Here is a 144,179-nt window from a genome sequence, read left to right as displayed (position 1 = left end):
CTTCCCGCTTTGAGCAGCTACAGGCTTCCTTGGGAACCCCGAACCTGCAGCCTCAAGTACAGTCTGCAACTGCGCCTATCGCACCAGTCGCATCCACGCATTCATTATTACTGCCAGCTCCGTCCCGTTTCTCTGGGGACTCCAAGACCTGCAGGGGCTTCCTCAGCCAATGCACCATTCTGTCAGGGTCGTTACCTGGATGGTCGCAGTGCTGCCCGTGTTGGTGTGCGCCAATGTCCTGCGGTGCGTGCTGGGGTGCGTGTTCCTGTGCGCACGGTGTTGCTCGCTCCTGTGGGCGCTGGTGCGCGTCAGTGTGTGCCCTTGCGTGCCCCTGCCGGCGTCGGTGCGCTGTTGTGGGCACTCCAGGTGGCGCTGGTGTGTTTGCTGGCGCCCGGGTGCGTGCGGGCGCGCGCACGTGCGTGGCGCTTGGCGCCAATCGGCCTATTTAGGCCTGCTGCTTAGACCATTCAGGTGCTGCCTGATCAACAGCTCCTCGGTTCCTGTTCCGTTGTCCGTAATCTGCGTTCCTGTTTCCAGATCTCCTGACGACCCGGCTTTCCTTGGACACCTCTGACCTCTGCCTGCACCTGACCTCGGCCTGTTTGACCTCTCTCTTGCCTGCTCCTTCTGTACCTCTGCTGCCCACCTGTTGCCAAACCCTGCCTGAACCCGGACCTGCCTGCTCTGCTCCTGCTCCGTACCCTGTTTGCCCGTGTCCTACCTACGCACCTGCTGCTGGAAGTTTCCTGCAAGTTCCTGCTCCTGGAGCCATACCACAGGCTCTCTTACCACTCCGCACTCTCAGCCACCTGTCTGCTCTATCAGGGGTTGTAAGTCAGACACGTACGGGAGACCACCCTCTGCCCAAGCGGACTCACCAGTTCGGTAAGTGCCAGTCTGACACATTCATTTTGAGCTCCAGCCTCAAAACTTTCTGTCTGATTGGGCAAAGGTAGCCTATATCCTTTCCCTCCTCTCAGGTGAAGCTTTGGCCTGGGCTTCTCCCCTGTGGGAGAAAAATGATCTGGTGGTTTCCAGCCTGTCCAACTTCTTGAAGCTCTTTCGTAATATCTTTGAGGAGCCAGCTCGGGTTTCCTCTGCGGCTAGTGCCCTTTTACGCCTTCGCCAAGAATATTGTTCAGTGGAACAATATGCACTTCAGTTCCGTATCCTCACAGCTGAATTGAGCTGGAACAATGAGGCCCTGGTCGCAACCTTTTTACATGGCCTCTCTGACCGAGTGAAGGACGAATTAGCAGGAAGAGCTATGCCCGCCAGTCTGGACGATGTAATTTCCTTATGCAATCAGATTGACATTCGTTTCCAGGAGAGGTCCTTAGAAAAAAGACGCCAGCACCCCATAGGTCCTAGTCAGCCTGAACTTTTTTCCCGTCGCCCTGTTGAGCATCCTCTGTCTGCTGAGGAACCCATGCAGCTGGGCCGGACCAGACTAACCCCCGAAGAACGTGCTAGACGCAGAACTCTGGGCTTGTGTCTTTATTGTGGGGGCAAGGGTCATTTTCGTGACTCCTGCTCGCTTCGTCCGGGAAATGCTCGGGTCTAATACATTTGGAAGGTGGAGTATTGGATCCAGAAACATCACCTTCTCATCTTCTTCTTCCGGTGTTCCTCCATGTAGGCACTTCTCCCCAATCGGTCCTAGCATAACTGGACTCTGGGGCTGCCGGCAATTTTATGGACTGGAGAACTGCTTCTTCTATGAAGCTTACCCTTTCTCCCCTCGCTACTCCACTGGTAGTCTCGGCAATTGATGGCACTGTGCTCCCAGGGGGCCCTATCTGTTTCCAGACACTACCTATTAGGATGTCGGTAGGGATACTCCACCAGGAGTGGATCTCCTACCTCATCCTACCCAAGGCCTCTACCCCCATTGTATTGGGCCTTCCTTGGCTACAGCTCCACTCGCCACGTGTACTGGGTCTCTGGGCAGATCCTGGCTTGGGGTCCTTCGTGTTCCTCGTCCTGTCTTTTCAAGGTGACCCCAAGGGGAAACTTCCCATTGCTACCACATCCGTATCGTCTGATCTTCCCGCGGCATACAACGATTTCCGGGATGTGTTCTGTAAGAAGTCTGCTGAGGTGCTTTCTCCCCACAGATCTTTTGACTGTGCTATTGTCCTTGTCCCTGGAGCAACCCTGCGCAGGGGTCGTACCTACCCTCTGTCCATTCCAGAGACCCAGGCCTTGTCTGAGTATGTCGCAGAGAATCTGGAGAGAGGTTTCATCTGGAAATCCTCATCGCCTGCAGGAGTAGGGTTCTTTTTCGTTGCCAAAAAGGATGGTACCCTCAGACCCTGCATCGGCTATAGAGGTTTAAACGCAGTGACTATCAAAAACCGATATCCCTTACCCCTAATATCTGAGCTATTCGACAGGTTGAAGGGGGCTTCCATTTTCACTGAGTTGGATCTCAGAAGTGCATACAATCTCATTCGAATACGGGAAGGTGACGAATGGAAGACCGCGTTTAACACTAGGGACGGGCATTACGAATACCTGGTTATGCCTTTTGGTTTGTGTATTGCTCCAGCTGTGTTCCAGAACTTTGTCAATGAGATATTCAGGGATCTACTGTACCAGTTTGTTGTCATCTATCTGGATGATATTCTCATCTTTTCCGAAAATCTGCCTGCTCACAGAAACCATGTACGCACCGTACTTCAGCGCTTTAGAGAGAACAATCTCTATGCCAAGATGGAGAAATGTTCCTTTTAATGTTCTGAAGTCCTGTTTCTGGGATGTTTTGTTTCAAGTGCGGGTCTACGCATGGATCCCGGAAAGGTCTCAGCCATTACCAACTGGCCCCTTCCCGCTAGCCTCAAGGCCACACAGCGCTTTCTTGGCTTCACAAATTATTATAAGCAGTTCATAAGGAATTACTCTTCCATTGCCGCGCCTATTATCGCTTTGACCAAGAAGGGTGCGAATGCCAAGGACTGGCCTCCCGAGGCCATCTCTGCGTTTCACGATCTGAAACAGGCCTTTGTCTCTGGACCTCTCTTGAGGAGACCAAATCCTGGGGACCCATTTTTTATTGAAGCAGACGCTTCTTCGATGGGGGTGGGAGCGGTGCTTCTTCAGTTCTTTGAGAAGAAACGTCAACCATGTGCGTTCTTCTCCAAAAAAAATTCTCAGGCAGAGAGAAATTATGCCATTGGTGATCGGGAACTTCTCGCAATTAAATTGGTGTTGGAGGAGTGGCGTTATCTCTTGGAAGGTTTCCCTCACTCCATAACGATCTTTACTGATCATAAGAACCTACAGTACCTACAGAATGCTAAACGTCTGAACCCCAGACAGGCCAGGTGGAGTCTCTTCTTTTCCCGTTTTAAATTCACGATTACGTACAAACCTGGTTCCTGCAATGGTCGAGCTGATGCGCTCTCTAGGTCATTGGACACTTTGGACGAGGAGTCCAACCCTGATCCTGAGCCGATCATTCCTACCTCATGCATTGTTGCCCATTCTACCACCCTGGAATCAAAAATTCCTCCTGGCAAGACCTTTGTTCCCACGGAGCTAAGAGCTAAGATCCTTTGTTGGGGACATGATTCTAAGGTGGCAGGTCATGCTGGGTTCCTCCGATCCTTCCTGCTCATCAGTTGTCACTACTGGTGGCCTAATCTCTGCTCGGATGTTAAAGACTACGTTAAGGCTTGTCACGTCTGTGCTCAGTCTAAATCTTCCACTCAAGGGGGCGTGGCCGGATGTGAACCTAGGAGGACGTGTGGTGCTGGAGCTCCTGCCATCCTGAAATGAATCCTATGCCATCCTTCACTCATATCTGCTTGGGGACGGCCAAATTCTGTTCCCTGTGCCTCTGACATCCCGCCGAGTAACGGGGAGGCAGTCTTGGGGCGGAGAGCGGTGCATCTGGGGGATCCGTGGATTGAGGCCTAGTCGCCGCGCTGTGTCCGGCCGCCATCTTGCGGCCTGTAGAGCCTCCGGACCGACCGCTGTGGAGTTCCGGAGTGCGGGACTCGGCTGCACGGGGCCGCGGGACGGAGGCGATCCCTCGGGGTATACCGCTGGACGCAGATGCGGTGGCTGCCATCTCTATAACAATCGGCCACGAACGGCTGGGAGGTCTGTTTCTTGTGTGGAGGCCCTGGTGTATCCTCGCTGGAGCGGTGAGTCCTAACCTTGGGGCACTACTAGCTGCACAGGAGAGAGGAGAGGGAGAGAGGGAGACAGCCCTGGTGCCTTTCCCTGCTGATTTCCATTCTGAGCAGATGCACTGACTGTACTATATATCCTCAGGGGCCTTACTCCACTTTCCCAACACATAGCAGGACTGTATGCATGCTATCTGGAATTGTCTCGGGCTGCGTGAGGATCTTTGGGGCTTCCAGGACTGTGTGTTTGCTTTTTCCTTTTTTTGTTTTGTTATCCTGATCATTCCCCTGAAGCCGACTATCCTTAAAGGGCCGTACCACCCTCTCTACACACACGTATACTTCAGGCCAGCTTGCCCGTCATCTTTTCCTCATGCCCTCCAAAGGCAAGTCTGCGGCTAAGAAAGCACTGTTACAGCCTGCGCAGTCTCCTAGTGATTTTCTAAATCAATTCAAGGCTTTAATGGCGGATATGGAGCAGGCGGCTCCTCAGGAGGCTAATCCCACTGCGCCCACTTCGCCTCCAACTAATGATACCACTGTTATTCTGGCAGCGATTGAGCAAAGCAGAACATCCTTGTTGGTGCGCATAGACCACCTGGCAGAGGAATGCAACCTTATCAGAGCGGATTTTGATAAATTCCGGGGCCGGCTCTCGGAGACTGAATCGCGCATCTCCGCGGCGGAGGATACTACTCACCGTCATGATGAGGCTATCCAAGCGCTGCAGCGTACGGTTCAGACCCTGGTGGCCAAGTCGGATGACGCTGAAAACCGTCTGCGCAGGAACAATGTCCGGGTCTTGGGCCTGCCGGAGGGAGCAGAGGGGGACCGTCCAGCTGAATTTGCCGAAAATTTCTTTAAATCGCTGCTTCACTTGACCGATGTCCCACCAACGTATGTGGTCGAGAGGGCTCACAGGGTCCCGACCAGTCGGGGTCCCTCGGGGGCCCCTCCCAGGCCCTTCTTGGTGCGCTTTCTCAATTTCCGGGACCGTGATCGGATTCTGCGTGAGGCTCGTAAGCATCAGACCCTGCCTTTTGAGAACACGGTGGTGCATTTGTATCCGGATTTCTCTGCTGATCTTCAGAGACGACGCAAGACCTTTACAGACGTCAGGAGGAGGCTCCGTGAGCGTGAGTTGAAATATTCTATGCTTTATCCCAGCCGACTGCGGGTGCAACATGGAGGATCGGTGAAATTCTTTGAGTCCCCCGCGGAAGCTGATCAATGGCTTCGGTCGCTGTAACTGGCCTGCTAGGTCACTCCTGATTACCTGACGGCAGACTGATTCGCAGCTACCCTTTTTTTGTTTTGTTTTCCTTCTTCTTTGATGCCATATGTAGTTGATACCCAGCTGCGGGGTGGCCTGTCTCCCCTACATAAGTGTCTCCTCCTGGAATGCACTGGATATCCACCCAGCAATCTGACGTTTTTTTTTTTTTTGGCTGGGGTGGGGGGTGGGTGGTGGTAGTTGATGGCGGCCTTTCCTGTATGGTCTCCTGCAGGCTACCTGCCTCGGGTGGGGCCGCATGTTCAGGTTGCCTACATCAGTTCTTTTTCCCCCCCTTTTTTGTTGTTTTTACCCCCACTTGGATGTACTAGCTGGTGGGAGACGAGGTGAGGCACAGATTTCCACACCGAAGGATGGACGAGTTGCAAGTGGAGTTGGAGCTCCAGGCACGTGAACACTATGTCCATGTAACTTTTGACTTCTGGTTTACACTTGAACCTCTTTTTGTGGTTCTAGGGCTTATACTTTTTGTCTAATGGTCCTTTTTTGACCCATCAAGGCTATGCCTTCCGGGACTGTTTTTGGACACAGTTTGGGGATAAGCTGCGTGTACGTGTTTTTTTATGTTGTTGCACAGCAGCAGGGTGTTTTTGGGTTCTACAGGGTAATGGGTGGGATAGGTGCAGCCCTCCAGGGTAACTTGTTTATCTATATGCTTAATGTTGTATCTGATCTCAGTCTACAATTGTATGTATCATTGATGTTGTTAGTTCATTGCTATCAGTTTAACGAGTCACGTGGGGAATGATGGCGGGATCGGGATTTAATGTAGTTTCATGGAATGTCAGAGGTCTTAATGATAAATTCCGTAGAGCTTTAATGTTTCAATATTTAAAAACGTTTAATCCTGCTGTGGTGTTTTTGCAAGAGACGCATCTGGATGGGAGCAGGGTGCTGGCCTTACGCAGAGCCTGGGTACAAAGAGCGCTGCATGCTACATATTCTACTTACTCCAGGGGAGTGTCCATTTTAATCAGCAAGGCGGGACCGTGCACCATCCACCATGTGATCTCAGACCCGGGTGGTAGGTTTCTGGTGGTTGTGGCAGATATTGGTGCGTGTAAAATGGTTTTGGTTAATGTTTATATCCCACCCCCATTCCAGATTCAAATCCTGTATGACCTTTTGGGTAAATTGGCGCCCTACACGCATCTCCCTCTCCTTATAGCCGGGGACTTTAATGCTATCCTTTCTACTGCATTGGACTCGTCTAATGCATCTAGAGTGGCGTCGGCCGACCTCTCTGCCTGGGCGGCGGCTGCTTTCCTGACAGAGGTCTGGCGTTGGAAAAACCCTGTCACCAGAGGTTACTCACACTTATCGAAAACTCATAAATCCTCTTCGAGAATAGATCTAGCATTTGCAAATTCGGCTATGCTTCAATTGGTAGGGGGGGCAACATATTTGGCGGGGGGTTTCTCTGATCATTCGCCCTTGTCAATTTACATTGGATCCGCCATCGGTCCTGCGGGGAAAGGGTGGAAATTGAACCCGGGGTGGTTGGAGGTGGAAGAGGTGTCCTCTCAAGTAGCGCCACACTTTACACATTATTGGGAGGATAATGAGGGGTCTGCCGACGCCACCATTGTTTGGGATGCCTTTAAGGCCTGCATGCGGGGGCATTACATTTCAGCCATCAAACAGGCCCGCAGGTCCCATAATCAGAAGGACCAAGAATTGCAGGACAGGGAGAGGGTGTGCGCCATGGAGCATGCGAACAACCAGTCGGATGCCACTTATAGCGCTCTGTTGGAGGCAAGGCGTGCTTTGGCGCTCCATTACTCTGATCTAACACACACCTCTAGGACGAAACTGGCTGAATCTATCTTTGAACAAGGGGACAAGAATGGTAAACTGTTGGCCATGCTGGTGGCTGAGCAAAGGGTGCAAACTAATATTCCCTGTATCAGAAACACTCAGGGTGACCTATTGACTACCCCGACGGACATACTAGACACGTTTGTGGAATATTTCAAGACCCTGTATGCACCCATACCGACCTATGACATAGCGGAGCTGGACGGGTTGTTAGCATCATTGCAGGTCCCAAGACTGTCTGAGGCGGATAGGGACTTTTTGGAGGCTGACATCACGACTGAGGAAATTGAAAAAGCTATTAGGTCTTTGCCTCCCCATAAATCCCCAGGGCCTGACGGCTTCTGCAGCGAGTGGTATAGGCAGCACATGGAAGAATTGGTTCCTAGACTTAAAAAACTGTATGATTACTGCCTGGAACACAGGTGTCTCCCGGCTTCTTTGCTGGAGGCACAGGGGATCCTACTGCCGAAGCCGGGAAAGGACCCCCTGTCATGTTCTTCTTATAGGCCGATCGCACTGTTGAACCAGGACTTGAAAATTCTAACGAAGGTACTGGCTACCAGACTCTCTCAGGTTATCACGACTCTGGTTGACATAGATCAGACGGGGTTTATTCCGCAGAAATCTACTGACACAAATTTGCGCAGATTGTTCACCCACCTACAGATTGAACACACTGATAAGGGATCTAGAGTGGTAGTTTCCTTGGATATGGCCAAGGCCTTTGATTCCGTAGACTGGCAGTATATGTTGACAGTTCTGCGGAGGATGGGCTTTGGGGAGACCTATGTGACCTGGATTTCTTTGCTTTACAGTGCCCCACGGGCCAGTATCAAGATAGCCAATTCGGTCTCACATCAATTTAGCGTCAACAGGGGCACGCGTCAGGGGTGTCCTCTTTCCCCGCTCTTATTTGCATTAGCCATAGAACCACTGGCTATAGCCCTGAGGCTATCGCCTGGGGTAGCCGCACTGGAGGTGGGGGGTATTAGGGAGTGTATAGCGCTTTATGCAGATGACATGCTCCTTTTCCTGAGGGACGCAGGGCCATCTTTGGAGGCGGTGTTTGGGGTGCTCGACAAATTTGCTGAGTTCTCCGGGCTCAGGGTTAATTGGGAGAAATCAAACGTGATGGCTATTGACGGGGAGGCGCGAGCGGTGGCGACCACTAGGGTTCCCATCGCCTGGGTGCAAGAAATTAAGTACTTGGGAGTGAGAGTTTCACCGAGAGTGGGCGACTTTATGTCTCTGAATCTCCTCCCCCTGCTAGCCAGGGTTAAGGTGCAGCTGGAAGCTTGGAAGCATCTGCCGCTGTCCCTCATTGGTAGGGTTAATCTGCTCAAAATGAAGGTTCTGCCTGTATTCCTTTACCTTTTACGTAATTCCCCTATTTGGATTCCCTGCTCATTTTTTCGGAGGGTTAATAGTCTTTTTGGATCCTTTTTATGGGCTGCTACGCACCCCCGAATAGGTCTCAGGGTTTTGGAGGAGCCGTGGGGTCAAGGTGGCTTGGCATTGCCGGATCTTTTCAAATATTATCTGGCTGGGCAAATGGTAGTCGTTAGACGGTGGCTGACACGGGAGGACGGGGATTCGGCAAATGTACTGGAGGCGGCCCTCTTGGGCTCATTTGAGAGTCTGTCCCATTTGGTGTATAGAGGTCCCGGGGCTTCACCAGTCCTGACGGCCTCTATGCGGGCAACGATCCGGGCCTGGGGGAAAGCGCAGACCTTGATGAAACAGCCAGATGGGAGTTGGTCTCCTGACACTCCTCTATGGTTCAATCCTAAATTGTCACATCTTGGGGGCATACCGGATCCGGTGATATGGGCCAGGGTTGGAGTTAAACAGCTAAAGCATGTGGTAGGAGGGGGGCAGCTTTTGACGTTTGATCAGCTTAAGGTGAAACATGATCTTCCCAATTGGTATTTTTTTCGGTACTTACAGTTGCGACACGCTTTTCTTTCTCAGTTCGGTCCGGGGGCTCTGCAGTTGGGGGTGTCACCTCTGGAAATTGTGCTGCGGACAGAGGACCTAAAACAGCCTCTCTCTGTTGTGTACAAAATGTTGTTCTCGGACAGGCCGAAACCTGTCCAACAATGTAGAGAAGTTTGGAGTGCCTTGGTACCTGACTTTGGAGGGGAGGATTGGGACGACATGTGGGGGTACCCGTTCCAGACCCTAGTTTCGGCTAGAGACAGACTTATACAGTTCAAACTCTTACATAGGAGTATACTACACCCCTGCCAGACTGGCTAGAATCTACGGTACCGGGACGGGGGGATGCTGGCGTTGCACAGCTGACCGGGCTGATTTTGACCATGTGTTTTGGCAGTGTCCGCGGATTGAGGAGTTCTGGAAGGGAGTGACACAGGTTATACAATCTGTCCTTTCTGTGCCGATTCCAGTCACAGTTGCGGTATGTTTGCTCGGATTGGTGGAGGAGTTGGCACCTCGAAAGGCGCAGAGGACTCTGATTTCTCTGGCGCTGTTTTATGCACGCAAATCTATCCTGCTATGTTGGAAGAAACCCGAACCTCCTACGGTTTCCTATTGGAAAGGTTTAATTAATAAAGCTTTACCGTTATACAAAGCCACTTATCTCAGCAGAGGGTGTCCTAACAAATTTGAGAGGGTGTGGAGGTGTTGGCTTGATGCCGCAGACACTGTGAATTGATTGCTCGACTGGTGGCATACTCCTTGTATGTCGGGTGAGGGGCGGGGTGGGAAGGTGCTACCTCTTGGATTGGATTACATCTCGGGTAGCTGAATACTCAGTAACGGTACAAATAATGTGTTTCTTATCTGTATGATACTGTCGATGATTACAGACTGAGCTCCGGAAGGAGACTGGAGGGCTGCACGGGCGGGAGTTTTGTCGGGTGGGGGGAGGGAGTGGTTGGGATGGGCGGGGGGGGGGGGGGGGGAGGCTATGTTTGTATGTTATTAATGTGTTGAAAAACTTTCAATAAAAAAAAATTAAAAAAAAAAAAAAAATCTTCCACTCAAGCCCCTGCTGGTCTTCTCATGCCCTTGCCCATTCCTAAGGAGCCCTGGTCTCATATCGCCATGGATTTCATCACTGATCTTCCACTGTCGGAGAATAATACCGCCATTTGGGTAGTAATCAATCGGTTCTCCAAGATGGCTCATTTTGTTCCTCTTCCTGGTCTCCCTTCTGCCCCTGCCTTGGTTCCCATTTTTGTACGAGAGATTTTCTGCCTTCATGGTGTTCCTTCTCATGTCGTTTCGGACAGGGGTGTGCAGTTTACTTCTCGTTTTTGGAGAGGCTTTTGCAAATCCCTCGACATTACCTGGGATTTTACCTCTTCTTATCATCCCCAATCCAATGGCCAGACTGAGAGAGTTAATCAGAAGTTGGAGGTCTTTCTCCGTACCTTGGTCTCTGCCCATCATGATGACTGGGCATCAGTATTACCGTGGGCTGAGTTCTCCCACAATAATCATGTCAATGTCAGTTCTCAGAAAACACCCTTTGTCACTGTTTATGGAAGACATCCTCAACTCCCTCTTCCCATGACTTGTTCTTCTGACATTCCAGCTTTGGCTACTGTTCAGGAATCATTCAATTCCATGTGGGCTGACGTTCATGATTCCCTCCAGAAAGCTGCCAACAAATTCAAGAGTTTTGCTGACCGTTGCAGGCGTAAGCCACCTTCTCTTCAGCCAGGAGACAAAGTCTGGCTCTCCACCAGGAACATCAAACTCCGGGTTCCTTCTCTCAAATTTGCTCCAAGATTCATTGGCCCGTACACAATAATTTCTAAACTGAATCCGGTTTGTTTCAAGCTCCAGATTCCCAAAAGCCTCAAAATCTCTAACTCCTTCCATGTTGCCCTTCTGAAGCCTTTAGTCCTCAATAAGTTCTCTCGTCCTCTCTCTACCGTAGCACCACTCTCTGAGGATGATCAGGAGTACGAGGTTAGCCAAATTTTGGATTCCCGACTCTGTAGAGGCATTCTCCAGTACCTCGTGCACTGGAAAGGTTTTGGTCCTGAGGAGAGGTCGTGGATTTCGGCTTCCGAGGTCTTTGCACCTCGTCTGTTGAGGAAGTTTCATTTCCCCTCTAAACCTGGTCCCAGGCGGGGAAGGGGGAGGCCTCGTAAGAGGGGGGGGTACTGTCATGGTTATGCAATAGAATTCGTCTGCTTACCTGTCTCCATGTGTTCATCTCTAGAGACCAGCCGACCCTCACCTGACTGCCTTTGTAATCCATCCTCTGGCATGGCTCCAGCCTAGCTCCTATCAGACAACTCTATATTAACATGTGCACTGCAGGCCAACCCTGCTGATCAACCTTTGTGTGTTAGCTTCCTGTTACCTGCCGTGTGCTCTGCTGTTATTCCGTTACCGACTTTGGCATGTCCTTGACTATCCCTGTTTGCCTGTGATCCTGACCTTTTAGCGTGTCCCTGACTATTCCTGTCTGCTTGTGGCCCCGACCTTGGCTTTGTCCCTCACCATCCCTATCCTCCTGTTGCCTACTGTGGGTGTGAGCTGGGGGACCCTGGGGGTCGCGACCTGGAGCCAGTTGCAGCCAAGTCCATCCTCACCACTAGAGGCTCCAGTGAACACCTGCTGGCTCTTAGACTCTGCTCCCCAGGGAATCTTACGCTCTAACCCCGGTGAGATCCATCTTGGTGTTCTGGCGGCCCTGCCTTCCTATCACCTTGACCCCCGTCCGCAGCAGTCAGCCGTAGGGTCCACAACCTTGCGGTGCACTCCTAATCCCTATGGTGTGCATCTGTCACCTGGCCTCAAGGTGACCTGACAGCACATTTGTATTGGTTGAAGTCTTTGAGAGACTTGGTCTTGTGCCACAGACGCGGAACAGCGCGACTACGTTTTTTGAGAATTCTAGTGTCATCTGTTTGCCAGGGTTGTGGGGGTCGAGGCCTGATTCTGCGTTCACAAGGATCCCTCTGGGGCAGGCGATCCTTTCTCAGCTGTAGACCACAGGTGCTCTCAGCCCTGGGCACACACACAGCCCTCCTGCTGTGTGTAAGATGGCTTCCGGAGAGCGAGAAAGCATACCACGCCTGTCCCTTTTATGTGTCTACCCAGCAGGCAATTCTGTGACTTGGCCTTGTGGGTAAGTGGGCATTGTGGGTAAGTGGGCATTGTGGGTAGGGCAGCACAGTGGGGTAGTGGGTAGCACTCTCGTCTAGCAGTAAAAAGGGTCGCTGGTTCCCAACCACAACACTACCTGCCTGGAGTTTGCATGTTCTCCCTGTGCCTACGTGGGTTTCCTCCGGGTACTTTGGTTTCCTCCCACACTCCAAAGACATGCTGGTAGGCTAATTGGCTTCTGTCTAAATTGGCCCTAGTATATGAATGTGAGTTTAGGGACCTTAGATTGTAAGCGCCTCCACCGATGTGAATGTACAATGTATATGTAAAGCGCTAAATTGATGGCACTATATAAGTACCTTAAATAATAATAATAATAATAATAATAATAATAATAATAATAATAATAATAATAATAATAGGTAGTTCCTTGACTGGTTTAACCGGTTCCCGCCCGCCCTATAGCCGAATTGGGGCTGTAGAGCAGGCGCTTTTGTCCGGGAGGCTGTCCCTGGACATCCTTGTGTTTACTTCCGCAATGCACGCCGCCGCGGGCGCGCATCGGGGAAGTTTTGTGTTTGCCATGTCCCCCGGAGACAGGCAAACACAGATCGCTGTGAACAGCCAATCAAAGCGGCCGTTTACAGCGTGATCGCAGCTGCCAATGGGAGATGATCTCAAATGTAAACATATGAGATCATCTCCCATTGCCCTGTCTCTCTCTCCTCACACAGAGACAGCGTGTGAGGAGAGAGAGGATCTGTGAGTTGTAAAGTGATACATTGTATGAAATCTGTCAGCCCCAGTGCCATCTGCCAGTGCCGTCAGCCCCTGTTCCATCTGCCAGTGCCGTCAGCCCCTGTGCCATCTGCCAGTGCCACCTGCCAGTGTCATCTGCCAGCGCTATCTGCCAGAGCAATTAGCCAGAGCAAATAGCCAGCGCCATATGCCAGGGCCATCTGCCAGCTCCATCTGCCAGCGCCATCTGCCAGCCCCATCTGTCAGCGCAATCTGCTAGTGCCATCTGCCAGTGTCACGTGTTGTCAGTGCCACCTGCCACGTCAGTGTCACCTGTGATCAGTACTGTTAGTGTCACCTGCTAGTGTCACTTGCCACATCAGCGTCACCTGTCAGTGTCATCTGCCAGATCAGCGTCACCTGTCAGTGTCATCTGCCACATCAGTGTCACCTGTCAGTGCCATTTGTGATCAATAAAAATGTCACAAAGATTATATTCAGCTGAGGAGGCATATGATATTCTTGCAGCCGACGAGAGCAACGGGGAGCTCTCCGCTTCGGATTCCTCCTCATATTCAGATTGTGAGTCTGACGTGGACTACGAGCCTGTCCTCAGCAGCAGCACAATGACAGCCTCAGAGGAGGAAGATGATAGTCCGCCCGTCAGATGAAGGCGTACTGGTGAGGAGGCGGTACCATCCACCAGCACCGCAGAGCCATCCACCGGCAACGCAGTGCCATCCACCGGCACCATAGTACCTCGGCAAAGGCCAAGTACCAGTGTGTCAACTCGGCCCCAAAGGGTTAGGCCCCATGCCAGCCTTCCCTATTTCCTCCGGAACCCTGTGTGGCTTCCTCCTAACTCAGGAGAAGCTAACGTTCCCCCTTTCACTGCCAACCCAGGAGTCCAGGTGGACACACAATTTTTCCCTGATGGACTTTTTCCACTTAATTTTTACAGAGGACATGCTTGAATCGATTGTGGTCCAGTCCAACCTATATGCCCAACAATTTATTGAAAGCAACCCAACGTCCTCTTATGCCCGTCCCTACGAGTGGAGAGCCCTAACAGTGGAGGAGTTTAAAAAAAATTTGGGCTTCACATTTTGTATGGGACTAAACAATAAAAATGAAATACGTGCATATTGGTCACCCTGCCCCATCTATCACATGCCCATATTTTCTTCAATAATGCCCCGGACCAGATATCTCATGATAATGAGAGTCCTACACTTTAACGACAATACCCAGTGCCTTCACCGAAATGACCCAAATTTTGATAAACTGATCAAATTTTCTGGCAGGCTGGGCCTAAAACAATTTATTCCCTCCAAAAGGGCCCGCTATGAGGTGAAAATGTATAAATTGTGTGACCGAGCCACAGGGTATACATATTCCTTCATGGTATACGAAGGGAAGGACACCCAGCTACATCCCCCTAATTGCCCTGAATACATCGGATGGAGTGGGAAAGTTGTTTGGGAACTCATAAACCCACTCCTGGAGAAAGGTTACCATCTCTATGTGAATAATTTTTACACAAGTTTACCCCTGTTCGGCAACCTCCATAGAAAGCAAACTCCAGCATGTGGCACCGTAAGGACGAACCGGAAGGGCTTTCCTCAAAGCCTCGTCAACAAAAAGGTTAAGAAAAGGCGAAGCGGCGAGTTTACGTAACGAGGACATTTTGGCTGTGAAGTGGAGGGACAGAAGGGATGTGTACATGCTTTCTTCGATCCACAACAACACTTTTGTTGAGATCACCAGGAGGAATGGCCCAATACAAAAACCAACTTTTATCCATGACTACAACATGTTCATGGGGGGTGTCGACTTGAACGACCAGATGCTCGAACCCTACCTTGCCACAAGAAGAACATACAAGTGGTATAAAAAAAATTCTATTTATTTCTTTAATTTGGCCATATACAACACATATGTAATCTATCGTAAATCCACAGAAAGACCCATACCCTTCCTTGGCTACCAGGACGAAATCGTCACTGCCCTTCTATACCCCAGTGGCCCACCAGAAAACATTCGATCCAATGTAATTAGCAGACTCTCTGAACGCCACTTTCCTGATAAAATCCCTCCCAGACCAACAGGCCGAAGATATCAGAAAAAATGTCGGGTGTGCAACAAACGAGGATTGAGAAGAGACACCACTTATCATTGTGCCCAATGCCCTTCCCAACCAGGCCTCTGCATAAGTGACTGTTTCCGCCGTTACCATACTTCAGTGAATTATTAGTGAAGTATGGTAACCATAACCCTCACTTCCTGCCATTTACCTTCACACCCCTTATGACTCTGCTTGCTCTGTAACTGACCCTGGCTTGTTATTCAACCACGCTTCTTCCTACTGATTCTGTTTATGCCTCTGCCTGATCTGGAACTGACCCTGGATTGTTATTTGACCACGCTTCTGCCTACCGATTCTGTACATACCTCTGCCTGATCTGGAACTGACCTTGGACTGTTTGACCATGCCTCTTGGACTGATCTTGTACCCTCTCAGTGGACTAGTGGGATTCATAACAGGGGTCTCACATATGTGAGGGGCTCCAGAATTGTTTTTTTGGATGAAGAAGACAATTTCATTTGTTTTCTCATTCCTAGATTAGGGTCTGGAGACTCGGAGGCTTCAAAGAGACTTGGGTGGGAGAAGCCTCTACCCCATCCCCATTCTGTCCTCAACGAGGCCCTACTTCTGCCTGCTGCCTGTAGGCCTCTGTATGTGGCCAAGCTGTGTAAAAGTCTCACACATTTGGTATTGCCATACTCAGGAGGAGTAGCAGAACGTATTTTGGGGTCTCATTTTTGCTATGTACATGCTATGTGTTGGAAATATCTTATAAATGGACAACTGTGGAAAAAAAAAAATTTTTTTCCACATTTTCCCAAAACGTCTGGAAAAAAATGAACCATTCAAAAGACTCATTATGCCTCATAGATTATACGTTGGGGTGTTAGCTTTCCAAAATGGGGTCACTTTGTGGGTGTTTCCATTGTCCTGGTTCTCCAGGGCCTTCAAAAATGTAATAGGTGGTTGAGAAATGAGATGTGTAATTTATGCTCCTAGAACGCCTGATGGTGCTATTTCAATATTGGGCCTCTGTATGTGGCCAGGCTGTGTAAAAGTCTCACACATTTGGTATTGCCATACTCAGGAGGAGTAGCAGAACGTATTTTGGGGTGTCATTTTTGCTATGTACATGCTATGCACTGTCATCTTCCCATTAGTAATCTCTCCTCGCTCTACGTGATCTAGGGGATAAGGATGGGCTGTAATCCCTCAGAGGATTGTCAGGGTGTCGGTGTGCCCGGGCACTCGATGGTGATCTGCGTCTGCGGTATGCCGCATCCTGAGTTTCCATCAATTCAGGCTGGTGTTTTTCTGGCTTACCAAGTAGAGGACGAAAATTGGAGTGCCAGTTAGGGACTTCCACTATTGGAATTCCTAGGGTTAAGCAAAACGTGGGCAGATCCTCAGGGACTCTGAGGTGAGCCGTACGCCCAAGATTGGAGGCAGTGAGGCAGAAAGGGAACTTCCATTTGTATGCTATGTTCCTGTTCCTCAGCACTTCTAAGAGAGGTTTAAGGTCTCTGCGGTGTTGCAGGGTAATTCCTGAAAGATCCTGAAAAATCTGTATGGGGGTAGTTTCATACAGTATACATTGTTTTGTTCTCGCTCCTCTCAGAATATCCTCTTTTAGTTGGTAGTTTATTAAACAACAGACAATGTCTCGAGGGAGATCATTATCCCTACCTTTAGGTCGTAAGGCTCTGTGGATTCTTTCCATTTCCACAGTCGATTGTGGAGGCCGGTCCAATACGCTGTTAAAGATGGAGGTGACTGCTATGGGGATTTGATCCCCTTCAATGGATTCAGGGAGGCGTCTGACACGAAGGTTGTGCCGCCTCCCCCTATTGTCCAAATCCTCTAAATGTCTCTGCATATCTCTCATCTGCACTGTATGACCGTCAATTTTCCTGGTGGACTTGCGGAGAAGTAGGTCATGTTGATCAGAAGTTTTTTCCACCTGTAGTACACGGTCTGATAGGGCTCTAATGTCCACCCGTAGTTCAGCAATGGCTGCCGAGAGGGTGTCCTTGATGTCTGAGGCAATCAGTTTTAGGTCCTGCATGCTGATATGGGAGGATGGGTTCGCCTCAGAGAGTTGTTGGCCATTAGGATCGGCGTTGCGAGCAGTCCCGAGTCCGGTGTCTGTCAATATGATAGCCTCCCGTCGCGGAGAGCGAGTGGATACCACTTGTGAGGAGTTGTGGCGGGACGGCGCCATGTTCCCCCTCTGTGTGCGAAACATCTCCGGTATTTGTTGGCTGTGTCTATCGGAGTTTTCACGCGGAGAGCGGGATCTAGAGGTGGAGGATGTTCTGGAAGCTGTTCCCATCTTTAGTAGGGAAATTGCGGGTGAAGAACACCTCTGTAGGCTGAAGTATATGTCCCGGGTAGCGGAGCTAATCAGTTAAGCGTCCGCCATTAAGCTCAGCCAAGCCACGCCCCCATGTACATGCTATGTGTTGGAAATATCTTATAAATGGACAACTTTGCGTAAAAAAAAATGCGTTTTAATTTTTTTCCACATTTTCCCAAAACTTCTGGAAAAAAATGAACCATTCAAAAGACTCAATATGCCTCATAGATTATACATTGGGGTGTTAGCTTTCCAAAATGGGGTCACTTTGTGGGCATTTCCATTGTCCTGGTGCTCCAGGGCCTTCAAAAATCTAATAGGTGGTTGTGAAATGAGATGTGTAATTTATGCTCCTAGAACGCCTGATGGTGCTATTTCAATATTGGGCCTCTGTATGTGGCCAGGCTGTGTAAAAGTCTCACACATTTGGTATCGTAATACTGATCATCTGTGCTCTGATTACAATATAGCAATATAGTGTCACAAATTAGTGCCCACCAATGCCAGCAATCAGTGCCCACCAGTAGCAGCAATCAGTGCCCTCTACTGGCCACAATTGCCACCAGTGCCCATTAGCGATGCCAGTCAGTGCTGGCAATCAGTGCCCTCTACTGGCCACAATTGCCACCAATCAGTGCCCATTAGCGATGCCAGTCAGTGCTGGCAATCAGTGCCCTCTACTGGCCACAATTGCCACCAATCAGTGCCCATTAGCGATGCCAGTCAGTGCTGGCAATCAGTGCCGCATATCAGTGCTACCCATCAATGCTCATCACTGCTGTCAGTCAATGCCCATCAGTGTCACCCATCAGTACCGCCCTATCAGTGTCCACCAGTGCCACCTAATAGTGTCTATCAGTGCCACATATCAGTGCCACCTATTATTCCCCTTAAGTGCAGCATATTAGTGCCACCTAATCAGTGCCCATAAGTGCCACCTCTTCAGCGCACATCAGTGAAGGCGAAAAATTACTTAGTTACAAAATTTACTGACAGAAAAAAAGTAAAACATTTTTTTTTTCAAAATTTTTGGTCTTTGTTTTTTTTTTGTAAAAAATAAAAAACCCAGCAGTGATCAAATACCACCAAAAGAAAGCTATATTTGTGTGAAGAAAATTAGGGGTACAATGTAGCACGACTGCGCAATTGTTGTTCAAAGTGTGACAGCGCTGAAAGCTGAAAAATGGCTTGGGCAGGAAGGCGGTACAAGTGCCCTGTAGGCAAGTGGTTAAACAATATACCGCATATTTCAGTACCATTTAGGCAATTATATCATGCTCCAAACATTATTTCCATGTGCACTACTCCAGGTTTTAGCAGAGTAAGGGTTTAGACACTATTTGTTTTCAGGGAGGGATAATAAATTTGATTTTGGGAGTATTTTACCGTTTTACTGTAGTCGCGGTAATTAGCGCTGCGGCGCTATAGTAAATGCCCCCCGAAGTGTGTTACTGGCTAATCATCAGGTGAAAACAGAGGGAAAAATAGCCTGAAAGAGAAAACTAATGGAGTCACTGCATCTAAGGATTGTTAAGCTACAATATATTGCATTTGTGTTTTTAGGTTTAACGCCACTTTAACCACTGGTCTATATTGGCCACGTTATCTGTTTTTGTACACATGTTAAAATAAACATCATGGGCCTGAAGGATATTTTTTTTGTGTTTAACCTCTTGCTGACTGCCCCGCTTACATTTACTGTGGGGCGGTGGCTCCTCTGCGCAGAATCACATACAGGTATGTGATTCTGCACTTTCGGGTCTGGGGCGCGCACACACACTGCCTGTGACTCGCTCCCCCCTGTGATTGGACACAGCAGGAACCAATCAGCAGGTCTGGTGAACGTGATGTCCGCTGGGACCTGGCGATTGTTCGAGGCACAGGGATAATGGCGATCTGTCTTAAAAAAGGCAGATTGCCATTGTGTGACAAGGGAAGGCAGTGATCTTGTGTTTCTGCTAAACTAAGGTGACTAGATTTTTAAAATGAAATCCGGGGACATATTTTTTTTAACTAGTAATGGCAGCAGTTTGACTTTGCAGGACTGCGATATTGCGGTGGACAAATCACACACTAAGTGACACTTTGTGGGAACCAGTGACATTAATACAGTGATCAGTGCTAAAAAATATGTACCGTCTCTGTACTAATGACACTGGCTGGGAAGGGGATAACATCTAGGGCAATCAATGGGTTAAACTGGAGTTAGACTTACCGGTAACTCTTTTTCTAGGAGTCTTCTAGGACAGCCTCTGAGATATAGGGCTCCTCCCTCTGGGTAGACGTTTTTCCTGTCCCGATCAGATAAAAAGGATGGTCCTCCAGGCCCTCCTCAGTCTTAATCCAAGTACCGCCGGAAGGCTCTGAAAAACATAACACACTAACAACAACGTCAGTAGGCATCCTCACCACCAGTCAATCTAAACAACCCCGGGTGGGAAACCAGGCTGTCCTGGAAGACTCCTAGAAAAAGAGTTAACGGTAAGTCTAACTCCGGTTTTCACCTTTCGTCTTCCAGGACAGCCTTTGAGATGCTAAGCAAGGAACCTACCTTGTCAGGGTGGGACCACTGCCTGGAGGACCTTAAGTCAGACAGTAAATCCAGACGGTAACGTCTTGCAAACGTAGAGTAGCTGGACCAAGTTGCTGCCTTGCAGATCTCCTCCGGAGAGGCGCCAGCCCTCTCTGCCCAAGAAACACAAACCGCCCTGTTAGAATGTGTCTTTAAGGGAGCCTGCTTCCCCTCTAACTCATAAGCCTTAATGATCGCCAATCTTATCCATCTGGCGATAGAAGATTTGGATGCCTTGCACCCCTTTTGAGGGCCTGTAAAATTAACAAAAAGCGAATCCGACTTCCTGAAGCCCTTAGTGGCTTCTAAAAAAAGTAAAAGGCTTCTTTTAACATCTAACAAACTCAAAGATCCTACCTCATCCCTCTCTGAGGAAGAAATAAATGTCGGCAAGACAATTTCCTGTGTCCTATGAAATGCGGACACTACCTTCGGGAGAAAACTAGGGTCAGTCTTAAGCACGACCCTGTCCTCTAAAATTAACAAAAAGGCTCCCTGATCGAGAGATCCTGCAGATCACTCTGGCTGGCTGACTGACTCCTTCTGGCTGAGGTGATCGCTATCAAAAACACTGTTTTAAACACTACCCATTTTAGAGATGCCTGCTCTAAGGGTTCGAAAGGGACCTCTGGTCAGGGACCTAAGGACCAAGGACAGGTCCCAGGTAGGGCAGGTCCTTATCCTCACTGCCCTGGGTCTTGCTAGAGCTTTGAAAATATTATTGACAAACGGATTCTGCTGGAGTGAAGTCTGAAGGAAAACACTTAGAGCCGCAGTCTGTACTTTTAAGTTACTGATAGAAAGACCCAGCTCTACCCCTGCCTGAAGGAAGTCTAGGACCGCCGGGATCCCAGGACGCTTTACTCCCTGCTCCCACAACCAGGAGTTAAACCTTTTCCCTATCTTGGCATAAATTGCCCTAGTTATCGGTTTATGACATTCCAAAAGGGTCTTAACCACTCTATCTGAGAAACCCTGCGATTATAGGAGCTGTTCCTCAGATACCAGGCCATAAGATTGAGTTTCTCTATCTGAGGATGTAGAATGGGGCCCTGCGAAACCAAATCCTCCCTGACCGGAAGAGATAATGGGGGATGAATGGCCAACCTCTTCAAACTGGCAAACCAGGGTCTTCTTGGCCAAAATGGTGCCACCAAGATGAGGTCTGTAGTCTCTGTCAAGAATTTCTGCAGAACCTCCGCTATCATCCTTACTGGAGGGAAGGCATAACAAAGACCGATCTGCCAAGGTTGGCAAAAGCGTCTATCCCCCTGGCCTGATCCTGCGGGTGAATGGAAAAAAATTGCGTCACCTTTTTTTTTGCTTTCCGAGGCAAATAGGTCTATCTCCAGCCGACCCCAGCACAACGCAGTCTCCTTAAACACCTCCCTATCGAGGGACCACTCATCCTGGCTTACCCGCTGCCGGCTGAGAAAATCCGCCAGAGAATTCTGAGAGCCCTTCAGATGAATCACCGATATTGAGGACAAGTTACTCTCGGCCCAACAAAAGATCCTGTTTGCTATAGCTTGCAGTGCGGGGCTTCTGGTCCCCCCCGCTTGTTCAAGTAAGCTACTGCTGCAGCATTGTCCGACCGAACCTGAAGATCCCGCCCCTCTATCTGGGACTGGAAAGCTTCTATCGCTCTCAAAATTGCCAGAAGCTCCCTCTGGTTTGAGGAGCAGCCTGCCTCCACTGTCGACCAGGCCCCCTGAGCTAAGGCGCCCTCCAGTTGGGCACCCCAACTAAACGCGCTGGCGTCGGGCGTGACCACCGTAGCTGCCTATCGGGAACCAGGGCAGACCCTTGTCCAAGTTGTCCTGAGCTCGCCACCACCACAGCGATCTCCTGACCCCGGAAGACAGGGGGCATAACCTGATCCAGGCTCTGCTCCCTGCCATCCCAATAACGGAGCATGAGACCCTGCAAGGGGCGCTGATGATGCCTTGCCCATACCACCGCTGGAAAACAAAATGTCATCAGTCCCAGGACTCTCATAACCTCCCTGATCCGGGCTTTCCGACCAGATTGAAGCTGGGCTACCGCCTGCTCTACCTTCCTGATCTTTTCCCTCGGGAGAAACACCCTCATCTCTACTGATGAGATCCTGTAACCCAGATACAGAACCTCCTGCGAAGGGGTCAACTGGGACTTTTCCTAGTTGATAAGCCACCCCAGTGAATGCAGGAAAACCAATGCCTCCTGCAAATATTTCTCTAGCTACTGGGACGAGTGGGCTATAAACAGGAGATCGTCCAAGTACGGAATCATCGTTATAGCCCTGAGCCTTAATGGGGCCAGAGCCTCTGCCAAGACCTTGGTAAAAATTCTTGGTGAGGTCGAAAGCCCGAAAGGAAGAGCCTGGAACTGGAAGTGTACCACCTCTGTGTTTATCTGGACTGCCAATCTGAGAAACCTCTGGGACTCCTGATAAATCGGGATGTGCAAATACGCATCCCTGAGGTCTACTGTGGCCATGTGACAACCCGGAAATAGGAAATTGGTTACCGAAAAGATCGATTCCATCCGGAACCGCTTGCATCTTACAAAACTTGTTCAGGGGGCGGAGATTCAGGATCAGTCTGAATTTTCCCAAAGGCTTCCTTACCACAAAAACATGGGAGTAAACTCTCAGGCCTCGTTCCTTTTGGGGTACCTGCACCAATACCCCTTGGTCTACCAGGTCTCCCAAGAGTAGACCCAGGCCTTCGTCTTCTCTCGGTCTTTTGGTAACCTGAAAATTTTGGGGGGGGAACTGAAACAAACTCCAACCTGTAACTGTTCCCTATTACATCCCCTTTGAATGGACTTGAGTTTGAAGCGGTCCATTGTGGGAGGAACTTCCCCAGCCTTCCTCCCACTGGGACACAGGAGTCACTGGATTTTAGGGGTAGATTGAGGAGGATGAAATAAAATTCGTCCTCTGCCTCGCCCCTTGTGACCTGACCAATGTTTCTTGGGGCGAACCTCCCGCTCCTGCAGGTTCTGCTGCCTGGAACCTAGAAAAAAACGCTTTCCTTCAACCTTCTTCTTCCTTTCTGGGAAAGCTTTCTTCCTGTCCTGCGTGCATTCTAACGCCTCCTGTAGGCCTGGCCCGAACAAGTTGTCCCCCCAGAATGGCAACCCACATAGTTTTAGCTTTGAGGCCGCATTGCCGGTCCAGGCTTTAAGCCATACAGCCCTTCTGGCTGCATTCACTAATGCAGCAGACCTAGCCACCAATTTAGCAGACTCTGCGGAGGCATCAGCCAAAAACCCTACCGCCTTGAACAGCAACAGGAAAGACTTCAACAGCTGTTTCCTGGAAGTGCCCGCTGAAATATGCGACTGCACCTGGGTAAGCCAACACTCTAGGTTTCTGGCCACACAGGTAGCTGCAAGGGCAGGCTTGAGTCCAATTGAAGAGGCATCCCAAGCCCTCTTAAGCAGCACGTCCCCCCTCTTATCCATGGGATCTCTGAGTGAACCCATGTCATCAAAAGCCAAATCCGTCTTCTTGGAGACCTTGGCTAAAGGGGTATCAAGTTTGGGGACCTTGTTCCAGGGATGCGCTGCATCCGTTTCAAAAGGGAACCTCCGTTTAAGGCTGCCTGAAAAAAAAATGGCTGCTCCCACTCCAGCAAAATCGCTTAAATCAACGACTTATGTACGGGGGATACCCTGTTTTTCTGAGCACTAGACCACTGATACATAAGGTCGTGCTTGGAAAGTTGGACCTGCTCTTCCCTAATTTCCACAGTGTCATATATCGCTTTAAGAAGGTCTCCCACGTCGTCCAAAGATAACTTGTATCTGGATGCCCTAGAGGACTCTTCCTCTCCCTCAGACTCGGAAGCCGACCCTGTCTGAGAGGAGGCTAGCGACCTTGGTACACTCTCCTTATCCCCCTCCTCCTCCTGACTTGGCTCAGATAAGGAGGGCATGCTAACTGGCCTGGGTAAGGAAAAAGAGGGACCTGCATCTTATCCATCATACTTTTAAAAGACTGGAAAGTGGATGCGATCTCGTCGTTCACATATGTCAGGACTTTGTGCTGCCAGAGTGGTCTTTCACGAGACTACTAACACACTCTGAGCAAAGCAGCTTCTCCCAACTGGTGCCTAACTTCGCCCCACACACGGCACATTTCTTTCTATGCAACGGTATCTGGGCTGTATCCTGTTTGATCTGAAAAAAGAAAAACAGGCTCCCATTAGAATACCTCCCCTGACCCACACCACTGTGCTGAGGGTATGCCTAGGAAGTGCCCACCCCTCACCAGAGGTTCCCCACCCAGAGAGGGTTACTATGGTCAAAATGACCCCCCAACCCCCCAGTGTAAGACCTGGTCTGCCCTCACCAAGCTTACCTGGGAGGTGCTGGAGCCTGCACCACTGTGCCCTCCATAGTTCCTGTGTTCACTCAGTCTCTCTGAGCCTTTACACCGCTCCAGAAATCTCTACGGCCACACCACTGCACCCTGGGGACTGGAACAGGTCCTGCGGCGCCCCCCTGACGTGATTCTGGCGGAAGTGCGTCCCTCACACTTCCAGATGCTGAAACGCAGATGCTCCGCCCACTCACGCTGCGTCATTCCTACGGCTACACCACTCCCAGTACCCGGAACACACCAGACAGTAAATCCGAACGTCTCCTACCAGCCATCCAACCAGCCACAGGTACGAGCGGTGGTGAGATAGCCGCGCGCCAGGGTCCCGTTCTGACCGAATGTTTAAATGGCAGCAGTGGCTGCTAGCGAACCTCTCCTCCCCCTTACAGGACTGAGGGGTGCTATGGGCTAGATTCACCAGGTGCTCTCCCAGGACACCCCCTGAGATAAGGCGCTCCCCTATCAGTTCCGACGTGCTCCTTCTCATCCGGCAGGAAACACAAAAACTGAGGAGGGCCTGGAGGACCACCCTTTTTATCTGATTGGGTAGACATGTTTCCTGTCCCGGAGGGAGGAGCCCTATATCTCAGAGGCTGTCCTGGAAGACGAAAGGAGAAAACTGGTTAAGATCATCAGCATTATGATAACTCACAGGCAGCAGGCACTCTATAATGGCTCTGGGTGGCTCTGTCACAGTGTGTCACATAACATGGCTGCTGGGTGCTGATTTTTTTAACTTCTGACCAATAAGTACCTGCTGGTACAAGCTAGTAGGAGCGGAGGTGTGTAATTCAGATTTTATCTTTTTTATTCTGCACTGTCTTTGAAAATTGCCCCAGCGCCTGTTAAAGTCAAATCCGGAGACAGACTTGGTCCGGGGACAGTGTCCTCAATCCAGGGACTGTCCCTTGAAACCGGTGACATCTAGTCACCCAATGCTAAATAGAAACACGGATCGCTGCCTTCCCACAGTACAAGCACACCCCCCCCCCCCCCCCACAAACACAGAGACACACAGTTAGAAAGCACACCCTAGGAACACATTTAACCCTTTGATCACCCATGATGTTAACCCCTTCCCTACCAGTGTCATTAGTACTGTGACAGTCAGTGCATATTTTTTAGCACTGATCACTATATTACTGTCACTGGTTCCCAGAAAGTGTCAGTTAGGTGTCAGATTTGTCCGCAGCAATATCGCTGATCGCCGCCATTACTAGTAAAAAAAATTTTTAAATAAAAATATTCCAAAAATCTATCCCATAGTTTTTAGATGCTATAACATTTCCACTAACCAATCAATATACGCTTATTGGGATTTTTTTACCAAAAATATGTAGCAGAATACATATTGACCTAAATTGATGAAGAAATTTGATTTGTTTATTTTATTTTATTTATAGTGCAAAAAATAAGAAACGCAGAGGAGATCAAATACCTCCAAAAGAAAGCTCTATTTGCATACCTCCCAACATTTTGAGATGGGAATGAGGGACACCTACTAGCAAACGTATGTAGGCATAGGACACACCCCCTTAAAGGAGAATTAACAAAAAAAAAAGTCAGTTAAACCCACAAGTGCTTTTTTTTATCACTACTATTCCTTTATAATAGCTTTTAAAATTTACAAATGCAGCCATTTAGAAATTGGATGAAAGGTTTAGCTCTGGAAAACACTTTTTGAAAGTTAAAAAGTGCATTTTATATACAACTATATTGACCAAACCAAAATGAGGGACAAATGAGGAGGAAAGAAGGACAGAGGGACATTGTTCCCAATCAGGGACAGTCCCTCAAAATCAGGGACAGTTGGGAGCTATGCTATTTGTGGGTAAAAAAAATGACACCAATTTTGTGTACAGTGTCGCACGATTGCGCAACTGTCACTTAAAATACTGCAGTGCCGTAAGGCAAAAAATGGCTTGGTCATGAATTGGAGTAAACCTTCCGGGGCTGAAGTGGTTAAAGTGGAGGGCCACCCAAAAAAAAAAAAAAATTACAATAATAAAAAAAAAAAAAAAAAACTTACCTGAAACGATGTTGCTAGGCAGTCTTCTTAATCTGCCTCTTCCTATTCCGCGGCGCTTCCTCGTCTTCGGTGAGCGGATCCGTTGCCTTCTGGGACATGTGTGTGTTCCAAAACACAATGGGGCCATTCACAAAGTGCCACACAACTCGCGCATGCGGAGTAGGAAACGGGCAGTGAAGCTGCAAGGCTCCACTGCCTGTTTCCCTTCGTTAGGATGGAGGCACCGGCAGCTGATCCGATGGACGGATCAGCCTTGGGGCGGCCGACATCACGGGATCGTTGGACAGGTAAGTGTCCTTATTAAACGTCAGCAGCTACAGCGTTTGTAGCTGCTGACTTTAAAAAAATAAATAAAAAGATTAGCCGGAACGCCCCTTTAAAGAGGAAGTAAACCCAGATGAGTTTACTTCCTCTTTCATTCCCTGTAAAGGCAAACATCGCATAGTAGTCCATTATGTGTCACTTACCTGACACAGGAGCCAGCGAAGTCACCGCTGTCCCCTGTAGTTCCGAGCGTCCATCTTTTTGGTGGGTCTCGCTGCTCCGGCGCTGTGATTCGCCGGAGCAGCGATGACGTCACTCCCGCGCATGCGCACGAGAGCCGAGACTCGCGGCATTTCCGTCATCGACGATGCCCCGCTCAGTGCGCCTGCGCGCCGCTGTCTACGGCGCATGCGCCGTAGATATCGGTGCCCGTCTTCGGGCAAATATCTCCTAAACCGTATAGGTTTGGGAGATATTTCTTGGACCTACAGGTAAGCCTTAATCTAGGCTTACCTGTAGGTCAAAGTGGTTTGTAAGGGTTTACAACCACTTTAAGTTATCTTAGGACTTCTGCACCCAGTCGACCTGCACTGTGCAGTTACCCTACGCAGGATGAAGGTAAATCTTGATAACCTCCAGTAACATGGCTGCACCCTAAGGCTGGACACTTTTCAAGTAGCTTGCTTTTCCGGGAACATGTGACCTACTGGAGGGCGGAGCGTACGTCTGCTGCTCAGAATTGGGTCCCAGAGCTGTCATTCCCCCAGCCGGAAGTGAGGCTGCTTAGTATCGGAAACAGGGGCGGGCTTCGATGAGGGAGCTGCTGGAGCTCGGTGGGCGAAGTTGGGAGAGGCCGAGGCTTGGGCCGAGGCCTGTAAGACTACCGGGGATATGCGAGGGGCAGCGGCAGAAGAGGAGGCCGCGTCCTACCGGGTGCTAAGCCGGTTGCTGGGCTGCGGAGCGGAAACAGGCGAAGAGGCCGCCCGACCCAGGCTCATGGTGTTCCGGAATACACTCCGAGGGGAGGAGGAGGAGGAGGCTTCAATAGAACCGGGGGCCGGGGAGAAAGCCGTGCCTGCAGAGGGGGCTCCTCAGCCGGCTGAACTGTGCCGCCACCGGAAAGCTGCGCACCCCGGGGAGGAAGGCTTGGAGTTGCAGCTGGGAGCCCTGGGGCTACGGGGCGCCGGGTGCCCGTGTGAAGAGACCAGCGATGCGCTGCTGGTGCTGGAGGCACCTGAAGCCAGGAGGCTGGAGGAAGAGGAGGACGGGGAGAGCGGACAGGCCGAGGCCTCCGCCAGGAAAGGGACGGCGAGGAAGGGATCGTTCAGGATTCGCCTCTCCAGGATCTTCCGCACCAAGAGCTGCGCCGGAGCTGGAGGAGCCGCAGACAGGAGAGGAGCCGGAGACCTGGGAGGATCAGGGGGCAGCCTGACTGACATGTCCAGGGAGCTGGAGCTGGGCAGGTGAGGAGTGTCATCATACTATCTTCTCATTCTGCTGTCCTGCACAATTATGAAAGTCTGCCTATTATTTCCTAATGGCACCCCAAACGCCGGTTGCAGCCCTGTGATAAAATGCATATCGCAAAACACGATTGGCTTTGAGCCCAAAAAAGGCACTTGAGCTACTTAAGTCATCCTGTTTAAATGAATAGACAGCCCTCTGCTATCATGCAAAAAAAAGTAGCTCGGGTGTAAGTGCAACGTGGGCAAATGCACATTTGGCTGCCATTGTTGTTAATGGCACCCAAATGTGTGAAACGCTTAAGACTGTGCTTTCCAGGAATGCACCAAAGAGCTGCTTTTGTGTTAGAACAGCGAGCAACCTGTTCAAATGAATGGTGCTGTTAAAAAAAAAAAAAAAAAGGCAAAAAAGCGCAGTTGAAAACTCAACTCTCTGCAGTCGCAAGATGTGAAGGTGAGTAATAAACTCACCTTTAATTTAACCGTTTACTGGATGCTTTTACCCGCCTTCCTGACTAGGCCAATTTTCACCCTTTGGTGCTGTCGACTTTGAATGACAATTGTGCAGTCATTCAACACTACCCAAACAAAGTTTTTATCTTTTTATTTTTGTCACACAAATAGAGCTTTCTTTTGGTGGTATTTAATCACCACTGGGTTTTTTTATTTTTTCTTAAACAAAGACCAAACATTTTAGGGGGAAAAAACTTTCATAGTTTGTTAAAAATTTTTTGCAAACAGGTAATTTTTCTGCTGCCCTGATGTGCGGTACAGATTGGCAGCACTGATGGGGACTGTAAGGACTGCACTGATCAGCACACAGATAATCCATGCCCTGATTATCAGTGTACATGTCCCTTTTAGAGAAGCCAGTTATTTGTTCTCTTACAGCAGGGGTGCCCAACCTTTTGAAGAGCAAGGGCCACTTAAGTGGCTTGGTAACCGGTCGTGGGCCACAATGAGCGGTGATGGCATGTTCGTGTCCACTAGGCATTTGCAGAGCGGACACAGGCACAGCCCAATATACTTTTTGGCAGATCGTATTGAAGGTAGAACACAAGTCGGTTTATGTCTGCCACTACTTGGAGGTGAATGGAGGGTCCAATTGGTTGGACTGACTGTGTGAAATGTGTCCAAGGCTGCTTTCACACTGATGCGCTATGGTTTATCCGCTCCACGTGTGCAACGCAGTGTACCTTTTGGCTTTCGTGCAGTTTGCAATAGACTTCTATTATATTCTGCAGGTTTGGTGCACTTTCAGAAAGCTCACCAAACTCGCGGGTAATAATAGAAGTCTATGGCTCAGTGCAGGTAAACTGCTCTGCACCTGCGGATCAGTTTGAAAGCAGCCCAGTTACCATTGCAGAACAGATATGCCCAAATATACACTAGAGGTCGACCGATATATCGGCCGATATTTGCCGTTTTTTAAATAATCGGCATCGGCCGATTGTGCTGATAAAAAGCCGATTTAGAACTACAGCTGGACTTTGAAATGACTTCTGTATAGAAGTCAGTGTGATTTGCCTGAGTCGTCATAGCAACACTTTCCTCCTCTCTGGGCAGGCTGCCAAGAAAAGAACTAAATGATACAATGTTTACACTTCAATGAATGAAGTCATCTCAGTGTGTAGAAGTTCTCAGTTTAACCATTTAAAGACTAAATTTTTTCTGACACTTGTTGCTTACAAGTAAAAATCCTGTATTTTCTGCCAGAAAATCACTTAGACCCCCCAAAAATTATATATATTTTTTTAGCAGATATCCTAGGGACTAAAATAGCGGTTGTTGCAATATTTTATGTCACACGGCATTTGCACAGAGGTCTTTCAAATGCATTTTCTTGGGGAAAAAAATACACTAAAAATAAAATAAAAACTGTAAAGTTAGCCCATTTTTTTTTTTTTTCGTCCAAAAGTTTTGACTACCTGTTTTATATTTAATACATAGGTTTTTTTTTTTTTTTTTTTTTTTAAATCTAAATCATACATACAAGTAAACTGATTGGAGGTTTTTTTGTTTAATAAATGTTTAAATGTAAGAAATTTTCTGTATCACTTATGAAGGCTGCTTTCACACTGGAGCGTTGATGGTAAAACGCAAGTTTTAGCGGCTCTTTACCATCATTTTAGCGGTGCTATTTGGCTGCTAGTGGGGCACATATAACCCAGCTAGCGGCCAAGGAAGAGGTTAAATGCACCCATGAAGCACTGCTGCCAAATCGCATTGCATGCACTTCGGCAGTGGTGCCCATTCATATCAATGGGCAGGAGTGGTGGCAGAGCGGTATACACCACTCCAAACGTGCTGCTTGGAGGACTTTTTTTTTAAGATCCTGCCAGTGCATCGCCTCAGTGTGAAAGCACTCTGTCTTTCACACAGACTGCAGGGGAGCCATTTTGCAGGCACTTTACAGGTGCTATTTTTAGCCCAAAAGCGCCTGAAAAACACCCCAGTGGGAAAGGTGTGTTAGATCAAGGGGGATTAAAAAAAAAATAATAATAAATAAAAAAGGTAAATAAATAAATAAATAAAATAAAATCGGCCTAACATATCGGCCCAAAAAAATCGGCATTATATATCGGCTATTGGCCGCCATGATTTCTAAATATCGGCATCGGCCAGAGAAAAACCCATATCGGTCGACCTCTAATTTTAGTAATAAACTCAGCTTTAATAACAGTTTTCTTTCTATTCTATCCAAGAGCAGGAGGTCGCGGGCCACTGGTTGGGCACCCCTGTCTTACAGCATGAAGAAAGGAGTGCCGATAACCGGCTTCTATTTACATCCATGATCAGCTGTGATTCAACACAGCTGATAACGTGGAAAAGAGCTGCCGAGTGTCTCCAACTCAATCTATCCTCCGGACACTGATCACAGAGCGATCACGGGAGGCTGTCATATGATGGCCTCCCAGAACTGGCCATCTGCACTGTAGCCGTCATTTGGGTATAGTGTGGTTGGCAAGAGGTTAATATAAAGAAAAAAAATCACAAGGGGATGTTCAAGCATGAGTAAACACCGCTTGGTGACTTGTACTTACCTGTAGGTACACAGAATATCACCTAAACATGCACCATTTAGAAATATATACACTATTTCTGCAGCTGGTGACGTCCCTGGTGCATGCACTTTGCACTCTGGATGGCACCGCATGTGAACTCAGAAGGAAGAGCATGTGAAGATGGAAGCCCTGTCACAGCACACCGCTGGAGGGCTTTGTTTTAAGTTGTTAAAGTCCTTTACTACCGCTTTAACTTGCAATCCAATGTGAAGTGTCCCATGTGGTGCTGGCTGCACTTTTATCATTATTAGAGCCGAGTAACCTGCCATATGCACTATTCAAGAGTACCAACTGTGCCCACCCTTTCCATCCTCCTCCTCTATGCATAGAAGCTGTACTCCGGTTTCCATGAGTGAAAAATTATCTATGCATGTAGGAAGGATGGATGTACTAGCTCATTATGAAATACCTTAGAACGAGGACCCGACATCTGGCCCGATCCAGACATGCTCCCTCTGCGTTTCTTCTGGGTATCACGGCTCCGGCGCTGTGAGTGGCCGGAGCCGCGATATCGTCACTCCCACGCATGCGCGCGGGAGATTTCATCCCGGCCGGGCCGGCCACTGCTGGACTTTCAGCCGAGAATCCCCTTGTGCACATGCGCCGCTGCAGTCAGCGGCGCATACCGAAGGGAATATCTCCTAAACCAGGGGTAATGAATTAAAATTCAAGGAGGTCCGGTCGCCAAAATTTTCTTTGGGCCGAGGTCCGAATCTGAAGTCTGCGCTATGACTCAGAAAGATTGTAGTCACTGTATATCTATCAAAAACTTGAGAAATGTACAATTTCCTTAGCATTTCAACAATATTATTGCTGCGGTTTCCTCCACACACTTTGGTAATCTGTAAATGTAAATGTCCCCATTAGTTTTCCCCCTTACATCAGTTGCCCCTATTAGAGTAATTCATTAATTCATTGCCCCATCAGACTACCCCCAAAAATAAGTTGCCAAAGGCAGACTACTCTCTTACATCAGGCATTCTTGTCAGAGTGCCCACTTACATCAGGTTTCTGCAATGGAAAGCCCCCTTACAGCTGGTGTCTCCCATCAGTGTGCCCCCTTATACAATTTGTCACCATCAGAGTGGCCCATTATATAAAGGTGCCCTCTTGCATAGGGTGTCCACATCAGCGTGCTCCCTTACATTAGATGTCACCATAAGTGTGCCTCCTTACATCAGGTGTCCCCACCAGATCAGATGTGCCCATCTGATTGCACTTTAAATTAGGTGTGTTCTTCACAGTGCCCCTTTACATCAATTGTCCCCATCACCGTGCTCTTACATCAGGTGCCCCCATCACAGTGCCCCTTTACATCAGATGTCCCCATCACAGTGCCCCTTTACATCAGATGTCCCCATCACAGTGCCCCTTTACATCAGATGTCCCCATCACAGTGCTTCTTTAAATCAGGAGTCCCCATCACAGTGTCCCTTTACATCGGGTGTCGCCCCTTTACATCGGGTGCCCCATCACAGTGCCCCTTTACATCGGGTGCCCCCATCACAGTGCCCCTTTACATCGGGTGCCCCCATCACAGTGCCCCTTTACATCGGGTGCCCCCATCACAGTGCCCCTTTACATCAGTCGTCCCCACCTTAGTGCCCCTTTAAATCAGGTGTCCCCATCACAGTGCCCCTTTACATCGGGTGTCCCAACCACAGTGCCCCTTTACATCAGGTGTCCCCATCACAGTGCCCCTTTACATCGGGTGCCCCATCACAGTGCCCCTTTACATCGGGTGCCCCCATCACAGTGCCCCTTTACATCGGGTGCCCCCATCACAGTGCCCCTTTACATCGGGTGCCCCCATCACAGTGCCCCTTTACATCAGGTGCCCCCATCACAGTGCCCCTTTACATCAGATGTCCCCATCACAGTGCTTCTTTAAATCAGGTGTCCCCATCACAGTGCCCCTTTACATCGGGTGTCCCCATCACAGTGCCCCTTTACATCGGGTGTCCCCATCACAGTGCCCCTTTACATCGGGTGTCCCCATCACAGTGCCCCTTTACATCGGGTGTCCCCATCACAGTGCTTCTTTAAATCAAGTGTCCCCATCACAGTGCCCCTTTACATCGGATGTCCCCATCACAGTGCCCCTTTACATCGGATGTCCCCATCACAGTGCCCCTTTACATCGGATGTCCCCATCACAGTGCCCCTTTACATCGGATGTCCCCATCACAGTGCCCCTTTACATCGGATGTCCCCATCACAGTGCCCCTTTACATCGGATGTCCCCATCACAGTGCCCCTTTACATCGGATGTCCCCATCACAGTGCCCCTTTACATCGGATGTCCCCATCACAGTGCCCCTTTACATCGGATGTCCCCATCACAGTGCCCCTTTACATCGGATGTCCCCATCACAGTGCCCCTTTACATCGGATGTCCCCATCACAGTGCCCCTTTACATCGGATGTCCCCATCACAGTGCCCCTTTACATCGGATGTCCCCATCACAGTGCCCCTTTACATCGGATGTCCCCATCACAGTGCCCCTTTACATCGGATGTCCCCATCACAGTGCCCCTTTACATCGGATGTCCCCATCACAGTGCCCCTTTACATCGGATGTCCCCATCACAGTGCCCCTTTACATCGGATGTCCCCATCACAGTGCCCCTTTACATCGGATGTCCCCATCACAGTGCCCCTTTACATCGGATGTCCCCATCACAGTGCCCCTTTACATCGGATGTCCCCATCACAGTGCCCCTTTACATCGGATGTCCCCATCACAGTGCCCCTTTACATCGGATGTCCCCATCACAGTGCCCCTTTACATCGGATGTCCCCATCACAGTGCCCCTTTACATCGGATGTCCCCATCACAGTGCCCCTTTACATCGGATGTCCCCATCACAGTGCCCCTTTACATCGGATGTCCCCATCACAGTGCCCCTTTACATCGGATGTCCCCATCACAGTGCCCCTTAACAAAATGTGCACATCAGGGTGTCCCTTAACATAAAATAAGGGTCATGCTGATGGGCACATTTTATATTAAGGGGCACTCTGATGTGTGTGCCCATCAAAGTGCCCCTTTTAATATAAAATGTACCCATCAGTGTTGCTCTTAAAATAAAATATGCCCATCAGCATGCCCCTTAACATGAAATAAGGGTCACATTGATGGGCGCCTATTATGTTAGGAGGCACTCTGATGGACAAATTTTATTTTAAGGGGCATGCTGGTGGGTATATTTTTAATGTGCACATCGATGGGCATATTTTGTAAGGCACATTTTGTTGTGCCCCTTAACAAAATATGCCCATCGATGTGCACATTAAAAATATACCCATCAGCATGCCCCTTAAAATTAAATTTGTCCATCAGAGTACCCCTTAACATAAAAGGTGCCCATCAGCGTGACCCTTATTTTATGCTAAAGGGCACTCTGATGAACACATTTTATTTTAAGGGGCATGCTGATGGGTATATTTGTAATTTGCACAATGCTGGGCTTTTTTTGTAAGGGGCATGCTGATGGATATATTTGTAATTTGCACAATGCTGGGCTTTTTTTGTAAGGGGCATGCTGATGGGTATATTTGTAATTTGCACAATGCTGGGCTTTTTTTGTAAGGGGCATGCTGATGGGTATATTTTTAAGTGCACACTGATGGGCATATTCTGTTAAGGCGCACCTTAACAAAACATGCAAATCAGTGTGCACATAAAAAATATACCCATCAGCATGCCCCTTACAAAAAAAGCCCAGCATTGTGCAAATTACAAATATATCCATCACCATGCCCCTTACAAAAAAGCCCAGAATTTTGCAAATTACCAATATACAAATACAGTCATGAGCCCACATACCTCAACTGCAGGAGGGCACAACAGAAGCTGCCTCAAGGAGTCGGAGAGCCAGGACCCGGGAATTCGGAACCGCGGGCAGCATGGGGGGCGGAGCGCGCACCTGACGTCACACCCCCTACTGCCTGTGAGCGTGCGTGTCTTCAGCTCCGAGACGCGGGCAGGAGCAGGGGGCGGGCGCATGCGCACAGCGTCACTGGTTGCTAGGGAAACCCGCGGTCCCAGCAAACCAGTGATTGCTGTCATTTACTATGCTGGCGGCATAGCGGTCCGGGCGGAAGCCCTGCTCGGTCCGGACTCGGACCGCGGGCCGCCATTTGATGACGGCCGTCCTAAACCGTACAGGTTTAGGAGATAATTTTTTTTACCTACAGGTAAGCCTTATTATAGGCTTTCCTGTAGGTAAGTTAAAAAAATGAGTATACAACCACTTTAAGAGTACCTCCTTTTAAAAGCAGGAGATCAAACTCTTGAGGATATTATCTCCGCTTCCCCTGAAGGTCCTGTGGCTTCTGGCTTGGCTGAGCCATTGCATTTGTCAGGCATTGTGGCCACAACTGGTGTCCCTGCCTCGGCTTATGTTACTAAAGATGATTTGGCATCGGCATTATCTGGCCTTGAAGGTAAAATAGCGGGTATGTTTGCCTCGGTAACACAAGCAGGGAGAAAACGTAACAGATCTCCCTCTCCAGAACCTGATCATGATGATGAGTCATCTGAGCATCCGGATTCTAATAACCAGGCAGGGCCTGGGGACCCAGAGTGGGAGGAGGATCTGGTCGCAAAGCATCGGGAAGAAGAAGCTGAGGACTCAACGGGAGAGTCTAGCTCGGACGAGCCATTTTCAACCTCCCATTCACAAAAATGATTTGTCCATTCTCTGACAGATTGGTTCGATCTGGGTTTAAATTACCCCCCCCCCCAAGAATCTGGACCCTCCTGTTCTACTTTGGGTTCTCTTCGACCTCAGCAGGGTTCCCAGGCATTTTCTGTGCATCCGTTATTAGAACAGGTTATCTATGCAGATTGGGATCATCCTGACAGGATATATTTACCTCCAAAAAGGTTTCCCCTCCTGTATCCTATGGAGGAGAAACTTGAGAAGAAATGGGGTACACCTCTGGTGATTGCCGCCATTTCTTCAGTAAATAAAAATTTGACCTCTCCGGTGGATAACACCCAGGTATTTAAGGATCCAGCCGATAAAAAGCTAGAAACCTTGCTAAAGGCCTCCTTTTCAGTAGCTGGTTCAGCTGTTCAGCCAGCGATAGCGGCTATTGGCATCTGCCAGTCCTTAAAGGATCATGTTCAAAAATTGGTCAGGAACCGACCTTGTCAAGGAGAAGCTACTGAGGAATTATCGGAGCTCCCTCACACCTTGTGCTTTGCAGTGGACGCATTAAAAGATGTAATTCAACAGATGTCTCGTTGTGCACTTCTGTCCGTACATGCGCGCAGGGTCTTGTGGCTAAAAAGCTGGTCGGCCGAGACATCATGCAAAAAGCTTCTTGCAGCTTTTCCTTTTCATGGTGAATGCCTGTTTGGTGAATATCTTGATAAGTATATCCAAAAGATAAAACCCATATAATACAGCGCTTATTCCTAAATACAAATACTGAAAAATAATTTTGAAAGTGAAAAAAAGTGACAAGAATTAGTGAATATATATGATAAATACAGTAGAAACAGCTGCAACTTAAAAGTGAGATACCCACAATTACAAATATCAATTTTTCCAAAAAAAGCTGCGCTATAATGAATCAAAACAATGTGTGAAACAAATGAAAAAATAATTAAAACGTAAAATACAGGCAAAGGTATATATATATAATTTATTAATATTCAAATATTAGTCCACTTCCCGGTCAACAGAAATTCTGCTTATCATCTCCACCGTGTTTTATCACACCGCACCAATGGAAAGAAGTGTCATCAAAGTTGCAGAGAAAGGCTTTCCACCACCAACAATACTGACGCTTACCATCTATACTGATCCCATCTCAGAGGTCAGATATCGCCATTAATAAATCACTCCCTCTGAACATGGACTGCATGGAGGATGTATCTCTTTAAGCACTCTGTTCAAGTGGATGGTATGTTCCTACAGCCACACCGCTCATTGCCCAGCGCATGCATAAACGAGAGGAATCGCCATAGTGTGATACAGTCAAAAATTTTAATAAAATAAAAAGAGCTGCACTTACATCAAAATGTAAAAAAGGAATCGTTTTTCAATAAAAGGTTTTGCCGGCAGGCTTCATACAACGCTGCCCGTCGCTTCCGGGTTCAGCATAGATCGCGGTGACGTCAGCACGCCGCTCCTCCCTTTTTGGGAAAATTGATATCCAAAAGATCTCAGGTGGGGAAAGCGTGTTGCTCCCTGTTAATAGGAAGAATAAGCGACCCTCCTTTTAAGATTCCCCGTACTGCAAGACCTAGTTCTTCTCCCAATTGGTATCGACGGCCTCAGCAGTCCGGTTTTAAAAAAAAAAACGCAGGGTCAGAAAAACCCTGGACTCAAAGGTCAAACAAGCCCAGTTCTAAGTCTACCCTGTGAATGGGCGCCCCCGCTCTTACAGGTCGGGGGAAGACTTTGGCTGTTTTTGGATGCTTGGAAAAAACAGGTTCAGGCCAAGTGGGTCATTTCCATCATAGGTTACAAGATAGGTTTGAGAGTTCCCTCCAACTCGGTTCTTGAGCTCAAGGGTTCCGGCAGAACCAGGGAAAAGGAAATGTCTGCTCCTGGGCTTAGAGCATCTGCAAAAGCAGGGAGTAATCATCGAGGTCCCGCACAGGGAAAGGTTCAAAGGGTTTTACTCAAACCTGTTCACCGTACCGAAAACGAATGGGGAAGTAAGGCCCATTTTGGACCTCAAATCTCTCAATCTGTTTCCAAGTGTTCGAAGTTTCCTTATGGAATCAACTCGCTCAGTGGTAAACTCCCTAAAAGGAGGGGATTACTTAGCATCCATAGATATCAAGGATGCATACCTTCATGTGCCCATCTTCATGCCGCATCAACGGTTTCACCTTTTCGTGGTAGAAGGGTGACATGTTCAATTCGTCGCATTACAGTTCGGTTTAGCCTCGGCTCCTCTGGTCTTCACAAAAAAAATTCTGGCCCCAGTATTGGCGGTCCTAAGATCCCAGGGAATTGCGGTGGTAGGATATCTGGACGATCTTCTTGTGAAGGATCAATCTCGTCCCGTCCTGGTCCAAAACATCTTAAAGACAGTACAAATTTTGCAACACCTAGGCTGGATTCTGAATATAAAAATCAAACCTTCACCCCACACAAGTATTAACGTACTTGGGCCTAAACTTGGACACTATCCAAGAAAAGGTGTTTCTACCTCCTGTAAGGATCAACTCCATGGTGGAACTCGTCCAGAGGATGAAAAGAGGAAAAACCACCTGTTCGCTTTTGTATGAGGCTATTGTGCAAAATGGTTGCGTCTTTCAGTGCAGTTCCTTATGCTCAATTCCACTCCAGGTTGTTCCAGAGCAACATTTTAAAGGCCTGGAACAAAACCGCTCTAACTTTGGATCATCCTATGGTCCTGTCCCAACAGAATCTACGGAGCCTAACTTGGTGGTCAAAAAACAGCAATTTAAAGGTCGGAAAGTCCTTTCCACCAGTGGCCTGGAAAGTTGTGACCACGGACGCCAGCTGTCTGTGCTGGGGAGCAGTCCTGGGGGAAGCGTCGGCCCAAGGACAGTGGTCTCAAACAGAGAGGGCCTTGCCCATCAATCTCTTGGAGATTTGGGTAGCCCGGCTAGCTCTGCATTCCTGGACGACCAAGCTGCTGGGTTTCCCAGTCCAGGTTCAAACCGACAATTCCACAGTGGTTGCTTATATCAACCACCAAGGAGGCATCGGGAGCGTAGCGGCTCAGGAGGTGGATCACATATTAAGATGGGCAGAGAGACATGTGCCTTTTCTGTCGGTGGTATCCATACCAGGGGTAGACAACTGGAAGGCAGACTATTTAAGTCACCAAAAGTTGTTGCCAGGGGAATGGTCCCTTCATCTCGAAGTGTTGCTCCAGATTTGTCAGCATTGGGGATGTGGATCTTCTAGCATCCAGGTTTAATGCCAAGCTGGACAGATTTGTGTCCAGAACCAATGATCCTCTTGCAGTGGGGACAGACGCATTGGTGACTCCTTGGCACCGGTATTGTATGTATGCAATGTCTGCTGTATGCCTTTCCTCCAATCCAGATCCTACCGCATTTGCTGCGCAGGATACAAGTGGAACTAAAACTAGTGAGCCTGGTGGCCCCAGCCTGGCCCAGGAGGTCCTGGTACACGGAGATTGTGGAATTGGCAGTAGGAGACCCATTGCGCCTTCCGTTATGACCAGATCTATTGTCCCAAGGACCAATATTCCATCCTGCTTTACGGTCGCTGAATTTGACTGCCTGGCCATTTGAAGCCAGGGTGTTAAAGGACCACGGGGTTAGAGGTGCAGCCTTGTCCACTTTGATAAATGCTAGGAAACCGGTTTCCAGGGCCATTTATTACAGGGTTTGGAAATCATACATTTCCTGGTGCGAAGGGAAAGGTTGGAACCCTCGTAAGTATACAATTGGAAAGACCCTTGCTTTCCTTCAGGCAGGGGTATGCTTAAGATTGGCCTTGGGCACAATTAAAGGTCAGATTTCGGCCTTATCTGTTTTTATTTATTTATTTATTTTCTGACCGATTGCAGCCGATTTCTTGGTGTATACCTTTAAGGGTGTGACGCACCTAAGACCACCGATTAAGCCCCTCTTTTTCCCCGAACTTGAATTTGGTATGGTCAGTCCTTCAGTATCTTCCCTTTGAGCCTATTAAGCAGATTCCTTTGGTCCTATTGACCAGGAAATTAGTCTTCTTGGTGGCCATAACTTCGGCCAGAAGAGCTAACCCCCTTTCATGCAACGAGCCTTACTTGATTCTGCACCAGGACAGGGCAGTCTTGCGCCCTCGTCGGGAGTTTTTGTCAAAGGTAGTTTCCAATTTTCATTTGAATCGTGATATCATTCTGCCCTCCTTTTTTCCAAATCCAGGGTCTAAGGAAGAAAAGTCACTCCACTCACTGGATGTAGTAAGGGCTATTAAAGTCTACTTAAGGGCGTCAGCCCCCTTTCAGGAAAACTGACTCTTTATTCTGCCTGAGGGTCCTAAGAAAGGACAGGCAACTGCGACTTCAACTATCTCAAGGTGGATTTGCCAAACTATCATTCAGGCATATGAGTTGAGGCATAGGATTCCACCGAGAGACCTAAAAGCACATTCCACTAGAGGGGTGAGTGCTTTGTGGGCAGTGCATCAACAGGTGTCTGGCTCAGGTCTGCAGGGCAGCCGCTTGGTCTTCAGTTCACACATTCACCAGACTTTATCGGGTGGATGTCAAGTCTCAAGAAGAGACAATCTTTGGTCATGGCATATTGCGGGCGGCCTTATGGGGCCAAAGGACAGTTGGGACTTGTCTAAGCTGTGTATCCCTCCCCTCAGGTGCATTGCTTTAGGACATCCCAGATAGTCATGAATAACTGCTCTGTGTCCGGTGATGTATGATAAAGAAAAATTGATTTTTAAATACAGCTTACCTGTAAAATCCTTTTTCTTTGAATACATCACGGGACACAGAGATCCCTCCCCTCTCTCCTGGGGCTCTTCATTGCTTGCTACAAAATTGAGGTAACTCCCGTGTGGGAGGGGTTATATGGGAGGAACCTTCTTGCTATTGGTTGCCAGTGTCCAATCACCTAGAGGTAGCGTATAACCCAGATAGTCATGAATAACTGCTCTGTGTCCCGTGATATATTAAAAAAAAAAAAGATTTTACAGGTAAGCTGTATTTAAAAATCCGTTTTTGTTTTTTTAAGCATGGTATGTATTGTCAGCTCCCGGGGTAAGGCTAGTCATTTTCACCCCCTAACTCACAAGGGAGCACCCAGTCAATAACTCCAATGTAATGCTTTTACATCAGGGTTATGGGCTGACCAGAAAGAGTAAGGCTGGCAACAGATGGAACTGCGTGGCACTGGTTGGTTTAGGCAGATGGCACTGGTTAGCACTGGTTGGTGGCACTGTTTTGGGACAGAGATGGCACTGGTTGCCACTGGCTGGTGACATTGGTTGGCATGTGGAACTGACAGATGGCACTGGCAGGTGGCTTTGGTTGGCACTGATTGGCAGTGGCACTATTGGCACTGGCAGGTGGCACTATTGGCACTGGCAGGTGCCACTGGTTAGCGATGGCAGGTGGCACTATTTGCATTGGCAGGTGGCACTGGTTGGCAGTGGCACTGACTGGCAGGTGGCACTGGTTGGTGATGGCAGGTGTCACTGGCATGCACTGGTTGGCAGCTGGCACTGGTTGGCGGTAGCAGGTTTCACACTGAACACTGAATGTGAAACTGACAAGTAACAGAGAGGAGCTGTCAGAATTGAGCTTAATTTCGGGGGTGGGCGGGACCCAGCATCAAACACCAGCCTATGATTGGGCTACTTCAGAAAAGGGGCAGGGCCACATTCACGTAGCGGCGCGCCCAGATCCCATTGGCTGGTGTTTCATAGCTGCTGGGTCCCGCCCACCCCCGACATCAAGCTCAAATCTGACAGATCCTCCTCTCTCCTCTCTGTTGCTTGTCGGTTTCACACAGTGTCTCTGACAAGCATCAAGCACCGCTAAGTGTGGAGAAGGGAAGAGGGTGGCGGTCAGTGTTAATGCACTGCATGTCTGGGACATCAATAGTGAGTGGGCTGGTTGCAGCCTAGGCGCTGGGGTGCGATTTCTGGTCACCATGGCGGCCTGGTGCCTGGGGTTTGTCGAGACCTGGCATAGCAGACAGGCAAAAATGGCAGCTTCTTTGGCTGTAAAGGATAGGAGAGTTTAATTCTGCTTTGAATAATGCCCTTGTTATAGGTGTAGGCCATATATGTACCTCCCGAACTCTGGCTGGAAAACTCCCAAAAATTGCATCATCCCATCCTGCCTTGTTGCTAAGACGTTCCCAGATGATTCAAACTCACTTGCATGCGCTCCTTCCCTGCTGTCGAGGTAGCTCTGAGTTGCGCTATGTTGCAATGAAGTAAATAGTGGAGCATACTTGTGGGGGTTTGAGAGCTTACTCCCGTGATAATGGGGGTGAGCAGTAATGACTGGGCGTGTCCTGGCAATGTCCTGATAGCAAGGCAAGACGAGATAATGCAATCTGTGGGAGTTTTTCAGACAGACTTCAAGATGTATATAGATGGCCTACGCCTATAGCAAGGGCATCATTCAACTTTTGTCAAAGCCCTTTTTTTTTTTTTATTTTATTTTTTTTATCTACATGTGCATAGGCAGGTTTTTTTTTTTTTTTTTAGACGAACCAGCCCTTTAAAGCCACAGTCCGCAGCTTAAGGGACACTTTAAGTACAGTCCCTTGTGCTGCTTTTTATTTCTTTTAATTTGAGCTAAACCGGATGTAAACCAGATTCATGAAATGTGAGCACATATATCTGCAGTGTTTTCTTATCTCTCTTCAAAGCACTAAGTCCCGTGGCTTTCTCGTGCTTCGTTCTTCTGTTAACGGCATGATAACTTCTGACAAGTTCTCTGACCCATGTGACATGTAATAAAACCTGCCATTTGTGTCAGGGTGGGTGCTATAAATTAACAAAGAGCTGGTCAATTCACAGCCCAGGTCTGCAAGTCTCTTCCTATGAGGAGAGGGGGTGTGTGGGTCTTTCCTCCCATCATCTGTCTTGCAGTGTGTGGCAAGACTCCCCACCCCCTGCTGGAACAGGAAGAGAAAAGTTTAACAGGATGTGCACTTTCTAAGGTTTCATGTACATGTAACGTTTTTACAACCTCTCTTCTACGATTTAACTTGACAGATGATAACCCGCATTTAAAACTTCAGTTTTGCCACGTTTACCTGCCGCGTTTAGCTGCATTTTTTCTTTTCAAAATAGCCAAAAATGGAAAATGCCTGTGAACGAAGCGCATGATTAGCCACGTTTAGAAGCATTTGGCGCTTAAAATGCCTCTAAACCATTTTTTGCGTTCCAAAAAAAGACTTAAGCTCAGCTGCCTAGAAATGACTGTAAATGACCCTGGGCACATGTACTGGTAGGATGACATGGCGGAAAGTTCAGGTGCAGATGAAAAAAAAATGAACAACTGCTCGCCCGTTTACCAGCACCTCATGAGTACATGAGGCCTTAACGCATATAAAGCTGAAGACTGCAGATAGACATGTAAAACTTTTATGTAGGGAGATTTGTTTCATCCCTGTGTATCATCTGAGGCTGTTCACTTCACTGGGGATATGTGAGGATTTACAACCAATGTAAAATTTGGCTTTAAGCCCAATTTGGGGCTGCTTTTGAATATACTCATGCATTGGGGTCCCCATCCTCTTTCCCAGTACTGCATGGGTTCAGTGCTCGCTTAGTTAGGTAAAAGGAGGAATAAGTAGAAAAGCTTACCTTTTTTCTTGCTACCGTTGCAGTCAGAGGTCTTCTCTGCTGCCCAATGCTTTGTATATGATGCACCAGAGAACTGTGACTGGCTAGGCAGCAAAGTGACACAGCTTTGGGGTGGGAACAGTCTCACAAAAATGGAAAAGCCTACGTGAACGAGGAATAAGAAGGATTTGTATTTATTCTGTTACTAATCAAACAAACTATTTACTCCCCACTGCGCAGGTAACTTTAAAAGCAACCCAGAATTGGGCTTTAACCACTTCAGCCCTGGACCATTTTGCTGGTCAAAGACCAGACCACTTTTTGCGATTCGGCACTGACAATTGTGCGGTCATGCAACGTGGCTCCCAAACAAAATTGGCATCCTTTGTTTCCCACAAATAGAGCTTTCTTTTGGTGATATTTAATCACCCCTGCATTTTTTTTATTTTTTGCACTATAAACAAAAATAGAACGACAATTTTGGAAAAAAAAAACGCATTCTTTTTTAACTTTTTTTTAATAATATCCCCCAAAAATATATAAAATTTTTATTTTTTTCCCTCAGTTTAGGCTGATATGTATTATTCTTCTACATATTTTTGGTAAAAAAAATCTCAATAAGCGATTGGTTTTTGCAAAAGTTATAGCGTTTACAAAATAGGGGATAGTTTTATGGCATTTTTATTAATTCTTTTTTTACTAGTAATGGTGGCGATCAGTTTTTTTTTTTTTTTTTTTTTTTTTTTTTTGTGATTATGACAGACACATCGGACATTTTTGGGACCATTGTCATTTATACAGCAATCACTGCTATATAAATGCAGTGATTCCTGTGTAAATGGCAGTGAAGGGGTTAACCAGTGGGTGGCAGTGTAGGGGTTAAGTGTTCCTAGGGGTGTGTTACTAACTGGGGGGGGGGGGGTTGGGCTTTCATTTAGTGAACACTGATCTCTGCCCCAATCACATGGAGCAGAGATCAGCGTCACTTGTTGCTAGGCAGAACGGGGAAATGCTGTTTACAACAGCATTTCTCCGTTCAGCCGCCCCGTGAGACGTTCGCGGGTATGCATGTGGCGATCGAGTCCGCGGAACCCGCGACCGGACTCACGGGGGTTCCCGACCGGCACACGAGCGCCGGCGGCGGCATTAAAGATTGGACGTACGCCAATATGCCTGCCTGTGCCATTCTGCCGACGTACATCGACGTGCGCCAGTTGGGAACCGGTTAAAGCAGGCATGTCCAAAGTCCGGCCCGCGGGCCAATCGCGGCCTGGTTTTGAACGGCCCGCCTGGTTATTTGGACATGCATATCTTTTGTGGCCCCCGACAATCTCCCAGCGCCGGGGCCACAAAAGATATATATGCTTCGGAAGGTACAGGGAGGACAGGACCGAGCGCCGTACACAGGAGAATTTCCTGTTTACGGGCGGCCTCTGTAATAGGAAGTCCTTCTCCTGCACTGCCATTGGACGACTGTTCTGTCCATCAAAGGCGGGACTTTCTATTAAAGAAGCCGCCGTGTAAACAGGAGATTCTTTGGCGCTCGTCAGTGCGTCCCTGGCAATGGTGCTGCGTCCCTGGCAATGGTGCTGCGTCCCTGGCAATGGTGCTGCGTCCCTGGCAATGGTGCTGCGTCCCAGGCAATGGTGAGGCATTTGGGGAGGCGTCCCTGGCAATGGTGCTGCGTCCCAGGCAATGGTGAGGCATTTGGGGAGGCATTCCTGGCAATGGTGCTGCGTCCCTGGCAATGGTGAGGCATTTGGGGAGGCATTCCTGGCTATGGTGCTGCGTCCCTGGCTATGGTGCTGCGTCCCTGGCTATGGTGCTGCGTCCCTGGCTATGGTGCGGGCATTCCTGGCTGTGGTGGGTGTGTTCCTGGCAAAGGTGGGTCTGCAGATGTGCACTGATTAGGCTGCATTGGTGGGCATTGACCATTATTTTGCTTCACAGTTCTTTATTTAAACATTTTTTTTTTCCTGAAACTTCCCTCTTAAAGTGAAGGTGTGTGTTATACGCCAATTAATACAGTATGTACAAATACGCCCAAGCTCATTTCTTCCCACACACAGCCACAAAGGCAAGAGAATTCTTGTTGGGCAGTGTATTAGAGCTCGAACGAACACACTAAAGGCCCGTACACACGGTCGGACTTTTTGACAACAAACATGCAAATGAGCTGTTTTGGAGCAACATCCGACTGTGTGTACGCTCCATCGGACAAACTTTTTCTGTTTTCATCGGACTTTTGTTGGCTGTGCGAACGGACAAACTTTCTGGCAACAAAAGTCCGATGGAGCAAAGTCCGACCGTGTGTATGCAAAAGCATCGGACTTTTGTACAAGGTACAAACACGCATGCTCAGAACCAATGCAAAAGATCAGACTACAATACAGAAGTTCACCAAAGGTGGCGCTGGAGTCATTGAACGTCCTCTTTTGAAGCAGCGTCAGTACGTTGTGACGTCATTACGTTCGTGTTTGTTGTCAAAAAGTCCGACCGTGTGTATGCAATACAAACTTGTGGATCACGCCCTTTGTACAAAAGTCCACGGAAAAGTTTGTACAAAGTCCGACCGTGTGTATGGGGCTTTAGACCGAATTTTAACGATTCAAAGAATGTCAGGCAAAATGGTCGCCCCTCGCGCATGTTCACTTCCATCAAATCCGGCCCTCTTTGAAAAAAGTTTGGACACCCCTGGGTTAAAGGGTTTTATTTTCTCTTTCAGCAATATATTTTAAAGACTGTTTAGTAGAGGTCCGAATCTTCACTGGTCTCACGATTCAATAACGATTATCTGGTCTTTGATTCCGCAATGCATCACGATTACTGACTATGGTTTCCAGCAAAAAAAAATTCAAGCATTTGGAAGAATTATATTTATTACATTTTTATCTGCTTAAAAAAAAAAAAAAAAAAAACAACACTCCCTGCATATAGCAGGACAAGGACATGGAAGAGTCCAGTATATGAGGGAGGGGTAGGAACTGAAGGATATAAGAAATGAAGGATGGAAGAGTCTGGGGATGGAGGAATCCATGGATAGAAAATGGAAGGCCCGGAGGAGTCTGGAGATAGGAACTAAAGGATGGAAAATGGTGGGGATGGAAGAATCCATGGATAGATAATGGAAGGGCTGAAGGAGTCTGGAGATAGGAACTGAAGGATGCAAAAGATGAGGATGGAGGAATACATGGATAGAGGATGGAAGGCCAGGAGGAGTCTGGATATAGGAACTGAAGGATGGAAGAGTATGGGGATGGAGGAATCCACGGATAGGAACAGAAGGATGGAAGAGTTCAAAGATAAAAATGGTGGTGGTGGTGGGGGGACTGGAGGATGGAAGAATCCAAGACAGGGTGTTAAGATGGTCATCGTGGAGTCCTGCAGATGAGGACTATCAGAGGTAGAGCGTCCCCTGTGCTGTGTACATGGCAGGTGTAAAGTTTTGGGGATTGTAGCTCCACAGGACAGAGTGCAAAGCCGACTTTAAACAAGGCTTTTATTTTCAGCAGCCAAATCAAAATAAGGCTTCCAGCAGCACACAAGCACAAAAATAAAAAATTGTCCGCTTATGTTCAGCACAAAGTAAAAGTAAAAAAGGCGCATATAGTTAATGGATGGGCCTTCAGCCCAAGGGCTTAACAGTCCGTTGAAGCTTTTTAGCAGCGTCCAGCAGACTCGCAGCTCTTCAAAACAGATGTTTTCACCAACTCTTCCTCCTCCTGCTTCCTTTAGGCTCTTGTATGCTGGAATCCCTGTCGGGGGTGGAGGCGCTCTCCCACCTGACTATCACTTCAGAGCCTCAGAAATTCTGGCTCCCGAATATCTCTTTATTAACATGGAGAGAACCGTGAGTCAGTCCTCTCCTGATTTAGAGCTATTCTCAAGTATTCCTCGCCCATCCTGGGTGACCCCCTGAATACTACCACACTTCCCTTAAAGGGACAATAACCCAAATATCAGTGCCATATAGCACCCGTCCAGGACCCTGTCCTTTACACGAGGTTGGGGGTGTGATGGTCTCCTCGAGTCCAGGGTTAGGGATGTCATAGTGCTTTCTGTATGAACATATTTTATTAAAGTGGAGTTCCACCCAAAGGTGAAACTTCAGCTTTAAAGACTCCTGACCACCTTACATGCCACAACTGGCGTGTCATTTTTTTTTTTGGGGGGGTGGGGGTGGATACTTAGTTTTGACAGGTACCAAGCTCCCACTTCTTCTTGGGCTGCCTAGGCGGCCCCTCTTTTCCTGCAATCTTCTGGGACACATCCCAAAAGATTGCCTGGCCATTCAGAACAGCGCAGTGAAAGATGCTCATCCGGCTGTGAAGCTGCACGCTGTTACAGCCGGGTGCCCACAGTGCCAGGAACAGACTGGAGAGAGAATGGATGGTTTGGGTTGCCACGTCACTGGACCATGGGACAGGTGAGTTTGTGTTTATTAAAAGTCAGCAGCTACACTTTGTGGCTGCTGACTTTTAATTAAAAAAATAAATCAACACACACACACACACACACACACACACACACACACACACACACACACACACACACACACACACCTGGTGGTAGGTCAGGAGGGATTAGAATCCAAAGTTGACAAACAGTACTGTGAAGTTCCCTGTACTGTCTCTGTGCTGACAGTTCTGGGCTTTACACCTTCCAGCACACTAGGTCTTAACATAGTGGAATGTGAAATGGGGAGGCCGGGGAACTGTCCGCACTGAGCTTGTACGAGGTGTAAGAGTATAAACTCATATGTACTTATATAAAAAAACTGTTTTAATAAATCCCATGTTACAATCCATTAAGTGTCCCACTGTGTGGGATTTTTTAAAATATGTAGCTACATACCGCATTTCTCAGTGTGTACACGTTGCTCATGTGACTGCCCGGCCCGCCTCTCTGCTAACTTTGGAAAATTCTCAGCCCTGCCCGCTGACTGTAGCGATCAGATTGGAAGAGAGGCGGGTAGGGGTGAAAATTCTCAGCTGAAGTCAGGAGAGACATGAGAGGCAGGCCAGGCAGTCACATGAGTGGTGTGTACACACATTGAGAAATGTGGTATGGAGCTCCATATTTTTTAAAAAGTGCATACAGTGAGACACTTAATGGGATTTATTAAAACACTTCTATTTTAACAACTATATCCCCGGAGCGCTCTCCTGGGAGGGATGGGGCAAGTTGGGATGACATCACCTGCCAATTTTTTTTTTTTTCCAGCCGTATGCATTGATACAGCATTGGGGGCACCCGAATCATGATGCATCAATGTTGCAATTAATTTCAGCACCCCTAATCTTTAGTAAAAAAAAAAATTTAAAAAGAGAAAAACATAAGTGCAATTAACTGTGAAGTCCCTTTGTGCTGCTGGCTGCTGTTTTAGTTGAAATACTGTGTCCTTTGGTCCCACTCTTCCTACCCCATAGCTGTAATGTTTCAATGCTGCAGGCAATAATACTAGAGGTCGACTGATATATCGGCCGATATTTGCCGTTTTTTAATTAATCGGCATCGGCAGATTGTGCTGATAAAAACGGAGGGATTTTGAAATGACTTCTGTACTAGAAGTGAGTGTAAGTTGCCTGAGTCGTCCTCCTCTCTGGGCAGTCTGCCAAGAAAAGAACAGAAAGATACAATGTTTACACTTGAATGAATGAAGTCATCTCTGTGTGTAGAAGTTCTCAGTTTAACCATTTAAAGACTAAATCTTTTCTGACACTTGTTGCTTACAAGTAAAAATCCTGTATTTTCTGCCAGAAAATCACTTAGACCCCCCCAAAAATTATATATCTTTTTTTAGCAGAGATCCTAGGGAATAAAATAGCGGTTGTTGCAATATTTTGTCACACGGCATTTGCACAGAGGTCTTTCAAATGCATTTTTTTGGGAAAAAAATACACTATTTAAAAAATAAAAATAAAATAAAAACAGTAAAGTTAGCCCATTTTTTTTTTTTTCGTCCAAAAGTTTTGACTACCTGTTTTTATTTAATAGTTTTTTTTTTATCGAAATCATACATACAAGTAAACTGATTGGAGGTTTGTTTTGTTTAATAAATGTTTAAATGTAAGAAATTTTCTGTATCCCTTATGAAGGCTGCTTTCACACTGGAGCGGGCAGGTGTTGATGGTAAAACGCAAGTTTTAGCGGCTCTTTACCATCATTTTAGCGGTGCTATTTGGCTGCTAGTGGGGCGCATAAAACCCAGCTAGCGGCTAAGGAAGAGGTTAAATGCGCCCATGAAGCACTGCTGCCAAATCGCATTGCATGCACTTCGGCAGTGGTGCCCATTCATATCAATGGGCAGGAGTGGTGGAGGAGCGGTACACACCACTCCAAACGTGCTGCTTGGAGGACTTTTTTTTAAGATCCTGCCAGCGCATCGCCTCAGTGTGAAAGCACACTGTCTTTCACACAGACTGCAGGGGAGCCATTTTGCAGGCACTTTACAGGCGCTATTTTTAGCCCAAAAGCGCCTGAAAAACGCCCCAGTGGGAAAGGTGTGTTAGATCAAGCGGGATTAAAAAAAAAAATAAATAAAAAAGGAAAAAAATAAATAAATAAAATAAAATCGGCCTAACATATCGGCCCAAAAAAATCGGCATCATATATCGGCTATCGGCCGCCATGATTTCTAAATATCGGCATCGGAATCGGCCAGAGAAAAACCCATATCGGTCGACCTCTAAATAATACAAGCAAAAGAACCTGTCATATGCACGTGTTAAGAGTGCCAACAATGCCTGCCCTTTCCACCCCCCCCCCCCCCCCCCCATCCATTCACAGAATCTGTACTATAGCTTACATCAGAGCTCAACAAACCCCGGCCGCCATTTGCGACTAGAATTGGCGACCTGGCGCGGCACAGCTGGGGTGTCCTGTCTCCGTGCGCACCCCCCTCTCCCCAGCACGCGATTGTGTCGGTCGGTAATTGAGACCACGGCTTTGCGGCCTTCTGCAGTCCTGGAATCTGGCGCCCTCTGGTGCCCGTTTTGCAATGGCCGGGAGCCCTTGCAAAGATTATGCTTCCGCACAACTTCCAGGGCTGTGTACGGATAGTTTCAAGTGTACGGAAATGCACACCAGCGACCGTGGGTGGTGTGGCAGAGGATGATGTTACACAAGACAGATAAGTGCACATGGGACGACATCAGTGAGGAGGCCGATAGTGGGGTCTTAATGTTTTAAGTGTGAAGGTGGAGATGCCCTATAAAATCTAAAAACAATAAAGAAAAAAAAACTTAACTCTGCTGCTCACCCGCAGCAGAGCTAACGTTTTTTTTTTTCTTCATATACTTGAGGGGGGGGGGGGGGGGATTTGTGTAGGGAGAAATTTGTAAAGAGTAGGGGGGAGGGAACAACTTATGAAGAGGTGAGAGCTGTGGAGAGGGGGAAGATGTGTGTAAATTGCTGGGAGGGCAATCGGCATAATAATGAGTTTCCCCATAATAGGTTTTTGTCATTCTTTTCAGTCAACCTATAACCCTAAGGGCCGGTTCACACAGGGGCGACTTGCCAGGCGACTTAGTCACCTGACAAGTCGCGTCTCGTTCTGTACAATGGAACCATTCTAATCGGAGCGACACAAGTCTCTCCGAATTTAAAAAAGGTTCCTGTACGACTTTGGGGGGCGACTTGGGGCGACTTGAGGCGACTTGCATTGACTTCTATACAGAAGTCGTTTTGCAAGTTGCCGCAGTGGTCGCGTTGAGGTCGCCTGAGGCAGTCGCGCTGTAAGTCGTGCTGCCTCAGTGTGAACCAGACCTGACTGCATTATGTCAGGGTTATCTGCTCTGCTGTAAGTTAGGGTTGGGGGGGGGGGTTAGATGGCTAAAATTACTTGCCTTGCCCCGGGCATTGCCAACCCACGCTAGTCAAAAAACAAAAGACGCTCCTAACTTTTTTAGCTGGCTCCTAGATTTAAAGTAAATTTGTCAAGCCCTGGCTTACATAAATGAAGCTTCCATGATCTGTGAAGGGAGTACTCACCCCATCCATAGAGTGCTTTTCATTTATGGAAGCTATAGTACAACTTCAAGGAATGAAGCAGGTGCATAGTTGATACGCCTGGCAAGTGTATTTGACAGGCCTCTTGTTAAAGCGGAGGTCCACCCTAAAGTGGACCTTCTGCTCATCGGAACCCTCCCCCCCTCCGGTGCCACAATCGGCACCTTTCGGGGGGGAGGGGAGTGCAGTTACCTGGATAATCCAGGTAACTGCACCCACTTCCGGGATAGCTCTCTGCGGAAAGGGGCGTAACTTACGCCCCTTTCCGCAAGTGCCCGCCCCTTCCCGCAAGTGCCTCGCTGCCTGCTGGGAAACACACAGATCCCAGAGGCAGCGGGGAGCGTCCTTATTGCGCAGCGCGATTCGCGCATGCGCAGTAGGGAACCGGGAAATGAAGACGAAAGGCTCCATTTCCTGATTCCCATACCCAAGATGGCGGCGGCAGGACCCGAGAAACGATCTACAGATCGGCTTCGGGTGCCGACATCGCGGGCGCGCTGGGCGGGTAAGTGTCACTATTTTCAAAGTCAGCAGCTGCAGTATTTGTAGCTGCTGGCTTTAAAAAAAAAAAAAAAAAAAACGCGGAGTCCCGGTGGACTCCCGCTTTAAGCGCTACAGCCCTGGGACATTATAGCTGAAGGCTTAGTGGGTAGTCAGAGAGCAGAGGATTTTTTTTGGGGGTTTGTTGTGTGTTTTTAGTACTAAACATTGGCTTTAATGCCTCCTGCTTGTGGCTCAGTGGAGCACAGTTACGTTTGTAATCCAATCTACTCTGAGCTGTTTGAGGACCAAAGTGATGGACCAATTATAGCAGAGCTGAGCGTTGCAGACCTATTGAAATGTGTTTTTAGAGGAAACATCTTACCAGAAATTGGTCTAAGCAATAGGCTTATTGTTATAGAGGTCTAGTGAGTGGGGGTCAGTTCACAAGTGGATAGGGTATATATCAATATACATATCTGCACTAAGAAAATCGTTTTTTGGTTCGGAGAACTGTGTATACATGCAGAACAAATTGACTTTTTTTTTGAGGTCTTGATCCTAGTGGGGAAATTGCCATGTAAAGATGTGGTCAATTATTAAATAGGTTGACATTGATGTTCAGAGCAAAAGCAGAATTAGTGTTACATCATTTTCTATGCGAAATAAAGGGTAAATGCATAACTGATTTATCACAACGATCACACTACTTTCCCCTCCCCCCAATCCCCAATGACACTGCTTTTATCTTTTCTTGCCTGGAGGCTGGTGTCATCTGTTCAAGCATCATCCAAGGTCCGAACCTACTTCAACCATGGACTTCATATTTTGCTGTTCTTGTGCATCATGTTTTAATGTGTGTTGTGTACAAGGACAGAAAATGTACATGCAGCATTTTAATTCAGCGAACCACACCGCAATGTAGTGAGAGTTGTATATATCAATAAATAATAATGTTTTACTCAGATTGTTTTTGGAATCTGCATGATATGATTTAGAACAAAAGAGAACTTTAGTAAAACAAAGCACTTCCAGGGTCCCCATCAGAGTCCACCATAGAGATTTGCTCTCAGGGTTCCTAGCTGAGCGTCCTTGCATCAGATTCTCTTAGTCAGTGTGGCATTGGGGGGAGCCAGTAGGTGGCGCAAGTATGGACAGAGTAAATTATTTTTCTGTTGGGGCAAGCAAGTTGTCAGTTGCTAGGACATTGGTTGCCTCTACTCAACAGAAGTCTGTTAAAGTGGATTTAATCCCTCTCCTATACCCAGTGAAGTGAACAGCCTCAGATGATAAACAGAAATTAAACACATCTCCCTACTTAAGTTTTACATGGATGGTCTGCTGTCTTCAGCTTTCTATTTTTCTTTAGAAAATAAATGCACATTGTGTGAGAAATCTTTCTTCTTGTTTCAGTAGTAGGAGGGGAGTCTGGGCATACACTGTATGTGAGCTGATTGGAGGAAAGCCCCCCCCCCCCCCCCCACCACATAGGCAGAGGAACACAAACTTGCAGAGCTGTGAATGGACAAGCTCTCCCTCTCCAACACAAATTTCCAGCTACTGTTGTCTCCTGTGTCAGAGAGCTTGTCAGAAGTTATGCTAACAGAGTAACGGAGCAGCAGAAAGACACAGCACTTCGTGCTTTGGGGAGAGATGAGTAAACGCTACAGATATGTGCCCAGGTCAGATTTCGTGAATGGGCAGGGCTCGACAAACCCCAGGCGCCAGGTCGCCAATGCGACAAGAAATCGTGACCTGGCGCCTAAGCTGCCACCAGCCCACTCACTATAGATGCCCCAGACATGCAGCAGCATTAATACTGACTGCCGTCCTCCTCCCTCCACCACACTCAGCAGCGCCACGCTGAGTGTGTGAAACTGACAAGCAATGGAGAGAGGAGGATCTGTCAGCCTGATGTCGTGGTGGGCGGCACCCAGCAGCTATCAAACACCATCCAATGGGATCTGGGCGTGCCGCTACGTGTATGTGGCCCGCCCCTTTTCTTAAGCAGCCCAATCGTTGACTGGTGTTTGATAGCTGCTGAGTCCCGCCCAACCCGGCCAACCTCCAATAGTGTCACCTGCCAATGCCAACCAGTGTCACCTGCCAATGCCAACCAGTGTCACCTGCTGATTCCATCTGGCAGTTCCACGTGCCACCTGCCAGTGCCAGCCAGTTCCATCTGTTGCCAGCCTTACTCTTTCTGGTCAGCCCATACCCCTGATGTAACAGCGTTTCAATGGAGTTATTGACTGGGTGCTCCATTGTGAGTTAGGGATAGGGGGTGAAAATGAGTGGCCTTACCCCGGGAGCTGGAAAAAAAAATGGCTTTTAACTTTTTTAACTGGCTCCTAAATTCAAAGCAAATTTGTCAACCCCTGTGAATGGGGTTTACATCCACTTTCTAATCAGGCCAATTTTCAGCTCTCAGCGCTGTCGCACTTTGAATTACAAATTGCCAAATAATCAGTCACGCACCACTGTACCCAAATTAAATTATCTTTTGTTCTTGAGACAGAGCTTTCTGTTGGTATTTAATCACTGAATTTTTAATACTGAAAACTTTGGGGAAAAAAAAAGCTTTTCTCCGTTTTCTATTCTAAAATTTTGGTAAATCTTTCTTCATAAATTTCTTTCAAAATGTATTCTGCCACATTTCTTTGGTAACAGCCAAAATCTGTCTGTATGTGTGCATATATACACATACACATACACACACACACACACACACACACACACACACACACACACACACACACACACACACACACACACACACACACACACACACACACTGAACATTTTTTAGATTTTTATTTTTTTCCTGCACTTGTGACCAGTGTAAACAATGTACTATCAATCAGCCTTGCCAGTCATCGGAACTCTGCACAATGAAGCATCATCTGTGACAACATGTGATTGGACACAGCTGATCACATAGTGAGGGGCCACTGTGATTTGCCCTTTACTGTGACCAAAGAACAAATCTGTCACAGAGGGTGTATGGGAGGCATGGTTCTGGGAGGACATTCCCCCACTTTGCAAGAATTTCCTGTTTTGGCACCGGGACAAAGTGAAGAAGGGCAATCTCTCCAATGGGACACAGACAGCTAAAAAAAAACTAACTGGGTTATAACTCTTCCTTGCTCTCTCCAAAAATAAATTTTTAAAGTATTGCCTTTAGTTCTTCCTTAAAGCTGAACTCCAGCACCCCTGCAAAATGTCACCTTTTGCAGCTGTTCAGTATGCATATGAGAGAGCTCTTCTTGTTGCCAAAGGAAAAAGAGCTCAGGTAATCAGAAATGTACCTTTGAAAAAGTCTGTGATGTCATTGCTCCTGCATCTTTTAAACAGCACTGGCTGGGACTCTGAGGAGGTATCAGAGAGGCAGCATCACATCCACTCTCTGAGCAACATAGGAATTGCAAACTACAGTTTCCATAAATGCATGGAAATTGCTTCTGTGGATGGGCATGATTACAGTGTGAGGTCGTGGCAGGTGGGACAGACCAGAAGACTCCTGGCCTTTCTCTTAACAGCACAATGGGAGTGGGTGGGTCACACCGGGAGTCCGAACCCAGGGTCCTGCCCACTGGATCAAGCAGCAGTGTGATGAATTCATGCTTGCTTTAACAGAGGACTACGTAGGGGAAGCTACATGACTGGTGGCCTGGGGAAAAGGGAACTCTGCCACCTGTGTTGTAAACAGGAAATCAGAATGGCACAATAGGATTGAGCATTGATTCAAAGGAGGATTTGGAAGAAACAGAACACTTGTCTGAAAGGAGCTCAAGGTTTTGGTGTAAAGTAAGAAATTACCTTTTTATATTTCATAAAAATAGTCCTGCCTTGAGTTCTGCTTTTAAGGGCTTTTAGATGATATTAAACATTAGCATATATGTAAACACGGCGTATATGTGTGAAAACACCAATTGAGCCATATCTATGTGCACAACAGAGTAGGAGCAATAATTTAATTCTTCTCCTCAGTCTGAATTTACTCTTCTCCTTGGTCTGAATGTATTCTTCTCTTCAGTCTTCATGAGGGAATTGGGGGTCCTTCAGTAACCAAAACTGCAATTTTATCCTCATAACACATCACAGGAAGCACCTCCTTGGTTAAGAGGACAGAATTAAAATTGGACTTGGGAAACTTTAATAAATCACAGGGACCAGATGGTTTGCACCCGAGAGTACTTGGGGAACTCGGTCAAGTAATTGCCAGACCATTGTTCCTAATTTTTACTCAGTGTACCGACTAGAATGGTACCAGCTGATTGGAGATAAGATAAGCCAATATAGCACCAATATTTGAAAAGGTTCCAAAATAAATCCCTGGGAATTAGACCACTTAGCCTAACATCAATAGTATGTAAACTCTTGGAAGGGATTAGGGACTATATAAATGATTTTAACAATGAGAACGGGATCATTGGCAGTAATCGTCATGGATTCATGAAGAATCGTTCTTGCCAAACCAATCTATTAACCTTCTGAGAGGAGGTGAGTTTCCATCTAGCTAAAGGAAGGCCTGTAGACATGGTGTATTTGGATTTTGCAAAAGCATTTGACACAGTTCCCCATAAAAGTTTACTGTACAAAATAAGGTCTGTTGGCATGGATTGAAAACTGGCTACAAGGGCGCATTCAGAGGGTGGTGATAAATGGGGAGTACTCAGAAAATGGTCAGGGCTGGTTAGTGGTGTCTCCCAGGGTTCTGTGCTGGGACCAATCCTATTTAATTTGTTTATAAATGACCTGGAGGATGGGGTAAACAGTTCAATCTTTGTATTTGCGGGCGATACTAAGCTAATCAGGGCAATAACTTTGCAGCATGTGGAAACATTTAATGGAGTGGGCAACTACATGGCAAATGAGGTCCAATGTAGAAAAATGTAAAATAATGCATTTGGGTGGCAAAAATATATGGATGCAATCTATACACTTGGGGGAGTACCTCTAGGGGAATCTAGGATGGAAAAGGACCTGGGGGTCCTAGTAGATGATAGGCTTGTCAATGGCATGCTATGCCAAGCTGCTGCTAACAAAGCAAACAGAATATTGGCATGCTTTAAAAAGGGGATTATTTCCAGAGATGAAGCAATAATTCTCCCGCTCTACAAGACTCTAGTAGGCCACTCCTAGAGTATGCTGTCCAGTTCTGTGCACCAGTCCTCAGGAAGGATGTACTGGAAATGGAGCGAGTACAAAGAAGGGCAACAAAGCTAATAAAGGGACTGGATGATATTCGTTATGAGGAAAGGTTGTGAGCGTTGAACTTATTCAAAAGCTTGCGAGGGGATATGATTTCAATTTACAAATACCGTACTGGTGACCCCACAATAGGGATAAAACTTTCTCTTTTGTTCATTGACGGACGCAGCACCTTAATTTTGACCTTGGGGTTATATCGCTACCTTTAGGAGAGGATTATGCAGAACACAAACACAGTGCTCCCTGGGGGCGGTCCTACGGGCTATAACCCCTTACTTTGCTCCCAGCAGCTCTGTTTTTTTCTTTTTCTGTCCAGTCTAGGAGCAGGACCTGGCTCCCTGTGGGGACCAGTGGTCTTTGGAATTTTTTCTTTTTTGCTGTTTTTGTTGCCTGTGATATACAAACAACAGCCGGGCTGGGTGACAGGCTGGATAATGTAGATCCTGGTAGTCTTCCCAGCTTGGCTATCGAGTGCAGGCAGACCTTAGCTACTCGCTGGGTCGGCCGCGACAGGCCCCATTCTGGTCCAGGGGCGGCAGGTGGGTATATGCTCTGGGGCACACATGACCAGGCTACTGCTGCCCGAGTCAGTGTGCCATGGCCGACAGCCACCCTGTACTTCTCGGGTGATGGGTCTGTCTGTGGAGTGCATCCAGCAGTACCTGCAGGAGGGATAAGTATGGTTCCACCTGTTTAAGCAGGATGGAGCAGCTGGGCATTCCCTGGGAGGTCGATTAGGGGGTCTTCCTCTCTCCCTCCTCCCCATTCTAAGGGGTCGCTGTGTGGCTGGGCATAGGGGGTGCGGAGCACTTACCTGGCCTGGGGTCCTCTAAGTCCTGGCAGGGGGCTGCTCTGGGCAGTTGTGTGGTCCGCTTGTTTTTTGTTTGGTGCTTTTTTGGGGTTCTGTTTGCTGCCATGTGGGTGGAATGGTCGCTGAGGAGCCGCGGCCATTTTCCCAGTGTTTTCGGGCGCCTTTGCCTGAGACGGCCGGCGGACATTTTCTTGTAGCCATGAGGGACAGTCTCTATTACACCCTAGCACTGGACAGCTGTTTAAGCCTGGAACATTGTTAAAAATGGACACAGGACACCTCGTGGTTGGGGAGCAGGCAGAGGGGAGAGTGGACAGTGTCACGGCAGCACAGCAGCTGGGTCAGGGTGGTGAGTCCTGCGGGGAGCCCCTCAGTCTGTGGCAGATAGGAGGGTGGGCATTTTTTTGGCTCTTGCCTTACGTCCTGGGTGACAGCCGATCAGCATGGCATCGGAGGCTGACACTTCTTCCCCTGTGATAGCAACCGGTTCCCCTGCACCTGCGGTGCCTATGGACGCTCTGTCGGCGGTCCTGGAATCATTTGTTTGCAGGGTAGAAGTGGTGTGCGGGCGAAAGGTGGGTAAAAAACACCCACCCCCCAGTCTTCTTGGAAAAGCTCCAATTCGGATTCGGGTCCCGCTGTGGCAGGCAGCCCCTGTTCTCATGCTTCAGAGGGTGCAGACCAGGACCTTTCGGACAGTGAGGAGGAAGATTTCATGTCCGTTTCAGCGCAGGAAAAAGTACTAAGTGGGAGTACTTATCACAACGCTGCGGGATACTTTAAAGATGGAGGATACGGCGGGATCATCTGCAGAGGTGTCGTCCCCTTTGGGTCCCACAAGCTGTTCCATACCGCTAAAGTGTTTCCCTATTAAACTTCTTTTGATACGTTTATTTACAAGGAGTGCGAAAACCCGCAAGTGGGCCTTTTCAGTCCCGAGACGAATGGTGGTGCGTTACCACTTTGAGGAGAAAATGGACATCTCCTCCGCTTGTTGACTCTCCCCCCCCCGGTATCTAGGTTAAATAAGGTAACCACTATTCCGGTGGAAGGGTCGCCTGCTTTCAAGGACCTTGCCGACAGAAGGGCCGAGTCGGTGGCCCAGTCCATGTTTCCGGTGGTGGGGTCAGCGTTGCGGCCGGTGTTAGCCACGGCCCTGGTGTCAGACGCTTACTGAATGGACTAAGTTGTTGCACCATGAGTTGGGGAAGGAACAGGTTTCCCCAGTCTGTGTGGAACTGGCAGACCAGTTGGTGCATGGCCTCAAGTATGTCTGTGATGCGGCCCCAGATACAGCCCCTTCGCTTTTCAGAGCCTCAGTATCAGCAGTAGTGCTGCGTCGCCTGATTTGGCTCAAGTGTTGGTCTGCGGACCAGGCTTCTAAGTAAGCAACGGTTTTGCCCTTCCAAGGTGAGAGGCTGTTTGGCGCCTCACTGGATGACAAGAATGTTACTGGGGGAAAGACTACTTTGCTCCCACAGTCCAGAAAGGGCAAGGAGCCACGCCATAGGCAAGGGCCCTCCTTTTTTCTTTTTTTTTTTTTTTTTCGCTCAGAATCGCCTTTGTCTGCACAGGTTGGCAGGTAAGCATCCCCAGTCCGACAAGGTGCCCACTGAGGGACAAAAGCGTCCCTGGTATCACAAGCCGAACAAGCCTGCGAACAAGTCAGCTGCCACATGAAGGTTCGCCCCCGCCCGATTCTTGGGCGGAGGGGTCGTCTTCAGGAGTTTGCAGTTCGGCGGGCCCCTCTTCTTTCTGACCAGTGGGTTTGCGAACCGGTTGGGTCAGGCTACAAGATGGTTTCTTTCTTGTCTGCCAAACAGATTCTTTCCCCTCCCAACCTTCATCATCTTCCGGCTCCTCGGGAGGCCCTGTTTGGGCCAGTACAGGACTAATGCGGGGGGTGATAGTACCTGTACCGACGTCGGAAAGGTTTCAGGGATTCTACTCCAATCTGTTCTAATACCGAGGTTTCTGCTATTTGCGTTCAGGGATGAGCACTACCAATTTGTAGCTCTAGCCTTTGGTCTAGCGATGGCTCCAAAGGTCTTCACCGAGGTGCTTGACCCAATTCTGGCATTGCTGAGACAACAAGGGATCGCGATTGTGGGTTACCTTGACAACCTCCTCCTGAGAGCAGCTTCTGCCGCAGAATTAAGGGAGGATGTAGCGATCGCCATACAGACTCTTTGGAAGTTTGGCTGGGGGTTGAATCTCCAGAAGTTGGTATTGGTGCCGACTCAGCGCCTGGAGCACTCGGGGTTAATTCTGGACTCTTCAGAGGCAAAGGTCTTTCTCCCTTCGGACAAGCTGCAGACTCTTCAAACCGCAGTGCGGTTAATGATGTCCCGCAGGTGGTTGTCGCTGCGTTTTTTGCATGCTAGTTCTGGGCCTCATGTTAGCCACTTTTGAGGCGGTACAGTATGCTCAATTCCACACTCGAGTCTTGCAGAAAGAGATCCTGTCCAAATGGGGCAAATCTGACATCCCTGGATTGTCAAATGCGGGTGAATCAGCTAGTCAGGACTTCACTTCTCTGGTGGCTGAAGTCCCCGGCCTTTGGTCGGGGAAGTTGTTCCTTCCTCTTCATTGGACGGTGATCACGACAGACGCCAGTATTACCGGCTGGGGGGGAGTTTGGGGCATCCAGTCGGCCCAGGGTCGATGGACGCAGGAAGAATCCCATCTGCCGATCAATGTGTTGGAGCTGCGGGCAATCAGGGCGGTGCCTCTCCACATGGTCGCAAGGGAGTCCGGTCAGGATCCAGTCGGACAACGCCACAGCGGTGCGTATGTCAATCAAGGAGCTCAGCTGGAGCACTAGAGGACTCTCACATTCTACAGTGGTCAGAGCGGCGCATGCCGGCTCTGTCAGCCGTATACATTCCGGGCGTAGAAACCTGGCAGGACGCGTCAGATGTGGTGTTGGCCCCATGGGGGCATTACTGCCTAATTTATGCCTTTTCCCTCTCCGACACCTCCCTCATCTGCTACACAGAGTGGAGGCCGAGGGGATTCCAGTGATTGCCCCAGTTTGGCCTCGACAATCTTGGTACACCGACATTGTACAAATGGTGGCGCATGTTCCTTGGAGGCTGTCAATGCAGGAGGACCTTCTGTCGCAGGGTTCGATACTTCATCCTGCTTTTACAGTCGCTGGTTTTAACGGCATGATTGTTGAAAGCCGGTGCTGAGGGACAGAGGGCTGTCTGCTTTGGTAATTTCCACTATGCCAAGGGCGCGGAAGTCTTCTTCCCAGAAGATTTATCATCGCACGTGGAAGGCCTACATCCCCCATGTGAGGAGTTGGGGTGGCGTCCTCGTACTTATTCAGTTTCTAGGATCCTGCTGTTTGGATTAGTAAACTTGTATTAAGCACCATTAAGGGGCAGATATCAGCTTTTTTTTTTTTTTTTCAGTGACCCTTGGTGACTCACTCTTTGGTGTGTACATTTTGTTCAGGGGGTTCGGCATGTGGTTCCTCCGGTACGTCCGCCGCTGCCCCCCCCCCCCTGTTTGTTTTGAATCTGGTCCACTCGGTGCTTCAGAAACTGCCGTTTGAAAACATTAGGGAAATCCCCTTATTGACACTCTCTCAGAAAGTAGTCTTTCTAGTGGCTATTACATCTGCAAGGCAGGTTTCTGAGTTGGCAGCCTTGTCATGTAAGTCTCCCTGCTTGATCCTCCACAAGGATAAGACGGTGCTGCGTCCGAAGCCTCCTTTTTTTCCAAAGTTGTTTCGGCCTTTCACCTAAATGAGGAGATTGTACTCCCGTCCTTATGCCATCGGCCGTCGCATCCCAAAGAAGTCTCGTTACTTTCTTTGGATGTGGTCTGGGCTCTGCAGGTGTATCCATCTGCTAGGGTCGGACATTTCTCGTGGATCAGACAGATTGTGGTTCAGGTTTATGCCATAATTATGTCTCCCTTTCCTGTCACGGCGCATTTTACCGAGGCAATTGGTTCTTCCTGTGCTTTCCGACATCAATCGTCTGTCAGGTGTGTAAGGCGGCAACTTGGTCGTCCGTACACACTTATACCAAATTTTACAAGGTCGATGTGGGCGCATCTTCGGATGCGTGCTTTGGCCGCAAAGGTTTTGCATGCGGCCGTTTGAGGTTGCGACTCCCCTGTTGGGGAGTTCTTTTTGTTATGAGTGGAATTTATTTTCTTCCCACCCTTTGTTTTTGACGCTGCTTGGGGACATCCCTAAGGTCAAGATTAAGGTGCTGTGTCCGTTAATGAATGAATGAAATACTTGTATAGCGCACAATGCGAACTGAATCGCCTCTAGGCGCTGTGGCGAGCTTTGATCATCTGCTAAAAGAGGAAGGTCTTGAGTTTTTTCCTAAAAGCCAGGTGATTTTCTTCCTGGCGGATGTTGATTGGTAGAGCATTCCATAGCCGAGGCCCTTGGACAGCGAATCTCCGATCACCCTTGGATTTATACCGGGCTTTGGGCACGAGGAGGAGGTTTTTGTTGGCTGATCGAAGACTGCGGTTTGGTGTGTAATGATTTATTTTCTCCATTAGGTCATGCGGAGCTTCTCTATGCACGCACTTGTGGGTGAGGCACAGGGTCTTGAACGTGATCCGATTTTTTTACGGTTAGTCAATGTAAGCTCCTCAGTGAAGGAGAGATGGATTCCCAGGGTTTTTTCCTGTTATCAGCCTTGCCGCCGTGTTTTGGATCAGTTGTAATCGCGCAAGTTGATATTGTGGTAATCCTATGTAAAGCGAGTTTGCGTAGTCCAGTCGTGAATTAATGATTGTTCCAACTACCATTGCTTTGTCATTCTTTGGGATAAAAGGGATGAGTCTGCGAAGCATGCGCAGCAGATGGTGAGATCGACTGACTACAGATCCTATTTGCGCATCCATTGACATTTGTGCGTCTAAAATAACCCCGAGACTCTTTGCTTTGGTCTTTGGGGAGATAGTCTGCCCAAAGACGGTTGGTGGAGACCAGGAGGTTTTGGTTGCGGGCTTATGATTTGGGTGTAAGATAAGAAGCTCTGTCTTTGATTCGTTCAGCTGGAGGGAGTTGGTGGTCATCCAGTCCTCTATTGATTTGAGGCAGTTTTCAAGTTGTTGTTGGTGATCTTTTTTTCCATTGATCCGGAAATAAAGTTGCGTGTCGTCAGCGTAAGAGTGGAAGCAGAGATCTGAGCATCTGATGATTTGAAGGAGTGGGCGAATGTAAATGTTGAAGAGAACGGGTGACAACGGAGAGCCTTGAGGGACTCCGCAGGTGACTGCCCGAGTTCCGGAGAGGAATTTTCCTAGTTTCACTGTCTGTGACCGATTTCCTAGGAAGGACGCAAACCATTGGAGATCTATGTCTTGGACTCCGGCTACTTCTGTGAGGCGGACGAGTAGAGTGTTGTGATCTACTGCATCAAACGCTGCACTTAGGTCTAGCAGTACGAGGAGACACGGCTCTCCGTCATCTGCTGCTTCGAGGGCGTCATCCCAAATCTTGAGGAGAGCTGTTTCTGTTCCATGACCCGGGCGGAAGCCTGATTGCAGCGGGTCCAGGAGTTTGTGAGTATCCAGGTGAAGTTGTAGCTGATGTACTACAGCTTTCTCCATGATCTTAGAAATGGTGTTGAGGCTTGTAATTGGCCTACGGTTGTTTGGATCCTGAGGGTCCAGGTTTGGTTTCTTGAGTAGAGGTTTGACGATGCCTTGTTTGAGGATGCTGGGAACAATCCCTTCGTGTAATGATCGGTTTATGAGGTGGGTTATGGTTGGAGCCAGGATGTCGGAGCATTCTTTCAGTAGTTTTGTGGGGATGATGTCAATAGGTGAGGTACTGTCACACAGTTTATTAATGATGTTTTTTGCGGTGTCTACGGTAATTGGGGATAGTGAAAATTTTGGCGGTTGCGGTATGTTGGTGCAGACATCCTCTTTATGTATTTGCTGGCTGAGGTTGGATGTTTTCTTCTGACAAATTGTTTCCCTGATGGTTTTGACTTTATCGATTAAAAAATCCGACAGTTGTTGACGACCTGACCCTACCACATCATCCCTGCAGGGTTGGTATCTCAGGCCACCGCCATGTCCACGCATATCCGCTTGACTCTCCCTAGCCCGCCTTCTCTACTTTCTCACCCCCCCCCCTTTTCCTCTTCTTTTTTTTTTTTTTTTTTCTTCTCTTTCTTTCTTGATTCTTCTTCTCCCCCTCCCTCTTTCCTCTTGTCATCTCTCTTCCCTTCACTCCTTCTCTTTGACAGCCCTGGATGCCCCCCCTCACACTGTGCGTGGGGGGAGCAGTGGTCGACCCCCATTTCAAAATCGTCTACCTGAGCTATGACGTAGGTTGCTGTTGCTTTTGATCTGAGCAGTGACCGATCGTTTCTTTGGTTGTTCTCTCATGACTTGTACACTGCTCTGTTATATTTGATGTCATACTGATATTTGTAGTCATAGCTCTGTATGTTTTCCTGTATGTATCATGGGGCACCGCCCCTTCTGGAGTTAAATAAATAAAGATTATATTTGAAAAAAAATAAATCCGACAGTTTGTCACAGTAATCCTGGGATTCGCTTTCTGGGGGTTCTAGGCACACCGGATTCATTGATTGATTAACCAGTTTAAACAGTTCCCGTGGTTGGTTTGCGGCCGTTGAGATTGTATATGAGAAGTGGTCCTTTTTTGGCATTGAAGATTGCTTTCCGATAATTCTCTGTGAGACCTTTGTAGTTAAATAGGTTTTCCTCGTGGGATTTCTTCTCCATGTTCTTTCCGCTCTTCTGCGTTCTTGCTTTAGTACGGAGAGGGAGCTATTAAACCATCCAGCATTTTTCTTCCTGAGTACCCTGCGTTTTGGTGCTACCGAGTCTGCTGATTGCAGTAATGCCTTGTTCAGGGAGTTGAGTGTTTCCTCCGTAGAGTGGTTTAAGGTTATTGTAGATATCTTTTTGGACAGAGTGGTTTTGAAGGCTTCGGAGTACAGTTTTTTTTTTTTTTTTTTATGCGATCTGGTCCAGTGCATTGTTACAGGTTTCCGTTTTGCGTTGGTGATGTTGGTAGCGATTTTGAATTTGATGGCGTGGTGATCCGTCCATGGCAGAGTTATGTTGTCGCATATGTTGACGTCGATGTTCTGTTTGAAAATGAGGTCCAGGGTGTGTCCTGACCCATGCGTGGGAGTCTTTATCAGTTGCTTTAGACCCAGTTCTTCTAGTTGATTGATGCAGGCAGTCGCGATGGGGTCTTTAGGCTCGTTTGTCCAAAGGTTGAAATCTGAGTGCCAGGACATTTTTGAATTTTAGGGTGTGCATTGCAAAGGATTCCGTGAGGGGTGAAAGAAGATTGGACTTTGGTCCCGGTGGTCTGTAGCACAGTAGAATATGAGTGGGGTCATGGGGTGTTGGTTGAAGATGTAGCGTCAGGGTTTCCATAAAAGGCACTGGGTTCTGAGATGATGGTTTAGTGAGATCCAGGTGACCTTTAAAGATCACTGCTAGGCCTCCTCCTTTTTTCCCTATCCGGTGTTCGGTTAGGATCCTGTAGTTTTCAGGCACCAATTCGGTGAGGATGGTGTTGCAGTCAGAGGTTAACCAGCTTTCGGTGATGAAGAGGCAGTCTACATCGTTCTCGATGATGAAGTCGTGTACTTCCAGTCTATGTTTGACTGCAGACCTGGCGTTAATCAAGGCGCAATCTAATTGTAGTGGTCGAGTAGATGTCTTCCTGTGGTTGGGAGCTGCTTGTCGTCCGGTTTTTAATAGTTGTTCTCTTTGAAGTATTTTTTGTATGGAAGATGGCAATGTGGTGTTGATGTTCCTTAGTCTGTGCAGAACTTCAGCTGGGTATTTGAAGTAGCACATGGTTTGTGGATGCTGTTGATGGTACTATGGGCCTAAGATGATGATCCTGATCAGGGTATTGATCCTGAGGTGGGGCTAGGTATCAGACTTGCCGCCGTGCTTGAGGCTATTAGCGCGCAAGTTGATCAGAGGATGCCTATATGGATGCGGAAGGAGTTGTTGTATTCGGTTGCTGGCTGTTCCAGCTACCTTTACTTAAGGTGAAGGTCTCCGCTCAGAAAAGAAGTCTGGCTGTGATCTGGAATAGTCGTCCTAGGATAGCGTAAAAAATGGAAAGGAGGCCGGAGGTAGGGGTATGCTAACCTATGGTTGTTCCTGATTGTTCCAGAGGAAGGCGAAAAACCCCCTGACAGTAGCAGCCAAACGCACCAGTGGGGCAAAAATTCCTTCCTGGCCCCCGTAGGCGGTCGGATGGAGTTCCTGGAACAATCACTGGGGGGGGGGGGGGGGAGTGGAGGTGCGAGCTTACCTGGCTGCGGTGGTCCCCGTTAAACACTCTAGTTCCGGTGAATCTGGCTTCCTGTCAGCCTGACGTTTCTAGAAAGCTGTCGGGTTGCCCCTTGCAGTGGGATCTTTAAAATGGAGGGGAGGATGGAGGTAGGATAGAGGTTAGAGACTCCTGTCTTAACAACTGTTTTCAACTCCTGGTTGTTAACTCTCCACTTGTGTTCACAAAATCCACATGCAAGACACCATCAGGGAGCAAGCTCCTGGAGGAGTTTGTATAACTACCTTTTATACACCTGTGCACAATTAACCCATCCCCTAAATTGGCAGGAAGAAAGAGGGAAAAAAAAAATGCTTTTTAAAAAGTGTCAGAAAAAAGGTCTTTTAAAAACTGCTAGCAAATGTATCAAATAAAGGAGGGGAGAAAATAAAACACCCCCAAAAACAACACTTGCAAGCAGAAGCAGTCAAGCAGAAGCAGTCAAAGCACAACTCCTGGTTGTTAACTCTCCACTTTAGTTCAAAAAATCCACTTGTGTTCACAAAATCCACATGCAAGACACCATCGGGGAGCAAGCTAATGAATGAAGTTAATGAATGAAAGAGAAAATAGGATTTTTGTACTCACTGTAAAATCCTTTTCTTTGATGTTCGGACACAGCACCCACCCCTCCTATTTATGTTTGTACTCCTTTTTGACAAGCTGAGCTGCTGGGAGCAGAGTGAGGGGTTATAGCCAATAGGACCACCCCCTGGGTGGTACGGTTCGTTTATGTGTTCTGCCTAGTCCTCTCCTAAAGGTGGAGATATAACCAAGAATAAGATTAAGGTGCTGTGTCCGTCAATGAACATTGGAGAAAAGGATTTTACGGTGAGTATAAAAATCCTATTTTTTTTTTTTTGCGGAAGGGAGTTTAAAGCGGTTTTGTACAGAAAATTGCAAGTTCATCTTATTCAAATGGCTTTGGAACATAGATGCAGTTATGACCATTGAAATAAAATAATATGCAGTATTTACCTTTTATTTTTAATGTTTATGCCGACTTCCGGGCTCTCCTCCCGTGGGAGTAGGCGTGTTTATCGGCTTCGCAATGGTCCCTGGGAACTTTTTTTAGCTATTTCCCAGCAATCCGTGGGGGACACAGTCATGCCGAAATTGCCATTTTGAAAGTGGGCAGGCAGCTCTATCTGCCATTACCACTATAGCACATGAGGCAAGAGGAAGGAAAACAAAGAGGACACTCAATGAGCATGTGCGAGCTCAGCATCATCGCATCCAGAAAGTAAATGCCTGTGGGCTTCAAACGCCCACAGTGAAAATGGAAACCGCCGGACTGCTTTTTTAACAGTTTTCCTTAGCAATGAAATCGTCATGCCGGGGGTTAAAAAGACGCCGATCGTGGCTGCAAAGACACCGTAGGAATCGCCCACCAGTGACACAGGTAAAAAAAAAAACGGCAGTGGAATCCCGCTTTAACAAGGCTCGTGGCCACTCATTAAAATTAGAAGAAAAGAGATATTTAACCTTAAACTACGTAGAGGGTTCTTTACTTTAAGAGCGGCAAGGATGTGGAATTCCCTTCCACAGGCGGTGGTCTCAGCGGGCAGCATTGATAGTTTTTCAAGAAACTATTAGATAAGCACCTGAACTACCACAACATACAGGAAGATACAAACTAATACTGACATATAATCATACACATAGGTTGGACTTGTGCCTTTTTTCAACCTCACTTACTATGTAAGTAGGGTTGCACCGATACCACTTTTTTTTTTAAGACCGAGTACAAGTGAATGAATGAATGAAATACTTGTATAGCGCACAATGCGAACTGAATCTCCTCTAGGCGCTGTACCGATTTATTTATTTTTTTTCTCCTCCAAGTACTCGCCGATTAAATTTTTTCACTAATATGCAGCACTGATGGCTCGTGGACTGTCTCAGCAGTTTATTTTTTACAATTTTTTTTTTTTTTTTTTTTTTACAGTGCTTTTTTTTGGGGGGGGGGGGGGGGGAGTGGACAGTGTCAGTGTGTTTTAATTATCGTTAGTTTAACCTTTTACATATTTATTACAATTCTTTATTTTTATATATAATCCCTGTGGGGGGGCTTTGATGAGATATCAGGGGTCTTAACAGACCCCTGACATCTCCGTTTGAGACACAGAAAGGGACTGGGGACAGAGATTCCCCTGTCCCTTTCTCAGCAGCCTCAGCTGCGCTGCGCTGGAGATGAATGGAGAGGAGACAGAGGCTCCACTTCATAAACTGAAGTATCATAGTGTTTACGATGCTCAGTTATGAATGGACAGTTAGTGATTACTGACTCTGTTCATTTGGAATTTGAAGGAGCCGACCAGATTTACTGGCTCTTTCCTCCACTCTCCATCCTGAAAGATTGACAAGGGGGACAGGGAGGGTGGGCCAGATCAGGGGTTGGAGGACACATGGACAGTCAGGGGCTGTTCGGTGCGGAAGTGGGGGGGGGAGTTAAAAGCACTGCGCCCCCCCCCCCTCGTATTGACTTCAATAAAGCAGCTGGGAGCTGTGGAGGAGGAAAACCGGCTATAAACTACTTTATTGAAATCCTATACAGGGGGATCGGTGCTTGTAACTCCCCCCACCGCCTCACCAATCGCCCCCTGACTGTCCAGGTATTGGCTAAAGCATCGGAGCAAGTACTCGGGCAAATACTCTGTATCTGCACCAATACTAGTATTAGTATCGGTGCAACCCTATATGTAAATATGGAATTCTAGCTCCAGGAAACTCCAAACTGATCCCTTGTAGGTGCTTATAATGCATTGTATACTGCAGGGGTTGACAAATTTGCTTTGAATTTAGGAGCCAGTTAAAAAAGTTAGGAGCCATTTTTTTTTTCAGCTCCCGGGGTAAGGCCACTCATTTTCACCCCCTATCCCTAACTCACAATGGAGCACCCAGTCAATAACTCCATTGAAACGCTGTTACATCAGGGGTATGGGCTAACCAGAAAGAGTAAGGCTGGCAACAGATGGAACTGGCTGGCACTGGCAGGTGGCACTGGTTGCCACTGGAAGGCACGTGGAACTGCCAGATGGCATTGGCAGGTGACACTGGTTGGCATTGGCAGGTGACACTGGTTGGCATTGGCAGGTGACACTGGTTGGCATTGGCAGGTGACACTGGTTGGCATTGGCAGGTGGCCCTGGTTGGCATTGGCAGGTGGCCCTGGTTGGCGGTGGCACTAGTTGTCACTGGCAGATGGCACTGATTGGCAGTGGCACTGGTTGGTGTTCGCAGGTGGCATTGGTAGGTGGTGGCACTGGCAGGTGGCACTGGTTGGTGGTGGCACTGATTTGCGGTGGCAGGTGCCAATGATTGGCAGGTGGCACCGATTGACGGTGACACTCGGCACTGGCAGGTGGCACTGATTGGCACTGGGTGGTGGCAGGTGGCACTGGGTGGTGGTTGCAGGTGGTATTGATTGACAGTGGCACTGGTTGGCAGTGGCAGGTGGCACTGATTGGCGTTGGCACTGATTGGCGGTGGCAGATGGCACTGGTTGCCGCTGGCAGGTGGCACTGATTGGTGGTGGCACTGGCAGGTGCCATTGGTTGGCGGTGGCAGGTGGCACTGATTGGCAGTGGCACTGGTTGGTAGCAGGTGGCACTGGTTGGTGGTGGCAGGTGGTATTGATTGGCGGTGGCACTGGTTGGCACTGGCAGGTGGCACTGGCAGGTGGCACTGGTGCTGGCAGGTGGCGCTGGTTGGCACTGATTGGCGGTGGCAGGTGGCACTGGTTGGTTGCAGGTGGTATTGATTGGAGGGGGCACTGGTTGGCACTAGCAGGTGGCACTGATTGGTGGCAGGTGGCACTGATTGGTGGCAGGTGGCACTGATTGGTGGCAGGTGGCACTGATTGGTGGCAGGTGGCACTGATTGGCGGTGGCACTGGTTGGCACTGGCAGGTTTCACACGGAGCACTCTGTTACTGAAATATAACAGAGGAGCTGTCAGAATTGAGCTTAATGTCGGAATGGGCGTGACCCTGCCGGGGTGTGAAACTGACAAGTAACAGAGAGGCGGATATGTCAGATTTTAGCCTGATGTGGGGGGGGGGGGGACTCGGCCGGGTTGGGCGGGGCCCGGGCCAGGGTGGGCGGGACTCAGCAGCTATCAAACACCAGTCAACGATTGGGCTGCTTAAGAAAAGGGGCGGGACCACATACACGTAGCGGCCCGCCCAGATCCTATTGGATGGTGTTTGATGGCTGCTGGGTCCCGCCCCCACCCCGGCCGGGACCCGCCCACCCCCGCCGGGTCCCGCCCACCCCGACATCAGGCTGACAGATCCTCCTCTCTCCATTGCTTGTCAGTTTCACACACTCAGCGCGGCGCTGCTGAGTGTGGAGGACGACGGCAGTCGGTGTTAATGCTGCTGCATGTCTGGGGCATCTATAGTGAGTGGGCTGGTGGCAGTTTAGGCACCAGGTCGCGATTTCTGGTCGCATTGGCGACCTGGCGCCTGGGGATTGTCGAGCCCTGGTATACTGTATGAATAAATTTGTCTACCAAATTTTGTCGCCATTGCACAGGCAATTTTAAGTCTTGATGTAATGTTTCAATATATTTGTAATCCCATTTTTATATATTTATCAGAAATTGGTTATTATACTATGTTTGTATTAAAATTACCTTTTTAGGCTTTTTCACATATGTGGAGGTCACAGCATGGAGTCTTGTGCATTCCTATTCACAGATTCAGGTGCGAATCAGGTCCGAATTTTTGGCTGAATTCACATCTGAATTGGACCAGAAGACACACGGTACCCTTTTCCAATGCAGACCGCTCCGTGTGTATTTTTCACTAAAAACAAGCGTTTCATAAAATGTTGTACTAATATGTGAAGTGTTATTTTATTCTACAACGCCCTTGATATTCTTTACCTTAATACAGGTTTGCTTTAAAAAGTAACATGCTAAGTTCATTTTCTGCAATAAGGCTGATCAACTGCTTTCCATGGTGCTGAATTTTCAGCATAAGACCTACCTGGCTCACACTTGTGCAGCTCTGCAAGCCACGTTTTGCATATACCTCCTGAAAATGCAAGGAAATGGTTCCTGCTCCATTATTTTAACCACTTCAGCCCCGGACCAATTGTCAGAGGTCTTTTTACAATTTCACACTGCACTGCTTTAACTGGTAATTGCTTGGTCATGCAATGTTGTACCCAAATGAAATTTGCGTCCTTTTCTTCCCACAAATAGAGCTTTCTTTTGATGGTATTTGATTGCCTCTGCGATTTATTTTTTATTTTTTGCGATATAAATGGAAAAAGACCGAAAATTTTGGGGAAAAAAAATATATTTTCTACTTTTTGTTATAAGAAAAATTTAATAAACCACATTTTAAGTCATACATTTAGGGCAAAATTTAATTCAGCCACATGTCTTTAGTAAAACAAAATGTCAATAAGCGTATATTTATTGGTTAGCGCAAAAGTGTATAGCGTCTACAAACTAGAGTACATTTTCTGGAATTTACACAGCTTTTAATTTATAGCTGCCTATCTCATTTCTTGAGGTGCTAAATTGGCAGGGCAGTACAAACCCCCCCCCCCCCCCCCAAATTACCCCATTTTGGAAAGTAGACACCCCAAGGAAATTGCTGAGGGGCATGTTGAGCCCATTGAATATATATATATTTTTTTTTTGTCCCAAGTGATTGAATAATGACACAAAAAAAAAAAGTTTACAAAAAGTTGTCACTAAATGATATATTGCTCACACATGCCATAGTTATATGTGGAATTGCACCCCAAAATATATTCTGCTGCTTCTCCTGAGTACGGGGATACCACAAATGTGGGACTTTTTGGCAGTCTAGCCACGTACGGCACCCCGAAAACCAAGCACTGCCTTCCAGGTTTAAATATAAAACGCTACCAAAAAACTGTTAGCGATCGCAGGGATCAGGCCTGACTCTGCGAATGCTGCAGTTTTGTGTTTAGTGTTTTGTAAGTGACAGTGATTGATCGATACTGCACTTGGGTGGGCTGGGCAGAGGGGCAAAACGCAGGTAGCTGGGCTGATCCCGCTAACAATGCGTTTTTTTGGAACCCTAAACTGCTGGGGACGCTACTATAGATCTGATCAGTCAGATATTGATCTGTTCCGATTCTATACCACTACGGGAGGTATATGCTTTGCGCGTGGGTGTTAGCGGTACTGGCACTAACCTAGCGCTGCCTGGGGCGACGCAGACCCTGACCCTAAAACCTAATTGATATCACCCGCCGGGTGATCAGGGGGTTAAACCTTTATTGGATAATAAATGGTGGGTGCCCTGATGCTATAAAAAGCAAACTAACTAACCAGAGTCACCCGTAACACTTATACGGTGATCACTGGTGAAAGGGTTAACTTGGGGCAATCAGGGGGTTAAAACCATTATTGGGTAGTATATGGGGGTGCCTAGCACTATAAAAACCTGGCGGTCTCCCTATCCTCGGCAAGCTGGCTGCATAGTAGAGTGGTAACTAACAGTGAATGACTTGATAGCAGTGAATGTTCCGGGTTTTTAGGTGTATCCTAGTCCTCAGTGTCCCCTCTGGAAAAGAGTGCCAACGGGATTTGAATGCTTGGTCCCAGTAGGGGATGTTGGCTCCCTCCAGCCTCTCCTCGATGATCAGGGGATGCCCACGGACATCTGTTGGCTGGCACCTGCTGATCATCTTCTGCTGTGTCCAATCATGGCAGAAGCTGATCAGCACAGTCCAGACAAGGGGGTCAGGGGGTCTTGAAGTCTTAGGTCAGTCAGAAAATTCCTCCTACAAGCGTTAACCAGACACTGATAGATGTCACATGACTGCTTTATACTGTTGCTGCGTAAAGGTATTTGGCAGTTTACATTGCATTTCCATGCTCTGTACTGTGGCAGAACAGATATCGTGAATGCAGGGTCCTCGGTTTAGTAACACTTTAATCTCCATGTTATATCCCACCCCCATGTGTTTAGCTGGTTAGTGGGCATGGAGGAGGAGGGAGGGAGTGGGCTGTCATTTACCACTGTGTGCGCCCACATGTGTGACTCTATAGTCACATGGGCTGCTCAGATGTGATGGCAAGGAAATGCTCAGCATTGAAACTCACTGAAAATGGAGCATGTGCAGTGTTGCCACAGCAGCTGCAAAATCCTGAGCTGAATTGAGAACTTGGACAGAAGGTGGAGATAGCAGCGGGATTAACCCGTTTTTTTTTTTTTTGCACAATACAGAAAGCAAAGCTCTTAGTGATTGAGTATAAACAGCATTTGATAGTTCTTTATGATGTGGGTTTAGTGATCCTTTAACTGCTTGCTGACCAGCACGGCGGGGCAGCCTGATGCACGTGACCGGCGGCCACGATGTCTGCCGGCCACCCGCAATCGCCCCACAGAGAGCCAGAACAGAGATTTGTCAATCTACATAAACCGATCCCTGTTCTGATGGGTAAGTACAGAGTGATCTCTCTCTCTCTCTCTCTCTCTCTCTCTCTCTCTCTCTCTCTCTCTCTCTCTCTCTCTCTCTCTCTCTCTCTCTCTCTCTCTCTCTCTCTCTTCTCTCTCTCTCTCTCTCTCTCTCTCTCTCTCTCTCTCTCTCTCTCTCTCTCTCTCTCTCTCTCTCTCTCTCTCTCTCTCTCTCTCTCTCTCTCTCTCTCTCTCTCTCTCTCTCTCTCTCTCTCTCTCTCTCTCTCTCTCTCTCTCTCTCTCTCTCTCTCTCTCTCTCTCTCTCTCTCTCTCTCTCTCTCTCTCTCTCTCTCTCTCTCTCTCTCACATTTAACCCCTTAATCACCCCTAGTGTTTACCCCTTCCCAGCCACTGTCATTTATACAGTAATTAATGCATTTTATTTTCATACATCAGGGGACACAGCCATAGTTACTATGTGGGTTATAGGCCACCTTCAGGTGATGGACACTGGCACGCCCTAAGACTAAAAATGCACTCCCTATATAAACTCTCCCACTACTGGGAACACCCCAGTTTTTTCGCCAGTGTCTAATCTGTTGGTCACGAGTAAAGATGTGCTGTGCTGAGCTCCACTGGAGCAATCCTTGCTGGGGCTAGCCATGCTGACTGGATCCATTCAAGGTGTGTTATTTTTGGACAGATTGAATGGTACCTGGGCCTCAAACGAAGAAATTAGATTTTACCTGTGAATGCTTCTTTTTAGCGACCTGGACCCTGGGATCCAGTACTTTTTGGTAGTAAGACTATAAAGTTTTTACTGGCAGGGTGCTGTTGCAGGTCCAGGATTGTGGGTTCAAGGATCCCCTGCTCACCGCCTCATGCTGGAAACTGCGTTGTCAGGAGTCGAATACTTCCTCTTCCTCCAGCCGAGCAGCAGCTCCTCCGGTAAGCCAAAGGGGAGAGGGGGGTTGTCTCACCGCCTATTGCCCCCACAATCTTACTGTAAAGAACCAGATCCCTCTACGCAGTTTCCGTTTAAATCGATTCTCCCCTAATTTTAGTGAATGGCCCCAAGTCTCTTTTAAATGCTCTTTTGCGGAAAAGGTTTATCCCTATTGTGGAGTCATGAGTATTGTATTTGTACAGTGAAATCATATCTCCTCCCAAGCATCTCTTCTCCAGAGAGAATAAGTTCAGTGCTTGTAATATTTCCTCGTAGCTAAGATCCTCCAGTCACTTTATTAGCTTTGTCCCCCTAGTGAGTTGCTTGCATTCATGTTTTTGCCACCTAAATGCATGATTTTACATTTTTTTACATCAAATCTCATTTGCCGTGTAGTTCCCCACCCAATTAATTCAGATCATCTTGCAAGGTTTCCACATCCTGCAGAGAAGCTATTGCCCTGCTTGGCTTAGTATCATTCCGCAAATACTGAGATTGAGCTGTTTATCCCGTTTTCCAGATCATTTATGAATAAATTAAATAGGATTGGTCCCAGGACAGAATCCTGATTGACCCTGCTTTCCACATTGGACTGTTCTGAGTACTCCTAATTTATCACTACCCTCTGAATCTGCCCTTGTAGCCAGTTTTCAATCCAGGTTCTCCCCCTTTTGGTCCATGCCAACAGGCTTTAGCTTGTATAGTAAACGTTTATGGGGAACTATATCAAATGCCTTTGCAAAATCCAGATACACTATGTCTAGCAGCCTTCCTTCATCTAGCTGCCAGCTCACCTCCTCATAGAAGGTTAATATAATTGTATATAATGTGGAGAACAGCGGCGTTCATCTGAGTGCAGTATATTAAATGATTAATGATGAATTTATTAAGACAAAAAAATTTAAATAAGAATTAACTCACGGGGTAAGAGTTAAAATTGCTAGTCACAAGGGGAGGCTCGCTGTGTAGTCCTGATCAAGATAGCCTGCAGTGTGGGGTGTTGCTGTCTCGCTAGGCCATAGCGTCAAGGCTCTGAGTCAAACTGGCAGTCTTCTCCCCATCGGCTATGACGTCACTGGATTTTGGGTCACAGGGCCAACATGCTCACGTTCAGAGAATGCATGCTCCTTCGGGCAGTAATAACATCACGATGGAATGAGGCAGTATTCATATGGTGACATGGAGGAGGGAGGAACTACATTACCCTGTGTCATTTGTGAGCTGCTACGGTGGTCAGAAGGTAATTTTAGTGCAGCGAAAACGGCAGAGGGGGATGTGTGGTGTATATGGATACTGGGAATAAAAAATGGCTTTAAGAATGAATATTCTATTCTTAGTAGGTTATATGGAATGATGGGAAAGAGATATTTGGTATAGAGGGGACTGGAACTACTTGAATGATGGATATGGGGCTGGTCCTCTAATGGTGAATATTTGTCATAGATGATCCAAAAAAGGGGATAAGTACAGCACAAATTGATTAGACTCAGGCAGATACAGAAGGTGGCCATAAAGGCTCTTTTGAAAGTGGGAAAATTCTGTATAGACAATTTTGAATGCATACACATGTACACATGTGTGTATACAGAGAGATCAAGACATATGTATCAATGTAGATATAAGTAGTGTGAATGTGTTAAGATAATTGAAATTATGAAAATGATTATAAGATAGGCCAGTGGATTAGGCTCTAGATGACTTTATGCTGAGAAATGGTTTATAAGACAGAGTGAACCTAGAGATCCTCGTTCAGGCCTCCTGGTGCCATACTTCCCAGAGTGTATATCCAAAAAGTTTCTCTTGTGCAAAGGTGCCAGAACCCTTCAGATTTTGGAAGGCTCTTGCAGATGGTTTCCAACACTCAAACTCTAAGGCCTGTGGATTGTTGATAGTGAAATTCTAGAAAATGTCTGATAAAAGTAGGTCACATGGGCAGGAAAGACGATAAATGGTGAATTTGGTGGAGAGGTTATAAATATCATTAAAGATGTAGGTCTTGTCCTTGGTCATAAATTCTTTTTGACCATTCTGGACATGTTTACAGGTAAGGCAGTTGTATTTGCAGCACTGGTACATGCCCTTGATGGACAAGAAGGTAAGGGCGGGTCGTATAGGTGGTTTTGCATTTTTTAGTGTGCTAGGAGCAATGTTTCTCTTGATGATGCGAGCTCGTCTGTAGGAAATTTTGGGCTTGTCTGGAATTGATGATTGTCAGTGGGGATATTCTTGGAGTATGCTCCAATGCTATTTAAAGATGTGTTACATTCTCCTGTGTTGCGTGTGGTATTATGTTTGTTTGAAAAGGGTATCCTGAAGAATGTAGTCCTTGCACATGCAGTTATGTCAAAGTCTACAAAATTGGCTCTTCGGTATGTTGGCTGTCCATCTTGGATGATAGCAGCTCTTAAAATGTAGATAGGAGTTGCCCGATGTGGGTTTGGTGTAGTTCATAGAATATATTGTAGTTTGTGTGACATAGCTCAAGGTCCAGAAAGGCTAATCTTTCTGGGTCACAGGTGTGTGAAGGAGAGGCCAAGCTGGTTGGAGTTGCAGTATGAGACAAAGTATTCTACCAGCGATCTTGATCCATTCCAAATGATGACTACGTCATCGATGTATCATCTGTAGTAGACGATGTTCTTGGCATAGGGGTTATCCTTCTAGATGGAGTTGTCTTCCACAAAAGTCCATCGCCAGGTTGGCATAGCTAGGGGCAAAATTTGCTCCCATGGCCATGCCTTGGGTCTGTATGTTTACCTTGGCATCAAACGAAATAATTTAGTGAAGCAAAAAAGGGGTGATCTCTGAATACTTTCCCAGGGATAGATCTTTAGGGTATCAAGAAGACAGATGCTGTCTCGAATATATGCTGGTAGTTGTTGGACTAGAGGTTGAAGGAAGTAGTCAATATAGATGAAGTAGTTGGTAATACTTTCCATGTCTGCTACTGTGTGGCGCCCAGGTGGATCGACTAAGCGTTCATGAGTTTTGGGCAGATGGTATGGTGTACTATAGTTGTCCTTTAGTAAGAAAGCAGCTTACATTTTATTATAATTGTATTCTGACATTGGCCTTAACACACTGGTCAGCCCTCTCAGCTATGGCTAAGAGGGCTGATTGGAATGCCGACCAGCAGACCTTTTCTGGTAATGCCCCTTCGACAGAAGCCGTAATGGCTGCCATACACACGGGCCCCATGTATACGGGGCTTTATCCTTGTGATGCCCTGACCACACAGAGTACAGGACAGAACCAGCACTTTCACTGAAAAAAGGGTTTCTTGAAGCATCTACAAGCAAAAATCATTCACAGTTTATTAACACGTGGGATTCAGAATTATACTGAGATACACATCCACTTTAAATCTTAACTCTGTGTTAACCTTCACTTTAAATAATTTTTATACCAAGTGGCCCAAACAAATTATTTACTAATTGATTTAGCCACTGTTAGCGCTGTATAAACTGTATGTAGCATCCGTTAAATAAAGCATACAACACTGCTATCCAGTCTGCTGCCAGAGCAAAATCAGAGCTTGGCCTCTCCACCTCCACCTTTCCACCGCCAATCAGAGAAAGTCTTGCATTTATTAATAAATACAAACTGATTTTGTTCTGGCAGCAGACAGGAAATCCCTGTATCGATGACGGAGCACAGCGCTGTCTACTACATGTATACATGCTACCTACAGCTCTGACTGCTGTGGCATAAATAAGGCCTCTAGCTGCAGGCCCTGTGAAGTGATGCAGCCTCAATTTACAGTCAGCAAGTGCTTGTTTTAAAGTAAGGGCCGGTTCACACTGCGGGCGATGCGAGGCGACACGACTTGCCTCACCGCGATCTGACAAGTCGCCCCCGTTCTGTACAATGGAACCATTCTGAGAGGAGCGACTCGAGTCGCTCCGACTCAGAAAAAAGGTTCCTGTACTACTTTCGGGCGACCTCGGGGCGACTTGCATTGACTTCTATACAGAAGTCATTTGCAAGTTGCCGCTGAGGTCGCGGCAGGTCGCGGCGAGGCAAGTCGGTGTCGCCTCGCATCGCCCGCAGTGTGAACCGGCCCTAACCCATCTTCTAGAGTAAAAATGATAAAACACCAGCACTCTGTAAATAAACATGTTGATTTATTATATTTCAGACAGTCAGAGTCAAATCTTTACTTGCTTAAAGAGACACTGGTATCCCACCATTTCCTAGAATGTCAGAAACCTGGTTCACTGCTGGGGGCTTTTACTTCACTACTGCATCCTGTGTTGTATTCATCCATATATTTTTTTTTTTTTTTTTTTTACACTAGAGACTGCAATATTTTAAAACAACTTAACTGCTTGTTAAACCAGTTCCTGCCGGGCCTGTAGATAATGCCTAGCAGGGCATTCACTGTTTCAGGTAAATGTCATATGATGTCCTCCCGGGATGCTCCTTGCGTGTGTGCCACAGGCCGCAGCGGGATCTGTCACCCGCCGTTTTCACTAGACACAGCAGAGAGAGCCACACCAATTATATGATGATGCTGTACTGCACTAGTGACAGTATGTAAAAATTAAAAGAAATTTCACAATTTCTTCATTTTCCAAAAAATTGTGACAAAGAATTAGAACTTCAAAAAAATCGCCATGCCTCTTGCTAAATGCCTTGGACTGTCTACTTTCCACAAAGGGGGTCATTTGGGGGGTATTTGTACTGTTCTGGCATACCCCCCAAATGACCCCTTTGTGGAAATGGTAAAATATATATTTTACCATAGTTTGTGGTCTCTATAACCTTCCTAAAGACTAAAAAAACGGATTTGGGTTATTTTCGCCCAAAAAAATGTAGCCGAATACAGTTTGCCCTAAGACCCCTTTCACACCACACCGCCCATTGCGTCGCCGCTAACGCTATAGCGCCCGCAAAACACCCTGGTGTGAAAAGGGTGAAAATGTATGAAGAAAGAGATTATATGCAGAATGTTATAACAGAAACTAAGAAAAAGATGTATTTTTGTTTTGTTTAGCAAAAAATTTAGCCCAGTAGGGATTAAATTCCATCAAAAGAAAGCTCTATTTGTGTGAAAAAAAATATTCAAATTTCATATAGGGACAGTGTTGCATGACCACTCAACCGTAAAAGTGTGACCGTGCTTAAAGCTGAAAATTGGTCTGGATAGGAAGGGGGTGGAAGCACCTGGTATTGAAGTGGTTAAGAATATGGTAATATTTCAATGTGGTCACAGTTGCTAAATAAAGAGGTTTCAGGAATATTTATCAGTTTCCCTCCTTTTGTAGATGTATATTGAGCAGCATAGTCAGTGAGGCCTTTTTGGTCATTTTTTCTGCTTGCTGAAAAATTCGTACCACTGATGCCTTTTGTTGTTCAGCCCTGCAGCTGAGCTATGATGAGTAAGTGATGTTCAGATTGTACTCCTGAAAATGTTTGATGTTCTATACTGAATGGCATAACCTGGCTTTGTCTGTTTCTTAGTAGTATGCTTTTGTTTACAGGAAACCCCGTTTAACCAGAACTCAAAGTGCCTTCTCTCCAGTTTCTTTCAGTCCCCTCTTCACTGGTAAGTGGTAACTTTCAATTCTTGAAGTAGCAAAAAGGCTTTGCATGGACTTAGTGTTAATGTTACACACAACACGCAATCCCTCTCTTACAGGTGAAACAGTGTCACTTGTGGATGTAGACATTTCTCACCGGGGATCATGCTCTACCCACCCACCAACTCCACCTCCACCTCCTCGCAGAAGCCTCAGCCTTTTAGGTAATACATTTCCTCACCTCTGTAAGGGAAGGTTATCTACTGGGATAATAAATAAAATCCTGGATAGGGATATTCCGAGATTTATTTAATTCTACGTGATTCCATGTTCATTCTAGTGATAAACCCTGCATGTTGTGTACATTACGGCATGTTGTTTATTCCAGATGACATTGGAGGCATCCAACCAGCATCTGTTCTAGTGGGCCCCATGACCTCGTCTCTGCAATCCTTCCCACTGCCCCCACCACCACCACCTCACGCTCCAGGTCAGCATTTAACATACTCTGAAAATAATTTTTAAAAAAATGCAAATCCATTTATGGTTCTAATGATTTTTTTTATGTTCTCACTTTTATTAGAACACCGTCCACTTGCTATTTCTATCATTTACTGTAAAAGTAGATGTGAACCACAACTAAATTACAAGGCTGGTGGCAACACAGGAGCGCTGTTGGCAGACAGGGATATAATGTTGTCCCTTTATAACTGGAAGTTCCAGAACCAGGGTTTCATATGGTACTACATCACCAGGCAGTAATTTATTTAAAGCTGCACATTTACTAATATTTTTACAGTGGCTGCCTCTGGTTGGATGCTGCCACGGTTTGACATTTTTTTTTTCACCCAACTCTTTCAATTTTTAATTGGAGGGATGTTGGGTGGAAGGTGGCCAAGAGGAACTCTGACACTGGAACAGTGTATTGACAGCTTTAGATTAGTGAAGACACAGCTTTCCTCTGAATACTTTTTTTTTTTTATTATTTACTTTTTACTTTGTGATTTGAAAAAAACTTAGACTGTGAAGATGGGGGGGAGGTGAAATTTACAATTTCTATGGAAAAGGTACATGAACCTGTTGGTAGCCAGCACAGAGGTTGGTGTGTCCATATTATACACTCCTTTCTTAGTGTGCTCCCTCCCTGACCATTGCGTCCTTTCCACTGACAGGCGTGTGGCTATGGAATTTTGTAGTGTAGTGGGCAGAGTGTGATGGAGAACTGAGAGATTAGCTCCCCATAAGGTCTACCTTGCTGCTGTTTGTCAGTGCATGGTAGTGGGTGGATCCATAGCTTCAGCCCATTAGCAACTTTTGAATCTGCACATGGGCATCTGCTGTCAATCAAATGTATGGCAGACCCGATGTGGAACTAGTCTCACTCCGCCCACACAGTGACTCAAGTAATTTCCCAAATTGCCATATTTAGGTAATGATATCACCAGTATTTCCAGCCCCTTTGTTTATGTTTAGCTGAATAAGTCTGGCATACTTTTTGTACACCAGCTCAGAGCTGGTCTTATTTACCTCCAGTTTGCTGAACTGGCAGTAATTTTTTATGAATCCATCACTGCCATAATGACAGGTTCTTAAAGTAACGGTAGTTAGAACTACCTGAATTTGGTGCACAGCAGTGATGTTATTGAAACTGGCACATGTGCTTGCCTTAATTGGGCACAGTTCTAAAGGAAACTATGGCCAGAAAAGCGACTTTAATGCTTTATTGAATTACCCAGAATGGATGCCATTGAAAACAGTGGGCTGCGACTTGTCATGTGACGTTGTCCAAAGTTGCATGACAAGTCACACACATGTGAATGGATCCTTATTAAAACTTGAGAGTGAAAAATTGGTGAAGCTGTGTATGGTGAGGCTGATTGGTTTCTGTGCAGAGCTGCTCCCGTTTTTGCACTCTCCAGTTTTAGTAAATCAACCCCAGAGTATCTTGCTGTTGTCGCTCAAATTCTGTCATCTCTGAACCCACAATTGCTCAGCTAAGCATTTCTAGCTTCAGTCAGCCTAGAATTTGCTGAATAGGAGTTCACCACTCCCCTCCGGTTTTCAGATTGGCCTGGAGGGCCTAGGCTTCATGAGGATTAGAAAGGGGAGCAGGCTATGCAGAAGCTAGGCAGCAGGCAACCAGGTGGATTATGTTGCTAGAAATAAATCCCTTGGTTAGAGAATTGTCCGCTTGGTTGATAGGACATGGCCTTTTTCCATTAGGGTACAAAACGTTTGCAAGTTTGATGTTCATCTAGAATTGCTTGTGTTTTTCTCCATTTCAGACCCACTACCACAAGTAGTTCCCATTCGGCCATCTGAATGCACTCCTGTTCCTCTTGTGCAACCCTTACAGTGTCCCATCTTACGCCAGGATCCCAGTAGCTTTGCTGCTAGTTTACGAGAACTGGAGAAGGTAAAGCGTGTTTCTGACCAGCTTTTAACATGCCCTTTGCGTTTAAATGTCAGTTATAACTAATATAATTATTGCTCTCTCTCCATGCAGTGTGGCTGGTATTGGGGACCCATGAACTGGGAGGATGCAGAGATGAAGCTAAAGGGGAAACCTGATGGCTCATTCCTAGTAAGAGACAGCTCTGATCCCCGCTATATCCTGAGCTTAAGCTTTCGCTCACAGGGCATCACTCACCACACACGCATGGAGCATTATCGAGGTGAGAATATCCACTTTATAAACCTCTGTTCATAGAAGTAGCAGAAAAACAATGATTTAGAATGTTATGCCATTTAAAAATTTGGCTCAAATGATTACCGGATAAGTAAAAATAAAATAAAAATTATGAGTAATGTAATATGAGGGGCGTTGAAGTCAAGCCGGGACTTTTGAGTTTATATTATAAACCAACTGATTTTATGGAGTGGAAATTGCATTTATTTTTCAACTTGCTCCCCTGCTACATTTATACACTCATCCCAGCGTTTAATGCCTGGAAAGCTTTGGGATAGAAAGATTTGTCAGTACGCCTGAACCGTCCTAAAACAGCCTGCTTCACGTCAACATCAGTGCTGAAAGGCTGACCTCTGGGGAACTCTTATTAGGAGTCTAAACGGGTGGAAATCACTCGGAGCGAGGCTCTGGCTATAAGGGAGATGTGGCAATGCCTCCCAGCCATGTTGCTTTAATGTGCACGTAGTGCGGTGAGCAGTGTGAGCTTGTTGTCCTGGAGTAACAGTATGAACTTGGTGATCAAACCAGGTCGTTTTTTCCGCAGACACATATGCATATCACTTGGCATATGACAGTAATATAGGCTGTTGGTAGTGTTCACAGTTCCCAAAGAAAGATTTGTCTCCTGTGCAATTTCATGACAGGTTATGCTTCGATGATCCAGGATTAGGCTTTCCACATGCTGAATGTTCAGAGGAATAACTGCTGTGATCTGGGAAACACCACGGCCTGGATCGTTACTGATTGATGTATGACTTTAAAATGGTTTACACCATTTAAATGTTTATCTGCGGCTAAGCGTATTGTGCTTGAAGTCTTCTAAGATGTCCACAGGTTTTTCACCTTCATTCACAAGAAACTTCATCACCACACGTACCAACTCAGTTGTCTGCCATCACGATAAAGGCTTCATGCACACAAAACGCTGTTAAACATGTGTTCAGAGGCAGTTGGACACTTTTTTCAACTGCCCCTGAACTCATTCAATGTTATCCTATGTGTCCATGTACACAGTCTCGTTTTTTGCCATTTTTATGCAGTTGCGTTTAACCTCGTTTTTTCAGAAGCAAAAAAAATGGGTTCAGATGCAAAACACCGGTACCACGTTTTGCCGCGTTTTCGTTTATAAGCGTTTTTAAAGGTGACCTATTTTTTTTTTTACATTAAAAATCTCAAAAATGATGGCAAATGATGAAAAACCATTAAAAAAATATTTTAAACAATTGCAATTGCAAGTGGACAATCCACAACTTGTGGCAGGTGACGTGGCAATTGGCAATCCACAACTTGTGGCAGGTGACGTGGCAGGTGATGGGGCAAGTTAGGTGGCAAGTGGACAATCCACAACTTGTGGCAGGTGACGTTGTAAGTGGACAATCCACAACTTGTGGTAAGTGATGTGGCAGGTGACGTGGCAAGTGGACAATCCACATCTTGTCAGGTGACGTGGCAAGTGGACAATCCACAACTTGGCAGGTGACGTGGCAAGTGGACAATCCACAACTTGGCAGGTGACGTGGCAAGTGGACAATCCACAACTTGGCAGGTGACGTGGCAAGTGGACAGTCCACAACTTGGCAGGTGACGTGGCAAGTGGACAGTCCACAACTTGGCAGGTGACGTGGCAAGTGGACAGTCCACAACTTGTGGCAGGTGACGTGGCAAGTGGACAGTCCACAACTTGTGGCAGGTGCCGTGGCAAGTGGACAGTCCACAACTTGTGGCAGGTGCCGTGGCAAGTGGACAGTCCACAACTTGTGGCAGGTGCCGTGGCAAGTGGACAGTCCACAACTTGTGGCAGGTGCCGTGGCAAGTGGACAGTCCACAACTTGTGGCAGGTGCCGTGGCAAGTGGACAGTCCACAACTTGTGGCAGGTGCCGTGGCAAGTGGACAGTCCACAACTTGTGGCAAGTGGACAAGCCACAACTTGTGGCAGGTGACGTGGCAAGTGACACGCTAAATACAAATTCTCAGCTGCTGCTACTCACTCTGGTCTCACAAAATGGCTGAAATAGTTAATACAGGTTTTTTTTGAGCTTGGGGAGGGTCTATGATGTTAGCTTAACTAAACGCTTCTAGACGCAAACACAGTAGAATGCTGCTAAATCGCAATAAAAATCGCGGCAAAATGGGCGTTTCTAAACACCGGTTTCAGCTTTTAAAAACGTGTCCAGCAGAGTTTGCACCGGCATCTCGTGTGCATGAGACCTAACGGTGTCTGGACTGGCACAGGACATGTGATGCCGCCTATCAGTAATAGGACAAACTTGCCAATTGTACACTTACTATTGCGTGTAATACAGCCATGCTAGCATCCCTTTTTGTTATACCTGTAAAATTAAAAGTCCTGGTTTGACTTTAACACCCTTCGTATTAATATATATTAATGTCAGCAGAAGAGACGTCTGTTTGTGTGTTTGTCTGTGATTACATAAACCAAAATTAGCCCAGGGGACTTAAAGAAAAGTTAATATCGCTTGATATTAGAGCTGCACAATTGTCAAGAATCACTATCGCGATCTTGACTAAAGTGTTTCACAATTCTTTCTATACAAAGAATTCTCTCTGCTCTTCTGAAACCACAGCCTCAAAAGAAAGGAAGAGAAAAACTGGGCAGTCTGCCAAGAATTAAAAGATTCTTTATCAGTTGAACTTAAGTATAAACATTGTAACCATTTGTCAATGGAAAAAAATTACTTTTTTTTTTAAAACTAACCAGTAAAGTTGGCCCTTTTTTTTTATCATGAGAAAATTGTGATCTTTTTATTCTAAGCAAAAAAATTGTGATTCTCATTTTGGCCAGAATCATGCAGCTCTACAGAAAGAGGAAAGTAGAACCCACTGTTTACTACATGGTGAAATATACATTGGTGTGAAAGTATTTGACCTCTTTCTGATATAATTTTTTTTACATATTAGTCACACTTAAAGAGGAAGTAAACTCCTCCCACTCTGCTTCTTTTCATTTAATCAAATTGTAATCATGAAAATATAGCCACTGTAATCCAGCCCAAATCGCATATTACTTATGAAAGAAACTTTAAAAACTCTTGTTTTTAGGGGTTAGGCAGCGGCATATTATGTATTGTTTTCTGAGTCCACGGTAGAGTGTATTTCCACCCTTACATGGGGCCCTTCCTGTACTGTTAACGGAGCCTCCTTCGTGATCCAACGTTTCTATGGCAACCCTGCTTCCCTGCTCATAGCCAACTTGTTTTATTTCATAGTATTTACTTGTGCCGATTATCTAGTGTATGCCTATGTCATTCGTATCAGCTTTAGCTGATAAGACTGCATTATGCAGTCTGATGCCCAGGTTTACACTCCATGTGATGTCACATGGGGTGTAGGAAGAAGCTCTAAATGATTCTTCAGTCTCTAAGCTAGTAAGGAGATATCTAGAACCAGTGTTCTTTAGGGTTTTTTATGCGGATTTACATGGGATAAAGTTGTGGAGGAGAGTTTACAACCACTTTAAATGACTTTAAAAGACTCTAAATCCTCAAATTTTATTATTACGCAAAGATAACCCGAGTAAATACAAAATGCAGTCTTTTAAATGGTTTCTTATATTAAGGCAAAAAAGCTGTCCAAACCTGCCTGGCTTTATGTGAAAAAGCAATTGGCCCTTAACCGCTTCCCGACAGCCTCACGCTGATGTACGGCGGCAGAAGGGCACGTACAGGCAGAATCGCGTACCTGTACGTTGCCCTTGAAGAGGCGGTGGGGGTGCGCGTGCCCGCGAGAAGCTCCGTGAGTCCGGCCACGGGTCCCGGAGACTCGATCGCCACGGGGATACCTGTGATCGCCTAATGGAGAGGTAGAACGGGGAGATGCTAATGTAAACGAGCATCTCCCTGTTCTGCCTAGCAACACTGCCACTGATCTCTGCTCCCTGTGATTGGAGCAGAGATCAGTGATCTGTAAAACACAGCCACGCCCCCCACAGTTGGCAACATGCCCCTAGTACACACTTAACCCCTACACGTCCACGGAGGTTAATCCCTTCACTGCCAGTGTCATTTACACAGGAATCGGTGCATTTGTATAGCACGGATTACTGTATAAATGACAATGGTCCCAAAAATGTGTCAAAAACGACCGCCATTATGTTGCAGTCACAATAAAAAATCGCTGCTCACCGCCATTTAAAAAAAATACATATTTTAATAAAAATGCCCTAAAACTATTACCTATTTTGTAAACACTATACATTTTGCGCAAACTAATCGACGATAACTTATTGCGATTTTTTTTTTTTTTTTTTTTTTTTTTTTTTATATGTAGAATACGTATCGGCCTAAACAGAGGGGAAAAAAACGTGTTTTTTTTATGTTTTTGGGGGATATTTATTATAGCAAAAAGTAAAAAATGTGATTTTTCAAAATTGTCGCTTTTTGTTTATCGAAAAAAATTAAAACCGCAGGGGTGATCAAATACCACCAAAAGAAAGCTCTATTTGTGGGGAAAAAAAGGATGTCAATTTTGTGTGGGAGCCACATCGCATGACTACGCAATTGTCAGTTAAAGCGTCGCAGTGGCGAATCGCAAAAATTGCTCTGGCCAGGAAGGGGGTAAATTCTTCAGGGGCTGAGGGGGTTAAACCTAATAACTGGTTGTGCCACCTATTGCAGCAGCAACTGCAACCAAGTGCTTGCAATAACTGGCAAGGAGTCTTTCACATTGCTGTATTGTTATAATTCAGCCACATTGGAGGGTTTTCCAGCATGAACGACCTGTGTAAGGTCATGATACAGCATCTCAATTGGATTTAAGTACGGCTTTGACTGACTAAGCCACACCAAAACCTAAATTTTTCTTTGTTTGAACCATTTGGAGGTGGACTTGCTCTTGTGTTTTCAGATCATTGTCCTGCTGCGTAACCCAAGTGCACAAGCAGCTTGAAGTCACAAACTGATGGCTGGACATTCTCCTTTAGGATTTTCTGGTAGAGCTCAATTTATGGTTCCATCAATTATGTTAAGTCATCCACGTCCTGAAGCTGCAAAGCAGCTCCGGACCATTATGTTACCACCACCATGTCTGACTGTTGATATGATGGTCTTGTTGTTAAATGCTGTATTAGTTTTATGCCAGATTTAACGGGACGCACACCTTTCAAAAATTTTTTAATTTTTGTCTCTTCAGTCCACAAAATATTTGCCTTAAAGTCTTGGGTATAATCAAGATGTTTTTTGGTAAATGTGAGATGAGCCTGTGTTCTTTTTGGTCAGCAGTGGCTTTGGCCTTGGAACTCTCCCATGGGTTGCATTTTTGCCCAGCCTTTCTTATTGTTGAATCATGAACACCGATCTTAACTGAGGCAAGTGAGGCCTGCAGTTGTTCTGGGCTCTTTTAGGACCCTCCTGGATGAGTCATCGTTGTGCTCTTGGAGTCATTTTGGTTGGCCGGCCATTCCTGGTAGGGTTCACAACTGTTCCAAGTTTTCTCCATTTGTGAATAATGACTTTCATCGTGGTTCGCTGGTTTCTAGCCTTAGAAATGGCTTTGTAATTCTTTCCAGACTGATGAATGTCAATGACTGTGTTTCTCATTTGTTCTTGAATTTCTTTGGATCACGGCTTGATGAGTTGCTATTTGAGATCTTTTAGCGTGCTTCACTTTGTCAGACAGCTTCTATTTAAGTGATTTTTTTTTTTTTTTTGATTTTTTTTTTTTTTTTGATTCAACAGGTCTGGCAATAATCAGGCCAGGTGGTGTGGCAAGTGAAATTTAGCTCGGCTTTCTAAAAAATTGTGGTTAATCACAGTTAATTCATGATTCAGCATGGGAGGGGGCAATTACTTTTTCACATAAGGCCATGCCGGTTTGATCAGCTTTTTTCCCTTGATAAATGAAACAATTTAAAAACTGCATCTTGGATTTACTCTGGTTATCTTTGTGTAGTAGTAAAATTAGTTTGATCTGGATCATTTAAGTGTGAGAAATATGCAAAAAAAACAGGAAAGAAGCAAATACTTTTTTCACTGCACTGTATCTTCTACTTGGAAAGCATTCCTATTTTTACATATCCTCACGTTCTTGCTTTTCAAACCTGCAACAAATGAGAATTCCAAAGATGATATGGAAGCTGTTCACATTAGCACATTTTATAAGGTGCAAGAGCAAACCTCAAATATTACTGCAATACTTCAAAATGCCTTTTCAGCCCTTTATCTTGCTGTGAGACAGTAATTGCTAAACCTTAGGTGGTGCTCAGTGGGTTATTTTTCTACTGTTCTCTTATCCAGGAAACTGAGGTGTCTTCAGAGGGCTACATTAGCACTTTAAAAAAGGTTTACAGTTAGGCCGCTTGCAGACTCCGCCAAGCAGATCCACCTGCTCAGTGAGGAATCTGTCCTCAGAGCAAGCGCATGAGACGTCCGTGTCCGCTCTGCTATGCACACCTCACACAGTCCGCTCTTCTATGGGTCGGTCAGTCGGCCGGATGGAAACTTAACTGCTTGTCCATTTCCATCCAACTGTCATCCGATTTGCTGGATGGATCCTCATCCCTCTGTCTTTAGCGGACTGGATCACATGCTGGCGGGTTTCAGCGGCACATGTCCACTGACAACCGCTGCTCCATTGGGAGCTATGGTCCGAAAAAATGACAGGCGAACCAGATTGGTCCGTCAATGTGAAACAGGCCTATGTTTAGAAGTACGCTCTTGTTTTACAAAATCACTTTGGCCTGCTTCACACTGGTGCTTCATGTTAAAGCATGCTCATTAACATGCATTACTTCATGTGTTGTAACATATTAAATTTAGGTAGCACAGTAATTATGAATGGACAACCATATTTGACCCTTTTTGGTGTCTCCCCACACGCCAGTGCCCATTAGTGTGTTACTAGGCATTGTACTTTGCATTTCGTATATTGAAGTGTGTGTAAAATGAATGGCACCATATTGCACGATCGTGTGCATGGTTTGGTCCCGTGCATTGCAGGGATGTGTGTGTTACCGCAAGTGTGAAGTTGGCCTTTTTGTTTACACAGTTTTTCTCAAGTAAAGGATTATAGATGGTTCTTAGAGCCGATAGTTTACTTTGCAGTATAAGTTTTGGCCAGAATGATGTATATCACAACTTTCCCTTCTCAGGTACCTTCAGTCTCTGGTGTCATCCCAAGTTTGAAGATCGCTGCCAGTCTGTAGTTGAATTTATTAAACGAGCAATTATGCACTCAAAAAATGGAAAGTTCCTGTATTTTCTACGCTCGCGAGTTCCAGGTCAGTGCTTTTGGTGCAAGCAAAGTGTCAGATATCTGCTATGTTTTCATTTCAAGTTGCTCAAAGTCTTTTTCTTGTGTTTTATGTCCTCTTGTGTTGAAATCTCTTGACTATTGACTATTATTTTATTAATTTTGATACTACTACTTTCTATAACCTATATTTTTATTATTTTGAATAAGTTTTGGGTATCTTATAGTAGCGCGAGAATATATATTTACTAATTTTCTCAGGTCTACTGTGACTTGTCAGAAATCTCTATATTCACATGTGGTTTAAACAAAGCTATTTTGGAAATGATAAAACATAGAAAACTATTTGTATGTCTAACATGAAAGGTTTCTATCTGGATTGTACAGTAATGGACACAGGCTGAGTATTCATAGACCCTGGGTTATTGGCTGGTACCAGCTGTTTGGTCACTGGCAAAGCTTTTGACTACATGCCCCCTGGTTGTTCCGCTATAACCCTACCCCACTCTGTGAGTTCTAAAAAAATTTTTTTGCTAGCGTTCAAAAATGATGGTCCTCTTTTTCCTTATGAAGAAATCACTCCTTTGAACACTCAGAACTTAGTCTTGGGTGGATGACTAGGTATTACATCACACCACAGGTCACACACTTTACCAGCACTTCCACCTAGAGCCCTTATAAGGTATTCAGTCACTTCTTCCTCCAGCCCTTTTGGATTTTCTACAGTACAGTATTCACCCGGGTTGCTGTGTACTCCTTGGGCATGCTTACACCATATTCGGCACCCTATTTGGTAAGTACCCCACCCTGTAGTGAAGGGGAACTACATCAAAATTTCAGGCAAATATTGACACAACAGACACTCAACAGAACAGATTTTAGCTCCATCTCAGTTGACTAGGATTTTTCTGCAATTATGTCCCATTTCCTTGAGTAACTAGCAGCTTTATTACAGGCATCGCTGTCCAGGGCTCCAAAACACCAGGCTTCCCATTCTCCTCCATCTCTACCAGAGTTGGATACCGATATGCTCGGTCTAGAAGAGGTGGACATAAAATGGAATGAAGAGAACCCAGAGGCGTAGTGTTGAGGAAACACCATACTCGACTCCTATACACATTCAAACCATATGCTTGCCAGTGTGAATATGCTAATTTCTGCTCCGCTCAAAAGCCTCAGCATTGTTGCACTTGGCTCTGCCGCGCCAGGGCCCTGATTAAGTGACCCGCTTAATCAAAAAAGACATTCCCCGTTCTATTCCGGGACCACATCCTGCCATCTCAGTCTTAAAGGGGAGGTCCACCCTTAAAAAAATAAATAAAAATAAAATAAAAAGTTTCACTTACCAGAAATGGCTGTTGCTAGGCAGATCATCCTAATCTGCCTCTTCCGCAGTGATCTTCGGTCTTCTCCTCCTCGCGTTGTCTTCTGGTGAATGGGGTGTGGCGTGTTGTGAGAACTGTGTGTCCCACAACACAGCGCGCCCCATTCACAAAGCATTGCGCAACTCACATATGAGCAGTAGGAAAGGGGCAGTGAAGCTGCAAGGCTCCACTGCCTGTTTCCCTTACTTTGAATGGCAACGCTGGGACCCGAGAGCCAAAGGACAGGTCGGCCTCGGGCGACCGACATCACTGGCACCTTACAAAGGTAAGTGCTTATTAAAAGTCAGCAGCTACAGTGTTTTGTAGTTGCTGACTTTTAATTATTTTTTTTTCGCTGGCCCACCACTTTAAGTAGTTTACCTCTCATAGATGCTACAGACCTGTAGTTTCAAGCGTTAGTTTCAAATGGGTACAAAATACAGTTCCAAATTCTACCCCCTTGTCATTTTCTTCTTTCAAATGAACCAAAACCTTACAAAGGACAGTCAGATTTGCAGAATTCCCTGAATTGTCTCTTGTCCCAGGGAATAATTGCGCTACCCTCATGGTACAGGTTCAAAGGATTCTATTCAAATGGTACCAAAGCTCAAGGAGGGTATTCACCCTATCCTGGATCTACGATCCCTCAATAAATATCTTCAAATGTAAACCTTTTACATGGAATCTACAGGGTCAGCTATTTCTTCTCTGAGGCAAGAAGATTACTTGGTATTAATAGACCTACAAGATATTTGCCTATCTGCATATTCCCATTTATCCATCTCATTAGTGTTTTACATGCTTTGCAGCAGGAAACAATTACTTCCAGTTTGTTGCACATCAATTTTGGCCCCACCACTGATGCCAGAGTATTTAAAGTTTAATGCCCTTATCTCACGGCATCCAGGTCACAGGCTATCTAGACAATGTTTCAGCAATCTACAAACATCCACAAGGTAAATCTATTGATTTAGGCTTTCAGTTGAGTAATCTGCTCCCAAAAATCCTTTCACCATCCTTGCCTTCGCCCCAAATTTGTGGGTGTGATCATAGACACATGTTGTTATGCAAAAGTCTTCTAGAGAAAAAAACTGCTGTTCTCTCAGAGCTCATGCTTAGGATTTGAGGTCAAAGAGACATCCCTCTGTGAGATCCTCCAGTAGAGTTCTGAGTCTCATGGTAGTCCCCTTCTGGGCTGTGCCATTTGCCCAATTTAATTTGAGACCTCTCACAATACACACATTTGCTGTCTTGACACAAGCGAGCTCCTTCTCTTGACCTACCCTTGCTCTGATCCAGCCAAGCAAGAAATTGGTTAATTTTGTAAATACAGTCCAGCTTTAACAATGTAAATCCACATAGCTACAGCAAAAAAACACACAAGAGGGCGCAACCACCCCATGCCTTACCATTGGTAAGTTTTATTGAATCCAGAAAGACAAATAGATACTTGCATGCTAATGAAAAACATCAAGCAAAACAGATCTGCTCCAGCTCAAATGCATTGTGACTCGTCCTAGTTACCAATAACTGGATGGCTGAATGGTTTTGGGGGCTACGCCCCTTTCCTCAAAACGAAGCTGTTTGCTAGGACGAGTCGCATTGCGTCCGAGCTAGAACAGATCTGTTTTGCTTGTTTCTCATTAGCTGCTGAGTATCCATTTGTCTTTGTGGATTAAATGAACTTGTCACTGGTAATGCACAAGGTGGTTGCATAGGATGCATTAAAGTGAAAAAACGCAAGGCTTTACAACCCCTTTAAGTCCCTGGTCTCAGTTCAGACTAATCTGTGCCTTCCCTGCTGTGCAAGTTCTACCTCACAAGCGCCACAAAGTAGAGCAAGAGAAGAAACCTGGTGATTCTTCTTGCACCAAACTGGACCCGATCCTGGTGCAAAGACAGACTACTAGGAGGTGACCCCCTGGCAAAAAAAAAACAACAAACCAAAATTCTCAGCTCACTTGCCTGCCTGCAACAAATTGAATTGACACTCACAGTTCACATTTAAAAAAAGGTGGTTTTGCTTGCACACATTTCATCCCTCCTCAAAGGTATAGGGATGCAGCAATGGCAGCAAAGGCATTCAGTGCATCCCTTCGACAATTCACCAACAGTACAAACAAATTGATAAATAGAAAAAGGGTTAAGACTTTGGCGAAGCATGTGATTTTGGGAGCAAAAAGAACAGCAATTAGGAGTCAGTGTAAATTTATTAGCTGTAAACTTAATACTTAACATAGGGCACAGAGATGCACATTCTATAGTCCATAATCCATCATAAATCGTAAATGTATTAAAATATTGCACATGGTGAACACTATCGTGTATGAATAAAACACTAAAGGAAACAAAAACAAAAGGGTGAATGTTAAAAACAAAAACAGTACAAACAAATGGCAACAACTCCAACCTATAACTGCCATTTGCAGCAAGGAGCACATGGAAAAACGACACATTTAACCACTTAAGGACCGCCGTATTGCCATTGTACGTCATCACAATGGCACAGGCAGGCACAGGCACGTAGATGTACGTGCCTGCCTTCCAGCGGGTGGGGGGTCCGATCGGACCCCCTCCCGCTGGATACGGCGGTCCGTTTCCCTCCAGGAGCGATCCGTGATGAGGGGATGGCCGTTGGTTTCTGGCCACCCCCTCTGGATCGCTCCTGACCAATGACGAACTTCCTCCCACTGTGTATTGTTTACACAGGAAGGAGGAAGTGATGTCATTCTCCTCGGGGCGGTCTTTTTGACCGGACTACAAGGAGAAGACTAAAAGTAAGTGCACCAAAACACTACACTGACACATAGGTACACAAACCCCCCCCCAGTCACAGTGTCACTGATTGCATTGATCATTTCTTTACTGATCAATGCATTCAGTGTCAGTTGTAACAGTTAAAACTGTCAGTGCAGTTAGTGTTAGGTCCAGGGTAGCCCCCTATCACCCCCAATAAAGATTTAACCCCCTGATTGCCCCTAGAGTTAACCCTTTCACCCCCCTTTTGCCAGTGTCACTAAGCGATCATTTTTCTGATCGCTGCATCAGTGTCGCTACTGTCGCTAGGTAGCTAGTTATTTTTTTAGGTTCACCGCCAGGTTTTTATATCGCTAGGTACCCCAATATACTACCCAATAATGGTTTTAACCCCCTGATTGCTCCTAGTTAACCCCTTTCACCCCCTTTTGCCAGTGTCACTAAGCGATCATTTTTCTGATCGCTGCATTAGTGTCGCTACTGTCGCTAGGTAGCTAGTTATTTTTTTAGGTTCACCGCCAGGTTTTTATATCGCTAGGTACCCCGATATACTACCCAATAATGATTTTAACCCCCTGATTGCCCCTAGTTAACCCTTTCACCCCCTTTTGCCAGTGTCACTAAGCGATCATTTTTCTGATCGCTGCATTAGTGTCGCTAGGTAGCTAGTATTTTTTTTTAGGTTCACCGCCAGGTTTTTATAGCGTTAGGTACCCCCATATACTACCCAATAATGGTTTTAACCCCCTGATTGCCCCTAGTTAACACTTTCACCAGCGATCACCATATAAGTGTCACTGGTGACGCTGGTTAGCCAGTTAGTTATTTAGGTTCCCCGTCAGGTTTTTATATAGTGCCAGGGACCCCCATATCCTACCTAATAAAAATTTGAACCCCCTGATTGCCCCTAGTTAACCCTTTCACCACTGATCACCGTATAAGTGTTATGGGTGACTCTGGTTAGTTTGCTTTTTATAGCATCGGGGCACCCACCATTTATTACCCAATAAAGGTTTAACCCCCTGATCACCCGGCGGGTGATATCAATTAGGTTTTAGGGTCAGGGTCTGCATCGCCCCAGGCAGCGCTAGGTTAGTGCCAGTACCGCTAACACCCACACGCAAAGCATAAACCTCCTGTAGTGGTATAGAATCTGAACAGATCAATATCTGATCTGATCAGATCTATACTAGCGTCCCCAGCAGTTCAGGGTTCCAAAAAAACGCATTGTTAGCGGGATCAGCCCAGATACCTGCTAGCACCTGCGTTTTGCCCCTCTGCCATGCCCACCCAAGTGCAGTATCGATCGATCACTGTCACTTACAAAACACTAAACACATAACTGCAGCAATCGCAGAGTCAGGCCTGATCCCTGCGATCGCTAACAGTTTTTTTGGTAGCACTTTATATTTAAATCCGGAAGGCAGTGCTTGGTTTTTGGGGTCCCGTACGTGGCTAGGCTCCCAAAAAGTCCCCCACATGTGGTATCCCCGTACTCGGGAGAAGCAGCAGAATTTATTTTGGGGTGTAATTTGACTTATGCCCATAGCATGTGTGAGCAATATATCATTTAGTGACAACTTTGTGCAAAAAAAAAAAAAGTTTGTAATATTCCCGCAACTTGTGGCAAAATATAAAATATTCCATGGACTCAACATGCCTCTCAGTAAATAGCTTGGGGTGTCTACTTTCCAAAATGGGGTCATTTTTGGGGGTTTTGTGCTATTTTGGCATTTTATGGCCTTCGAAACTGTGATGGGTAGTGAGGAGTCAAATCAAAAATTTGCACCCTTAGAAATCCTGAAGGTGGTGATTGGTTTTCGGGGTGCCGTGCGCGACTAGACTCCCAAAAAGTCCCACACATGTGGTATCCCCATACTCGGGAGAAGTAGCGGATCATATTTTGGGGTGCAATTCCACATATAACCATGGCATGTGTGAGCAATATATCATTTAGTGACAACTTTTTGTAAAAAAAAAAAATTTTTTTTAATTTTTTGTCATTATTCAATCCCTTGGGACAAAAAAATTAAATATTCAATGGTCTCAACATGGCCCTCAGCAAATAGCTTGGGGTGTCTACTTTCCAAAATGGGGTCTTTTGGGGGGGTTTTGTGCCATCTTGGCATTTTATGGCCTTCAAAACTGTGATAGGTAGTGAGGAGTAAAATAAAAAATGTATGCCCTTAGAAATCCTGAAGGCAGTGCTTGGATTTCGGGGTCCCGTACGCGGCTAGGCTCCCAAAAAGTTCCACACATGTGGTATCCCTGTACTCAGGAGAAGCAGCAGAATGTATTTTGGGGTGTCATTTCACATATGCCCATAGCATGTGTGAGCAATATATCATTTAGTGACAACTTTGTGCAAAAAAAAAAAGTTTGTAATATTCCCGCAACTTCTGGCAAAATATAAAATATTCCATGGACTCAACATGCCTCTCAGTAAATAGCTTGGGGTGTCTACTTTCCAAAATGGGGTCATTTTGGGGGGTTTTGTGCTATTTTGGCATTTTATGGCCTTCGAAACTGTGATAGGTAGTGAGGAGTCAAATCCAAAATTTGCACCCTTAGAAATCCTGAAGGTGGTGATTGGTTTTCGGGGTGCCGTGCGCGACTAGACTCCCAAAAAGTCCCACACATGTGGTATCCCCATACTCGGGAGAAGTAGCGGAATATATTTTGGGGTGCAATTCCACATATAACCATGGCATGTGTGAGCAATATATCATTTAGTGACAACTTTTAGTAAAAATTTTTTTTTTTTTGTCATTATTCAATCCCTTAGGACAAAAAAAATAAATATTCAATGGGCTCAACATACCCATCAGCAATTTCCTTGGGTTGTCTACTTTCCAAAATGGGGTCATTTGGGGGGGGGTTTGTACTGCCCTGCCATTTTAGCACCTCAAGAAATGAGATAGGCAGTCATAAATTAAAAGCTGTGTAAATTCCAGAAAATGTATTCTAGTTTGTAGACGCTATAACTTTTGCGCAAACGAAAAAATATACGCTTATTGACATTTTTTTTACTAAGGACATGTGGCGGAATAAATTTTGCCCTCAATGTATGACTAAAATTTAGTTTATTCGATTTTTCTTATAACAAAAAGAAGAAAATATATATATTTTTTTTTCAAAACTTTCGCTCTTTTTCCATTTATATCGCAAAAAAAAAAAATCGCAGAGGCAATCAAATACCATCAAAAGAAAGCTCTATTTGTGGGAAGAAAAGGACGCAAATTTCGTTTGGGTGCAATATTGCATGACCGCACAATTACCAGTTAAAGCAGCGCAGTGCGAAATTGTAAAAAGACCTCTGGTCCTTAAGGTGTTTATTGGTCCGGGGCTGTAGTGGTTAAAAAAATAATTCCCAGCTCACCTACCAGCCAGCCTGCAATGGTGTTCAGTGCATCCCTATATCTTTGAGGAGCAGTGGGCTTTCTCCAGGCATAACTGCCCTTAACCTATTCATTATTTATATATGTCATCCAACTCAGGAGAGTCTCAAAATTATAGAGTAATGAATGTAGTACACGAGGTGCCATGATGTGGCCGCTGCAGCTTATGCATATATTTGCAAATGAATGCAAAATGAACCCCTTGTTTTTAACATGAACTGTTACTGGGTCAATGCTATTTGTTGCTGGCTGGTAAGTGAGCTGGAAATTTTGTTCGTTGTTTTTGACATGCCTCACACTTCCATGTGCTTTTTGCTGCAAAGGCCACCTATAGGTTGGGTTGGTTGCCATATGTTTGCACTGAGATGACCCCTGGCCTCTTCCTTACAGAATGGACCTACAATCGCTAGCTTTAGCAGCATGGCACTTATTTGTCCATGTATAGAGACTAGAGCTGCATGTTTAATCATGGAAAAAAGCATTATCAATTATTATTATTCAATCGCCCTAATCTTAATACAGCTTTTTCCCGATTTTTTTTTGGAGCAAATGCAGAACCTTCTCTGCTCAAAGCTGTCAAAAGAAGAAAAAAACTCAGCCGGCAAATGTTTATCAACTGCAATAAAGAGAACCAATCTCTTGGTTCTTTTAGATCACAGGAATTAACTCCTGTCTGTAAATTATATCAGTTTAACCACTTAAAGACTAAACATTTTTTGTCACGTGTTGCTTACAAGTTAAAATCTGTATTTTTTGTTAGAAAATTACTTAGAACCCGCAAATACATATTTTTAGCAGAGACCCTAGAGAATTAAATGGAGATTGTTGCAACATTTTATGTCACACTGTATTTGCGCAACAGTCTTTCGAAAGCAATTTTTTAGGACAAAATATACTTCAATGAGTTTAAAAAAAAAAAAAAAAAACACAAAACCTTAAAGTTAGCCCAAATTGTTTGGTATAATGTGAAAGATGTTACCCCGCAAGAATCGTGAGCGAAAATTGATCTTTATTCTAAGCAAAAAAAAATTTGTAATTCTTATTTTATCCAGAATCGTGCAGCTATAATAGAGACCAAAAATATCAAAATCATTATTTTTCTGAAGAGACGCAAATATAGATAAAGCAAGTTCTATATGAATTGCTGAAATTAGTGGTTAAAATATGTATATGGTAGCAGTTTTAACTACAAAAGTATTTCTATTTCTGTCAATCTGTCATTCTTTTGTGAGATCTACACCACCTTGCTACACAACACAGCCCTGTGTGACAGGACAGGAGATCAGATTTTTCTCTGCTGCAATAAGAGGAGCTCCACCCAAAAGAAGGGAACCTCCACTTGTTTGCGCCCCCCACTACCACATTTGGCACCTTTTGGGGGGGGAGTGGGAGTGTTTATCTGTCAAAACCAGGTAACTGCTCCCACTTTTGTGTAAGATCGATGCACAGTGATGTGGCAATCTCCCACAAAAGTGGGAGCAGATACCCCCTCCACGCAGCTTCCTTCTGGGAGACAAACAGGTCCTAGAAGACAGCGGGACCGCTCAGAAAGCGCAGTGAGACTCGTGCATGCGCAGACGAGCTGTGAAGTCGCAAGGCTTTACTTCTCGTTTCCCTTAGTGAAGATGCCGGTGCCTGCACCCAGGACTGATGGATGGATCGGCCTGGGATGCTGACGTTGCGGGCTCCCTGGACAGGTACCTGTACATATATTAAAAATATATATAGCTGCTGACTTTTCATTTATTTTTCTCCCAGGCTGGAACTGCTCTTTAAAGGGGTTGTAAAGGTAAATGTTTTTTCACCTTAATGCATTCTATGCATTAAGGTGAAAAAACATCTCGCACTGCCGGCGCCCCCAGTCCCTACGTTTTACTTACCTGACCCCTCGAAAATCCCGCGCTCGCCCCCGCCGTCCTCTTCGCCGCTCAGCCTGGCCGCTGATTGGCTGGAGTGGATGGATTGAAAGCAGCGCAGCCATTGGCTCGCGCTGCTGTCAATCACATCCAATGACGCAGCGCGCCGGGGGGCGGGGCCTTGTGATACAGCGAGCGGCTATAGCCGCCGGCTGTATCACGGGAGCGCGCCCGCAGTGCTTCTCACCAATGCGAGGGAGCTCGCATTAACGTGAGAAGCACCTGCGGGAGGAAGCAGAGACAGCCGCCGAGGGACCCCAGAAGAGCAGGTTCGGGGCCACTCTGTGCAAAACGAGCTGCACAGTGGAGGTAAGTATGACATGTTTGTTATTTTAAAAAAATAAAAATTTTTACTTTACAACCCCTTTAAGTAACACTTTACGGTTTCCTCTCACCACCAACCTGTTACTACAGAATGACGGAAGACTTGGACCCTTTTCAGATGGGGCAAACTCCGTCAAGCGGATTCTCCTGCTTAGCAGGGAATCGGTCCACTGATCCCTGCTGAGCAGGCGGGTGACAGGTTCATGTCCGGTATGCTATGCAGAGCGGACATAGCCCGCTGTTCTCTATGGGGTCGTTGGATAAAAACGTGACTGCCTGTCGAGCGTATCCCCATCTGTCTGATCGGTTACTAGCAGGTGTCAGCGGACACATGTACCTAGTTAAATTCAGGTACTTAAAGTGGTGGTCCACCGAAAAAAAAAAAATTCATTAATGTGCCTAAAAAAATAAAAAATAAAAAATTTGGAACATTTTTACTCACCTCTAAATGGCTGTTGCTAGGGGCTGCCTGCCTCGTAGTCTGCCTCCTTCAGTGCCTGGACTCCTGACGTCACTTCCCCTTGGCGCAGGAAGGGCTCAGCTCTGCCCCCTCCCTCTTGTCAATCATCTGGGGCATCTGACAGGTGGCGCTCACGCATGCGCAGTGGGTGCCTGGCTGTGAAGTCACAGCCGGGTGCCCACAGTTACAATGCCAGCGCCGCCGAAGGGAGGGGGAGACTAGCGGGGCTTCAATCCCCCACATTGCTGGACCCTGGGATGGGCAAGTGTCCGAATATTAAGTCAGCAGCTACAGTATTTGTAGCTGTTGACTTTTATTTTTTTTATAATGGGAACGCCTCTTTAAGCTGCTTGTATAAAGTAAATAAAGATATCCTATCACTAAATTAAATTGCCCACAAAAAATTGGCTGTAAAAGAGGGGAGCTGATAATTACCTCTGCCACTGCCCAACACCACTCTGGGAAATTTTCCTCTGAAGTCTGGTTAGAAACCAGTATTTCTGCGAGTGTCATCCTTCTGTGTGTAAATCCTTTGTCCTCCCCCACTGCTCTGTTTTTTCGGAACCCATCACTGTCTGTTGTGTTCCTGCAGGACGCAGAATGGAAGTTGGTAGGAGGATGTGCTAAGTGCACCAGACACAGGAAATTGACAAGTGTCTATGCTTAACATTCCTGGAAGAGTTTGTGTCTCCCTAAACATATCTTCTTGTACCGGCACATTTTTTGGGGTTCAACCTCCTTACAGTGACAGGGTGGCTTTAATGATGTAGTAATACAGTGCTGGATTAATTTCTTTTCTATATTTTTCTGGTGTTGAGCTGTAACTGTCCCATCACCCAGGGCTTTCAGTATGCGTTTACTCATTTAAATCTCTGTGAAAGCAAACTTTGCATTTGAATAATTACAATGTATTAATGCAAGATACAGCAATGCAAGTTATGGGAATTGCGAGGTTAAACTTTTTGGAGCTGCAGTCTTGCCTTGTGATAGTATGAGAGGATGAAACTGGTAATATCTTTGTCCATGGAGATAGAAAAGCTTAATAGCTTTGATGCAGACTTTGAAAAATGAATACGGGCCTTGCGCCAAATTTTTTTAATCTACATACAAAGTGTAAAGTAAAACTATAGCTGCTATCCCTCGTGCTAGACAAAAAATCTAGTATAAATGTGATAAGTGTAGTGAGGGGTGCTAAAATATGTTACCACTACTCAGTGATAAGTAATAATAGTGACTGACATTCACAAATTACAAAATTGGTTATGAAGTTAAAAATAGAATCACCCAAGTCTCTCCAAACATGAAATAGTGCTTATAAAAATAGAGTCCAATCCTAAAGATTTAAAAAGTCCTACCCATGAACTTTTTGCGATCCTAAAAAAAGATTCTCTGTGCACATTCAAATCCAGAGTGTAGATAGACATATGCAAAAATGCTTCTTCCACTGTGCGAATGGACCACCTCCACCAGCTGCACTGAACACCCAAATGTGCTCTAAAATGGATGTTTCCTTAGCAGAAGTTGTTGACCTTAATGGTGCTCTCTCTAACCATTAAGGTCAACAACTTCTGCTAAGGAAACATCCATCTTAGAGCACATTTGGGTGTTCAGTGCAGCTGGTGGAGGTGGTCCATTCGCACACTTTATTTCAAAGTCTTGAATAACTCCTCCATAAGCCTGCTTCAGCAGAGGTTCAAGCAGAATACAAACCTGCCAGACAAGTCCTGTATTATGAGGAAGTTAATAGTTCTATATGCATTGGTACTGATTTGAATAAGCTTACATGGTTGGTCTCTAAGCAAATGACCCCTGAGGCCTTTTAATCGTACTTCTGGATATTTAAAGCGGGAGTCCACCGGGACTTTTTTTTTTAAAAGCCAGCAGCTACAAATACTGCAGCTGCTGACTTTTAAAATAGTGACACTTACCTGTCCAGCGCGCCCGCGATGTCGGCACCCGAAGCCGATCTGTAGATCGTATGTCGGGTGCTGCCCCCGCCATCTTTGGTATGGGAATCAGGAAATGGAGCCTTTCGGCTTCATTTCCCGGTTCCCTACTGCGAATGCACGAATCGCGCTGCGCAATAAGGACGGTCCCCGCTGCCTCTGGGATCTGTGTGTTTCCCAGCAGGCAGCGGGGCACTTGCGGAAAGGGGCGTAATATACGCCCCTTTCCGCAGAGAGCTATCCCGGAAGTGGGTGCTGAATACCTGTACTGTACAGGTATCTGCACCCCCCTCCCCCCTGAAAGGTGCCAATTGTGGCGCCGGAGGGGGGGAGGGTTCCGATGAGCGGAGGTCCACTTTAGGGTGGACCTCCGCTTTAAATTAAAGCGGAGTTCCACCCAAAAATGGAACTTCCTCTTTGAGGACAGGTGACCCCCCTTGACATACCACGATTGGTTTTTACAGGCACCCAGCTCCCAATTCCTCCCGTGGCTCTGCAGCACCGGAAGGAAGATCACCTCTCCCCCCTCCCTCCCTGCAGTCTTCTGGGACACGACACAGGTCCCAGAAAATTGCCCTGGCATTTCACAGCGCGGCTTGCCAGGCTGTAAAGCCACAGTTAGAATGCCAGCGTCGCAGTGAAGGGAAGAGAAGTGAGGCTTCCTGCACACGCTTGCTAGACTGTAGGACAGGTGAGTGTCTGATTGTTGAAAGTCAACAGCTATACTTTTTGTAGCTGCTGACTTTTAAATGGGTGAAACTCCACTTTAAGCTGTCATGTGTTTGGAGCTTTGGCCAAGTTGAAATATGCCTGTTAATATTGAGAATGCAACTTCTGGCCTCTCCTGTGTTCTTGAGCACACAAAGAGGGAGAAGGGAAACTGCGTTTTGATCTCAGATGGTATGTAGTTCTATCTTGGGGGCCAATTACCGATTGGGGAATGCATTTGAACTTTTGATCAAACCCCTAGTGCAGGAAAAATGAAACATTTATAGTAGAAGTCCATGCTAAAACTAAAATCCCTGCATCTGTAGACACCCTTGATCAAACACTAACCTATATAGCACTGTAAAGAAAAAATCAGTATACGTTTTTTTGAACCTTATCTGACCCAATCTCATGCTGAGCTGTCAGCCGTGACTTCTCTGTGTAGGTGGGTGCAGAGGACAGGTCCGACAACAGAAGTCCCATAGTAAGTCTATGGGTGATGTCGTTTCCCATTAATTTCACAGCCGTTGTCGACTGTCCTCTGCACCGCTTCTGCTGCTGGAGATGGGGTCAGAATGGCTTCAGAAAAGGTATGTATACCGATTTTTATTTTATTTTTTCTTTACAGCGCTAGATAGGTTAGTATTAGATCATGGGTGTCTATGGAGGGGTTTTAATTTTAGCATGGACTTCCACTGTAAATGGAAGGTGTGTCTTTTGGAGTAGTGTCTAGTAAAATGTTATTTTTCTAGTGTAGTATTTTAATTCAAGAAAGACGTTTATGTGTATTATTTCTTTCAGGTCTCCCTCCTACCCCAGTACAGCTGTTGTATCCAGTGTCTCGATTCAGCAATGTGAAGTCCCTGCAGCATTTGTGCCGTTTTCGTATTCGGCAACTGGTTCGGATAGACCACATACCAGAGCTCCCTCTGCCCAAGTGAGTTAATGTGTATAATTTGTAGTCGCAGATGATCCCCAGATTATTTATAGTTAAAGCTATTTTAGTGTTAATGTCATTAAAGTTAAGATGGTAATAATCCAATTCAGTCTTTGCTCCATCATGAGAAGTTGTCTTATCAGTTAATGCTGGAAGCTCATCACACCATCAATATATAAATGTTAAAGCAGAAAAAACCTTCCAATCCTTTAGTGCTGGTTCACAATGCAGCAATGTCTGACATTGGATGTGATTTGCACTGCAGTGCAAATTACATGCAATCTCTGTGCGATGTGATTTCAGCCATACGTAAAGTATGGCTGAATTTGCATCGCATTCAGACCAAACCCTTTTTTTGGTCCACAGCATAATCTAATCACATGGGTGTTCACACCCATGCGATCTGATTCCTGTCTGAATTTGCCATTTGAACGCAGATATGTGAACTGATTTAGGGGTGTCATTTACTTTTTTTTAATTGGCACTCCCAGCAGTTCGCATAGGGCAGTGAGAACTGCTGTCGGGAGACATGCCATGCGGGAACCCGCAGTGGACTCGCAGGGTTCTCGCATCGCTGCAGTGTGAACCGAGCCTTAGAGTCAAAGAAGCTGCCATTTTAACCTCTGTTTGATCTGCAATTGCCATGGTGCAGCATTGCATATATTCTCCGTTATGACATCCTGCTGGAAAATTAAGTCAGCATCCCCATAGAGCTAATCTGTGGAAGGAAGTATGAAATGCTCCAAAATCTCCTGGTAGATGGCTGTGTTGACCCTGTACTTAATTCTGCCTCTATACTCTGTGTCCTTGGTTTCCAAATGAGATGCAAAATTTGCTCTCCTCAGAAAAGAGGACTTTGGACCACTGGGCAACAGATCAGGTCTGTTTTTCTTTAGCCCAGTTAAGACACTTCTGATGATGTGGCTTGACAAGAGGAATACGACATTTGAAGCCCATGTCCAGGATCCGTCTGTGTGTGGTGGCTCTTGATGCACTGGTACTCCAGCCTCAATCCACTCCTTGTGAAAGTCCCCAACACTTTTGAATAGCCTTTTCTTGACAATCCTCTCCAGGCTGCGTGCATCCCTTTTGCTTGTGCACCTTTTTCTTCCACACTTTTCCCTTCCACATAACTTTCTATATTAATGTGCTTTGATACAGCAGTTTGGGAACATCTGACTACTTTTGTAATTACCTTTTTGAGGCTTTCCCTCCTTATGGAGGGTGTCAATGATGGGTTTCTATAGGGTGTAATCCTTTGCACTATCAAGTGAATAAATCGAATAAATCTAATTGATTGAATAATCTAATGAATAAAAAGTGCGTACAGTGCACTGAAAATAATAATAATAATAATAAAAAATATGGTCGGCACAACTAAACTAATAATGAGTGAAACTGAAAATTTGAGAATAAAATATGGATCTGTGCAAAAATATGTATACCATATTTATCGGGGTATAACACGCATCGGCGTATAATACGCACCCCAAGTTTAGGAGGGACGTTTAAGGAAAAAAACTTACATTTAAATGCCCATCAATGCAGCCTTGCCCAGTGTCCATCTGAAGCCGCTGATTATTTAAAATTGGCGCCGATCTCCACTGACTGTGAGTGGAGATGAGCGAGCGCCGCTGACTTAGAGAAAGCCGAGTTTACCCGGCTAGACGCGGCGCCTTTCGCAGTCCCGCCCATCTCCGCTAACTGCATACAGAAAGCCGAGTGTATTCGGCTGGACTCGGCTCTGTTTACAGTCAGGGGCGTGACTGCGAGAGGAGCCGAGTCTAGCTGAATGCACTCCGCTTTCTGTATGTCAGCGGCGCTCGCTCATCTCCGCTCAGTCAGCGGGGATCGGCGTATAACACGAGCCCAAGATTTCCCCCCTGATTTTTAAGGGGAAAAAAGTGCGTATATAAATCCGGTACATAAACCTTTTGCGGCTAGCTACGCAACTTCCTGTCATCTCCCGCTGTCTGCTGGGAAACACACGGATCCCAGAGACAGCAGGGACCATCCGTATTGCGCATCGCGTCTCACGCATGTGCAGTAGGGAACCGGGAAGTGAAGCCGCAAGGCTTACATTCCTGATTCCCATGCCGAAGATGGTGGCGGTAGCACCCAAGAGCCGATCGACAGATCAGCTTTGGGTGCCGACATTGCGGGTGCGCTGGACAGGTAAGTGTCCATATTTTAAAAGTCAGCAGCTGCAGTATTTGTAACTGCTGACTTTAAAAAAATAAAAATAAAAAAAAAAGACTGTAAGGACCGAGCCTCTTTTTCAGACTCTGTGTTTACAATATGTTAAAAACATTTTTTTTCTAACACCCTAGAGAATAAAATGGCGGTCATTGCAATACTTTCTGTCACACCGTATTTGCGCAGCGGTTTTACAAGCGCACTTTTAAAAAAAATACACATTTTAAATAAAAAAAATAAGACAACAGTTAAGTTAGCCCAATTTTTTTTATTATATTGTGAAAGATATTGTTACGCCGACAACATGTCATTCTTCAAAATTTCGCCTGCTCGTGGACTGGCAACAAAGTTTTATCCTTAAAAATCTCCATAGGCGACATTTAAAACATTCTACCAGTTGCATGTTTTGCGTTAGAGAGGAGGTCTAGGGCTAGAATTATTGCGCTCGCTGTGGTTTGAACTCCCGCTTTCATATGCGGGCGCTACTCACGTATGCGTCCGCTTCTGCACGCAGGCGGGATGGAGCGCATTTAAAAAAAAAAAATTCTTTTTATTTTACCTATTTTTTTTTTTTTTTTACACTGTTTAAAAATTTTTTTCACTTTTATTCCTATTACAAGGAATGTAAACATCCTTGTAATAGAAAAAAGCTTTACAGGACACCTTAAATATGAGATCTGGGGTCAAAAAGGCCTCAGATCTCATATTTAGACTTAAATTTAAAAACATTAAAAAAATTGTCATTTTAAAAAAGACATAAAAAAATGTGCCTTTTAAGAATTATGGGCAGAAGTGATGTTTTGATGTAGCTTCCGCCCTGCTATGGATACGGGTGGGGGCCATCTTCCCCTCACTTGTCTCCATACCTAGCAAGGAGAGAGACGCGATCACCTCTGCCGCTGCCAACTGCTCTGGTAAATGGAGGAGGGCACCGGATTGCGGCAGGAGGGGGGGCCCCTATCCCGCCACCGATAAAAGTGATCTTGTGGTGTATCCGCCGCAGAGACCACTTTTATTTTGTATCCGGCCGAGCTAGCTACTGCCATAATGATATCCATCCCCAAAGTAGGGACGTGCGGTGGTCGGCAAGTGGTTAAAGGCTCAGGAACCCTTTGTAGGTGTTATGGCTTAATTAGCTGATTAGAGTGGGACACGTTGAGCCTAGAATATTGCACCTTTTTCACAATATTCTAATTTTCTGAGATTGTGAATTTGGGGTTTTCATGAGCTGTAAGCCATAATCATCCCAATTATGACAAATCACGGCTTGAACTGTCTTGCTTTGCATGTAATGAGTCTGTCTCATATATTGCACTTTTTAAGTTGCATCAGTGAAATAACATTTGCACGATATTCACATTTTTCGAGTATCACCTGTATGTATGTGTGTATATATTTTATATTAATAATTTTTATTTATTGTGGCCACTGTCTTCATGGGTTGTCTGCTGTTTTGTACCTGGGAAAACAGCATTTAAAACCTGTTGCTTATTGGCAATATCCCTTTTGTGCTGGGTTTTGTAAAGGAATCCAAGTCCTTTACAAAATGTATGTAAAGTGTGTGTGGTGGAAATTTTATTCTAGCCTCCTCCCCTTTCCCTACTACTGTGGAGATTGGCGTGTGTGTAAATACAATTACGCCCCTGTATAATTATTTCCAGCATCAACACTAATTTATTAGTCAGAGCCATGCTGAATCCCAGTTAAATGCTGTTTTTATTGCTCTGGGAGGTTTTACTGTGGCTTCTGTCTCACAGCTTGTTCACCCCTCATCACAACCCAAAGTTATATGGTTTGTAACTGGCCTTAGCAGGCGCATACAGTGTGACTTGTGTTTTTTATTTTTTGATTAACCACTTGCCTACTGGGCACTTAAACCCCCCTCCTGCCCAGACCAATTTTCATCTTTCGGTGCTCTCACACTTTGACAATTACTCAGTCAAGTAATACTGTACCCAAACGAATTTGTTGTCCTTTTTTTTTTCATACAAATAGAGCTTTCTTTTGGTGGTATTTGATCACACCTGGGTTTTTTTTTGTTTTGTTTTTTGTGCTATAAATGAAAAAAGACAGAATTTTTTTTTTGGGGGGGGGCGCCCATTTTTTTGTGATAATATTTAGCAAATTATGAATTTTTCTTCATAAATTTTGGCCACAATTTATACCGCTACATATCTTTGGTAAAAATAACCCAAATTAGTGGATATTATTTGGTCTTTGTGAAAGTTAGAGTCTACAAGCTGTGGTGCAAATCCTAAAAAAATTGATCACACCTGATGTACTGGTGTGGCCTCATCTCATTTCTTGCGACCCAAACAAGCCAGGAAAGTATAAATACCCCCCCAAATTACCCTTTTTTGAAAGTAGACATTCTAAGGTATTTAGTAAGATGCATGGTGAGGTTTTTGATGTAATTTTTTTCCACAATTCTTTGCAAAATGAATTTTTTTTTTTTTTTCTTTGTTTTTTTTTTTTTTTCTTTGTTTTTTTTTTTCCACAAAATTGTCATTCTAATAGGTTATTTCTCTCACATGGCATGTGTATACTACAAATGACGCCCCAAAATACGTTCTGCTGCTGCTACTCCTGAGTATTACGATACCACGTGTGTGAGACTTTTTCACAGCCTGGCCACGTAGAGAAGCCCAACATGCAGGGAGCGCTATCATGTGTTCTAGGAGCATAAATTACACATCTAACTTGTTGACTACCTATTACACTTTTGAAGGCCCTGGAGCACCAGGACAATGACACGTGACACTGATTTGTCCGCCTGTCCGTTTAGGTGGACGGACATGTCTTGGCAGTTGTGCCATACTCTTTCCATTTTCGTATGAAAGGATTGAACAGTGCTCTGTGAGATGTTCAAAGCTTGATTTTTTTTTTTTTATAACCTAACCCTGCTTTAAACTTCTCCACGACATTATCCCTGACCTGTCTGGTGTGTAGGACTGGAACTAAGGATGTTTCCATAATCGATTAATTGGACGATTGTTTCGCTTAATCGGATAATGACCTTAGAAAATAAAAAATAAAAAGTGTGGTGTATAATTTAATATGTGAAGTTTAAAAAAAGGCTATTTATTCTTAACTCTATATGCAGTGGTAAATATAAATAACCAACTATATTGTTTGGGAGCAAAATCTCTAATCCACTCTGAGAATAAGAGACAGAATACTGTATATACTATTAGAGGTTGAATCTGGTAAATATCAGGCTCGGATCGCATTTTTTTATTTCGACCCCTTTTGTGCTGGGGAGCACATAATGTGCCCTGACCCCCACGTAATGTGCCCTGCCCCCACTTAATAGTTTACTTTAAATGTAATTGTAATGCCTTCTATTACCTCCAGTCTATAAGCCTCCACCATCTCTGGGTTCAGATGCTGATCTTCCCTGCACAGTCTTTAAAGTATTTTTTGTTTTTTAAAACAGACATGTTATACTTGCCTGCTCTGTGTAATGGTTTTGCACAGAGCAGCCCCAATTATTCTCTTCTGGGGTCCCCCACCAATGCTTCTGGTTCCTCCTGCCTTCAGAGTGCCCCAATAGCAAACTATAGTATAGAGTGCCCCTATAGCAGTGATGGCGAACCTTGGCACCGCAGATGTTTTGGAACTACATTTCCCATGATGCTCATCTACACTGAGTGCATGAGCATCGTGGGAAATGTAATTCCAAAACATCTGGGGTGCCAAGGTTTGCCATCATCGCCCTATTGCAAGGTAAACAAAACTTCTGCCTTTTTAGAACCACTCACTTCCTGCATATTACTACATGTCCCATGTGGCATTGCTCCTCACACATCCACAGGTTCTCAGGCACTTACTGACATGTTTGGACAGTATACTGAGCTGTATGTGTGCTGCACTGTATTTCCTGATATGTAAACAAATAATGCATTCTGTATGCTGACCAAGTAATTGGCTGGCCGATGGATCGAGTATGAAAACTATACTATGGTTCTCTAACAAACATCTGAGGGCTTCACAGAACAGCGTTATTTATACTTGGAATAAATTACACACAGGTGGACTCTCTTTATTAATTAAGTGACTTCTGAAGGCAATTGGTTCTACTGGATTTTAGTTGGGCGTATCATTGTAAAGGGATCTGAATACAAATGCACGCCACACGTTTCAGATATTTATTTTATCATTTTCCTTCCACTTCACAATTATGTGTCACTTTGTGTTGGTCTATCACATAAAATACATTTACGTTTTTGGTTGTAACATGACAAAATGTGGAAAATTTTAATGGTTATGAATACTTTTTCAAGGCACTGTATCTGCAGTGGTTGCCTCTCTCTCTCCGAAAACCCCAAGTCCCGTGTCTTTCTGCTGCTTCGTTCCTCTGTTATCAGCATAACTTCTGACCCTGGAGATAAAAGTAGCTGGAAATTTGTGTCAGGGTGGGTGCTATAAATAGATTAGCAGAGAGCTGGTCTATTCACAGCACAGCTCTGCAAGTATCTTTTTTCTTCTGCCTGTCAATCGGCTGTTACACAGTGTATGTGAAGTAGGGCTGCAACTAACGTTTATTTTCATAATCGATTAGTTGGGCGATTATTGTTTTTCGATTAATCGGTTAATAATCTTTAAAAAAAGTGGGTCAAATTGACGTTCATTTTCAGTCACAGTGACGGGAAAATTTAGTAGCAATAGAAAACTTCTTAGTCAAAGGAATTTTCAGACAATGTATGTGGTTTTTGTTCAGAAATTACATTCATTTTAAAAACGGAATGTTAAAAACAAGTGAAAATTTCAAACAAAATTCTTTCATTCAGCGAATGTACAAAGATTTTTCGTCTGAATATTCTCATCTGAAAACTGATCTGTGTGGCCAGCATAAGGCTCAGTACTCACCTATGCAGTTTGCTTTTGATCTGTTTCTGTAGTGCTTTTTGCTGTGCGTTTTGATTTTTGCACATGTGATTTTACTGCAACAAAAAACACAAATTGCTGCAAAAACACATTACATGATTTTCTGCAGCTTTTCCATTGAGGTATATTGAACCAATAAAGCACCATTTTGCGTTAAAAGTCCCTGACCCTTTCAGATGTGATCGTGTCCCATAGGAAACCATGTAAATGAACTGTAGTGCGTTTCTGCAAAAAGCACCAATAAACATATAGATGTGAACCAGGTCTAAGGCTTTTAGTAACATTAGCCCTTTATAGTAGAAAAAAAAGAAAATCACTACTGTAAGGGGTTCATTTTTTTACTGTAGAACAGTGAAAGTAATATTTACAGTAGCGATTATTTGCTCTTTTTGTACTATAAAGGGCTCATTTTAGTTTTTTTAATCCCATTATGTTACTGGCCGATTAATCGATTATGAAAATAGTAATCGATTAAATTCATAATCGATTAGTTGTCGATTAATCGATTAGTTGTTTCAGCCCTTATGTGAAGACTCCCCTCCCCCTGCCGGCACAGGAAGAACAAACTAACACAATGTGCACTTTCCAAAGAATATAACAAGCTGAAGACAGCAGATATACATGTAAAACTTATGTAGAGAGATTTGTTTCATCTCTCTCATCTGAGGCTGTAAACTTCACTGGGTATATGTGAGGGTTTACTTCCAGTTTAAGTTTATGCAGAGTCAAGATTTGCAGTGTTGACCCTTCTTTTTGAAGACCTCTGCAATTTGCCCTGGCATTCTGTCAATTAACTTCTGGGCCGCATCCTGACTGATGGCAGCCCATTCCTGCATAATCAGTGCTTGGAGTTTTTTTTTTGGTTTTTTTATTCACTTGCCTCTTGAGTATTGACCACAAGTTCTTAATGGGATTAAGGTCTGGGGAGTTTTCCTGGCCATGGACCCAAAATTTCAATATTTTGTTTCCCAAGCCACTTATCACTTTTTTGCCTTTTTGGCTGGAAAAAGGCATTGTTCGTCACCAAAAACGGTTCTTGGGTGGTTGGGAGAAGTTTCTCTGAGGCTGTTTTTGTACCATTCTTTGATTGCTGTGTTCTTAGGCAAAATTGTGAGTGAGCCCGTTCCCATGGCTGAGAAGCAACCTCACACATGAATGGTCTCAGTATGCTTTACTGATGGTAGCGCTCACCTTTTCTTCTCCAGACAAGAATTTTTCTGGCTGCCCCAGTCCTCAGCAGTCCAATCACTGAACTTTTTTGCCAAATAGTCTGTCCCTGAGGTTTTTCCTACAGAGCAGTGCCTTTTCTGCCCTTCTTGACATTAGGCCACCCTCCAAAAGTTTCTGCCTCACTGTGCATGCAGATGCACTCACACCTGACTGCTGCCAATCCTGAGCAAGCTCTGCACTGGTAGTGCCGATCCCGCAGCTGTCGGAAACAGGCATGCTGCTTGCAGGACTTTCTTCACGTTTGAACCTCTCTCCTTGGAGTTCTTAATGATCCAATAAATGGTTGATTTAGGTGCAATCTTAGTAGCAGCAGTTTCCTTGCCCTGTAAATCCCTTTTCCCAAAATGTCTTTCTGGACAGCACCCAAGAGATCATGGCTCCTCTCCCAACAGGAAACGCCTCATCATCCAAAGCTTTAACAGCAGGCCTCCACTCAGCTTCCTTCGTTTTTTTTTTTTTTTGTTTCCTTCAGCTGGAGGAACACCTCTGGTGGGAGCCATGATCTCTCAGGGCTTTCCTGGGAAACAAATGGTTCTCACCTGCCTTTTTAGGAGACTGATCCTTCCACTTGCCCCTTGCTGGATGATGTCGTGGGCTCCGTCTCCTCCTTCTGTGCTTGGGGAGAGCCTGTACTTCCTGGGAGTGCTGCCAATTTTTTTTATTCAGGTGGGTGTTGTGCGGAGGCCCCCTGCTAGCCACCCGCATCATGGGACGGCAGCAGTACAAATCTGAGCAGCTGACGTTGTTCCGAGTCGGGCGTGCAGCATAATTTCTGGCCGCAAAGCGAGCGGGGTGCTCTTAAAACTTCCGGGTCAGTGCCTCGGCGCTATTGAAACTGTCTTTCTTTCAGCCACGCGGTGGATTCTGCAATGGAGGATGCAGCAGATAAGGGGGCAAGCCAAGGCACCAGTAAGGCTAAGGTAAGGGACCATGTTTCCTTCTTTTATTGTGGGCCATTTTCTTCTGTGGGTTTTCACCCCCCAACCCCCCCCCCCCCGTTGTTGAATGTGTAGCACAGTGACTGATGGGTTAGTATTTCTGCCTAGCAGTAGGGGACTCCACAAAGTGGTGGTTTGCTTGGGCACAGGGAAGTAAGAGTTTCTTTCCTTGTGCACCTGGGTGTTGCTTTGGACTTTGTGCTGTGCAGCAGCATTTCAGCATGGTGGTTTTGTTTTTCCTTTGGTTTGTCCAGGCCAAAAGCTGTGTTCAACCATTCAAGAGAAGGTGTCCTGTTTGCAAAGATAAATTAAGCAAAGCTTGGACAAAGTCTCTGTGCAGATTGTAGCTCAGATCTGGTTACAACCATTAAGGATGAGCTCTAGACCACTTTTCAAGCTTTTGGGTCAAACTTGAGAGAAGAGCCAGGAGGGGAACCTAGTGCTCCACAGCCGACATCAGAATCCCAGGGGGTTTCTCTGATGCAGGTCAGAGGTCCGGCCTCCCAGGATACTTCCCAAGAACCTACTTCCCCCCACTCCAGATGGGACAGATTCTTAAGAGGAGGAGTTGTCACTGGAAGAGGTAAGGGGATTCTTGAACGTAATCCACGCTACCTTGGGGATAGGGGAGGAGAAGGAGCTCTCTCCGCATAACTGACCGTATGTACGCAGGTCTAGGAGACTGACTCCAAGGCCACACTTTTCGGGTCCATTTGATCAGATATAATTAAAAGAATGTCTGGAACCGGAGAAGAAGCCATTCTTTTCTTGTGACCCAAAAGAAGATTCCAGTTTTGAGGAAAATCCTGACTCTATCTGGAACAAGGTTCCAAAACTGGATTCCGCTTTCTCGCAAGTTTCGAAGTCAACTGACCTTGCTTTTGAAGATGTGAGCACAATAAAGGAGGCCATGAATAAAAGGATGGACCTGCTTTTTAAGAGCCTGGCAAGCTGTTATGAACAGTCTGAAACCAACAATGGCAACATGTGTTGCTAGGAATTTAGAGCACTGAATTAACCAAATGAAGCCCCATGTTATTGCGGCTTCCCCAAAACAGGAGATTTTGGACTCCTTTGCAACCTTATCTGCAGCAGTGTCCTACATTGCGGATGCCTCAGCAAAGTCCATACGCATGTCGGCTAGGTCTGCAGCACTAACAAACTCTGCTAGGAGGGCCTTATGGCTAAAAACCTGGCCTGTAGCATTCCCTTTTGCAAGAGATTTTGCTAGAATCCATTCTTGACCGAACGGCCAATAAGTCAGAAAATAGTTTCTGGTCAAGAAGAAACAGATGCAGACTTGTTGTTTGTTTTTTGTTTTTTGGGGGGTTTTTTGGCCTCAGAGGACAGAAGGAAGGTAAAACGCAGGGAAAAAGGAAACCATGGTCTTTTCCAAATTCCCAAACATCAGAGTTGAGTGCTCTTCAATCCTACTGCGACTCCTGTAAAGTCGCAGTGACTCATTCCTCCCGATAGGAAAGCTCCAGGAGTTTCTAATGCAGTGGAGAGGCATTACACCAAACCAGTTTATTTTAAACGTGCTCTCCCAGGGATAGGTGATCGAACTCACGGAAGAACCTCCAAAGAGATTTTTGGTGACAAACGCCCCAAGGGATCCAGCCAAGGCTCTCGCCATGAAGTCCCTAATCCAGGGACTGAGATCTCGGAGTCCTTGTTCCAGTCCCTACAGGGGAGTTCTTCCCGGGGTTCTACTCACACATATTCCTCGTTTAGAAACCCTCAGGAAAGTTCCGTCTCATTCTAAAATTCAAGGTGCTAAATCAATCGGTAGAGTACAGAAGATTTTGGATGCATTCCATTTTTTTCAGTCAAAAACTTCCTGAACCAAGGGTGCTACATGGCATCAATAGACTTGCAGGTTGCCTACCTCCACGTACCTATCGCCGCCAGGTCCCAAAAATATCTGAGGCTGACAAGGGAAGAAAGTGGTATACCTGTAGTTCAAAACACTCCAGTTTGGCTTGTCATAGGCCCCAAGAGTGTTCAAAAAGGTAATGGCAGAAGCATTGGCACCTTTGCATCTGGAAGGAATCTGTGATTCCTTAAGTGGACGACCTGTTGTTGTTCGCTAAAACCAGAGAAAAGCTTCAGCAGAACTTGGTCAGAACTCATGCCCACATAGAGTCCTTAGGATGGATCTTAAACCTCCAAAAGTCTAAACTGATTTCCTCACAGGAGGCGTTTATTCTTGGGGTATCTTATTAACTCAGTGGAGCAAAAGATCTTTCTTCCAGAAGAAAAGGCTGGTTGAAATAGTGTCGTCATTGCAGTCCAATCAGCTCCTGTCCATAAGGAAGTTCATGTCAGCATTGGGAACCTTGACCTCTTCCATACCTGCAATTCAGTAGGCAATACTTCACTTCAGACCCCTGCTTGTTAAAAGTCTGGAATCACCAGCAAGATGTGCTGGACTTGCTAGTGAAGGTTCCCACCTCAATGAAAAGCAGTCTTTGGTGGTGGAAGAACCAGCCAAGGTTTTCAACATGTCTGTTATGGTCCTTCCTGCTCCAAGTAAGGTTAACAACGGATGCCAGCTCCTGGGGTTGGGCACGCATGATCTGTCGGTGTTCACAGCGATTGATGGACTCAGGGCTTGTGGTCCATGAGAAGCAGTAAGATCCTCGAATTGGAGGGAACTAAAAGCAATAGAAATGGCTTTACTGACATTTGCCAGAGAAGTGCGGGGACTTCATATACAGGTCCCATCAGACAACGCCACGGCAGTGGCCTACATAAACAGACGGGGGCACCAGAAGCAGAGCTCTTCGGTGCTTAACAGGTATTCCAAGATGGGCACCATATTCTATCCTTGTCAGTGGTCCATCTAAAAGACTCTAAACGAGGTAGCAGACTTTCTTTAGGTTTACGTAGCAGAGTGGTGATTGAACCCATAAATCTTCCAAATGCTCGTGAAGAAATGGAGGCAGTGAAAAGTGGATCACTTTGTAAGGAAAATGCACAGGTGTCTCTCTTTCTCCCTGAACAGAACTGAGCCATCCCTGGGGTTAGACGCTCTGGCGCACAGCTGGTTGTTTCACCTCTGTTACGCCTTCCCCCGTTTTCAGCTTATACCTCAGGTCATAAAGAAAATCCAGAAGGAGGATACAACCGTAATCCTCATCGCTCTCTTTTGGCCCAAGAGAGCTTGGTTTCCATCCCTTCTCCAGATGCAACTTGAACCGTATTGGCAACTTCTGTTGAGACACTAGGAGGTAACAAAGCTAAAACCTTCAGCTTGGCTTCTGAAGAGCAGCTTTTGAGTTAGAAAGGATTTTTGGATAGGTTGGTTGCTACCCTCCTATCTAGCAGAAAGAGTGTTACCAGAGCAATTTATTCCAAAGTGTGGAAGGTTTTCAACTCCTGGTGCACTGCATCCGGCAGTTCCTTAAAAGAGATTTCTTCTATTCTGGAATTCCTGCCAGAAGGAGCAGATAAGGGCATAGCAGTCAGTACCCTCAAAGTTCCGGTTGACGCAATGGGGGTATTTTAGGAGAAATCTCTCATCAGAACCCCTAGTGATCAGATTTTTATTTTTTTTTTTCATTTTAAAAGGTTTTTATTGGACAAAGCAATCTGAACAGAAAGAATCGATAATAAACCATATACAGCTTTAACAGTTGTTGAAACATAAAGGTAACAGCATTTTTCCTACGCCACAGTCTACACGTAATCCTTGGAACTACGCTACTGGCTTCAATTGACGCCCCGCGAGGGGGACAGACAGCGCCCTTCTAAAACCCCATACATACAAGCTGTCAGACTGCCTGAGGTCCAATTCAATTTAAGTTTCATGAAGGTAGGAAATAAAGCTAGCAGAATAGATAAACATGCTAAGAAATTCAGAACAGAAAAGCAGCGAGAGTTTTGGACCGACTCCGGTCCCGAAAAGACAACAACAGAGGAGAAGAAAAGCACAAGAGAAGAGGGGGGGGGAGGGCGGGGGGGAGAGTAGAGAGAGGAAAAAAAGGGGGGAGGTCAGTTCACCCCCCTTGCTAACCAGCACGAGATCCTTCCAGTAGACACTCTAATACACCTGATCCGTCCCAGGGGTCACCAGGTCCCTGTAGTCTTGGGAGAACTTGAATTGGTACCAATGAAACCACGTTTTATTATGTTTCTCCTCCTTCCGGTGGATCGCCGCAGTCAGTTGTTCCATCAGGCCTATTTCGCCCACCACAGCCAACCACTGACCCATTGAAGGAGGGTCTTCCCTTTTCCAATTTTGGGGCACACAGATTCTGGCCGCATTCAGCAGGTGGATCAGGAGAGAATTCTTATAACGCCTTCTCGGCATTGGGGTGAGGTGGAGGAGGCATTGGGCTGGATCATCCGCCAATGCGACATCCGTTAGTTTCCGGATCACCCGACGCACCTTTTCCCAAAAAGGTCGGATGCGTGGGCAGGACCAGAATACATGTAAAAGTGAACCCTCCTCCTGATGGCACCTCCAGCAGGCAGAGGGCACCGATGGGTATATCTTGTGTAAGAGCGTGGGTACCCTATACCACCTAGCCAACAACTTATACCCTGCCTCCTGGAATCTCGTGGCGATCGAAGAGCACTGGGCGAAAAACAAGACCCTCTCTCTCTGTTCCTTCGTGAAGGTCCGTCCCAAGTCTCTTTCCCACCTCCCCACAAACGAAGGGAGTGCACCATCTAGGGGGACTACCACCCACTTGTACATTACCGGTAACAGGTGGTGGGTCGGGGCGGGATCACGGCAAAGCTCCTCAAGAACAGAGAGTGAATGGGCGCGACCCGGTTGGAAATGCGAGGCGGTCAGAAAGTGCCTGATCTAAATGGCTCTCCATCTGTCTAGGGGAGGGTCTAGCATCGACTGAATTTCTGCAATCGAGAGCTAACGTCCCCCACAACAAATGTCTTGCAGCCCGAATCTGTTGGACTCTGTGAACTCCCTAAATCTCCTGCTTGACATACTAGTGGGGAAATCCTGAGCCCCAATCACCGGGGAAGTCACCCTCTTCGAGCTGACTATAACTGCCAACGTGTTCCCTATTAGCGGATGGTTTCTTAAAGTTGCCGGTAGACTCAATGTTTGCCACACCAGGGAAGATAATGGGAACGGAGATGGCGCCTGCTCCACCCCCACCCACTCCTTTTCCGCGGAGTATTTGACCCAGTCAAGGGCTCTGGTGTAGTGCACCGCCTGGTGGTATTTTACCGGGTCCGGGAAGCCGATGCCTCCCTGATCCTTCGGCAAGGTCAGGGTTCTATACGCTATTCTTTTCACTCTGTTGCTCCACAGGAAGCGTAAGAATTCCCCCCTCACCATCCGTAGAAAGTGAGGTGGCAATCCCACCGGTAGCGTTTGTAGCAGATATAGTAGTCTCGGCAGGACGATCATCTTAAGGATGCCGTTCCTGCCGAACCAAGAGTACGCAGTTTTATGCCAACTTTGCAAGTCCCGACGCAAGGTACATAGTTTTCTTGAAAAGTTTAAGCCAGGGAGGGAGTTGGGTAAATCCCCAAATATTTTATTTTATTATTGGCCCATGTAAAGGGGAAATTCCGCCTAACACTATGCAGCATTTCACTCGGGAGGTTAATATTTAGTGCTTCCGATTTGTGGACATTCATTTTGTAATTGGAGAAGGCAGAGTATGTCCTAAAGGCCCTTAATAAGTTTGGTATAGATGTGACCGGATTGGATATAAAAAAAAGGTCATCGGCATATGCCGCAACTTTATGGTGGCAATTGCCACACCCTATGCCCTGGATATTCTGGTCTTGTCTAATATGCGCCACTAGGGGTTCCAGTGTCAAGATGAAGATCAGGGGGGAGAGTGGACACCCCTGCATTGTCCCATTGCTGAGGCTAAAGGGTGTAGATATGGCTTCATTGGCCCTGACTGCCACCGAGGGATGCGAGTACAGAGCCTCCACCCACCTACACATATTTGGGCCCAAACCCAGGTAAGCATGATCAGATTCTTCAAGGCCTTCACCTGGTCCAGACCGGTAGTGATCAGAAGCTGTCCAGAGTGCTACTTATCGGTTGTTCTACGGGCCCTGACCAGGGCACCATTTGAACCTATTAATTTGGCTTCCCTGAGACTTATTACATTGAAAACCGTTTTTCTTTTCATACATCAGGGGACACAGAGCCATAGTATTTACTATGTGGGTTAACAGGCCACCAATAGGTGATGGACACTGGCATGCCCTAAGACCAGAAGTGCACTCCCTATATAACCCCTCCCATTACCGGGTCTACCTCAGTTGTTTCGCCAGTGTCTAAGGTGTTGGTCTTGAGTAAAGATGTGCTGTGCTGAGCTCCACTGGAAGCAATCATTGCTGGGCCTAGCCATGCTGGCCGGATCTGTTCAGAGCTGCATGACGGACTGCTGAGCGGTGTGTGTACCATCGGCAGAAAAGAAGGTTGCGGACGCAACACCACTTTCTCCTTCTGGACAACCAGATAAGGCGACTTGCAAGACAAGGCCGCCATTTCGGATACCCTCCTGGCCGATGTAATGGCCACTAGGAAGACCACTTTCTGGGAAAGAGTCAACAGAGGAATCTCTGATAGTCTCAAATGGCGGTTTCTGAAGCGCCAATAACACCAGGTTTAGACCCCACGGGGTAGCGGTAGATGCACCGGATGAACTACATGTCGGACCCCCTAAACAAAAGTGCTCACTAAGGAGTGAGACGCCAGGGGTCACTGAAAAAAAGACAGCTAAAGCTGATTTGTCCTTTAATGGTGCTTAAAGCCAATTTCTGGTCTACTCCTTGCTGTAAAAACAGTAGGATCCTGGATATAGAATAGGAGCACGGATGCCATCCTTTCTCCTCACACATGGAGATGTAGGCCTTCCAGGTACGATAATATATCTTCCGAGAAGATTTCCATGCTCTCAACATAGTTGGCATCACCAAGTCCGATAGGCCCCGATTCCTTAGCACCTGGCTCTCAATAGCCATGCCGTTAAAACCAGCGATGGTAAAGCATTATAGAGAATTGGACCTTGAGACAGAAGGTCCTCTTGTAACGACAGTCGCCAGGGGGCGTCTGCCACCAGGCGCACTAGGTCTGCGTACCAGGGATGCTGAGGCCAATCTGGGGCAATCGGGATTACTGGAAGCAGACATGGTAGCAGCTTTAGCGGAGGAAAGGCATAGATCAGTTGGTACTGACCCCACGGAGCCACCAGCTCGTCTGCCCAATTATCTCTTGTACTGGACACGAATCTCTGCACCTTCCGATTGAGATGGGAGGCCAGAACATCCACGCCTGGTGTGCCCCAACATAGGCACAGCAGCCTGAACACCTCCGGATGCAGCGCTCCCTAGCACTTTTGCTCGCAGGCTTGTTAGGCGTGCGGTTCCAGGGACGCTTGTCATTTAGAGGTCGGGCTGGGGACGTTTAGCCGAAGCCCCGGGCAGACGAAAAAGCCGTTTGTGAGTGGAAAATGAGGGCCCTTGCCTACAGCATGGCTCCTTAGCCTTCCTGGCCTGTGGGAGTAAGGTACTCTTGCCACATGTGGCATTCTTAATAATGTCATCCAATGAGGCTCCAAAGAGCTGCTCACCAAGGAAGGGTAAATCTGTCAGGGCTTTTTAGATGCCTGGTCAGCCGACCAGCATTTTAGCCAAATCGGGCGCCTCGGCACCACTGCTGACACTGAAGCCCTGAATAACAGAGGGAGGGTATCCAGGGCTGCGTCACAAACGTACTTAAAGAGGAAGTAAACCCTGATGAGTTTACTTCCTCTTTCATTCTCTGCAAAGCATAATGGACTACTATGCATCGCATAGTAGTCCTTTATGTGTCACTTACCTGACACAGGAGCCAGCGATGTCACCGCTGTCCCCTGTAGTCCGGCGCATCCATGTTGGTGGGGTCTCGCAGCTCCGCCGCTGTCATTCGGCGAAGCCGCGATGACGTCACTCCCGCGCATGCGCACAGGAGCCGTCACGCGCAGCAGCTCCGTTCTTGGAAATGCCGCGCTCAGTGCGCCTGCGCACCGCTGTCTACGGCGCATGTGCCGTAGACAGCGGTGCCTGTCTTCGGGCAAATCTCTCCTAAACCGTATAGGTTTAGGAGATATTTCTTGGACCTACAGGTAAGCCTTAATCTAGGCTTACCTGTAGGTCAAAGTGTGTTGTAAGGGTTTACAACCACTTTAAGGCCTTGCACTAACTGGTCTGCTAGTTCCACACAGACAGGAGAAGCCTGTTTCTCCCTGAATTCACGGTGCAAACGTGTTGCCCACTCAGTAAGTGTCTGTGACACAAGTGCGGATGCCAGTACTGGTCGCATTGCTGACCCCACAACTGTAAACAAGGAACGGGCCACTGCCTCGGCCTTCCTGTCCGTGGGATCCTTAAAGGCAGGAGTCCCCTCTACCGGGAACGTGGTTATCTTGTTTAGCCTGGATACTGGGGGGTCCGCGACCGGAGGAGCCAACCATTTTTTGAGAAGGCTCTCCTCAAATGGGTAATGCACCGCCATGTATTTGGGGACCGAAAAGGTCCGTTGCGGTCGACCCCATTCCTTGTATATTGAACTTATCTAAATAAGTCAAATACGGTAACACTCTAGGTGTACGGGCCCCAAAAGGGACCACTACGTCAGCAGAGCGATCTGCTGTATCGTGCATTTTCAGGGTTTCACGCACAGTGCTCCAACAAGTGTTTTGTTGAGTGCGGACCCGGACAGGAACTCATCCTCACTGTCCGGTCCTGGTCAGCATCATCTGAAACAGAGCAGGGGTCACCAGCCTCAGTGGGGCCTGAGTCTGCGTCAGAGCACTCCCTGGAGGCCGAGGGGCAGGGGCCGCTTTTTACCACCTTTTGCGCTCAGGCATTGCCTCCATCTTGACAACGAATGTGTTAAAGACCACCAACAAAGCGTCCAGAGGCAAAGCACTGTCTGCAGGTGAATCGGTTGCAATTGCCTGGATTTCGGGGGAAGAAACTCCAGTTTCTGAAGCCATGCTGACCCTACCCTGTCTGCCAACGGTTGGGGACTTAGGACAGTGATGGTCTCACCCTCCTAACTGCTGCAGGCTGAGGGGCCCCCACCACAGGACTCTCCACCCTGACCGAGTTCTGCACTGTCCATCTAGGTGTGCCGGTGTCAGCTCCCAGATGCCTGTGAGAAAACCACGCTGTGCTGAGTCTGAGAACAGCGCTGAGCATGAAAAACGTGTTTAGGCTTCAACAAAATGGCTGCCGAGCGTCCAGTACAAAGGACATAATCACAGGGAAAATGGCCACCGGACTACAAAAAAATGGAGTTTAACCATTCTTCTCCCTGGTCACACCAAAAATGGCCGCTGAGCACTGTATACATGAGACCGTGAAAAAACAGGCAAGCCAAGAGAGTCCAGTTGGTATTCAGGCTCATTCTACAAGAGCTTTGGCGATGAGTTGGGCAGAAAAAAAGCTGGTGCCACCCCCAAACAGATCTGTAAAGCAGCTACATGGATTACCTTTGCCCGTCATTATAGGTTAGACCTCCTGACGGCTGGGGACCTTGGGGTCTTGGAAGGAAAGCCTTACAGGCTGTTGTCCCACCCTAAATGGGGTAAGTCTCGATTATCCTTTCAGGTGCTGTCCTGAAAGACGTTTTGGGAAAATTCAAGTTAGACTTACCGGTAACTTGTTTTCCAATAGGCTTTCAGGACCGCAATAACCTTTTTTTTGTTGCTTTATACTATGCTATAACTGTCGCTTATATGTTTCAACCAAGACTGGAGGTTCTTTACAAACAACTAAAGAAAGCTTTGTGGAGGCCTCCTTTTAAAGCTTTGAATGATGCAGTGTTTCCTGTTGGGAAGGAGCCATGATCTCTGGGGTACTGTCCTGAAAGACTGGTAACCTAACTTGAATTTTTTTTTACCAGTAAGTCCAACTTGAATTTTTGTGCAAAGCAATGATTGTACATGTTTCCTTGCAGGTAACCATGGTTAGCAGGGGGCGACCAATGATTTCAAGCACCATCCTCCTTTTAAAGCTTCCAGTCTGTTATTCTAACTCAATCAGCATTCAACGGAGAGTGATTTCCAGCCTTGTCCTTATAAACACTGACACCTGTGTTAACGAGATAATGGCTGACATTTCAGCTGGTCATTTTGTCGCAGGGCTAAAATGCAGTGGAAATTAAGTTATTTTCATGGCAAAGAGACTTCATTACAATTCATCTGATCAATCTTCATAACATTCTGGAGTATATGAAAGGGGGGGAATATGATTAACATGTTCAAATATATAAGGGGTCCGTATTGTGAACTTGGTGTTGAGTTATTCTCTTTACGGTCAACACAGAAGACAAGGGGGCATTCTTTACCTCTAGAGGAAAAGAGATTTCATCTCCAAATACGTAAAGGTTTCTTCACAGTAAGAGCAGAGAAAATGTGGAATAGACTCCCCGCCAGAGGTGGTTCTGGCCAGCTCAGATTGCTTTAAGAAAGGCCTGGATTCTTTCCTAAATGTATATAATATAACTGGGTACTAACATTTATAAAGTTGATCCAGGGAAAATCTGATTGCCTCTTGGGGGATCAGGAAGGACTTTTTTTTTTCCCCCTGCTGTAGCAAATTGGAGCGTGCTTTGCTGTTTTTTTTTTTTGTTTTTTTTTTATGGTTGAACTGGATGTCTTTTATCAACCTAACTAACTACGTGAAATTGCCACCATAAAAACTGAGGCAGCAGACTTTGTAAAAATGTATATTTGTATCATTCTAAAAACTTTTGGCCAAGGCTGTGCTTGTATGGTGGATCATAAATACAATGGTCTTGTGGGGCTTGAAAACGTATGATCTTCTAACAGTTTGGAGGCTTGCATTGTACTGTGTAAGGGACAGACACAGATGGCCCCGACCTTGGTTGCAGCACTCCTCAGAGTCTCCCTTAACCCATATAGGGGTGGCTTTCTCCTCCTCATTATGCCAAGAGGAATTTTCTGCTATGTCTGGGTTTTTGGGGAAATGTTCAGCTATGTTGGATGACTCAGAATGCAGGGGTCACAAGCATGAATTTATGCCTTCCTCCATCTCTTATTTTTGTGTGGCTGCAGCTGCTTGAGCGCAATTATCTGAGAATAAATAGGAATGTATCTGATTTTTGTTTGACTTGTTACATGAGGAATCTCAGTCTTCAGCCAGAGCAGCAACACCACTTTGGTCCTTATTGACTCTACATGCATGCCTTGATGTGGAACGACCTGCCATGCCTAAGGTTTCCAGTCTAGGTTCTGTTAACCACTTGACAACTGGGCACTTAAACACCCTTAATAACCAGACCAATTTTCAGCTTTCAGTGCTCTCACAATTTGAATGACAGTTACTCAGTCATGCAACACTGTACCCATATGAAATTTTCGTCCTTTTTTTCACACAAATAGAGCTTTCTTTTGGTGGTATTTGGTCGCCTCTGGGATTTTTATTTTTTGTGCTATAAATGAAAAAATACCGAAAATTTTGTAAAAAAATGCTTTTTTCTTCATTTCTATTAATTTTTTTTGTAAATAAGTAATTTTTCTTCATAATTTTGGCCAAAAATGTATACTGCTAAATATCTTTAGTAAAAATAATCCAAATTAGTGGAAATTTTTTATTCTCTGTGAAAGTTATAGGGTGTACAAGCTATGGTGCCAATCGCTGAAAATGTATCAATTTGATCACACCTGATGTACTGAGAGCCTATGTCATTTCTTGAGACCCTAACAAGCCAGTAAAGTACAAAAACCCCACAAATGACCCCATTTTGGAAAGTAGACATTCCAAGGTATTTAGTACATGGCACCGTTAGTTTTTTGAACTTGTCATTTTTTCCCACAATTCTTTGCAAAATGAAGATTTTTTTAAATTTAATTTTTTTTCACACCAAATTGTCATTATAACAGGTTATTTCTCTCACACAGCATGTACATTCAACAAATGAAACCCCAAAATAAATTCTGCTGCTCCTCCTGAGTACGGCAATACCACATGTGTGAGACTTTTACACAGCCTGGCCACATACACACACCCAACATTGAAGTAGCAACTTCAGGCGTTCGAGGAGCATAAATTGCCCATCTAATCTCTCAACCACCTATTACACTTTTGAAGGCCCTGGAGCACCAGGACAATGGAAACGCCCACAAAGTGACCCCATTTTGGAAAGCAAACACCCCAACGTATAATCTATGAGGCATAATGAGTCCTTTGAATGATTCATTTTTTTCCCAAAGTTTTTGGAAAATGTGGGAAAAAAATGAAAATGCATTTTTTTTACAAAAAGTTGTCAATTTCTAAGATATTTCCAACACATAGCATGTACATAGCAAAAATGGCACCCCAAAATATATTCTGCTACTCCTCCTGAGTATGGCGATACCACATGTGTGAGACTTTTACACAGCCTGGCCACATACACAGGCCCAACATTGAAGTAGCAACTTCAGGCGTTCTAGGAGCATAAATTACCCATCTAATCTCTCAACCACCTATTACACTTTTGAAGGCCCTGGAGCACCAGGACAATGGAAACGCCCACAAAGTGACCCCATTTTGGAAAGCAAACACCCCAACGTATAATCTATGAGGCATAATGAGTCCTTTGAATGGTTCATTTTTTTCCCAAAGTTTTTGGAAAATGTGGGAAAAAAATGAAAATGCATTTTTTTTACAAAAAGTTGTCCATTTATAAGATATTTCCAACACATAGCATGTACATAGCAAAAATGACACCCCAAAATATATTCTGCTACTCCTCCTGAGTATGGCGATACCACATGTGTGAGACTTTTACACAGCCTGGCCACATACACAGGCCCAACATTGAAGTAGCAACTTCAGGCGTTCTAGGAGCATAAATTGCCCATCTAATCTCTCAACCACCTATTACACTTTTGAAGGCCCTGGAGCACCAGGACAATGGAAACGCCCACAAAGTGACCCCATTTTGGAAAGCAAACACCCCAACGTATAATCTATGAGGCATAATGAGTCCTTTGAATGATTCATTTTTTTCCCAAAGTTTTTGGAAAATGTGGGAAAAAAATGAAAATGCATTTTTTTTACAAAAAGTTGTCCATTTCTAAGATATTTCCAACACATAGCATGTACATAGCAAAAATGGCACCCCAAAATATATTCTGCTACTCCTCCTGAGTATGGCGATACCACATGTGTGAGACTTTTACACAGCCTGGCCACATACACAGGCCCAACATTGAAGTAGCAACTTCAGGCGTTCTAGGAGCATAAATTGCCCATCTAATCTCTCAACCACCTATTACACTTTTGAAGGCCCTGGAGCACCAGGACAATGGAAACGCCCACAAAGTGACCCTATTTTGGAAAGCAAACACCCCAACGTATAATCTATGAGGCATAATGGGTCCTTTGAATGTTTCATTTTTTTCCCAAAGTTTTTGGAAAATGTGGGAAAAAAATTAAAATGCATTTTTTTTACAAAAAGTTGTCCATTTATAAGATATTTCCAACACATAGCATGTACATAGCAAAAATGACACCCCAAAATATATTCTGCTACTACTCCTGAGTATGGCGATACCACATGTGTGAGACTTTTACACAGCCTGGCCACATAGAGGCCCAACATCTTAGAAGCATCATCAGGTGTTCTAGGAACATAACTTGCGCATCCAATTTCCTTACAATCTATCACATTTTTGAAGGCCCTTCATATTTCTAACATAGCACATACATACCAAGTAAGGGGTAAACAAAAAGTTACCTGTGGTTTTAGTAGTCCAATTGTCCGCAGGAGAGCCCTGATCCAGGCAGCAGGCAGGGACATGGTCAGCGACAGTAAATGGAATTGTCCAGGTAGCAGGCAGGAATATTGTCCATCCTGGTAGTAAGCAGGAACATGGTCCAAGTAGCAGGCTATGAAATAATGGGGAAAGGGGTAGAGGCTTCTCCCGCCCAAATCTCTTTGAAGCCTCTGAGTCTCCAGTCCCTAATTCGGGAATAAGAAAACTAAAAAATTAGTTTTCTTCATCCAGAAAAACTATTCTGGAGCCCCTCACATATGTGAGACCCCTTTTGTTCCCACTAGCATAGCAGGGTAAAAGATCAATCCAAGAGGCAGGCAAAAAACGTGGTCAAACAGTCCATGGTCAGTTCCAGAGAAGGCAGAGGCAGGTACAGTTTAGCGTTAGGCAGAAGCGTGGTCGTATAACAGGCCAGGGTCAGTTCCGGAGAAGGCAGAGGTATGTTTAGCGTTAGGCAAAAGCTTGGTCGTATAACAGGCCAGGGTCAGTTCCAGAGAAGGCAGAGGTATGTTTAGCGTTAGGCAAAAGCTTGGTCGTATAACAGGCCAGGGTCGGTGTCGGAGAAGGCAGAGGTATGTACAGTTCAGTGCAGTGGCATAAAGGGTGTGGAGGAAAATGACAGGAAATGAGAATTACGTTTACCATACTTCCCTAATAATGTAGAGAAGTATGGTAACGGCGGAAGCATTCACCTATACAGAGGCCTGGTTGGGAAGGACAATCGGGGCAATAAAATGTGGTGTCTCTTCTAATTCCTCTTCTGGAGCACACCCGGCATTTTTTCTGACGTCTGCAGCCTGTTTCACTGGGGGGGATTTTGTCAGGAAAGTGGCGTTCGTGGAGTCTGCTCACACAATCAGAGCGAATAGTTTCTGGTGGGCCTTCAGGGTACAAAAGGGCGGAAATAACTTCTTCTTGGTAGTACAAATAGGATACGGGGTTCTCTGTAGATTTTTGGTAAAGGACATAAGTGTTATACATGGCCAAACTGAAAAGATAAATGGACACTTTTTTTATACCAGTGGCGGGATTTTCTTGTGGGAAGGTATGGTTCAATCATCTGATCGTTAAAGTCCACTCCTCCCATAAACAAATTATAATCATAGATGCAGGCTGGTTTCTGGATTGGGCCGTTTCTTCTGGAGACTTCTATGCAGGTGTCATTATGTATTGTCGTCAGCATGTGGACGTTTCGTTTGTCCCTCCACTTGACAGCCAATAGCTCCTGGTTCCGCAAAGATGCAGTCTCCCCTCGTTGTAGCTTTACATTGACGAGTTTTTGCGGGAAGCCCTTTCTATTGGCTCTCACTGTACCACATGCTGGGGTGTCTCTCCGGTGAAGATTGCGGAAGAGGGGCAAGCTTGTATAAAAATTATCCACATAAAGGTGGTATCCCTTTCCAAGGAGTGGATAGACAAGATGCCAGACCACTCTTCCGCTGGCTCCAATGTACTCTGGGCATTCAGGGGGGTGCAGTTGGGACTCCTTTCCTTCGTACACAAGGAAGGAGTAGATGTATCCCGTGGCTCGGTCACAAAGTTTGTACATTTTAACCCCATATCGGGCCCTTTTGCTGGGGATAAACTGTTTGATGCCAAGCCTGCCTGAGAATTTTACAAGGGACTCATCCACGGAAATATTCTGTTCGGGGGTATATAATTGGGGAAATTTTTCTGAGAAATAATTTAGGAGTGGCCGAATTTTAAATAGTTTGTCAAAAGCTGGGTCATTTCGGGGAAGGCACTGGGTGTTGTCATTGTAGTGGAGGAACCGCATAATCATTACGTATCGTGATCTTGGCATAAGGGATGAGAAGAGTGGCATGTGGTGGACAGGTTTGGTAGACCAATAGGAGTACAATTGTTTTTTTTTTTGAAAGTCCCATAGAAAATGTTAGGCCTAAGAAAATTTTGAATTCCTCTACAGTTAGTTCTCTCCACTGAAAGGGACGGGCATAACTAGAGCCAGGGTTGCTTACTATGTGCTGCTGTGCGTACAGGTTGCACTGGGCCACAATGGATGATAGTAAGTCTTTGGTGAAAGCCAAATTAAAAAAATCTAGCATTGAAAAATCATCGGTGTTCACCTGGACACCTGGCTGGGCGGTGAAGGGGGGGATATTTGCTTCTCCGGAATTAGAGGGCAGCCACAGGGGGTGTTGAAGGGCATAGGGAAGGCTGGCATGGCCCCTATTCGAGGTGGACGGCACTGCTCTCGGGGTGGACGGCACTGCTCTCGGGGTGGACGGCACTGCTCTCGGGGTGGACGGCACTGCTCTCGGGGTGGACGGCACTGCTCTCGGGGTGGACGGCACTGCTCTCGGGGTGGACGGCACTGCTCTCGGGGTGGACGGCACTGCTCTCGGGGTGGACGGCACTGCTCTCGGGGTGGACGGCACTGCTCTCGGGGTGGACGGCACTGCTCTCGGGGTGGACGGCACTGCTCTCGAGGTGGACGGCACTGCGCTGCTGGTAGTAGGCTGCTGCTCCACGCCAGAACGCATTCTTTTCACGGGCACATATTCTTCTTCTGATTCAGTATCAGACCCGCTGCTTGTAACGGGTTCATAGGCAGAATCCGAATTGGACAGAGAATCAGAGAGCTCCGCGCTGCTCTCATCGGTTATACTTAAAAGCTGGTAGGCCTCCTCGCTAGTAAAATATTTTTTTGCCATACTGGTGGCTGGTGAGGCTGCACTGGTGGGCACAGGCGGCACTGGTGGACACAGGCGGCACTGGTGGACACAGGCGGCACTGGTGGACACAGGCGGCACTGGGCACTATAGTGGCTTTGGTTGCACTGGTGTGGCTCTGGTGGCACTGATTAGCACACAGATGGCACTGGTGGGCACACAGATGGCACTGGTGGGCACACAGATGGCACTGGTGGGCACAGGCGGCACTGGTGGGCACAGGCGGCACTGGTGGGCACAGGCGGCACTGATGTCACTATAGTGGCTTTGGTTTCACTGGTGTGGCTCTGGTGGCACTGACTAGCACACAGATGGCACTGTCAGGCACAGGCGGCACTGGCGGGGCACAGGCGGCACTGGCGGGGCACAGGCGGCACTGGCGGGGCACAGGCGGCACTGGTGGGGCACTGATGGGCACTGATGTGGCACTGATGGGCACAGGTGGCACTGATGGGCACAGGTGGCACTGATGGGCACAGGTGGCACTGGTGTGGCACTGGTGTGCACTGTAGTGGCACTGGTGTGGATCTGGTGTGGATCTGGTGGCACAGGGGTGGCACAGAGGTGACAGATGGCACAGAGGTGACAGATGGCACTGTTGTGGCACTGCTGATCCCTGTTGTGGCACTGCTGGGGCACTGCTGGGCACTGCTAGGGCACTGCTGGGCACTGCTGGGGCACTGCTGGGGCACTGCTGGGCACTGTTTTTTTCACTCACATATACGTATGTAGCTCTCCTCTCCTCTCACGCTGCATCGGTGTGAGGAGAGGAGAGAAGTGAACTTTGCATGACCTCTGACGTTCTTTGTTTATATTTTGTGATCGCTCCGTCATTGGACGGAGCGATCACGTGGTAAAGGACCGCTGCTATTGGTCCTTTACCGCGATCCGTGTTGCGCCGGGTCCCGTGAACCCGGCGAGCACGGATGTTCCGGTGTGCGCGCCCGAGGGGGCGCGCACGACCAATTCTCCGGGAGGACGTCATATGACGGCCTCCCACAAATAACAAACCGGCCTATAGCCGTCATTTGGCTATAGGCCGGTTATTAAGTGGTTAAAGTCCCCAGCCTGCTAAAATCTTTCCTGTACACTCGCTATTGTGACCTGTTTTGCGTAGTGATTGGCCTAATTCTGTAAAGATATTTACTACTTAGGCATTTTGTACAACAATATTTTTAAGGAGGGTTTTCTTAAAAAGTGGACTGTCCCACTAGTGGAACCAGCCATTTCATGTTGTTCTTTGGCACGTTTGTTGTCCATAGGGCATCCCAGTCAAGTGAACATCCCCATTCTGCAAGTGTGAACGAGGCCTTAAAGTCTGTTTGCAGTTTATACTCAAAGACTGTAAGGCTGCCAAGATTCTGTTCTCTAAAGAAAGTATGCGATTTCAAAGCCTCTTACGTTTAAAGTTTAATTTCTCCAATGCTTGCAAATACAGAGTTTTAGCCCCAGTTCACACGGGTGCGATTCGGGATCCAGCGTGATTCCTGTGCAGGTTCACATATCGCAGCGGACTTGCAGGCAGTTCAGTGTGGACCAAAAGAGGGTGCACCATTTTGGTGTAATTTCAGCCATACAAACTGCATGACTGAATTCACATCGCACAGCCATCACATGTGATGTGCACAGTAATGCAGTGTGAACTCCACCTTTAAAGTGCTTTTACTACTTGTTCAAAATGTGTTAAAAAAATGCCTTTGATATCCCTTTAATAGCCAATGGCTCATGTTGCTGTCTCAGCCAATGAGGAGAGAGTGTACCCAGAGAGCTGAGACTGTCAGGCACATCACTGGATTGAGAGGGAGCTCAGGTAAGTATGAGGGGAGGGGCGTCTGCACACGGGTATTTACTTAAATGGATATTATCCATGAAGGTAGAAAATCTTCAGCCTTTAGAACCACTTTAATAGTTAATTTGTGCATGGTTTGTGCACATGTTCACTTTAGGTTGATGTCTGTACCTTCACCACTTAATGATAAGCAATAGACAAACATCTAAATTTCACTTGATGAAATACAGGGATGCTATATTTGTATTTTGCCTGGGTCAAACTTACCCTTGTATGACATGTATAGGTGGAATAGTCACACATGGGTGCTTGGTGTGTGATTTAAAGTGTGCTTTCAGTGATGCTTGTCCCCAACATCCCTTGATAGCCTGCCTTTTGCTTTTTCCATTTTTTCATAATTTGGCCTACTCACTGCCGCACTGGGTCTTTTTGAAAATCTGGAGTGTCTGGTTTGAGTCCTCCCACATATGCTTCTCATTCATTCCCCTCGGCCCTTAATTTGCCAGAAATTGAATGTTGAGACGTATTGTGGTGGTATAAAACTGTTCCACTAATGATTCATAATTTTTCTTTTGCTTTTCCAGGCCTCTCATCTCATACCTGCGCAAGTTTTATTACTATGACCCACAAGAGGAAATTTACCTTTGTTTAAAGGAGGCACGACATGTTCCCAAAATGGAATCTGGTACTGAGAATTCCACGTAGCAAAGCTCTTGAGTTTATTTGTGTTGGATGCAGGTAATTGTACATTCAGGCAAGTCTAGTTGTACACTGTATATAATGAGGCCTTTCGTTTCCCTTCACAGTTTGAAATAAATCTTATGAAGTTTTTAATATATGTTAAAGTGGTTGTAAACCTTTAATTTAACTAATTTATTTTAATGAAATAACATGTTATACTTAGCTTCTGTGTGCATTGCCATGAACCTTCTTATGCAGTCCCCCACTGGCACACTCAGCTCCTCCTGTTCTCAGTGTGCCACCATAGTTGGCAGCTTCCGATGGTGGTGGTGGCGGCACACCTGCAGGTTCACTGCTGAGCTCTGCTACGCCCCCTGCTTTCCAGTTTGGTCGACTCCTGCTGCTGCCTGTGAGAGAGGCATTTTTTATATTAGTAGAGCATTAACCATTTGAAGATCATGTATTTTCTACCTTTTTTTTTTTTTTTTTTTTTTTTGATATAGCAATTTTTCAAATACATTTTTAATACAAAAAAACACAATACATAACCCAATTTGTAAAATTTAAAAGATGATTTCACACCGAGTGAATAGATACCAAACATGGCCCCCTTTTAAAATTGCCCACACAGCGGCAACAAACGATGTATATTTTAAAAGGTTATCCAAATGGTGCAAAGCTACCATCTGTGGGATTATGACTGCATGCCTCTAAGTCATAATCCCCCCCCCCCCCAAAGGTGACGATACCCCAGTGCCGTGAAGCCCAGGTTGACCTGGGATAGCCGCCCCCCACCCCTTGGGCAGGGGCTGGCACGTAGCGCCATTAGAACAGATGGAGCCAGGCCACTGAGCTAATTATAAACATTGTAGGGTTTGTTCTTTAGGTCAAAAGTATGAACTTCCGTCTGTTAATGAGGAAAGTTTAACCACTTAAAGACTAAATCTTTTTCTCACACTTTTTGGTTTCAAGTTAGTCATCATTTCTTTTCTTTCATCAGGGGACACAGAGCCATAGTAGTTACTATGTGGGTTATATGGACCACTGATGGGTGATGGACACTGGCACGCCCCTAAGGCAAGACGTGTACTCCCTATATAACCCCTCCCACTACTGGGAGTCCTCCGTTTTTTTCACCAGTGACTAAGGTGTTGGTCACGAGTAAAGATGTGCTGTGCTGAGCTCCACTGGAAGCATTCCTTGCTGGGGCTATCCATGCTGACCGGATCCATTCTGATGTCTTTTCATGGGCTAAATAAATGGTACCCGGGCCTCGTGTCCGAATAAACAAGGTTTTGCTTGCGAACGCTTCTCTTTAGAGAGCTGGGCCCTGGGATTCAGTACTTTTTGGTGGTAAGGCCTTAACGTTTTTACTGGCAGTGTGCTGTCCAGGATTGTGGGTAACCCGAGGTTCCCGGGTTCCTGAAGGTTTCCTAAAAGGTCTAGGAGCCCACCGTGAAGGTTGAAGATTGGGTCTTTATCTCTGATAAAACCCTGCTACGAGGATAAGGTAAGGTAGATTTTCTCAGGAATTTCTCCTATGTATAATGTTGTCATGCCTATGTGTTGGGGGCTGTATTGAGCACTCACCGTCCTGACGCTGGAAACGGCACAGAAGCCTTCATTCTCCTCTCCTCCAGCCGCAACAGATCCTCCGGTAAGAAGGGGGGGGGGGGTCTGGTTCTCTTCCTCTGCCCCCAAAATAGTTTTTTCTTGGGGGGATAAAATGGCAAACTAGTTTCCTTTTTTTCTTAAAAAAAAAAAAAGAGGCCGCTCAGTGGAGGATTTTCAACAACCCCCGCCATGCCTGCATGTCCACAGGACGCAGCTCACGTGGGGGGGCATGGCTAACAGCGTCAGACGCCGGCCACACATGTAGGGAGTTGACTTTAGCGCTGTATGTGGAGGGACAGAGCAGGAGGGATGGCTTGTTCAGGTTAGTGAAAACAGGTTTTTTCCTTTTGACACATTATACTTTACCAGGTTAGGATTAATAGCAGCTAATGGTGCTGAACTATAGCCTAGCAATGTATATTCTTTTGCATTGTGTCTCTGCTTTATGCTTCAGGCTATGAATGCTAATGGGACCAGGAACTTCTCTAAAGAAGTCAATGATTTTTTTCACTATACACTGAATCCATTTTCCCAAAAAAATGTCATCCTCCTCTGAGAGGGATACGGCTAGTCATATTGAGCCGTCAGGGGAAACTGTTGTTGCATAAAACACTTCAGTCCCTGTATATATCATACAATAGTTTTAATGAAAGATTAATGCTATGATGTCTCTCCATAGCGGGGCTAAACGTAACAGATTCCCATCTAGTCCTCAAGACCCTCTTGTTGAGGTGCAGGAGGCTGGGGATCAGGTAGATCTTCCCAAATATTTGGAAGGTACTTATTTATCCTCTTCTGAGGATCCTAATATGGAAGGAGTAGCATCACAAGACAGGTTGCTTGTGTACTCCCTTACTCAACCTTTTTTGCTGCCTGCAGCACAGGCTCTTGAGGAACCTACCTCTAATTGGGTTCATTAGAACCTCCCCCATCTGGGAATGTTTTTTCCTATTCATGCATGGTTAAAAAAGCTTAAGTATTCTGAATGGGAACATCCAGATAAACAATATTATCCTCTCAAGAAATTCTCCACACTTTATCTTTTGAAAGAGAATTTCTATGAAGAAAATGGGGGGGTTCCAACAATTGATGCTGCAATCCCCTCAGTGAGCAGAGTCTCATATATGTCCGGTGGATTATGCACTGATGTTAAAGGATCCAACAGATAAATAGTTGGAACTTCTTTTTAAAGAAAATATGTCTTTTGCAAGTTCAGTAGCGCAGCCGGTTCTTGCCGCAATTAGTGTATCGCAGTCCATTAAGGAACAGTTTGTGCAGATACCTGAAATTCTGCCTGATCAGCAGGCCCGGCAATGGGCTGCTGTATCTGTCTCACAGTAGATGCTATGAAAGACTTTATCATTTCATCCTTATGGCTTATGCTTGGGCTAGTGCATTCTCGCAGATTTCTGTGGCTGAAAAATTGAACAGCCGAAGCACCGTGTAAAAAGCTCTTAGACAGTTTTTCCCCTTCATGGGGTACGGCTATTTAGAGACGATCTGGATAAGTATATCCAAAGGACCTCTAATGGGGAAAACTCTCTCTTACCAGTAAAGAGGTTGAAACATTTCTCCTTTTAATCGTGCTGCCTCTCCTATGCCAGGGTCATCTTCCTCTAGGCAGTCTTGACGGCCTCAACCGTCAGGTTCAAGGGAAAGTCCCCAAGGACAGCGCCAGGGTCAGAAGAGATCGTGGGGCAGAAAGCCCACAAAGCAGAATGCTAAAGCCTTCTCATGAAGAGACACCCCCACTCATTCGGGTGAGGGGAAAGGTCCTGCGATTCTCAAGATCTGGCAGGAACATTGTCAAGACAGATGGATTTCTGCAGTTTTTTTTATAGATTACTAGAGATCCGAGAGTTTCCATCTCCTCGTTTTTTTCTAAGGGAAAATGTTCCCAAGGATCCAGAGAAAAAGAAGTCTCTTTCTGGCCTCTGGATCAGCTATTATCCCAGTCGGTGATATCAGAGGTTCCCTTAGTGGAACAGGGCACAGGGTTTGGCTCAAAAAACTTTTATGATCTGATCGGTTGTGTCCATCCTGCAAGGAGGGGATTTTTTATTTGGCTTTAATCAATATCAAAAATGCATATCTCCATGTGCCAATTTTTTTCCCGCTCACCATAAATTTCTGCATTTTGAAATATTCATAATTAGCATTTCAGTTGTGGCCCTGCCATTCGGTTTAGCCACGTCACCACGGGTGTTCTGAAAGATTCTGGCACCTCCTTTAGCCAGATCAAGGGCTCAAGGCATAACGGTCCTAGCCTATTTACAAGATCTACTTTTTAATAGATCATTCAGTCTCGGGTCTAAAACCAGAGTCTGATCACAGCTGTAACTACCTGAAATCTCTGGGTTGGATACTCAACCTAGGAAGATTCTCCTTAAAACCATCAAGGAGATTACAGTACTTGGGGCTTGTTATAGATACCATACAAAAAGGTATTCTTACCTCAGACAAGAATTGGTTCCATTGTAGGACTAATTCAACTTATCAAAACAAAGAAAAATCCATTCGGCTGTGCCGGAGATTGTTAGGGGAAATGGTGGTCTCCTTCGAGGCCGTCCGTTACGCGCAGTTTTTACTCAAAAAGCTGCTTCAAAACACTATCCTGTTGGTCTGGAATGAAAAGATTCAGGCCTTGTTTGTTTCCAATATGCTTGGCTCCCGACCTAAGTCGGAGCCTAAATTGGTGGTTGTTATCCAGCAAAAGGGAAAATCTTTATCCTGGAAGGTATTAACAGATGCCAGCCTAATATGCTGCGGAGCAGCCCTGGAAGAAGATTCTGTCCAGGGGAGATCGTCCAGATTAGAGGACCTTGCCTATCAACTTTTTGGAGGATTCGGGCAATACGTCTGACCCTAGAATCTGGGACGGTTAGACTACAGGAATGTCTTGTCAGGATTCAGTCTGACAAGGTCACGGTGATGGCTTACCTCAATCACCAGGGGGGCACGAGAGGTTGGGCAGAACACAACATTCCTTGCCTATCCGCAATTTTCATTTCAGGAATAGAGAATTGGCAGGCAGACTACTTGAGTCACCAACAATTATTTCTGGGAGAATGATCTCTTCACCTGACATCTTCCTAGTGATATGTCAGAGATGGGGTATTCCGGACATGGACCTGTTCGCATCCAGATTCAACAACAAAGTCGACAACTTTGTGTTGAGAGCAAGGGATCCGCTAGCAGGCAGAACAGACGCATTAGTCTCCCTATGGGTTCAGTTTTCACTAATCTGCATTTCCTCCAGTTCTGCTAATTCCGTGCCTTCTCCACAGGATTAGTCAGGAAAGAAAGGATGGCGATTCTGGTGGCCCCAGTGGGTCCCAGAAGTTCTTGATTTACCAAGATCATAAATATGGCAATAGGAGTCCTTCGGACTCTGCCATTATAACTAGACCTTCTCGCACAAGGTCTGGTATTTCATCCTACCATACGGACGGAAAATTTAACAGGTTTGACTGTTGAATCCCACTTTATAAAGCATCATGGGTGATCTTCGGTAGTGTCTACTTTGATGGCAGGAAGCCGGCTTCCAGAATCATTTACTATAGGGTCTGGAAGGCATATGTTTCTTGGTGTGGATCCAGGGGTTGGCACGCCAGGAAGTATGTTATAGGTAGGATCCCTGATTCCTGCAAATGGAATCTGAAATAAAGCTGGCCTTGACTTCTATCAAGGGCCAGAACCCGGCCTTGTCATTGTTTTCAATGGCCTCTTGTTGCCCAATCTTGGTACGTAGCTTATTTAGCTCATTGTTGTATCAAGGCACCTCTAAATCCTTGGGATTTAAATTTGGTTTTATCGGTTTTGCCTTTTGAACCTTTACAAGAAAGGTCCTTGTTTTTTTTTGTAAAGAAAGAGATAATCTTTCTGGCTGCCATTTCTTCTGCTAGAAGAGTATCGGAACTAACGGCTGTCTTGTAAAGAGCCATATTTGATCATGCATAAGGATGAGGTGTTTTTTTTATTTTTTATTCTTATTATTTTTTTTTGTCCTCATCCTGAATTCCTACCAAAAGTGGTAACAGGTTTTTTTTCATATAAACCAAGATGATATTCTTGCTTCTTTCTCCCCAGAGCCTCAATCTAGGGAAGAGAAAGCACTACATTCTCTTGATGTAGTAAGAGCGATCAGTCTATTTTAAAGGCGACCGCTCAGGTTCGCAAAGCACATGTTTTGTTTGTACTGCCAAAAGGTCCAAAATGTGGACAGGCAATGTCAAAATCTACTATTTTCCAAATGAATTCCTTCTTATGCTAGAGCACACTCATCCAGGACCGATTAGTGCCTATTGGGTGGTGCATCATCAGGCCTCTATTGCTCAGATCTGTAAGGCCGCGACTTGGTCTTCGGTTCATACGTTTATCAGATTTTATCAAATCGATATTAAAGGTCATGAGGATATTGCCTTTTGGGCGCAGTATACTGCAGGTTGCAGTATGAGTCCTCTGGCCTCCTATTTTTTTTTAGTTTTCTCCCTTCCGTCAGTTGCCATTGCTATGGGACATCCCACATAGTAACTACTATGGCTCTGTCCCCCCCTTCTTGGTGTGTACACTTGTATTGCTTGGCTACAAAACTGAGGACTCCCAGTAGTGGGAGGGGTTATATAGGGAGTACGCATCTCGCCTTAGGGGCATGCCAGTGTCCATCACCTATCAGTGCTCTATATAACCCACATAGTATCTACTATGGCTCTGTGTCCCCTGATGTACATCAAAGAAAAGGATTTTACAGGTAAGCTGTTTTAAAAATCCTGTTTTTTGCTAGAAAATTACCCCCAAACGTTATAATTTTGTGTTTTTTAGCAGAGACCCTACAGAATATAATGGTGGTTGTTGCAATATTTTGTGTCACTCTATTTGCGCAGTGGTTTTTCAAATGCAATTTTTGGGGGAAAAATACGCTTTAACCACTTAAGCCCCGGACCAATTTTCAGCCAAAGGAGCAGGCCCCTTTTTGCGATTTGGCACTGCGTCTCTTTAACTGACAATTGCGCGGTTGTGCGACGTGGCTCCCAAACAGAATTGGCGTCCTTTTTTTTCCCACAAATAGAGCTTTCTTTTTTTTTTTACTAGTAATGGCGATCAGCGATTTTTAATTAAATTTTTTTTTTTTTTTGTGACTACGACATTATGGCGGACAGATCAGACTTTTTTGACACAATTTTGGGACCATTGTCATTTATACAGCCATCAGTACTATTTAAACGCACTGATTCCTGTGTAAATGACACTGGCAGTGAAGGAGTTAACCGTGACTCATTTTGGCCAGAATCGTGCAGCTTTATACTGTAGGCAATTGTTAATTGTTGTATTGCAAGTGTGCCACATTCCTTTTGATACAATTTTAGTTACATTTATTAGCAGGGCGCTAGCAGCTTTGTAGTTTTTGAGGTAGTGCGTAATATTGCATTAATAGTATTGACTTGTAATTATTATTTTTTTCTTTAGGGACTGCTGTCATTAGAACACTGAACAACCCAATGAATGGAAGAAATTAAGGGCAATGTTTCAGTGGATATCCTTCCAAACCCTCCTTACTGCTGTCAGTTAAAACTGAAGAGAGAGAATGTGAAAGACGTGTTGTAACAGCTAGGATCATCCTTTCCTTGATTCCCAAGAAATTCCACAGAGGGTTACAAGGAGCTCCTTGATCCCTTATTCCAGCGTCCATACTGACACATACTGGTGTCTTACTGTTGTGTTTTTCTTTTCATTTTCTGTGAAGAAACCAGACATGGATACTGCACCCATCCATGCTCCAACTACTGAACCGGTGGTCATCTCATGCTGTTGTTTTTTCAAGCCTTTCTGTGTGTATTGGAAACACTTGAAAGTCCCTTTTATATTGGATGGGCTCAAGTCCTCCTGCAGAAATGACTCTAATCGCTGCAGTCAATAATGTTCTACTGGGTTTGTACATCTGATGAACCAATGACCTTTGTCTAGGTCAATTTCCACAAATAGATTATACTACTGACTATTTTGCTTGCAGTCTGCCAATTGGCTGAAGTGTGGCAGCACTACTATGGAAGTGTGTAAATATACTTTATTATATTTTTTTTTTGGAGGTCACTGTCCTTCTGTGATGTAATGTAATATTTCAAATTTTGCTGTCTTGAACTTGAAACAATACCTTTTTCTAACACTGGAATATAACAGCCTCCTGTCCACTGCAAGACAAAAATTTAAAGCTAAAAATGGTTATAAATGGCAAATTCACCATATGACAAAGGAGGGGTGGATGTACACTCTGTACTGAGGATAAGTATGCCCCAATTGCCGAAGCTATCCATTATATATTTAGGAAATTCGTTTTTGCAACTTTTTTTTTTTTCTTGCAGTGGAGGGTTGGGGGGCTCCTCAGAAAACATGCTGCCCTCAAAGGGATAGCAATAATAAATTAATTGGAGAAGAAAAGAACTCCAGCACAAACCTAACCCCGTTCCATAGTCCCTTTATTTTATTTTTTTGCTCTTAATTTATTGACGAAGAGTCAGTGAGTGTGTGTATGTATGTAATTTATTTTTCCGCTGTCTTATGTCCCTTCCCCTTAAACAAGCTACTTTTGCTGGGTTTTAATGTAAGAAATTTACTGTGGGACTGACCCTGTATGAGTGTTTTTTGGTTGGCGAAAAGAAAGATGGATGTGTCCTACAAAGCTCTGTTTGTATATAATGTGTTATAGGCATGGGAAGGACACGTTCTTCTTGGTTTTAATTTTTATTTTTGAAACATATTTTGGACTCTGCCAATTTCTTTCTTTGTAAATGTTGAATAGGAAATTCCAGAAAAATTTGTTTTTGTGTCAGTGATGAGTCTTTCTACTTTTGTCTCTCCTATCCCTCCCCACTCCATGAGAAAGAAGCACTTGCTTAATTCTTGATCTCATTTGCAGTCTCCAAAGGATGATTATTATTATTATTATTTTTTTTTTTTTTGCTGCCATTTTGTCATTAAATAATTCAAGAGGGGTGGAGAGCAGGTTCAAAAAATAAACAATTTAGATATACTGGCACTTCAAGTGTATTTGTCTCCTTTTGCTTTTGTCATGGTATGAGTGTTTTTCCCTGATTTTTAGTGCCGATCAAAGGTAAGACACTGGTTTTGTGAAGATCATTTTTATTGTCTATTGCACACCAAACTGCAAAATGTTAAAAATGAACCTTAAGGCAGATGTTAAAATCATTTTATTAATAAAAAGAGAAATTTTATATATTTCTAGATGCAACTTTTGTAAGCACCTGAATTTTGTCTTTCAGTTCCTGTAGTCCTCTGCACAGCAGCCTGGGAAGGGTAGGGACAGCAATATTGTCCAGTCAGTGTTCTATTTTGTGATAGTAGGTAGAGTGTATTTTGGGCCAAGTGGAGGTTCAGGTTTGCAGTGCAAGTTCAGAACTGTTGGCAGAATTTCTGGATCAACTAAACAAGGGCAAAGTATCTAAATTTTAATATCTGCCTTTTCTCAACCATTCATTGGAGGACACACAGTTATACCGATTTGACCTGTGAGTTTAGAGTGCCACCCAGTGGGAAAATCCTCAACACTGCTTTGAGAGCTCTGTTTTCTTCCTTGCTTTCAAGGATGAAAGGACCTATTCTCACCAAGCACTGCATACCGGTTATAAAGGTGTTTTTTTTTTTTTTTGTGCAAAATAAATTTTTTATAATTTTTTTTGAGATTTTTTTACATTGGAGATCTTCAATCAAGTGCTGACTGGAAGTCTGGCCAGATGTCCCCAGTCATATTCTCTCAATATTTTTTGCTGTGAAGGAACCTTTTGAAGTATTTTTGCGGTTTCAAGGAATCCTTCTCAAACATGGTCAGTCACAGCTCAAGGTACAATAGATTGTGGATATATGACAAACGGATGTGGGATATATATATATTATAATATAATAGTATTTGATATGTAGACTGGATAACTTTTAACACCTTCCTGCATTATAAGACAACATTTTTAGTGAGAATCATAAAATGAAACTAATAATGGCAGAAAATGCATAGGATTGCACAAAGGAGTACCAGACCAAAATTATGAAAATGTCCAAGAAGCTTTTAATTACATAGTTACATGCATATGTGAAACAATTGGGGGAAAAAAAAGTATGGCGCTACCTCATAGATGATGAATTCATAAAAAAAATAATAAAGTTGAACAATAATCAATAAGGATGTATAAAAATGTATATGAAAAAATAGTCCAAACAAAAATCCTTAACGTATCTTCACAAAGAAAAGTACAGAGGCAAAATGATATCCTTCAAATAGTGCTCCACCACAAATCATGCATATAAAATGCAAACTCACCATAACATCAAAGTAAAAAAGCCTTGTAGCAGTATTAAATTTCTCTCAACCAGCAGCATACAGGGAGACAATACCTCTACGCCACAACGTATATCTTTTGGCAATAATCAAACAACCAGGCTCGGGAGAAACATATTAGAGAATCATAGTGCAATATGTTTATTGCAAATTAATAAAAGCAGGTAGGCAAAAAAAAGCACACTTACAGTAGGGCTGCAACTAAAGATTATTTTCATAATCGATTAGTTGGCCGATTTATTGTTTCGATTAATCAGTTAATAATCTTTAAAAAAAAAAAAAAAAAAGTGGGTTAAATTGACGTTCATTTTCAACCACAGTGATGGGACAATTTGGAAATGGAAAACTTCTTAGTCAAAGGAATTTTCCGACAGTGTATGTGGTTGTCGTTCAGAAATGACATTCATTTTAAAAACAAGTGAAAATTTCAAACAAAATTCTTTCATTCAGCGACTGTACAAAGATTTTTCGTCGGAATATTCTCATCTGAATAATTGATCTGTGTGGTCAGCATAAGGCTCGGTGCACACCTATGCAGTTTGCTTTTGATCTGTTTCTGCAGTTATTTTTGCTGTATGTTTTTAGATTTTTGTGCACGTGATTTTACTGCAATTTGCATTTTTGCATTTTTTTGGGCAGATTAAAAAACACGAATTGCTGCCAAAACGCATTACATACTTTTCTGCAGCTTTTCCATTTAAGTATATTGAACCAATAAAGCACCATTTTGCGTTAAAAGTCCCTGACCCTTTCAGATATGAACGTGTCCCATAGGAAACCATGTAAATGAACTGTAGTGCATTTCTGCAAAAAGCACCAATAAACACATAGATGTGAACCAGGTCTAAGACATTTAGTAACATAATGGGGTTAAAAAAACTAAAATTAGCCCTTTATAGTACAAAAAAAGCAGATAATCGCTACTGTAAGGAGTTCATTTTTTTTACTGTAGAATAGAGGTCGACCGATATGGGTTTTTCTCTGGCCGATGCCGATATTTAGAAATCATGGCGGCCGATAGCCGATATGATGCCGATTTTTTTGGGCCGATATGTTAGGCCGATTTTATTTTACTTATTTATTTTTAATCCCCCTTGATCTAACACACCTTTCCCACTGGGGCGTTTTTTAAGGCGCTTTTGGGCTAAAAATAGCGCCTGTAAAGTGCCTGCAAAATGGCTCCCCTGCAGTCTGTGTGAAAGACAGAGTGCTTTCACACTGAGGCGATGCGCTGGCAGGATCTTAAAAAAAAAAAGTCCTGCAAGCAGCACGTTTGGAGTGGTGTATACCGCTCCTCCACCACTCCTGCCCATTGATATGAATGGGCACCACTGCCAAAGCGCATGCAATGCGATTTGGCAGCGGTGCTTCATGGGCGCATTTAACCTCTTCCTTGGCCGCTAGCTGGGTTATATGTGCCCCACTAGCAGCCAAATAGCACCGCTAAAATGATGGTAAAGAGCCGCTAAAACTTGCGTTTTACCATCAACGCCTGCCCGCTCCAGTGTGAAAGCAGTCTTCATAAGTGATACAGAAAATTTCTTACACTTAAACATTTATTAAACAAAACAAACCTCCAATCAGTTTACTTGTATGTATGATCTAGATAAAAAAAAAAAAAAACCTATATATTAAATAAAAACGGGTAGTCAAAACTTTTGGACAAAAAAAAAAAAAGTGGGCTAACTTTACTGTTTTTATTTTATTTTTATTTTTTAAATGGTGTATTTTTTTCCCAAAAAAATGCATTTGAAAGACCTCTGTGCAAATGCCGTGTGACATAAAATATTGCAACAACCGCTATTTTATTCCCTAGGATCTCTGCTAAAAAAAAATATATATAATTTTTGGGGGGTCTAAGTGATTTTCTGGCAGAAAATACAGGATTTTTACTTGTAAGCAACAAGTGTCAGAAAAGATTTAGTCTTTAAATGGTTAAACTGAGAACTTCTACACACTGAGATGACTTCATTCATTCAGTGTAAACATTGTATCATTTAGTTCTTTTCTTGGCAGTCTGCCCAGAGAGGAGGAAAGTGTTGCTATGACACTCAGGCAACTCACACTGACTTC

General features: G+C 45.7%; 1 protein-coding gene across 3 annotated transcripts; it reads left to right on the top strand.

Annotated features, from left to right (window-relative positions):
• The first annotated feature begins 27,524 nt into the window (after positions 1–27,524).
• On the top strand, positions 27,525–140,991 carry SOCS7 (suppressor of cytokine signaling 7). 3 transcript variants are annotated; one of them, XM_077459399.1, is made up of 10 exons: positions 27,525–28,216; positions 80,215–80,279; positions 80,373–80,477; positions 80,642–80,743; positions 82,539–82,669; positions 82,760–82,928; positions 90,049–90,177; positions 103,824–103,959; positions 132,052–132,221; positions 139,229–140,991. In XM_077459399.1, the coding sequence occupies exons 1-9, from the start codon at positions 27,645–27,647 to the stop codon at positions 132,170–132,172; spliced, it is 1,530 nt and encodes a 509-aa protein (XP_077315525.1). In that variant the 5' UTR covers positions 27,525–27,644; the 3' UTR covers positions 132,173–132,221; positions 139,229–140,991. The 3 variants fall into 3 exon arrangements, with proteins under 3 accessions (XP_077315525.1, XP_077315526.1, XP_077315523.1); XM_077459397.1 differs by having other exon boundaries at positions 27,526–28,216; positions 132,052–132,205; XM_077459400.1 differs by lacking the exon at positions 80,642–80,743 and having other exon boundaries at positions 132,052–132,205.
• The last annotated feature ends 3,188 nt before the right edge of the window (positions 140,992–144,179 follow it).

This window comes from Lithobates pipiens, unplaced genomic scaffold (genome assembly GCF_037356315.1).
Source record: "Lithobates pipiens isolate NorthernLeopardFrog02 unplaced genomic scaffold, aLitPip1_a1.2 Scaffold_28, whole genome shotgun sequence".
In the NCBI taxonomy this organism is placed as follows: domain Eukaryota; kingdom Metazoa; phylum Chordata; class Amphibia; order Anura; family Ranidae; genus Lithobates; species Lithobates pipiens.
This window is presented reverse-complemented; position numbering and strand designations above follow the sequence as displayed.

Coding starts and splice junctions, on each gene's coding strand:
- SOCS7 (XM_077459399.1), top strand. CDS start 27,645: ATGCGAGGGGCAGCGGCAGAAGAGGAGGCCGCGTCCTACCGGGTGCTA. Junction 28,217..80,214: donor AGGGAGCTGGAGCTGGGCAG/GTGAGGAGTGTC, acceptor TTTTGTTTACAG/GAAACCCCGTTTAACCAGAA. Junction 82,929..90,048: donor ACGCATGGAGCATTATCGAG/GTGAGAATATCC, acceptor TTCCCTTCTCAG/GTACCTTCAGTCTCTGGTGT.